Raw genomic sequence first — 144,179 nt, forward strand, 5'->3', positions numbered from 1 at the left:
CAGTCTGAGCTATGGTGGCAGTTACAGTAGCAAGAAAAATAATATAAATACAAATGTTACTGAACAAGAGCACTCACATCACTACTTCATGACCAGATTTGAATAAAAAAGATATCCAATGCTGCGGAGGTGTAGCTTAAAGTTATTTACCCAAGAGAGTCAATAAACACAGCAGCCTCTTCAGGTGTATAAAGCTTATTAGACGTTCCGTTGACCATTATCTTCAATGTAGCCGGGTACAGCAGTGCGTAGTCCATCTTCATTCTCTTGAGTCGAGCCTTCACCTCATCAAACACCTTGCGTCTTTATACAACCGCTGTGGAGTAATCATTGAAGAATGAGACCCTTGGAACTTGGCGTTGAATACCGTCAGATCCGATGCGTCTGGCTGCATCCATGATGTGCTGCTTGTCGGTGAAGTTCTGTAACTTTATAACCACTGGCCGTAGGCGCTGGTTGGGACCGGGTGTCGATGTCTGAGAGCGATGGGCTCTATCCAGCTTCACACGACCAGCCTTAGTATCCATTTGTAGGTAGCCAGTAATCCATTCCTCTAAGAATTTAACTGAACGTGTCCTTTCAGCATTTTCTGGGAGTCCCACTACACGGATATTGCATCTGCATCCTCGGTTATCTAAGTCATCATTTTGCTCCGCCATTTCGCGCACCTGTTTCTCAAGTGCCTTTATGTGTCCATTGATGTAGTTGAAGTTTCCAAAGTAGCAATTCTTCCTTCCGCCTCAACAACACACTTGACAACCTTCTGTAGTTCAGCTGAAGGGCCTGCTATTCCTTCCAAGAACATTCCTATCTTGACATCGATCATTTTAGTAATGTTATCAGTCATCTTTTGAATCATCAGGTCCATTGTACCTGGATCTGCAACGGTGTTAGTTAGCTTCGCTCATCCTGCACATCTACAGGGGTGGTTATTTAGGTCAAGTTCTTAGTAGTTCTGTTGGGCATGTTGTCGGAAACTTTTGAGAAATAGCCCTCAAAACTCATTGTAGGGTAACTTATTTTACAAATTCTACCACTTTTTTCAAGCAGAAAAATTTATGTAAAGAGAGAAACTAACGAATGCCATGGGAGCTCTCTGAAACAGTGTTTTCTCTACAGCGCCATTTTGTCCCCCGCCTCCATCATTTTTGAATGGAAGAATTATGAAACCACCAAGACTCTTCCTAGAGCTGACCGCCCAGCTAAACTGAATAATCAGGGGGAGAAGGGCCCTGGTCAGGGAGGTGACCAAGAACCCGATGGTCACCCTGACAGAGCTCCAGTTCCTCTTTGGAGATGGGAGAACCTTCCAGAAGGACAACCATCTCTGCAGCACTCCACAAAATCAGGCCTTTATGGTAGAGAGGCCAGACGGAAGCCACTCCTCAGTAAAAGGCACATGACAGCCCGCTTGGAGTTTGCCTAAAGACACCTAAAGGACTCTCAGACCATGAGAAACAAGATTCTCTGGTCTGATGAAACCAAGATTGAACTCTTTGGCCTGAATGCCAAGTGCCACATCTGGAGGAAACCTGGCACCATCCCTACGGTGAAGCATGGTGGTGGCAGCATCATGCTGTGGGGATGTTTGTCAGCGGCAGGGACTGTGAGACTAGTCAGGATCGAGGGAAAGATGAACGGAGCCAAATACAGAGAGACCCTTGATGAAAACCTGCTCCAGAGCCCTCAGGACCTCAAACTGGGGCGAAGGTTCACCTTCCAACAGGCCAACATTCCTAAGCACACAGCCAAGACAACACAGGAGTGGCTTCAGGACAAGTCTCTGAATGTCCTTGAGTGGCCCAGCCAGAGCTGAGACTTGAACCCGATCTCACATCTCTGGAGAAACCTGAAAATAGCTGTGCAGTGACACTCCCCATCCAACCTGACAGAGATTGAGAGGATCTGCAGAGAAGAATGAGAGAAACTCCCAAAATACAGTTGTGCCAAGCTTGCAGCATCATACTCAAGAAGACTCAAGACTGTAATTGCTGCCATAGGTGCTTCAACAAAGTACTGAGTAAAGGGTCTGAATACTTTTGTAAATGTGATATTTCTCTATATTTTTTAATGAGGAAAAACAAAAAAACGATTTAATCCATTTCAGAATAAGGTTGTAATGTACAAAAATGTGGGAAAAGTCAAGGGGTCTTAATACTTTCCAAATGCACTTTATGCCTATTCAATGTACTTGCAGAAGGAGCTGTCTTCTGCTGGCACAATGGGCTTTTTCTGCTACAATGTTGCATGCAAATACTGCCCATATGTGCAGAAAGTTGTGCAGATATGCCCAGAGTTGGAGGAGCTTCTAAAAATACACCCTCTCATCTCCGTTATGCATGCGAAGGCACATGAATGTTCTTGTGAGGTCATTTTTTTACTTCATGACTGTTTTTGTGTTATGCAGAAATGCTATTGTAATGCTTTTTAAAATAATAGAATGAATACAAAAAAAATATTTGTTCATTCCGGCATTATACTGTAGCACAAATGGGGAGGCAGAAATCAGTCTGGTGCCGGCAACACAACCGTAGAGGAAGTTGAGCAGGAGAATAGTTTTATATCCAGAGCTTCTGTCACGACAAAGTACATCTCCAAGGCTGACAAGTGCATTATGATAACATAACTAAACCTGAAGGTTTAGGATTGCAACCTAATTCCTTTAATAATGTTTAACTATTAAGTGGTCCTTATATTTGAGCTCCAGCACACTTCAATTAATAAGATAAACCTAATTGCCCCTCTCTTGGACTGTCACCTTGCCACGGTGGAGAGGCTTACGTACTCCCAATGCCCCTGAGAGCTAAGCCGGAGGGTATTTATAATCCTGGCAGGTGAAACCAAGTCGACTAGGTCAAAGGGTAGGAGGCAGACAAAGCAGTCCATGGTCCTCCATGTTAGGGGTTGGGCAAGGGGTTGGGCACCTGTTTCTCAAGTGCCTTATTTTAGTGTCCATTGATGTAGTTGAAGTTTCCATAGTAGAAAGAACACTCTTGTTATTCTGCATACCTAATGTTATTATTCTTCTTCTGCCATTTTCTGTGCTCCCTATCTACTTTAAAAACCGTTGAAACTATTATCATCGCTTAAATCAAATCAAATCAAATAACATTTTATTTGTCACATGCACCAAATACAACCTGACAGTGAAATGCGTACTTATAAGCCCTTACGCAACAATGCAGTTTTAAGAAAAATACCAAAATAAAAATTATAAATAAAACTAACAAATAATTAAAGAGCAGCAGTAAAATTACAATAACGAGGCTATATACAGGGTGTACATGGTGTACAGAGTCAATGTGTGGGGCACTTGTTACTAGAGGTAATTGAGGTAATATGTACAATACCGGTCAAAAGTTTTAGAAAACCTACTAATTCAAGGTTTTTATTTTTACTATTTTCCACAATGTAGAATAATAGTGAAGACATCAAAACTATGAAATAACACATAAGGAATCAGGTAGTAACCAAAAAAGTCCTGAACAAATCAAAATATATTTATATTTGAGATTCTTCAAATAGCTTTGCACACTCTTGGCATTCTCTTAACCCGCATCATGAGGTAGTCACCTGGAATGCATTTCAATTAACAGGTGTGCCTTCTTAAAAATTAATGTGAATAATTTCTTTCCTTCTTAACGCGTTTGAGCCAATCAGTTGTGTTGTGACAAGGTAGGGGTGGTATACAGAAGGTAGCCCTATTGGTAAACGACCGAGTCCATATCATGGCAAGAACAGCTCAAAAAAGCAAAGAGAAATTACAGTCCATCACTACTGTAAGACATGATGGTCAGTCAATACGGAAAACTTTGAAAGTTTCTTCAAGTGTAGTCGCAAAAAACATCAAGCGCTATGATGAAACTGACTCTCATGAGGACAGCCACAGGAATGGAAGACCCAGAGTTACCTCTGCTGCAGAAGATAAGTTCATCAGAGTTACCAGCCTCAGAATTTGCAGCTCAAATAAATGCTTCACAGAGTTCAAGTAACAGACACATCTCAACATCAACAGAAATGTGTCCTTTGGTCTGGAGTCCAAATTGGAGATTATTGGGGTGGGTGAACGGATGATCTCCGTATGTGTATTTCCCACCGTAAAGCATCAAGGAGGAGGTGTGATGGTGTGGCGGTGCTATGCTGGTGACTCTGTCTGTGATTTATTTAGAATTCAAGGCACACTCAACTAGCATGGCTACCGAAGCATTCTGCAGCAATGCGCCATCCCATCTGATTTGGGCTTAGTGGGACTATCACTTGTTTTTCAACAGCACAATGACCCAACACACTTCCAGGCTGTGTAATGGCTATTTTACGAAGAAGGAGAGTGATGGAGTGCTGCATCAGATGACCTGGCCTCCACAATCACCCGACCTGAACCAAAATGAGATGGTTTGGGATGAGTCAGACCTCAGAGTGAAGGAAAAGCAGCCAACAAGTGCTCAGCATATGCGGGAACTCCTTCAAGATTGTTGAAAAAGCATTCCAGGTGATGCTGGTTGAGAGAATGCGAAGAGCTGTCATCTGTCATCAAGGAAAAAGCTGCGTATTTGAAGAATCTCAAATATTTAACATATTTTGATTTGTTTAACCCTTTTTTGGTTACTACATGACTCCATAAGTGATATTTCATAGTTTTGATGTCTTGGTGGGAGTCGGCCAATTACGCACGACTGCAATGTGGCCACTCTTCATCTCCACCCCTGATGTGGAAATGCGATACCCTAGGAAGGAGACGGCCTGCTGAAAGAAAAGGCATTTCTCAGCCTTGACGTACAGGTCATGCTCCAACAGTCGTCCAAGTACCTTGCGCACCAAGGACACATGCTTGGCGCATGTAGCGGAGTATATCAGAATGTCATCGATATACACCACTACACCCTGCCCGTGCAGGCCCCTGAATATCTCGTCTACAAAGGATTGGAAGACTGATGGAGCATTCATCAACCCGTACGGCATGACGAGGTACTCATAATGCCCTGAGGTGGTACTAAACGGCGTCTTCCACTCGTCTCCCTCCCGGATACGCACCAGGTTGTACGCGCTCCTGAGATCCAGTTTAGTGAAGAAGCGCACCCCTTGCATTGACTCAATCGCAGTGGCGATAAGAGGAAGCGGGTAACTGTACCTCACAGTGATTTGATTTAGACCTCGATAGTCAATGCACAGGCGCAAACCTCCATCCTTCTTCTTCACAAAAAAGAAACTCGAGGAGGCGGGTGAAGTGGAGGACCGAATGTACCCCTGACGCAGGGATACAGAGACATATGTCTCCATAGCCGCCGTCTCCGCTTGCGACAGGGGATACACGTGATTCCTGGGAAGTGCAGCGTCTACCAGGAGATTTATCGCACAATCCCCCTGTCGATGGGGTGGTAATTGAGTCGCCTTCTTTTTACAGAAGGCGAGAGACAAATTGGCATATTCAGGGGGGATGGGCACGGTGGAGACCTGGTCTGGACTTTCCACTGTGGTAGCACCAACGGAAACCCCTACACACCTCCCCGAGCACTCTCGCGACCACCCCGTGAGAGCCCTCTGTTGCCAGGAAATGGTGGGGTTATGACGAGCCAACCAGGGAAGGCCTAGTACCACGGGAAACGCAGGAGAGTCAATGAGAAAGAGACTGATTCTCTCCTTGTCACCCCCCCTCGTCTCCATGGCCAGGGAGATGGTGGCTTCCCTAATGGTCGACTATCCAGAGCATGGACCGGGAAAGGTCCACAGGAATAATGGGGATCCCGAAACTAAGGGCTAACGCTCTGTCGATAAAATTCCCAGCTGCGCCTGAATCGACGAGCGCCTTATGCTGGGAATGTGGGGAAAACTCAGGGAAACAAACAGGTACAAACAGGTGGACAACAGAGGACTCTGGATGAGAGTGGTGCAGACTCACCTGGGGTGACGCCAGAGTGCCCTGCCTGCTGCATCGACTCGCAGAGGGACCAACCCGGCACCGACCGGCAGTGTGTCCTCTGCGGCCACAGATGGTGCACGTGAAGGCCCCTCCTCCAGCCTCCCTACACGCAGCCCCTCCCAACTCAATGGGCACTGGAGCAGGAGTGCTGGGAGATGGAACCGACAGAGCCCCCTCAGGACGTCCACGGGTGACCAGCAGGTTATCCAACCGGATGGACAGATCCACCAGTTGGTCAAAGGGGATGGTGGTATCCCTGCAGGCCAACTCCTGTCAGACATCCTCGCGCAGGCTGCATCGATAGTGGTTGATGAGGGTTCTGTCGTTCCATCCTGCTCCGACGGCCAAGGTCCGGAATTCCAGAGTGAACTCCTGTGCGCTCCTCGTCCCCTGCCTCAAATGGAAGAGCTGTTCCCCGCCGCTCTTCCTTCGGGCGGATGGTCAAAGACGGCCCGGAAGCGGCGGGTGAACTCCTCGAAGTGGTCCAACGCTGCGTCTTCCTCTCCCCACACGGCGTTTGCCCACTCCAGAGCTCTCCCCGAGAGGCATGAGATGAGGGCGGACACTCTCTCCCTTCCTGAGGGAGCTGGGTGAACGGTGGCCAGGTATAGGTCCAGTAGTAAGAGGAACCCCTGACACTGTGCTGCCGTTCCATCATACTCCCTGGGAAGGGAGAGACAAATCCCACTGGAACTGGATCCGGACTGGATGGGTAGAGGTAACCCCGGTTGCGCTGGTCGATGGTCCATGGTCTTGACAACGCGATCCATCATGGCACCGAGATGATGCAGCATTGCCGCGTGTTCCTGGAAGCGCTTCTCGACTCCTCTGACCGGGGTACCTGCTCCTGCTGACTCCATGGGTGGTGTGAAATTCTGTCAGGCGTGTGCATACTTGTGGGGAAGTCAGGTGCAGGAGAGCAGAGAATTGTGAACAGGCGCACACTTTATTTCGTCAGAAGAGAGATACAGACGGATGCAGCTGCGTCAAAAAACCTCAAGCCAACAAGGCAAAGTGTAAAGCGCGCAAAACAGTCACAAAACATGAAATGTATAACAATACAAACAGGCTTCGTGAAATAACACGGGAAAAAACGCACGCGAGCCTAGTGCGTACAAAACACGTAACACACAAACAATTTCACACAAAGACATGAGGGGGAACAGAGGAATAAATACATGAAATAAATAGTGTGATTGGGGAATGAAAACCAGGTGTGCAGGGAACAAGACAAAACAAATGGATAAATTAAAAACGGAGCGGCGATGGCTAGAAAGCCAGTGACGTCGACTGCCGAACGCCACCCGAACAAGGAGAGGAGCCGACTTCGGCGGAAGTCGTGACAGCGAGATAGAAAGTGAGAGAGAGAGGGATGGGTTTTCCAATCTTGGTTTGTCCACCAGATGACAGAAACAGAAAGAAAACAGTTATCAGCTGAACATAACAATATGCCAGTGAAATCAATGACAGTAGCAGGTGACCCAACTGTGATCTCTGACTATAATGATTTCCCATTGCAGCCAACTCAGTTGCAGTAATTCCATTTCAGATTTTTTGGTAATTTTGTTTTAATTTTTTAATAATAAATAAACAAAATTGATATCAGCTAAATCATTATAACAGATTGGTAGGTCTACCATTAATGAGAAAATGTCTTAAATATATGTGGGTTTTTGGTTATGGAATTACAAGGCACAAGGCAATAATTCTTAAATCTTAATTCTTGCGGATCATTGGGACGCTACCGTCCCACCTGGCCAACATCCGGTGAAATTGCAGAGCACCAAATTCAAATTTCAGAAACACGTAATATTAAACATTCATGAAAATACATCATTTAAAAGCTTAACTTCTTTTTAATCCAGCCGCTTTGTCAGATTTCAAAAAGGCTTTACGGCGAAAGCACACCATGCAATTATCTGAGGACAGCGCCCCGCACACAAAAGCATTACATACATTTTCCAACCAGGTAGGTGCACCACAAAAGTCAGAGATAGCAATAAAATAAATCAATTACCTTTGAAGATCTTCATCTGGTTGCAATCACAAGGGTTCCAGCTACATAAGAAATGGTCCTTTTGTTCGATAAAGTCCTTCTTTATATCCCAAAAAAGTATGTTTCAATGGCGCTTGACTCAGTAATCCATCGGTTTCCCTCGTTCAAAACACATAAAAAATAAATCCCGTAAATTACCAATAAACTACTTCTAAACAAGTCAAACAATGTTCCTAATCAATCCTCAGGTACCTTATTATGTAAATAAACAATCAAATTTAAGACGGAGAGTACCGGAGACCATTACCGGAGATAAATAACGAAGTATGCGCACTCACCGGAACACGCTACAAACACTACAACCAAAATGGGAGCCATTTAGAAAAACTACAAATTCTTGCTCATTTTTCAAGGAATAAGCCTGAAACTCTTTCTAAAGACTGTTGACATCTAGTGGAAGCCCTAGGAATTGCAATCTTGGAGGACTTCCTTTTATATTCCCATTCCCAGCCATTGTAATCAGAGGTGAGCTGAATTTTTTTTTGGATGGATTGTCCTCGGGTTTTCGCCCGCCATATCAGTTCTGTTATACTCACAGGCATTATTTTAACAGTTTTGGAAACTTTAGAGTGTTTTCTATCCAATATTTATGCATATCCTAGCTTCTGGGCCTGAGTAACAGGCAGTTTACTTTGGGCACCTCATTCATCCAAACTTCCGAATACTGCTCCCTAGCCCGAAGAAGTTAAAGACAGTAAAACATTTATTTGAAACTAACTGTAACAGTTGATATTAGTTGGCAGGGGTCCTAACGCCAACATTACTGTTTGATGGCCTCCCGGGTGGCGCAGTGGTCTAAGGCACTGCAGTGCTAGCTTTGCCACCAGAGATTCTGGGTTTGAGCCCAGCCTCTGTTGCAGCCGGCTGCAACCGGGAGGTCCATGGGGCTACGCACAATTGGCCCCAGCGTCGTCCGGGTTAGGGAGGGTTTAGCCGGCAGGGATATCCTTCTCTGATCGCGCACTAGTGACTCCTGTGGCGGGCCGGGTGCAGTGCACGCTGACCAGGTTGCCAGGTGTACGGTGTTTCCTCCGACACATTGGTGCGGCTGGCTTCCAGGTTGGATGTGCGTTGTGTCAAGAAGCAGTGCGGCTAGGCTGGGTTGTGTTTCGGAGGATGCATGGCTTTCGACCTTCGCCTGAGACCAGACTGTAACTACTACCAATTGGATACCACTAAATTGGGGAGAAAAGGGGTAAAAAAAACACATTGATGTATTTCTGATTGCTTTTAAGACATTTTCTGGTAGTTGTTTCCTAGGACGCCTTTTCCATCTGTTTATCCAGAAATCAAAGCCTTTACTTATCCATAATTTTTAAGATGGAAAATGGTTGACAAATGTATCATGCCTTCATTTCTCAAAAATATAGACTCTTAGGTTTCATTTGAAACCCAATTTGATATGCTCCTATGAACTTTACATGGTTCATGCTCATGGTTCCTTTTTGATGGAAATGCTTTAGGGTTTGTGTCCAGCGTGTCAAGTCTCTAAGAAAATAGTGTCCTAAACAAACATTGGCACAGACCAACGATAATGTGTATGTTATTCCATGAAACCAAACAAATAAAAAAATACATAATTCCCTCTACAGTTTGGCGATACTGAAATGATCCTTAGCCCTACATCTGTGAGTGTAAAAGGGAACGTCATTGGAATCTGACTGATGATTACATTTCTAGGATGCCGTCTACACTAATGAGGTGCAACATATCTACAGTTCCGGTCGCTCAGTGGTTTGTGCATCTAAGTGTGCGTACCAAATGACACCCTATATAGTGCACTACTTTTGATCAGAGTACTATCAGTCTTGGTCAAAAGTAGTGCATTATGAAGTGAATAGAGTGCCAATTGGAACGCGTGCTAAATGTGTTCAACGAAGGCCACTGTTGTTCATCTAATTTCTCTGGTCCTTCCTGCCAGCTAGAGCCTTGTGGTGGGTCACTTTGGTGTGCAGCTGATAATGAAGAATTATGGACAGGTCATCCTCACAGAGGGAGGTGTGCCAGGGGATAGGCTTACCTGGGCACAGTGAGAGACAGATACTACACCCCTCTAGTCATTGTTTCACAGCATGCGCATACAGTGGGGAGAACAAGTATTTGATAACCTGCAAAATCGGCAGTGTTTCCTACTTACAAAGCATGTAGAAGTCTGTAATTTTTATCATAGGTTCACTTCAACTGTGAGAGACGGAATCTAAAACAAAAATCCAGAAAATCACCTTGTATGATTTTTAAGAAATTAATTTGCATTTTATTGCATGACATAAGTATTTGATACATCAGAAAAGCAGAACTTAATATTTGGTACAGAAACCTTTGTTTGCAATTACAGAGATCATACGTTTCCTGTAGTTCTTGACCAGGTTTGCACACACTGCAGCAGGGATTTTGGCCCACTCCTCCATACAGACCTTCTCCAGATCCTTCAGGTTTCGGGGCTGTCGCTGGGCAATACGGATTTTCAGCTCCCTCCAAAGATTTCCTATTGGGTTCAGGTCTGGAGACTGGCTAGGCCACTCCAGGACCTTGAGATGCTTCTTACGGAGCCACTCCTTAGTTGCCCTGGCTGTGTGTTTCGGGTCGTTGTCATGCTGGAAGACCCAGCCACGACCCATCTTCAATGCTCTTACTGAGGGAAGGAGGTTGTTGGCCAAGATCTCGCAATACATGGCCCCATCCATCCTCCCCTCAATACGGTGCAGTCGTCCTGTCCCCTTTGCAGAAAAGCATCCCCAAAGAATTATGTTTCCACCTCCATGCTTCACGGTTGGGATAGTGTTCTTGGGGTTGTACTCATCCTTCTTCTTCCTCCAAACACGGCGAGTGGAGTTTAGACCAAAAAGCTCTATTTTTGTCTCATCAGACCACATGACCTTCTCCCATTCCTCCTCTGGATCATCCAGATGGTCATTGTCAAACTTCAGATGGGCCTGGACATGTGCTGGCTTGAGCAGGGGGACCTTGCGTGCGCTGCAGGATTTTAATCCATGACGGCGTAGTGTGTTGCTAATGGTTTTCTTTGAGACTGTGGTCCCAGCTCTCTTCAGGTTATTGACCAGGTCCTGCCGTGTAGTTCTGGGCTGATCCCTCACCTTCCTCATGATCATTGATGCACCACGAGGTGAGATCTTGCATGGAGCCCCAGACTGAGGGTGATTGACCGTCATCTTGAACTTCTTCCATTTTCTAATAATTGCACCAACAGTTGTTGCCTTCTCACCAAGCTGCTTGCCTATTGTCCTGTAGCCCATCACAGCCTTGTGCAGGTCTACAATTTTATCCCTGATGTCCTTACACAGCTCTCTGGTCTTGACCATTGTGGAGAGGTTGGAGTCTGTTTGATTGAGTGTGTGGACAGGTGTCTTTTATACAGGTAACGAGTTCAAACAGGTGCAGTTAATACAGGTAATGAGTGGAGAACAGGAGGGCTTCTTAAAGAAAAACTAACAGGTCTGTGAGTCCCGGAATTGTTACTGGTTGGTAGGTGATCAAATACTTATGTCATGCAATAAAATGCAAATTAATTACTTAAAAATCATACAATATGATTTTCTGGATTTTTGTTTTAGATTTTGTCTCTCACGGTTGAAGTGTACCTATGATAAAAATGACAGACCTCTACATGCTTTGTAAGTAGGAAAACCTGCAAAATTGGCAGTGTATCAAATACTTTTTCTCTCCACTGTATATGCAGAGACACACTGTAGAAATAATATACTCTAGATGGAATTGACCTGCCCTGCCTCACTCATAAACTGTTCATGCCATATACACAGATACTTCTAACACAGCATACTCACACCCAGTCCATAACACACTGCAAAATACCTATATTTTGTCTTGACATATGAACACAAAATCAAAGATACCATATTAATAAGCATATGCTGATGTTTATTGGAAACACCACAAACAGGAGTGCAACGGTACTGATGTAGAACAACACAACATACACCTTCACTGAGAACAGAGAGTAACACACACAAGTCTCCTTCAGTTCTACATTTTCATCTGACACTGAGTCCTGTTGGAGGAAAAAAAAGACCATATCCAACCAGGTTATAACTGAGGACATATTCTATTTCAAATGTGGACATGCAGTATACAATTGTTCAGTTGCATATTATATAACATAATATAGTATAATATAGAATGTTGTAATAATATATATCATAAAATCTCTCCAAATGTAGTTTCTTTTAACATACTCAAAGTTTGAGGTTTATGTCGTGTTCCCAAAATGGCTACTAGTCGATGTTGTTAAAGATTAGGTTTCCTTAGCCACAAATGAAAGATCTGTAGAGTCCCAATTGTCACCGAAGAAAGCACACATCAGGATCCAGTTCATTGTTGCACCTAAAGTATATAAACAGCAAAAAACATATTGCTCTCAAAGTCAGACATACTTATCCATATGCAATAGTGTCTTTTCACAAATGGTATTGTCATGCCATGGTCAATAATGATAAGGATGGCTATTCAACATCGGTCTGGTTGCCTTTTCAATTTACAAAATGCAGATTAGAAGGAATTGATAAGTAAAACATTGTTGATAAAATGAAGCAAAACATATTGTACTCTCATGAACAGCAATTTAGTTTTTTAATATTTATCCACAATCACTTTTAATTATCAACTTTTTTCTCACTTGATATATATTTTCAAGAGACATAAATACTTTTTTGCCACACTTTTTTTTTTTACATTAGGAAAATAACCAATAAAATGGAAAATGATCAAGTTCCAGTACTTTGTGGCTCCAATAGGCAATCCATAGGTCCATACATCACTTAAACACTCCCAATAGTTTTCTGATATGTCATGGCAACGCTCCCAGCAACATCACAGAATTATGACGCACTCACACACACACACACACACACACACACACACACACACACACACACACACACACACACACACACACACACACACACACACACACACACACACACTTATAATGAGTGTATCAGATTGTTGATCATGACTGGGATTCTTATCTTGCTCTCAAAGCCAAGATGTAAAATAACTCAGAACAACAAAGAACAAACCACTGACTAATCATTGCAGAACAGAGTTAGACTGGTATGGGACTGCAGTAAGAGACATAGTCCTTTGTTTTCCTTTTTGGGTGGACTAGGGTGCAGCATTGGTGTCCCTCATTCGGCATTTTGGTGAGTAGTGCTGGATGGGGCAGCAAGCAGGTAGCCCTTTCAACCAGTCAAATGACCAAGTGGCCTCATGGGTGGAATGTTATTAATATTTTTTTAAAGTGTAGAAAATCCTGTATTTTTCTATCTCGAACAGCTTTGTTATATTTCAGTCTTCTGTGATGTATACAAAGTGTAATATTGGGATACAAGCTCAAAATTGAATACATTTCAACTCTATACCTGACATGGTACAGGTGTCTTCTTTTTTGTAAGCCTATAACCATGTGTGTGAGGTGTAAACTTTTGTTTCAAAGTAGATTTGCTTAAGACTACCAAGAAACACTCTGTGTGACCCTGATTTAGACCACTTCAGGGATTGGTGTCCCTAAACCGGGATGGTTGTTGATAATGTGTGCTAATGTGACTAGAATGACGTTGTATAAAACAGCCAACTTTCCTGGACATAGACAGGTCTTATATGGGCAGAAAGCTTCAAGTCTTGTTAATCTAACTGCAGTGTCCAAGTAAAAAAAGACCATGCTATTGTTTGAGGAGAGTGCACAACAACAAAACACTTTTTATCACGGCCCCAGAGATAAAATGTAGCATAGTTTTGTTTGATAAAATCTATTTTTATATTCAAATGTAGGAACTGGGTCCTACAGTTTGAACAACTGCTGTTTCTATTTTTAATGCTTAATATGAGTCTGGAATGAGAGTTTACAGTCTAGCCAGACACCTAGGTATTTATAGTTGTCCACATAAGTCAGAACCGTCCAGAGTAGGGATGCATAGCATTTTTTGTATGTTCTCTATAGTTATAGTTATGTACTTGAAAATGTATCAATTGACCAATTTGGGACATTTGGGCAAACTCCTGGCAAACGTGATACAAAATATTGTGTCATAATGTAATTCTTCACTGTATCAGTCTGAAACTTTGCACTCAAACTGGTGCCATCTGGTGGCCAAAATCTAAATTCCAATCTGAATGTATGGCCATTCTCTTGCATTTCAAAGATGATGAAAAAAAGAAAAAAGAAAATGCATGTTTTTTTGTTTGTATTATCTTTTACCAGAGCTAATGTGTTATATTCTCCTACAAAAATTTCACATTTCCACAAACTTCAAAGTGTTTCCTTTTAAATGGAATCAAGAATATGCATATCCTTGCTTCAGGTCCTGAGCTACAGGCAGTTAGATTTGGGTATGTCATTTTTGGCGAACATTGAAAAAAAGGGTTGGAGCCTTTAGAGGTTTTAAGTAAAATGCAGAAGCTCAGCTCAGCCCATCCATATAATGTCACAACAATGGTATGGTATGCTTCAGCAGTATGGAAAATATGCCAATTCATCTTAGTCTGAACTACATCTGCTTAGTGGGGCTATGCAAATCAGTTTGATGACTAACAAGGAGGAATATGTTATCTCACTAAATAACTTCCAGTTGCTTACATCACAGAACACTCTCAGTTGCTGGAAAATAACCATCCTTGGTATTTCTCTGTAAATTGGCACTCAAATTGGGCTTGGCATAACTCAATACCCAGTAAAGAGTAATGTGCAGATTGTCTATTTATTTTGTGAGGCCAATGTCGACTAAAACCTATTTGCAATGCTTGGGCTGTCTTTGGGGTTGCTTAGTTTTAATTTGACCCTAATGTCATCACAAGCAGTGCTGCCTAACCGAACATAATGAGGATTAATGCAGTATCAGATTGGAGTTTGTGCCTGGCTCAACGCTCTTCTACCATACCAATTCCACCTGCCCGCTATCAATTGCTCTCGTTGAACTTTAATCTGTATTCAAATCTACCTCAGTGCAGGAAACGTTAAATACCCAGTCTCAGAGGGAGAGATTACTTAGCGAGAGAGAGTGTGAGAGAGGGAGCGGGAGGAGATGGAGGAGGGAGAGAGAGGGTGGTAGATAAGGAAAGAGTAAGTAAGAGAGATCGAAAGAGAAAGAGAAGGGAGAAGAGAAAAAGGGAGAGCGAGAAAAAGAGAGAGGAAAATAAATAGAAGCGATAGAGAGAAGTGTCATGGAGGGATGAGAAAGATGCCATGAGAAACATTTGAGGAAAAACAGAAACTGGATGGAGAGAAACGGATAGAAAGAATGGGAGGAATTGGGAAAAGATAAATGAACACAGGACTGGGTAGAAGATTGTTCTGTCATCGAACGGTGCTTCTCTCCATGTATGTATTGGTGCTATATTTATCCTTATGTTGCCATGGAGAAGCAGCAACAGGAGAGATGGCAGCAATGCAATAGCAACCTCTGTGGGTCTAAGACCAAGGCAGAGGCTAGTAGAATAATAATAAAATACAGTTTGGACAACATTAGTGACCATACATTAGGTCATGTCTACTCTCAAAGTTAGAAATGTTTTAGCTATCAGATTTTGTAGTCTGAATTCCCTCACTGCCCAAGCAGTTAGATCAGTGGAGTAATAAGTACTTTTAAGTAAAATACTTTAAAGTACTACTTAAGTAGTTTTTTGTGGTATCTGTACTTTACTTTATTATTTTTAATTCTTAATTCCTAAAGAAATGAATGTACTTTTTACGCCATGCATTTTCCCTGACACCTGAAAGTACTCTTTACGTTTTGAATCATTAGAGGGACAGGAAAATGGTCCAATTCACACACTTATCAAGAGAACATCCCTGGTCAACCCTATTGCCTCTGATCTGGCGGACTCAAAGCACATGCTTTGTCTATAAATTGTCTGCATGTTGGAGTGTGCCCCTGGCTATCTGTAAATAAATAAGAAACTGGTTTGCTTAATATAAGGAATTTTAAATTATTTATACTTTACTTTTGGTACTTAAGTATTTAAATTACATTTACTTTTGATACTTAAGTATATTTAAAATCAAATACATTTTTACTTTTACCCAAGTGGAATTTTACTTGGTGACATTCACTTTTACTTGTCATTTTCTATTAAGGTGTCTTTACTTTTACTCAAGTATGACAATTGGTTACTTTTTCGACCACTGGATTAGATACTCATTAATCAAATTGGGGAGCTGTGACATCTACCGTAACGAGAGCTCCATATAGCTCTTCAGCTTGTCGTCCTAAAGACTAGAAATTAGTTAGCATTTTTTACCTCTGGTTCATTTGGCATTCCTATGAGGGAAATTAATGGGGTTCTGGGATATACACCAAAAATAACATCTGAGGTTAACAGGCTTAGGAGATCTTATATGTTTTGTTCTATGAGATAATGCCAGTCAGTTAACATGACCTTTATGAATTCTGAAGCCTTTATGTGCTCAAAATAAGTCAGTTGCTAACGAGTCGCTAACTGTTGGAGAAATGGAACTACAACATTAGTTGCAAAGTGTTTCATGTCACTGCACCGACCACGCATACTAGTATACGCTAAATTCCACCAAAAGTTAGTTAGCGTTTTTCTTATCAGCTCGAACGAAAAAGTAAGGATGGTGTATTGTTTTGCGCCAGGCTGCAACCATATCGATTTAGCGGGAAAGTGCTTGTTTTATTGGTTCCCGAACAATGTTGCACAAAGGAGACTTTGGGTCCGTCTGATAAGGCATGCAACCTGAGGTGTAGTTAAAAATGTTTTACATGTCAACACATTGTTAGAGTTTAACTTATTTTGATTACATAAATGCTTCAAAATTCACAAAACCTTATGTAAACTGATGAGATTATCTTGTACAACAAACGTATAAAATCTCCTAAACCTGAGTTTACCACAGACCTTATTTTTTCCATTAATCCAAAAACCTCCGTTAGTGACTACAAAAAGAAGCTATTACTATTGCTCTCTATTGCTGTGACATTTAATGGGATTATCACCAGCTGCTCTGCTTTCCATCCAACTCCACATCAACTAATACCAGCTGCCATACCAGCTAACTTCATTCTACTGATGAGAACAGTGAAGAAATTGTAGACCAACAACTTATAATGAGCATCCTCGTTGTACCATAACCTTTTATCAACCCACTGGTATCATTTACCGTGCATTCGTAAAGTATTCAGAATCCTATAAATTTTCCACATTTTGTTACGTTACAGCCTTATTCTTAAAGGTATCCTCATCCTCATCAATCTACACATAATACCCCATAATGACAAAGCAAAAACAGGTTGTATTTTGTCTTGCAAATGTATAAAATAGAAATAACAGAAAAATACATTTACATAAGAATTCAGACCCTTTACTCAGTACTTTGTTGAGGCACCTTTGGCAGCGATTAGAGCCTTCAGTCTTCTTGGGTATGACGCTACAAGCTTGGCACACCTGTATTTGGGGAGTTTCTCATATTATTCTCTGCAGATCCTCTCAAGCGCTGTCAGGTTAAATGGGGAGCATTGCTGCACAGCTATTTTCAGGTCTCTCCAGAGATGTGAGATCGGGTTCAAGTCCGGGCTCTGGCTGGGCCACTCAAGGACATTCAGATGCTTGTCCCGAACCCACTCCTGCATTGTCTTGGCTGTGTGCTTAGGGTCATTGTCCTGTTGGAAGGTTAACAGTTGCCCCAGTCTGAGGTCCTGCGAGTTCTGGAGCAGGTTTTCATCAAGGATCTCTCTGTACTTTGCTCCATTCATTTTTGCCTCGATCCTGACTAGACTCACAGTCCCTGCCGCTGACAAACATCCCCACAGCATGATGCTGCCACCACCATGCTTCACCGTAGGGATGGTTCCAGGTTTCGTCCAGATGTGACACTTGGCATTCAGGCCAAAGAGTTTAATGTTGATTTCATAAGACCAGAAAATCTTGTTTCTCATGGTCTGAGAGTCTTTAGGTGCCTTTAGGCAAACTCCAAGCGGGCTGTCATGTGCCTTTTACTGAGGAGTGGCTTCCGTCTGGCCACTGTACATAAAGGCCTGATTAGTAGAGTGCTGCAGAGATGGTTGTCCTTCTGGAAGGTTCTCCGATCTCCACAGAGGAACTCTGGAGCTCTTTCAGAGTGACCATCAGGTTCTTGGTCACCTCCCTGACCAAGGCCCTTCTCCCCCGATTGCTCAGTTGGCCGGGTGGCGAGCTCTAGGAAGAGTCTTGGTGGTTCCAGACTTCTTCCATTTAAGAATGATGGAGGACACTGTGTTCTTGGGGACCTTCCATGCTGCAGAAATCTTTTGGTACACTTGCCCAGATCTGTGCCTCAAAACATTCCTGTTTTGGAGTTATACGGACAATTCCTTTGACCTATGGACATGTGTGTCACTTTCCCAATCACGTCCAATCAATTGAATTTACCACAGGTGGACTCCAATCAAGTTGTAGAAATATCTCAAGAATGATCAATGGAAACAGGATGCACCAGAGTTCTATTACGAGTCTCATAGCAAAGGGTCTGAATACTTATGTAAATAAGGTATTTTTGTTGATTTTTTTGCTTTGTTATTATGGGTTATTGTGTGTAGGTTGCTGAGGAATTACTTTTTCAAATCCATGTTAGATTAAGGCTGTAATGTAACAAAATATGTAAAAAGTAAAGTGGTCTGAATAATTTCCGTATGTATGTCATAACCGTTTTATGTTGATTTCGCGCAACTGGCCCTTAATTTCCTTTTTTCATACTTTTAGTGCCTTTTTGCTCCAGCAGTCCTATATTCCTACACATACACAGCCTCTCTAAATGTACACCACTGAAATGCTCCTGATTCAGGCAGGTAAAACCAACAAAGAGTGAGGGTGGAGGATGGGAGAAAGGTTGAGAGTGGGAGAGGGGGTACAGTATTGTCCACATCTCAGTCTGTGTGAGTGAGAGGGGGTTAGGTGCTCCTTGTGTGGGTGTGAGGCTAGGGGCCAGGTCTGGGTGTAGGGGTGGCAGGAGTCATACAGGCCCCACTGTCAGCCCCTTCAGAGGCATGCTGGTGGTGTTCTCGGTGGGCAGGACCAGGGGATTGCCATGGGCAGAGACGAGGTGGGGGGCTTTGGCCAGACTGGCGTAAGGCAGATGGCAGTCCATGTGCAGGAACGGGGGGTAGTGCTGCCGGTAGCAGATGTAGGCAAAGAGCAGGCCGATCACCCCTCCAACAAAGGCATCTGGGGAATAATAATAATATATTAATAATGTACATATGCTACTTACCGTAGCAGATGTTTTTTTCCAAAAGCAAGTTACAGTATCGTGAGTGCATACATTTTCTGTATGTCTATGTGAGTGATATCCACAACAGTTAGTGCCACACTCCTACCAAATGAGCCACACTCTACCACACACAGGAGTATTGCTAGATTGCACTCAGGTCTCAGAAATCTACCGTAGGAAATACATGTGGGTACTTAGTTATTTATACAGTGGATGAATCATTGATGATTTACTTAATTAATTATGTTTATATTGGAAATGTCAGCTAATTTAGTTTAATCAGTTGCTCTTGTGAACGTTGTGCTAAGATCGGTTGAACTTTGGGCTGATGTCACTACTGGGCCTAGCTGAGTCTCAACATGTCCCTGGCTTGGACAGACCATCTGTCACTTTGTCACTATAGCTGAGACCAAAATTATTTCCTAGTCATGATCAATGTTTGAAAATAAGTGCTAAATTGTAATGTTGATTTGTGATCCAATAAAAACAATTGTTCACAAACAAATACATTGTAATGTTGTAGAGAGAATGAATAACTAATGCATTAGTTAGACTGGCTGAACTAGACTCAAAAAGATTTTGGAAACAATTATTTATCTATCCAGCTGGATAAAATTAAGTTAACACCTGCACCATAAATAGTTTAACTATACAGTCGAGATGGATGACTATTCTAAAAGTAGGGATACTACAAACTAATCATGTGGAGGCTCTGTCACTGAGCTGGTGATTTGAAATGCATCATAATATGTACAGAGTCATCTAAATGTTGATGGTGTTAATGCTTCAGTATGGGTCCCTTCTCCAATGCTGGAGCTGAACCCAGGCATTTACAAAGGACCCGGGGGGCTACAGCATCCCTTAATGGGGAAGAGTGCATGATGTTATCCACGCAGCCTGTTCACAGAGCAGGGTAATAGGAGATTTTTTTTTCTTCCTGCTTTAGAAAATGTACATAAAAAAGGTGTAATATTCTTCCTGGGGGTGTACAGTATATGAACAGATTTGAATAAGATTTAATGTTGCTAAAACGCTGTCAGTTCCACTTTAATGTAGTGTTTTTGCAGATTGTATTATACTGTAGTATTTCTGGACAAATATGCTGCAGTATTTACTGTAGTTTTTTGCAGACTGTAGTATACTGTATTTTTATTGCAGAAATTACTTTAGTATTTACATTTACATTACATTTAAGTCATTTAGCAGATGCTCTTATCCAGAGCGACTTACAAATTGGTGCATTCACCTTAAGATATCCAGTGGAACAACCACTTTACAATAGTGCATCTAAATCTTTCGGGGGGGGGGGGGGTAGAAGGATTACTTTATCCTTAAAGAGGTGGTGTTTCAGGTGTCTCCGGAAGGTGGTGATTGACTCCGCTGTCCTGGCGTCGTGAGGGAGCTTGTTCAACCATTGGGGTGCCAGAGCAGCGAACAGTTTTGACTGGGCTGAGCGGGAGCTGTGCTTCTTCAGAGGTAGGGAGGCGAGCAGGCCAGAGGTGGATGAACGCAGTGCCCTTGTTTGGGTGTAGGGCCTGATCAGAGCCTGAAGGTACGGAGGTGGCGTTCCCCTCACAGCTCCGTAGGCAAGCAGCATGAACTTGTAGCGGATGCGAGCTTCAACTGGAAGCCAGTGGAGAGAGCGGAGGAGCGGGGTGACGTGAGAGAACTTGGGAAGGTTGAACACCAGACGGGCTGCGGCGTTCTGGATGAGTTGTAGGGGTTTAATGGCACAGGCAGGGAGCCCAGCCAACAGCGAGTTCCAGTAATCCAGACGGGAGATGACAAGTGCCTGGACTAGGACCTGCGCCGCTTCCTGTGTGAGGCAGGGTCGTACTCTGCGAATGTTGTAGAGCATGAACCTACAGGATCGGGTCACCGCCTTGATGTTAGTGGAGAACGACAGGGTGTTGTCCAGGGTCACGCCAAGGTTCTTAGCACTCTGGGAGGAGGACACAAGGGAGTTGTCAACCGTGATGGCGAGATCATGGAACGGGCAGTCCTTCCCTGGGAGGAGGAGAAGCTCCGTCTTGCCGAGGTTCAGCTTGAGGTGGTGAGCCGTCATCCACACTGATATGTCTGCCAGACATGCAGAGATGCGATTCGCCACCTGGTTATCAGAAGGGGGAAAGGAGAAGATTAATTGTGTGTCGTCTGCGTAGCAATGATAGGAGAGACCATGTGAGGATATGTCCGAGCCAAGTGACTTGGTGTATAGTGAGAATAGGAGAGGGCCTAGAACAGAGCCCTGGGGGACACCAGTGGTGAGAGCACGTGGTGCGGAGACAGATTCTCGCCACGCCACCTGGTAGGAGCGACCTGTCAGGTAGGACGCAATCCAAGCGTGGGCCACGCCGGAGATGCCCAGCTCGGAGAGGGTGGAGAGGAGGATCTGATGGTTCACGGTATCAAAGGCAGCAGATAGGTCTAGAAGGATGAGAGCAGAGGAGAGAGAGTTAGCTTTAGCAGTGCGGAGAGCCTCCGTGACACAGAGAAGAGCAGTCTCAGTTGAATGCCCAGTCTTGAAACCTGACTGATTAGGATCAAGAGAGAGAGATAGCAGGAGAGCTGGCCAAGGACGGCACGTTCAAGAGTTTTGGAGAGAAAAGAAAGAAGGGATACTGGTCTGTAGTTGTTGATATCGGAGGGATCGAGTGTAGGTTTTTTCAGAAGGGGTGCGACTCTCGCTCTCTTGAAGACGGAAGGGACGTAGCCAGCGGTCAAGGATGAGTTGATGAGCGAGGTGAGGTAGGGGAGAAGGTCTCCGGAAATGGTCTGGAGAAGAGAGGAGGGGATAGGGTCAAGTGGGCAGGTTGTTGGGCGGCCGGCCGTCACGAGACGCGATATGAGCAATGTGAGCAGGACCAGCGGTGTCGTTTGGCTTAGCAAACGAGGATCGGATGTCATCAGCCGTCTTTTCAAAATGGTTGACGAAGTCATCCGCAGAGAGAGAGGAGGAGGGGGAGGGGGAGGAGGATTCAGGAGGGAGGAGAAGGTAGCAAAGAGCTTCCTAGGGTTAGAGGCAGATGCTTGGAATTTAGAGTGGTAGAAAGTGGCTTTAGCAGCAGAGACAGAAGAGGAAAATGTAGAGAGGAGGGCGTGAAAGGATGCCAGGTCCGCAGGGAGGCGAGTTTTCCTCCATTTCCGCTCGGCTGCCCGGAGCCCTGTTCTGTGAGCTCGCAGTGAGTCGTCGAGCCACGGCGCAGGAGTGGAGGACCGAGCCGGCCTGGAGGATAGGGGACAGAGAAAATCGAAGGATGCAGAGAGGGAGGAGAGGAGGGTTGAGGAGGCAGAATCAGGAGATAGGTTGGAGAAGGTTTGAGCAGAGGGAAGAGATGATAGGATGGAAGAGGAGAGAGTAGCGGGAGAGAGAGCGAAGGTTGGGACGGCGCAATACCATCCGAGTAGGGGCAGAGTGAGAAGTGTTGGATGAGAGCGAGAGGGAAAAGGATACAAGGTAGTGGTCGGAGACTTGGAGGGGAGTTGCAATGAGATTAGTGGAAGAACAGCATCTAGTAAAGATGAGGTCAAGCGTATTGCCTGCCTTGTGAGTAGGGGGGGAAGGTGAGAGGCTGAGGTCAAAGGAGGAGAGGAGTGGAAAGAAGGAGGCAGAGAGGAATGAGTCAGAGGTAGACGTGGGGAGGTTAAAGTCACCCAGAACTGTGAGAGGTGAGCCATCCTCAGGGAAGGAACTTATCAAGGCATCAAGCTCATTGATGAACTCTCCAAGGGAACCTGGAGGGCGATAAATGATAAGGATATTAAGCTTGAAAGGGCTGGTAACTGTGACAGCATGGAATTCAAATGAGGAGATAGACAGATGGGTCAGGGGAGAAAGAGAGAATGTCCACTTGGGAGAGATGAGGATTCCAGTGCCACCACCCCGCTGGCTTGATGCTCTAGGGGTATGCGAGAACACGTAGGCAGACGAGGAGAGAGCAGTAGGAGTAGCAGTGTTATCTGTGGTAATCCATGTTTCCGTCAGCGCCAGGAAGTCTAGGGACTGGAGGGTAGCATAGGCTGAGTTGAACTCAGCCTTGTTGGCCGCAGACCGGCAGTTCCAGAGGCTGCCGGAGACCTGGAACTCCACGTGGGTCGTGCGCGCTGGGACCACCAGGTTAGAGTGGCAGCGGCCACGCGGTGTGAAGCGTTTGTATGGCCTGTGCAGAGGGGAGAGAACAGGGATAGCCAGACACATAGTTGACAAGCTACAGAAGAGGCTACGCTAATGCAAAGGAGATTGGAATGACAAGTGGACTACGCGTCTCGAATGTTCAGAAAGTTAAGCTTACGTTGCGAAAATCTTATTGACTAAAGTGACGAAAATGCTAGCTAACTAACACAACACTACACTAATCAAGTCGTTCCGTTGTAATGTAATAGTTTCTACAGTGCTGCTAGTCGGTAGAGGTTGGCTATTATACAAAAGCAACTTTGTAGCTAGCTAACATAACACTAATCAAGACGTTCCTTTGTAATGTATTTAGTTTCTACAATGCTGCTCGTCGGTAATAGTTGGCTGGGTATGGAACAATGGCGTCGCGGGGGACGGAAATAGCTGGCTAGCTAACCTAGCTAACCTAGATAGCCTCGATAATTACTAAACTACACAATTATCAAGCTATGACAAAGACAGCTATGTAGCTAGCTAGCTAACACTGCACTAGTCAAATCGTTCCGTTGTAATGTAATAGTTTCTACAGTGCTGCTAGTCGGTAGAGGTTGGCTATTATACAAAAGCAACTTTGTAGCTAGCTAACATAACAACACTAATCAAGACGTTCCTTTGTAACGTATTTAGTTTCTACAATGCTGCTCGTCGGTAATAGTTGGCTGGGTATGTAACAATGGCGTCGCGGGGGACGGAAATAGCTGGCTAGCTAACCTAGCTATTACTAAACTACACAATTATCATGCTATGACAAAGACAGCTATGTAGCTAGCTAGCTAACACTGCACTAGTCAAATCGAATTTCTTCATGTGGGCATAATGATTTACAGATAGGGTTTTGGTTCCTAACTAAACCTACGCAGACTGATTTAATTTTGGATTGGAGATGTTTAACCTCTTGACGGTCGCCTAGGATAGGGGGCGCCACAGCGCATTTTGAAAAAGAATCGTGCCCATTTTAAACGGCCTACTACTCAAACTCAGAAGCTAGGATGTGCATATAAGTAATACTTGTGGATAGAAAACACCCTAACGTTTCTAAAACTGTTTGAATGGTGTCTGTGATTATAACAGAACTCATATGGCAGTCAAAACCCCGAGACAGATCGAAACAGGAAGTGGAATTCTGAAATCCGGACTCAACTTCATCACGTTGCCTATTAATCACACCGTGAGCTATGGTTCATTGAGCACTTCCTATTGCTTCCACTAGATGTCCCCAGTCTTTACAAAGTGATTTGAGCCTTCTACTGTAAAACTGACAGAATGACACTCTGTGGAACGTGGTCACACGGAGAGGGCCATCACCATTATGACGCCGGCGCCCCTAGCTACCCTCCCCTTTCGAAACGTTTTGAAAGACAATGCAATCGTCCCCCTCAAATCTTATTGGAGCTCTAGTTGAACAAGGCCCTACAGATTTATATTATACAACGTTTGACATGTTTGAACAAACCTAAATAAGAAAAAAGTGCATTTTGTTGAAAGAGTAGCCCCGCGCATGTCGGAACTTTTGGTGCAGCCTTCAGAATGCGCTAACAACAACAAGCTAATGGAACATAAAGGATGAACTTTTTCGAACGAAAATACATTTGTTGTGGACCTGGGATTCCTGGAAGTGCCTAAGGATGAAGATAATCAAAGGTAAGGGATTATTGACAATAGTATACAAGACTAGATTTGATATGCGATTGTTCCAAGATGGCGCTGACCAGTATTGCTAGCCTATTGTTCTGAGTATCGCATCCCCTTTTATCGCAAAGTGTGATTACCCAGTAAAGTTATTTTTAAATCTGGCATTACAGGTGCTTTCAAGAGATATTCATCTATAAATCTTAGAATGACAATATTACATTTTAAAAATGTTTTCGAATAGTAATTTAGTAAATTGTAGCGCTGTTTCATCGGATGCATTTGAGGGAAAATAGTTAGTCAACGTTACGCACCGATGTAAAATGCTGTTTTTATATATAAATATGAACTTTATCGAACAAAAGAATGCATGTATTGTGTAACATGATGTCCTAGGTGTGTCATCTGATGAAGATTGTCAAAGGTTAGTGCTGCATTTAGCTGTTTTTTGGTTATTTGTGATGCATGTGGTTGGTCGGAAAATGGCTATGTGGCTACTTTTACGATATACTTCTCTAACATAATCTAATGTTTTGCTTTTGCTGTAAAGCCTTTTTGAAATCAGACAACGTGGTTCGATTCAGGAGAGGAGTATCTATAAAACGATATAATTTGAAAAAAAAATTGAAAAAAATTTTTTTTTACATTTTGTTATGCTAATGGCGATAGGATTTTTACTGGGCAGTTACTATGCAGGAGTAGTAACCAGATTCAATCGGGTACGTTTTTTATCCGGCCGTGCAAATACTGCCCCCTATCCCCAACAGGTTTAAGAGCAGTTGGAGGCCATGGAAGGAGAGTTGTATGGCATTGAATCTCATCTGGAGGTTAGTTAACCTGTTGTGGTATAGGGGGCAGTATTTTCACGGCCGGTTAAAAAACGTACCCAATTTAATCTGGTTACTACTCCTGCCCAGAAATAGAATATGCATATAATTTGTAGATTTGGATAGAAAACACTCTAAAGTTTCTAAAACTGTTTGAATGGTGTCTGTGAGTATAACAGAACTCTTATGGCAGGCCAAAACCTGAGAAGATTCCATGCAGGAAGTGCCCTGTCTGACAATTTGTTGTCCTTCTGTTGCATCTCTATTGACATTACAGCATCTGTGCTGTAACGTGACACTTTCTAAGGCTTCCATTGTCTCTCTAAAGCCGCCAGAAAGTGGAATGGGGTGTCTGCTGTCTCTGGGCAAAGTGTAGGAGCAGAGTTTATAAGTGGTCAGCCTGGGGACAGTGAGACTGGAGATGCGCGTTCACGAGACTTCTCCATTTTTTTCTTTCAGTCTTTGAATGAATACAACGTTGCCCGGTTGGAATATTATCGCTATTTTATGAGAAAAGTAGCATAAAAATTTATTTTTAACAGCGTTTGACATGCTTCTAAGTACGGTAATGGAATATTTCTAATTTTTTTGTCACGAAATGCGCTCGCGCATTACCCTTCGGATAGTGACCTGAACGCACGAACAAAACGGCGGTATTTGGATATAACTATGGATTATTTGGAACCAAAACAACATTTGTTGTTGAAGTAGAAGTCCTGGGAGTGCATTCTGATGAAGAACAGCAAAGGTAATCCAATTTTTCTTATAGTAATTCTGAGTTTAGTTTGTCCCAAACTTGGTGGGTGTCAAATTAGCTAGTCGTGATGGCTGAGTTAGGCACTCAGAATATTGCAAAATGTGCTTCCGCCGAAAAGCTATTTTAAAATCGGACATAGCGATTGCATAAAGGAGTTCTGTATCTATAATTCTTAAAATAATTGTTATGTATTTTGTCAACGTTTATCGTGAGTAATTTAGTAAATTCACCGGAAGTTTTCGGTGGGTATGCTAGTTCTGAACATCACATGCTAATGTAAAAAGCTGTTTTTTGATATAAATATGAACTTGATTGAACAAAACATGCATGTATTGTATAACATAATGTCCTAGGAGTGTCATCTGATGAAGATCATCAAAGGTTAGTGCTGCATTTAGCTGTGTTTTGGGTATTTGTGATGCATGCTAGTTGCTTGGAAATGGCTGTGTGGTTTTTTGTGTCTATGTACTCTCCTAACATAATCTAATGTGTTGCTTTCGCTGTAAAGCCGTTTGGAAATCGGACAACGTGGTTCGATTCAGGCGAAGTGTATCTATAAAATGGTGTAAAATAGTCCTATATTTGAGAACTTTGAATTATGACATTTTGTGGTTTTAAATTTGGCGCTCTGATTTGTCACTGGCTGTTGAATAGTGTGGGATGATTTCGACCCACCTCCCCTAGAGAGGTCAACCTGTTATGGATAGGGGGCAGTATTTTCACGGCCGGATAAAAAACGTACCCGATTTAATCAGATTATTACTCCTGCCCAGAAACTAGAATATGCATATAATTATTAGCTTTGGATAGAAAACACTCCAAAGTTTCTAAAACTGTTTGAATGGTGTCTTCCTATTTGGAAGATTCCTGGATTAGTTGAAAACCAGGGAATTTGGGGATAGTTAAAGGAATATTGCAAAAGTAATTCCCGCACATTGGATAATAAAGTTGACTGAATTCAACAGCCTGTAAGTCACATGGTCAGAAAAAAACTCCTGGACCTAAATGGTTTATCTGCTGGTTAATTTGGATGTGGCGTGACTGTGACAGACCTTGCCAGTGGTGTTTGTAGTCGCAGGTGCGGGACAGGGCGATCATCACAGCACTGTAAAGGGGCAGCAACATAGCACACAGACGCCAGCTGCGCCCGCGGCCCTGGTCCGTGAAGCAATGCAGCTTCCCAGCCAGGTAGAAGGAGGTGAAGCCCAAGCCAGAGAATGCAACTGAGGGATTGGGGGAGACAGGGAGACGGAGATGGGGAGTGCAAAGAAGAGAGAGAGAGAACAAACAGCAAAAACATATTCATGATCAAGTACAAATCTTAGAATTAGCTATAAAAGACTACCAGAACCCATTGGATTCTCCAATTACATTGAATGAACTACAGGACAAAATACAAACCTCCAACCCCAAAAGGCCTGTAGTGTTGATGGTATCCTAAATGAAATGATGAAATATACAGACAACAAATTCCAATTGGCAAAACATCAACTCTTTAACACCATTCTTAGCTCTGGCATCTTCCCCAATATTTGGAACCAAGGACTGACAGACCACATATTCACCCTGCACACCCTAATTGACAAACAAACAAATCAAAACAAATGCAAAGTCTTCTCATGCTTTGTTGATTTCAAAAAAGCTTTCGACTCAATTTGGCATGAAGGTCTGCTACACAAATTGATGGAAAGTTGTGTTGTGGGAAAAATATATGACTCTATAAAATCCATGTACACAAACAACAAATGTGTGGTTAAAATTGACAAAAAACACACACCTTTCTATCCACAGGGCTGTGGGGTGAGACAGGGATGCAGCTTAAGCCCCGCCCTCTTCAACATGTATATCAACGAATTTGCGAGAGCAACAGAACAGTCTGCGCAACCTGGTCTCACCCTACTAGAAAGTCAAATGTCGACTATTTGCTGATGATCTGGCGCTTCTGTCCCCAACCAAGAAGGGCCTAAAGCAGCACCTAGATCTGCTGCACAGATTCTGTCAGACCTGGACGCTGACAGTAAATCTCAGCAAGACAAAAATACTGGTGTTCCAAAAACATTGCCAGGACCACAAATACAAATGTAATCTAGATACCATTGCCCTAGAGCACACAAGAAACGATACATACCTCAGCCTAAATATAAGGTAACTTCTAAAAAGCTGTGAACGATCTGAGAGACAAGGCACGAAGGGCCTTCTATGCCATCATAAGGAACATAAAATTTGATATACCAATTAGGATCTGGCAAAAAATATTTTATAACCTAGCAAAAAAGAAACGTCCCGTTTTCAGGACCCTGTATTTCAAAGATAATTCATAAAAATCCAAATAACTTCACAGATCTGCATTGTAAAGGGTTTAAACACTGTTTCCCATGCTTGTTCAATGAACATAAACAATTAATGAACATGCACCTGTGGAACGGTCGTTAAGACACTTACAGCTTACAGACGGTAGGCAATTAAGGTCACCGTTATGAAAACTTAGGACACTAAAAAGGCCTTTTGACTGACTCTGAAAAACAACAAAAGAAAGATGCCCAGGGTCCCTGCTCATCTGCGTGAACGTGCCTTAGGCATGCTGCAAGGAGGCATGAGGACAGCAGATGTGGCCAGGGCAATAAATTGCAATGTCTGTACTGTGATACGCCTAAGACAGCGCTACAGGGAGACAGGACGGACAGCTGATAATCCTTGCAGTGGCAGACCACGTGTAACAACACCTGCACAGGATCGGCACATTCAAACATTATACCTGCGGGACAGGTACAGGATGGCAACAACAACTGCCCGAGTTACACCAGGAATGCACAATCCCACCATCAGTGCTGACTGTTCGCAATAGGCTGAGAGAGGCTGGACTGAGGGCTTGTAGGCCTGTTGTAAGGCAGGTCCTCACCAGACATCACCGGCAACAACGTCGCCTATGGGCACAAACCCACCATCGCTGGACCAGACAGGACTGGCAAAAAGTGCCCTTCACGGATGAGTTGCGGTTTTGTCTCACCAGGGGTGATGGTCGGATTTGCGTTTATCGTCGAAGGAATAAGCATTACACCGAGGTCTGTACTCTGGAGCGGGATCGATTTGGAGATGGAGGGTCCATCATGGTCTGGGGCAGTGTGTCACAGCATCATCGGACTGAGCTTGTTGTCATTACAGGCAATCTCAACGCTGTGCGTTACAGGGAAGACATCATGTGGTACCCTTCCTGCAGGCTCATCCTGACATGACCCTCCAGCATGACAATGCCACCAGCCATACTGCTCATTCTGTGCGTGATTTCCTGCAAGACAGGAATGTCAGTGTTCTGCCATGGCCAGCGAAGAGCCCGGAACTCAATCCCATTGAGCATGTCTGTGACCTGTTGGATCGGAGGGTGAGGGCTAGGGCCACTACCCCCAGAAATGTCTGGGAACTTGGTGGAAGTGTGGGGTAACATCTCACAGTAAGAATTGGCAAATATGGTGCAGTCCATTGAGGAGGAGATGCAAAACAATGCCGTCGGAGGAGAGGGTGCTGGAGCGGTGTTCTAGTGAAGCTTCGGATGCGCGCACACAACCCACCGCTTCTGAGTATATTACTCGCTAATGTCCAGTTGTTAACCTCTCTAGGGTAGGGGGCAGTATTTTCACATCCGGATAAAAAACGTACCCGATTTAATCTGGTTATTACTACTGCCCAGAAACTAGAATATGCATATAATTGTTTGATTTGGATAGAAAACACCCTACAGGTTCTAAAACGGTTTGAATGGTGTCTGTGAGTATAACAGAACTCATATGGCAGGCCAAAACCTGAGAAGATTCTGTACAGGAAGTGCCCTCTCTGACAAGATCTTGTTCTTCTTGTCTCTGTTTATTGAAGACTGAGGATCTTTGCTGTAACGTGACACTTCCTACAGCTCCCATAGGCTCTCAGAGCCCGGGAAAAAGCTGAATGATGTCATTCCAGCCCCAGGCTGAAACACATTTGCGCTACCCAGTAACTACAATATGCATATACTTATTATATATGGATAGAAAACACCCTAAAGTTTCAAAAACTGTTTGAATGGTGTCTGTGAGTATAACAGAACTCATTTGGCAGGCAAAACCCTGAGACAGATTCTGACAGGAAGTGGATACCTGATGTGTTGAATTGACTTTAAGCCTATACCATTGAAAAACAAAGGGGGTGAGGAATGTTTTGGCACTTCCTATTGCTTCCACAAGATGTCCCCAGCCTTTACAAAGTGTTTTGAGTCTTCTACAGTGAGATCCGACCGAATAAGAGCCTTGGAACTGTGATGGCCCATTAGACACCTTGCGCGCGAGTTGATGGTGGGTACTCTCATTCCGAAACGTTTTAAAAGAGAACCCAATGGTCCGCCTTGAATTTTATTCATGTTCTGGTTAAAAAAGGCCCTAATGATTTATGCGATACAACGTTTGACATGTTTGAACGAACGTAAATATATTTTTTCCGTTCGTGATGTGAAGTGAAGTCCGGCTGGCTTAGATCATGTGCTAACAACACGGAGGTTTTTGGACATAAATGATGAGCTTTTTTGAACAAAACTACATTCGTTATGGACCTGGGATTCTTTGGAAGTGACATCTGATGAAGAGAATCAAAGGTAATGGATTATTTACATAGTATTTTCGATTTTAGATCTCTCCAACATGGCGGTTAGTCTGTATCGCAATGCGTATTTTTCTGGGCGCAGTGCTCAGATTATTGCAACGTGTGATTTCCCAGTAAGGTTAATTTTAAATCTGGCAAGTCCATTGCGTTCAAGAGATGTAAATCTATAAATCTTTGAATGACAATATAATATTTTACCAATGTTTTCTAATATTAATTAATTATTTTGTTGTCATGACTTGACTGCCGGTATTGGAGGGAAACGATTTCCTGAACATCAACGCCATAGTAAAACGCTGTTTTTAGATATAAATATGAACTTGATAGAACTAAAAATGCATGCATTGTCTAACATAATGTCCTAGGAGTGTCATCTGATGGAGATTGTAAAAGGTTAGTGCATAATTTTAGCTGATTTTATGGTTTTGGTGACGCCTGTCTTTTAATCGACAATGCATTACACACAGCTATTGTCAATGTACTCTCCTAACATAACCTAACTTTATGCTTTCCCCGTAAAACCTTTTTGAAATCGGAAAACGTGGTTAGATTAAGGAGATGTTTATCTTTCAAAGGCTGTAAGTTAGTTGTATGTTTGAGAAATTTGAATTTTTACATTTATTTGGTTTCAAATTTGCCGCTCTTGAAATGCACCTGCTGTTGATAGGGTGCGCCACGGGTGGCACGCTAACGTCCCACATAGCCCCAAGAAGTAGACCTCAGCTTAATCTGGTAATGAATGGTATGGCTGTTGAACAAGTTGAGGAGACTAAATTACTTGGCGTTAACTGTCATGGTCAAAAAACAGATTAAATCGTTGCAAAGATGGGGAGAGGTCTAGCCGTAATAAAGAGATACTTTGTTTTTTTGACACCACAATCCAAAAAGCAAATTCTGCAGTTTCTAGTTTTGTCTAATCTTGATTATTGTCCAGTCGTGTAGTCCAGTGCTACAAGGAAAGACCTACTTAAGCTGCAGCTGGCCCAGAACAGAGCGACACGTTTTACTCTTAGTTGTAATCAGAGGGCTAATATTAATACTATGCGCGCCAGTCTCTCTTGGCTAAGAGTTGAGGAGAGTGACTGCATCACTTATTTTTATAAGAAATATTGTGTTGAAAGTCCCAAATTGTTTGCATAGTCAACTTACACACAGCTCTGACACACACACTTATCCCACCAGACATGCCACCAGGGGTCTTGTCATAGCCCCCAATTACAAAACAAATTCAAGAAAACGTACAGTATTATATAGATCCTTTATTGCATGGAACTTCCTTCCATCTCATATTGCTCAAATAAACAGCAATCTTGGTTTCAAAAAACAGATAGAGCAACACCTCGCGGCAGAACGTCTCTCCCCTATTTGACCTAGATAGTTTGCGGGTATGCATTGATATGTATGCTACGTGTGCCTTTTTAAAAATGTATGTAGTTCTTTCCTTAAGCTGTTCTTGTCTAATGATGTTCTGTATTATGTCATTCTGTATTAAGTTTCATGTTTTGTGTGGACCCCAGGAAGAGTATCTGCTGCTTTTGCAACAGCTAATGGGGATCCTTGTAAAATAGAAAATACCAAATCTTCAGGTAGCTAATGAAGCATGTTCAATGTTAGCTAGCTAACATTAGACTATAACTAGTCAAACAAATGGCTCTGAGATACGAAAAATAAGATCATACACGCAACATTAGCTAGCAAGCCAGCCAGCCAACATTAGCTACCTAGCTAATAGCACACTTTAATTTGAAATGAAAATACTTTGTCAAAATTAGAAACATGTAATATCTAAAAATGTAGCTAGCTAGACTATCTTACCCGTGGTCTGAAATCGGAGTAGACAGCCAGAGCAAATTTACCAGCTAGTACGTCTATCAACAGTTGTTGCAGTGACATTCTGTTGAAATGGATAATTGCATAGTGGAGTCTTTTGTTAAGACACATAGCTAGCTAGCTAGCTAAACAATGAACCATAGTCCCAACTCATGACGTTACTACCCTGCATGAATCTGCAGGTAGCGAACCAACCAGGTTCAATGTTAGCTAGCTAACATTAGGCTTTAACTAGTCAAGCAAATGGCTCTGAGATACAAATAATAAGATCATACAGGTAACATTAGCTAGTGAGCCAGCCAGCTAACGTTAGCAAGATAACAGTACATTTAACTTGAAATGAAACCAGTTTCTGGCAAAATTAGAAATGGGTAATATCTGAAAATGTAGCAAGCTGGACTATCTTACCCGTATACATCATGGACGGACGCATGGTTGCCCTTAGTTTCAATATGTAATCCTTGCTTTCTCCATCTCCTTAGCTATCGTACTCGAATTCCACTCATTTCAAAACTCTGTCCTCCAGAATGTGGAAAGCATACACTTGCTACAACCTAACCGATGTTCTGAGAACTTACACAGAACCAGTTTTGGTTTGCTGGGATCAAGATTAGGGATTCTGTGCCTTGCCTGGCTCAAACTGATCCCTAAAACCTACTGATCGACAGTGTTGTGGCTGACTGACTGACTGATACTCACAAGAAGAGTGGCTGCTTGGGAAACTCTTACGTCCCTCTGACACCAGGTATGGTTCTCCGGTGCACAGCATCTTAACATTCACCTGTCCATCTGGGAAACAACGCTGGAAGAAGTCTGGCCTGGGTCTGCAGAGAAAATGAAGAAGCCATTTCAATCATTTTACATTTACATTTTAGTCATTTAGCAGACACTCTTATCCAGAGCGACTTACAGTAGTGAATGCATACATTTCATACATTTGTTTTTCCCGTACTGGTCCCCCGTGGGAAGCAAACCCACAACCCTGGCATTGCAAACACCATGCTCTACCAACTGAGCAACACAAAGTTATGCCACCTAGAGTTAACTTTAAGTACATGTCAAGGCATTTAGTTAATTATTTAAATCACAACCGGACGTGATTGGGAGTCCCATAGGCAGTCATTGTAAAGAGGAATTTGTTCTTAACTGACTTTCCTAGTTAAATAACGGTTCAATAAAAATAAAATAAATAAAAATAAGTGCCACACCGCATAACTGAATAGTGAATACCAATTTAAATAAGGTACTCATTGATATATAATTCAACCTTCCCCAAACAGTTTTTGAGTCTAGTTGGTGTACTGCAATGATGTATTTACCTGCCAACGATCAACTTGATAGTGTTTGTGAAGACTCCATTCAAGGCTAGAGCCAGTGAGACAGCTGCAGGACAGAGAAAGAACCAGAGACAGAAACAGGTTTTACAGAGACACAGAGTAGAACACAACACAGCAAAATGATTGAGCAACCGGGGGTGACACAGCACTTACAACCTCAATAATATACCTGAGTCAGAGGGCAAGCATGTATCTATTACAGATTAATGATAATCTATGGGGAATAAGTTGCGTGCCAAGATTTGAGCTCCATTGTGAGGTTTTCTTTGCCACTCTGGTAGAGATTCTGGATCTGTGCCAGTTATTCTGCAGTTGATGTAGTAATAAAACAGAACATTAAAGGGATATGTTTTTTGTACCTTTATTAACTAGGCAAGTCAGTTAACCTGTTGTGGTATAGGGGCAGTATTTTCACGGCCAGATAAAAAACATACCCGATTTAATCTGGTTACTACTCCTGCCCAGAAACTAGAATATGCATATAATTAGTAGATTTGGATAGAAAACACTCTAAAGTTTCTAAAACTGTTTGAGTGGTGTCTGTGAATATAACAGAACTCAAATGGCAGGCCAAAACCTGAGAAGATTTCATACAGGAAGTGCCCTGTCTGACAATTTGTTGTCCTTCTGTTGCATCTCTATTGACATTACAGCATCTGTGCTGTAACGTGACACTTTCTAAGCCTTCCATTGGCTCTCTAAAGCCGCCAGAAAGTGGAATGGGGTGTCTGCTGTCTCTGGGCAAAGTACAGCAGCTCTGTGTGTGAGTGGTCAGCCTGGGGACAGTGAGACTGTAATGATTTTATTTTAGAGAAGTAGAGGAGTCAGGCGCAGGACACAGGGATCAATGTAAACAAACGTGTTTACTTGAAAAATCAATAAATCTTCTCATAGGAAAATACATAGTGCGGAGAAACACCTCCAACCACACAAAACAGGAAACAATCACCGACAAGACAAACAGGAAATGCGGTTTAAATAATGAACACAATTAGGGAAAATCAAAAACAGGTGTACACAATAAAGACAAAACCAAACAAAGAGTGAAACATCGATCGGTGGCAACTAGTAAACCGGCGACGTCGACCGCCGAACGCCGCCCGAACAAGGGGCCGACTTCGGCGGGAGTCGTGACAATACCCCCATCCTGACGCGTGGCTCCAGCAGCACGCCGACACCGGCCTCGGGGACGACCCGGAGGATGGGGAGCAGGGCGATCCGGACGGAAGCGGTGAAAATCCTGGATTAATGATGGGTCCAGGATGTCCTCCGCCGGTACCCAGCTTCGCTCCTCCGGGCCGTACCCCTCCCACTCCATGAGGTACTGAAGGCCCCTCGCCCGACGTCTAGAGTCCATAAGGGCTTGTACTGTATACGCCGGGGCCCCCTCGATGTCCAGAGGGGGCGGAGGAACCTCCCGCACCTCCGACTGCTGGAGTGGACCAGCCACCACCGGCCTCAGGAGAGACACATGGAACGAGGGGTTAATATGATAATCAGGGGGGAGTTGTAACCTATAACAAACCTCGTTCTATCTCCTCAGGACTTTAAATGGCCCCACAAACCCGCAGACCCAGCTTCCGGCAGGGCAGGTGAAGGGGCAGGTTTCGGGTCGAGAGCCAGACCCGATCCCCCGGTGCATAAACTGGGGCCTCACTGCGGTGGCTGTCAGCACTCGCCTTTTGCGGCCTGATGGCTCGTTGAAGACGCACATGGGCAGCGTTCCACGTCTCCTCCGAGTGCCGAAACCATTCATCCACCGCAGGAGCCTCGATCTGGCTCTGATGCCATGGTGCCAGGACCGGCTGATACCCTAGCACACACTGAAAAGGGGTAAGGTTAGTGGAAGAGTGGCGCAGGGAATTTTGGGCCATCTCTGCCCAGGGGATAAATGATGCCCACTCTCCCGGGCCGGTCCTGGCAATAGGACCGCAGAAACCTACCCACCTCTTGGTTGACTCTTTCCACCTGCCCGTTACTTTCGGGGTGGAACCCTGAGGTAAGACTGACCGAGACCCCCAGGCGTTCCATAAACGCCCTCCAGACTCTAGATGTAAATTGGGGACCCCGATCAGACACTATATCCTCAGGCACCCGTAGTGCCGGAATACATGGGTAAACAGGGCCTCCGCAGTCTGTAGAGCCGTAGGGATACTGGGCAAAGGAAGGAGACGGCAGGACTTAGAAAACCGATCCACAACGACCAGGATCGTAGTGTTACCCCGTGACGGGGTAAGATCCGTCACAAAATCCACCGATAGGTGTGACCACGGTCGTTGCGGAACGGGAAGGGGTTGTAATGTCCCTCTGGGCAGATGTCTAGGTGCCTTGCACTGTGTGCATACCGAACAGGAGGATACATAAACCCTCACGTCCTTGGCTAACGTGGGCCACCAGTACTTCCCCGTAAGGCAGCGCACCGTCCGACCGATACCAGGATGACCAGAGGAGGGTGATGTGTGGGCCCAACAGATCAAACGTTCGCAAACATCAAACGGCACGTACACGCGCCCAACGGGACACTGGGAGGGGGTGGGTTCAGCACGTGACGCCCATTCGATGTCCGCGTCCACCTCCCATACCACCGGTGCTACCAGGCATGAAGCTGGGATTATGGGAGTGGGCTCTGTGGACTGCTCCTCTGTATCATACAGCCGGGACAGTGCGTCTGCCTTGACATTCTGGGAACCTGGTTTGTAAGAAAGAGTGAAATTAAAGCGTGTGAAAAACATGGCCCACCTAGCCTGGCGAGGGTTCAGTCTCCTCACCGCCCGAATGTACTCCAGATTTCGGTGGTCAGTCCAAATGAGGAAAGGGTGTCTAGCCCCCGCGAGCCAATGTCTCCACGCTTTCAGAGCCCAGACAACAGCTAACAACTCCCTATCCCCCACATCATAGTTTCGCTCCGCCGGGCTGAGATTCTTCGAAAAGAAAGCACAGGGGCGGAGTTTTGGTGGTTTACCCGAGCGCTGAGATAGCACAGCCCCTATTCCAGCCTCGGATGCGTCCACCTCAACTATGAACGCTAAGGAGGGATCAGGATGCGCTAGCACTGGAGCCGTGGTAAACAGTCCGCCTCAGCCGACCACCGCAATCGCACCGGTCCCCCCTTCAGTACAGTAAGGAGGTAATGGGAGCCGCCACCTGGCCAAAACCCCGGATAAACCTCCGGTAGTAGTTGGCAAACCCTAAAAACCGCTGCACCTCCTTTACCGTGGTTGGAGTCGGCCAATTACGCACGGCTGAAATGCGGTCAGTGTCCATCTCCACCCCTGACGCGGACAAACGGTACCCAAGGAAGGAGACGGACTGTTGAAAGAACAGACATTTCTCCGCCTTGACGTAAAGGTCATGCTCCAACAGTCGACCAAGCACCATTCGTACAAGAGACACATGCTCAGCGCGGGTAGTGGAGTATATTAGAATATCATCTATATACACCACTACACCCCGGCCCGTGCAGGTCTCTGAAGATCTCATCCACAAATGATTGGAAGACGGGTGGAGCATTCATTAACCCATACGGCATGACGAGGTACTCATAGTGCCCAGAAGTGGTGCTAAATGCCATCTTCCACTCATCCCCTCCCCTGATACACACCAGGTTGTACGCGCTCCTGAGGTCCAAATTTGTGAAGAAGCGCGCCCCGAGCAATGACTCTGTCATACTGGCTATCAGAAGCAGCGGGTAACTGTATTTAACAGTGATCTGGTTCAAACCTCGATAGTTAATGCACGGGCGTAAACCACCATCCTTTTTCTTCACAAAAAAGAAACTCGAGGAGACAGGTGAAATGGAGGGCCGAATGTATCCCTGTCCCAGAGATTCAGCAACATATGTTTCCATAGCCGCCGTCTCCTCCTGTAACAGAGGATACACGTGACTCCTGGGAAGTGCAGCGCCCTCCAGGAGATTTATTGCACAATCCCCCGGTCGATTGGGTGGTAATTGAGTCGCCTTCCTTTTACAGAAGGCGATTGCCACATCGACATATTCGGGAGGAATGTGCATGGTGGAAACCTGGTTTGGACTTTCCACCGTAGTGGCACCTAAGGAAACACCTAAACACCTCCCCGAACACTGACTGGACCATCCCTTGAGAACCCTCTGTTGCCACGAAATAATAGGATCATGAGAAGCCAACCAGGGAAGACCCAACACAACGGGAAACGCAGGAGCGTCAATCAGAAAGAGACTAATACTCTCTTCATGACTCCCCTGCGTTACCATAGCAATGGGAGCTGTGACCTCCCTAATAAGCCCCGACCCCAACGGACGACTATCTAGGGCATGTACAGGGAAGGGAACATCAACAGGAACAATAGGAATCCCTAATCTATGGGCTAAGGACCGATCAATAAAGTTCCCAGCTGCGCCTGAATCTACTAGCGCCTTATGCTGGGAATGCGGGGAAAACCCCGGAAATCCTATAGATACCCACATGTGAGCAACAGGGGGGTCTGGGTGAGTCGTGTGCCTACTCACCTGAGATGAACCACCAGTGTTCCGCCTACCACCTCGACTCCCTGGAAAACCTCCCCAGCACCGACCCGCAGTGTGCCCTCTGCGGTCACCTCTAGTGCCTGGAATGGTCTCCGCTCCGGTCTCCCTAGTACCAGCCCCTTCCAACTCCATAGGAGTTGGATCTAAGGACCCCAATCCAGCCGATTATCCAGCTGGATCGATAAGTCTACCAGCTGGTCCAGGTGGATGGTGGTGTCCCTGCAGGCTAGCTCCCTACGAATGTCCTCTCGCAAACTACACCTGTAGTGATCGATCAGGGCCCGTTCATTCCATCCCGCACCAGCAGCCAGAGTCCTAAAGTCCAGTGCAAACTCCTGAGCGCTCTTCATCTCCTGTCTTAAATGTAACAAGCGCTCTCCCGCTGCTCTCCCTTCAAATACTGCCCGAAAGCGGCGGGAGAAGTCCTCGTAGTCCTCCAGAGTCGGGCCTCTCTCTTCCCAGATGGCGGTGGCCCACTCCAGGGCTTTACATACATGAAGAGGTGTCACAAAAGTCAGAAATAACGATAAAATAAATCACTTACCTTTGAAGATCTTCCTCTGTTTGCAATCACAAGGGTCCCAGCTACATAACAAATGGTCCTTTTGTTCAATAAAGTCCTTCTTTATATCCCAAAAAAGTCAGTTTAGTTGGCGCACTTGACTCAGTAATCCACTGGTTTCCCTCGTTCAAAATGCATACAAATGAATATCGAAAGTTACCAATAAACTTCGTCCAAACAAGTCAAACAAGGTTTCTAATCAATCCTTAGGTACCCTAACATGTAAATAAAAGATACAATTTAAGACGGAGAATAGTATGTTCATTTCCGGAGATAAATAACGAAGTGCGTGCTCTCACCGACGCGCGCCACAACACTACAGCCAAAATGGGAGCCACCTAGAAAAACTACAAATTCTAGCTCATTTTTCAAAATACAAGCCTGAAACTATTTATAAAGACTGTTGACATCTGCTGGAAGCCCTAGGAATGGCAATCTGGGAGGTATCTTATTGATTTCCCCATAGACAGGCATTTTAAACGGTGTCACCTCCCCAAAAATTATTTCCGGATGGATTCTCCTCGGGTTTTTGCCTGCTGTATGAGTTCTGTTATACTCACAGACATCATTTTAACAGTTTTGGAAACTAGAGATTTTTTTTTATCCAATATTACCTATTATATGCATATCATAGCCTCTGGGCCTGAGTAACAGGGAGTTTACTTTGGGCACTTTGGGCACCAATCAAACAAGCTAAGCGTCAGTATAGAGACAAAGTAGTTGCAATTCAACGGCTCAGACACGAGAGGTATGTGGCAGGGTCTACAGTCAATCACGGACTACAAAAGAAAAATCAGCCCCGTTGCGGACCACGCCTCTTCAACCTCAGGAGGCTGAAGAAATTCGGCTTGTCACCAAAAACACTCAAACTTTTACAAATGCACAATCGAGAGCATCCTGTCGGGCTGTATCACTGCCTGGTACGGCAACTGCTCCGCAGACAACCACAAGGCTCTCCAGAGGGTAGTGAGGTCTGCCTAACACATCACCGGGGGCAAACTACCTGCCCTCCAGGACACCTTCACCACCCGATGTCACAGGAAGGCCAAAAAGATCATTAAGGACAACAACCACCCGAGCCACTGCCTGTTCACCTCGCTATAATCCAGAAGGCGAGGTTAGTACAGGTGCATCAAAGCAGGGACCGAGAGACTGAGAAACAACTTCTATCTCAAGGCCATCAGACTGTTAAACAGCCATCACTAACATTGAGGGGCTGCTGCCAACATACTGACTCAACTCTAGCCACTTTAATAATGGAAAAATTTATGTAATAAATGTATCACTAGCCACTTTAAACAATGCCACATTATATAATGTTTACATACCCTACATTACTCATCTCATATACTGTACTCTATACCATCTACTGCATCTTGCTTATGCCGTTCGGCCATCATTCATTCATATATTTTTATGTACATATTCTTATTCATTCTTTTACACTTGTGTGTATAAGGTAGTTGTTGTGAAATTGTTAGGTTACATGACTTGTTAGATATTACTGCATGGTCGGAACTAGAAAGACAAGCATTTCGCTACACTGGCATTAACATCTGCTAAACATGTGTATGTGACAAATAACATTTGATTTGATTTATCAATAAAAGCGCTATTTGTTTTTTGGATACAATTATAATGAAGATATGGGTGGAATAAATCATGTTAATCTTGAACAAATCTAAATGAAACAAGGTTTTCATCACTATTAATGTTTATTGCTTTGAACTGAACAAATTGGAAGGACAAATTTTACGATTGCATTGTCTTACTAAACATTTCGGAATGAGAGGGTACCCATGGGCGCCCGCGTCATAGTAGTAATGGCCCTACCCCTGTGACCAACTTTCCAAGCCTCTCATTCGGTCAGTTTCTACCGGAGAAGACTCAAAACACTTTGTAAAGACTGTTGACATCTAGTGGAAGCTAAATGAATCCTAACTCACGGGGTGTTTCATAGGCAAAGTGTTGAAGGTGATTCCACAAATCAGATTTCCACTTCCTGCATGGAATCTTCTCAGGTTTTTGCCTGCCATTTGAGTTCTGTTATACTCACAGACACCATTCAAACAGTTTTAGAAACTTTAGAGTGTTTTCTATCCAAATCTACTAATTATATGCATATTCTAGTTACTGGGCAGGAGTAGTAACCAGATAAAATCGGGTACATTTTTTATCCGGCCGTGCAAATACTGCCCCCTAGCCCCAACAGGTTTTAACGCTATACCTGCACAGAAAATTGGCCAGTGTTTTTATTTTGTATTATTTATTATTTATTGAATATTCAAAACATACAATATACTTGCAGTGAAGCCGCTTAACAACATCATACCAGTCATCCAACAGATTCCCATTCAGAGCGACACACAGAAGCATCCAGGGTCAATGCCCTGCTCAAGGGCATGTTGACCGATCTACCACCAGGCGAAAAAACGTGAACCCAAACCCTCCAAGATCCCCCCACAGTTCCACAATAGCTGTCCCTCAACCATTCGAGACCCCTCCCACCGCCCCCCCAGGAAGAAAAATAAAAGATACAATGAATTCCATTCCCCACCCCCAAGAACCCCCCAATGCACCAACAACCAAGACAATGAACTAAAGAGAAAAAAGGAAAAGACAGAAGAAGACAGCAAACAACAATGTAAAATTAAAAAACAATAATAAAGTCAGTGCCTAACATGCTGGCCAAACCGTCTCCACATGTGCATCCATGTGCGACATCGTACACATGTTGAGTTTGTCTATCCCTTCCAGACGCGATCTGGATGCGCAGGTTGAAATATGAAAACAAACTCTGAACTAATTATTCTTTATTACCAAAACCGAGTACTTCTCTACTTCCAAGATAAATCTCTCCTCCTCCATCTTCCAAGCACCCACGTTGGCTTTTGTTTACAGGAAGTACAGGAAGTATGATCGTTGTGAGAACCAATGAGGTGATGAGAGAGGCGGGACTTGCAGAAAGCTGCAGCGCGTCAAGCGAATGTGAATGTGTATATTTATTTTGCAACACTCACGTACCCAACGTGGCCGGTTTGGTCCGCATGTAAGTGACATCAGTCCAATGTCATTCCAACACTGACGAAAGCTGGGAAATATGATAATGAGCGTGTGTTTTGAGTGTTTTAAACAATCTCACTCAAATCTGGTTATTAACACCAACAATGGGGATAGTTTCCACCATTGCTTGTTAATTTAACTCTTACCTAGTGTAAATCTACCTTCTGAATCAACACTTTGCAACTCTAGAACTTTTATACAAAAACATCAACAGTAGTCTGTATAGCCAAATGCCTAGGCTCATTATTAGCTAGTTCGCTGCCTCTTTGGGCTAATCTGTAGGCCATGCAGTGTTAGTGTTTAACCGATGGTTCCCTGTGCAGCCGATGAAATGTATCTGTCTTTGGGCTGTGGAGTGGAAGGCTAAGTCGTTATTAAACAGCTTGTTAATTTGGGCGAGCTTCGTGCAGCCTAGCAGAGAGAGTAGAAATTAGATGTGTTCCATTGGACCAATTCAATTACCTTGTAAAATGAGGCAAAAATATGAGCATTAATTACAATGTGCTACTTTTCTGACTCCCATCCCTTCTCTCCAGGGACACGAAGTGAAAGAATGAAAGCGAGGCCTCATCAAAATGCTATGACAGGTAATTGCACCATGTTTTGTGGAGGTTAGTCTCTCTGTCACCACCCCGTTTCTGTTTCTCTCAAACTGCTCTCTCACTGCTATGGAAAATCAGTGCCCGGTGAGACTCATTTGCTGTGAAAATAAGGTCATTACCATTGCTAATGTCCCATGATCCCGAGATAAAGGATTATCTATGCACACTCCATCTCCCTATGTTACGTAGAACGAAGATAATATTTTCAAAAGGAAATAGATATAGATTGTGACTGATATGGTATGTTTTAAGCAATCACACTAAATGGGTACATCATGTATCTATTTTGTAAAACATGTTTGGTGGTACTTTCCAGAGGCCATGGGCAGCTTTGCTCCATTAAACCAATGTAGAATATGTATCCCTCCATTTAGTATGACGTGTAATGAATGGAGCAATGGTCTGGTTACTTAAAGATCTAGTGCAGAAGTTTTTATCTCTTACTGTGATTGTTTTCAATTAAAATTGTAAAAAGAAACAAAAATATCTTCTTAGCAAAGAGTGATTTCTCAAGAAAGAATTTTGCTAAGACTGTCTGGGGGTAGTCCGAGTGGGCAGGGGAAAACTCAAAACTAGCTGTTATTGGCAGACAGGTTTGGAACTCTTACTTACTGGTCTATTAACTAATTTACCACATAGCGATGTCAGCAGGCAGGCAAAAACTCTACCCCACCAAAACAGGCTGAAATTTCATTCAAACAGCTCTTACATTAAAAGGGCATTATTATTTTCACAATTTTATTGTACTATTCCAACCTCATAGTGTAGAAATATATATAAAACACAGGAAAATCACATTTTTGACTGCACTGGGCCTTCAAGGCAAATACAATAGTAGGGAGGTTGGTCAGGGAGTATGGGTGAACATACAGTGTATTGGAAAATACTCAGACCCCTTGAATTTTCCCACATTTTGTTACGCCTTATTCTAAAAGTTATTAAATAAACAATTTTCCTAATTAATCTACACACAATTCCCCATAATGAGAAAAGCAAAAACAGTTTTTTAGAAATGTTTGCAAATTTATTACAAATAAAAAACTGAAATAGGACATTTACATAAGTATTTAGATCCTTTGCTATGAGACTCGAAATTGAGCTCAGGTGCATCCTGTTTCCATTGATCATCCTTGAGATGTTTCTACAACTTGATTGGAGTCCACCTGTGATAAATTCAATTGATTGGACATGATTTGGAAAGGCACACAATTCTATATAAGGTCTATGTCAGAGCAAAAACAAAGCCATGAGGTCGAAGGAATTGTCTGTAGCGCTCCAAGACAGGATTGTGTTGAGGCACAGATCTGGGGAAGGGTACCAAAATGTTTCTGCAGCATTGAAGGTTCTCAAGAATACAGTAGCGTCCATTATTCTTAAATGAAAGATGTTTGGAACCATCAAGACTCTTCTTAGAGCTGGCCGCCAAGCCAAACTGAGCCATCAGGAGAGAAGGGCCTTGGTCAGGGAGGTGACCAAGAACCCGATGTTCACTATGACATAGCTACAGAGTTCCTCTGTGGAGATGGGAGAACCTTTCAGAAGGACAACCATCTCTGCAGTACTCCACCAATCAGGCCTTTATGGTAGATTGACCAAACGGAAGCCACCAAAATCCACCTAAAGGACTCAGACCATGAGAAACAAGATTCTCTGGTCTGATCAAAGCAAGATAGAACTCTTTGGCCTGAATGCAAAGTGTCACATCTAGACGAAACCTGGCACCATCCCTACTGTGAAGCATGGTGTTGACAGCATCATGCTGTGGGGATGTTTTTCAGGAACTGGGAGTCTAGTCAGGATCGAGGGAAAGATGAATGGAGCGAAGAATAGAAAGATCCTTGATGAAAACCTGCTCCAGAGAGCTCAGGACCTCAGACTTGGGCGAAGGTTCACCTTCCAACAGGACAACGACCCTAAGCACACAGACAAGACAATGCAGGAGTTGCTTCGGGACAAGTCTCTGAATGTCCTTGAGTGGCCCAGCCAGAGCCCGGACTTGAAACCGATCGAACATCTCTGGAGAGACCTGAAAATAGCTGTGCAGCGATGCTCTCTATCCAACCCGACAGAGCTTGAGAGAGCTTGAGAACAATGGGAGAAACTCCCCAAATACAGGTGTGCCAATCTTGTATCGTCATACCCAAGAAGACTTAAGTCTGTAATCGCTGCCAAAGGCGCTTCAACAAATACTGAGTAAAATGTTTGAGTACTTACAGTATCAGTCAAAAGTTTGGATCCACCTACTCATTCAAGGGTTTTTCTTTATTTTTACTATTTTCTACATTGTAGAATAACAGTGACGACATCAAAACTATGAAATAACACATATGGAATCAAAATGAAATTAAATCAATAAAATTGTATTTGTATTTGTCACGAATACCGCTTACTTACAAGCCAGTAAACAATGCAGTTTTAAGAAAAAAAGTGTGAAGAAAGTATTTACTAAAATCAACAGAAGTAAAAAAAATGACAATATATAAATAAGACAAAAAGAAAAATAACAAATAATTAAGGAGCAACAATAAAATAACAGTAGCGAGTCTTTATACAGGGGGTAACGGTTCGGAGTTAATGTGCGGGGGCGCTGGTTAGTCGAGGTAGTTGAGGTAATATGTAAAGTGACTGTGCATGGTTAAAAAACAGAGAGTAGCAGCTGCATAAAAATGGGGGGTGGGGTGGGGACAATGCAATTAGTCCGGGTAGCCATTTGAATAGCTGTTCAGGAGTCTTATGGCTGTTAAGAAGACTTTTGGACCTAGACTTGGCGCTCCGGTACCGCTTGCCGTGCGGTAGCAGAGAGAGCAGTCTATGACTAGGGTGGTTGGAGTCTTTGGCAATTTTTTGGGCCTTCCTATGACACTGTCTGGTATAGAGGTCCTGGATGGCAGGAAACTTGGCCCCAGTGATGTACTGGGCCGTATGCTCTACCCTCTGTAGTACCTTGCGGTCATAGGCAGAGCAGTTGCCATACCAGGTGGTGATGCAACCGGGTCACTATGCTCTTGATGGTGCAGCTGTAGAACATTTTGAGGATCTGAGGACCCTTGCCAAATCTTTTCAGTCACCTGAGGGGAATAGGTTTTGTTGTGCCCTCTTCATGACTGTCTTGGTGTGCTTGGACCATGATAGTTTGTTGGTGATGTGGACACCAAGGAACTTGAAGCTCTCAACATACTCCACTACAGCCTCGTCGATGAGAATGGGGGCGTGCTCAGTCCTCCTTTTCCTGTAAAGCACATTCATCTCCTTTGTCTTGATCACGTTGAGGGAGAGGTTATTGTTCTGGCAACACACTACCAGGTCTCTGACCTCCTCCCTATACGCTGTCTCATCGTTGTTGGTGATCAGGCCTACCACTGTTGTGTCATCGGCAAACTTGATGATGGTGGTGGAGTCGTGCAGTTGCAGAAGGAGGAGTTTAGTCCCATGGTCCTTAGCTTAGTGATGAGCTTTGAGGGGACTATGGTGTTGAACGCTGAGCTGTAGTCAATGAATAGCATTCTCACGTAGGTGTTCCTTTTGTCCAGGTGGGAAATGGCAGTGTGGAGTGGAATAGAGATTTAATCATCTGCTGATCTGTTGGGCGGTATGCAAATTGGAGTGGGTCTAGGGTTTCTGGGATAATGGTGTTGATGTGAGTCATGACCAGCCTTTCAAAGTGCTTTGAGTGCTATGAGTCGGTAGTCATTTAGGCAGGTTACCATGGTTTTCTTGGGCACAGGGACTATGGTGGTCTGCTTGAAACGCGTTGGTATTACAGACTCGGTCAAGGACAGGTTGAAAATGTCAGTGATAACACTTACCAGTTGGTCAGCGCATGCTCGGTGTCCTGGTAATCCATCTGGTCCTGCGACCTTGTGAATGTTGACCTGATTATAGGTCTTACTCACATCGGCTACAGAGAGCGTGATCACACAGTCGTCCGGAACAGCAGATGTTCTCATGCATGATTCAGTGCTGCTTGTCTCGAAGCAAGCATAGAAGTTATTTAGCTCGTCTGGTAGGCTCGTGTCACTGGGCAGCTCGCGTCTGTCACATCTGACGGGCGTCGGAGCTGGTGTAGTACGATTCAAAATTAGTCCTGTATTGACTCTTTGCCTTTTTGATGGTTCGTCGGAGGGCTTAGTGGAATTTCTTATAAGTGCCCAGGTTAGAGTCCTGCACCTTGAAAGCGGCAGCTCTACCCTTTAGCTCAGTGCGGATGTTGCCTGTAATCCATTGCTTCTGGTTGATGAAGCCGATGATGGATGTGATGTACTCTTCAATGCCATCGGAAGAAACCAAGAACATATTCTAGTCTGTGCTATCAAAACAGTCCTGTAGCTTAGCATCTGCGTCATCTGACCACTACCTTTTTGAGTGAGTCACTGGTTCTTCCTGCTTTAGTTTTTGCTTGTAAGGGCGAGGGAGAGCTTTGTACTCGTCTCTGTGTGTCTAGAGTTTTCCTTCTGGTTGCAAATGTAACATGCTGGTAGAAATTAGGTTTAACGGATTTAAGTTTCCCTGCATTTAAGTCCCCGGCCAATAGGAGCACCGCCTCTGGATAAGCATTTTCTTGTTTACTTATGGCCTTATACAGCTCGTTGAGTGCAGTCTTAGTGTCAGCATCTTTTTGTGGTGGTAAATAGACAGCTATGAAAAATATAGATGAAAACTCTCTTGGTAAATAGTGTGGTCTACAGTTTATCATGAGATACTCTACCTCAGGCGAGCAAAACCTAGAGACTTCCTTAATATTAGATTTTGTGCACCAGCTGTTATTTACAAATAGACACAGATCTCCACCACTTGTGTTACCGGAGGCAGCTGTATGTTATCCATGTCGTCGTTCAGCAATGACTTCGTAAAACATAAGATATTGCAGTTTTTAATGTCCTGTTGGTAGGAAAGTCTTGATCGGAGATCATCCATTTTGATAGCCAATGATTGCACATTGGCTAATAGGACTGATGGTAGAGGGAGATTACTCACTCGCCGTCGGATCCTTACAAGGCATCCAGACCTATGTCCCCGATGTCTCTGTCTCTTCTTCATGCGAATGACAGGGATTTGGTCCTTGACGGGTGTCTGAAGTAAACCCTTTGCGCCTGACACGTTAAAGAAAGATCTTTGTCCAGTACAAGGTGAATAATTGCTGTCCTTTTATCAAGAAGCTCTTTTCGGTCATAAGAGACGGTGGCGAAAACATGATGTACAAAATAAGTTACAAATAACGTGAAAAACCACACACAATAGCACAATTGTTGAGGAGCCCGTAAAAAGGCAGCCATCTCCTCCGGCACCGTCATTACATTGGATTTTTTTCTTGTAGTAACCAAAAAAGTGTTAAACAAATCAAAATATATTTTAGATTTTAGATTCTTTAAATTAGCTACCCTTTGCCTTGATGACAGCTTTGCACACTCTAGGCATTCTCTGAACCAGCTTCACCTAGAACGCTTTTCCATAAGTCTTGAAGGAGTTCCCACATATGCTGACCACTTGTTGGCTGTTTTTCCTTCACTCTGTGGTCCAACTCATCCTAAACCATCTCAATTGGGTTGAGGTCGGGTGATTGTGGAGGCCAGGTTATCTGATGCAGTTCTCCACCAATCTCCTTTTTGGTCAAATAGCCCTTACACAGCCTGGAGGTGTGTTGGGTCATTGTCCTGTTGAAGAAAATGATAGTCCCACTAAATGCAAACCAGATGGGATGGTGTATCGCTGCAGAATGCTGTGGTAGCCATGCTGGTTAAGTGTGCCTTGAAATCTAAATAAATCACAGTCACCAGCAAAGCACCATCACACCTCCTCCTCCATGCTTCACGGTGGGAACCAAACATGTGGATATCAACCGTTCACCTACTCTGAATCTCACAAAGACACGTTTGGAACCATAAATCTCTAATTTTGACTCATCAGACCAAATGACAGATTTCCACTGGTCTTAATGGTTTTCTTGGCCCAAGCAAGTCTATTCTTCGTATTGGTGTCCTTTAGTAGTGGTTTCTTTGCAGCATTACGACCCTGAAGGGCTGATTCATGCAGTCTCCTCTGAACAGTTGATGTTGAGATGTGTCTGTTACTTGAACACTTTGAAACATTTATTTGGGCTGCAATTTCTGAGGCTGCAATTTAATCTAATGAACTTATCCTCTGCAGCAGAGGTAACTCTGGGTCTTCCTTTCCTGTGGCAGTCCTCATTAGAGCCAGTTTTATCATAAAGCTTGATGGTTTTTGGGACTGCACAATTTTCCAGATTGATTGACCTTCATGTCTTAAAGTAATGATGGACTGTTATTTCTCTTTGCTTATTTGCCCTGTTCTTGCCATACTATGGACTTTTACCAAATAGGGATATCTTCTGTATACCATCCCTACCGTGTCACAACACAACTGATTGACTCAAATGCATTAAGAAGGAAAGAAATTCCACAAATGAACTTTTAAGAAGACACACCTGTTAATTCAAATGCATTCCAGGTGACAACCTCATGAAGCTGGTTGAGAGAATGCCAATAGCAGTCATCAAGGCAAAGGGTGGCTACTTTGAAGAATCTCAAATATAAAACACTTTTTGGGGTACTACATGATATTTCATAATGTAGAAAATAGTAAAAATAAAGGAAAACAGTTGAATGAGTAGGTGTGTCCAAACTTTTGACTGGTTCTGTATATAAATGTGATTTTTCAGTAGGTTTTGTTTTTTTGCAAGACGTATAATAAAACATTTTGACAATCGTTTTTTATTTAAAAAGAATAATTCTATGCATTTTCTTTGATATCTACTACACATAAAATGTTTTAAGATAGCTTGATAGTCCATGGAATTACTATTTTTTCTCTGTTAGTACACCTCGAGGTATCAGAAGCAAATATGTAAAAACAAAAAGTTAAACTTTTGAATTTGTCCTTTCTACTGCCATTATCTCAATAAACAGAAATAACTCAGCTAGGCAAAATTCATATCTGAAAAACGTATGGTTTAGTGCCTGAAATGCATCAAAGGTATTGGGAACAAGGCCGTAGCCATGATGTCAACATTGGGGGGGGACCAAATCTGCCGGGAGGTCTGAGGCTCCCCCCCAGAAAAATGTCAACATTTGAAAACTAATTTCCGCAATTCTAAAATATATTAAAAAAACACTAACACATGGGATGAACTTTTTATTTATTTTTTACAATAATGAAAAATAGTGTATTGCATTGCTCTGTTTTTTTTACCTCTTCATCTGTCATTGTATGTAATAATAGGGGTCAAAGATGCTTATAGTTCAACCATAACCATAATCATATACACAGAAATCTATGCATTGTTATATGTAATTACTGACACTTTATAGCAAAATTGTATTTATTTCCACAAATACAGTTCCAGCGCAAAATTACATATTGATGTACTGACATTGACATTAAAACTATCACAGTCGACAGTGATATAGCCTACATAACACTCATATTACATTCTAGTTTTCTACTTTTTAATACATTCGAAAGTTTTGAAATAGCGAGACAGTATAGTGCTTGACTTTGATTTTACCTACCCACAGTAGTCGAGCAACAGCTTATGCTGGGGTTCAGCAACACCACTTGGACAAATCACATGCAGAACTGCAGTACACCGTAATACTGGAGCCGGTAGTAATAATAATGCCAATTTGCTACATTTATTTATGATAATGATTACATTTTCTAGCGATTATTTTGGACGGCAGTGCGTGGTTGCCTGTCATAGCATAGCAAATGTTTTATTTATATTTTTTATCAATATATTGGGGGGGGGGATATTTTGAGCATATTTGAATGTTGGGGGGGATGTGTCCCCCCCAATATATATTATAATTACGGCCCTGATTGGGAAGTTCAGGAAAACGTCAGGGAAGATCATCAGGTAATAATTTGTGTGTAGAAAAGAAGATCTGCATTGGTTTGAAATGCAATTTTGTGAAATTCCCTTTTAAGGTGTCCTGAGCGGCTTGAGAGTAAGAAGAAAAAAGAAGCCGATCTGTTTCACAACCGCTAATAGCGGCTATCGGTGGCTACTCACGTAACCGTGGTTCTATGAACTAAGAGGCGCATTAACCCTTGCATGGTGTTCGGGTCTGTGGGACCCATTTTCAATGTTTACTAAAAGAAAAAGATACAATTAATACTTTTTTCAACCTGAGACACATTGGCCTTGGCTCCTTTCCTGTGAAGAACATGTCAAATAAAACATTGTCATTGACCCCCCTACACATTTATATTACCAAGGGTAATAAAGTGTGGAAAGGTGGGTGTGTGTAGGTGTAGGTAAAATGAAACAAAAAGGTTTGCTGTGTGCCTCCCTGGGCCTGCTGTTTCAACATAGCATCAATAACCTGTCTATCTCCCTGCCTGTCTCCTGCTTTTCTTGCACTCTTTACCCTTTGTAGTGTGAGAAACTACACAATGTCTCTGGAATACTATCCCATTATTTCAAGGATTATCTGCTTCGATAACCGAGACACCAGACCAGCTCGGCGGCAGAGACAAGCTAGCTGCTATCAGGTCAGTGTGGGACAAGTGGGTGGACTTGCAAGTATATACGGGACAGGCAAAAATGTGGTGTTAATGAGTACGCTGCATAGAGATAGGAGAATCTGTGGCCAGGAACAACAAAAAAACAGAAATCATAATGGATTACAATGTCACAAAAGGAGGGGTGGACAATTTAGACAAGCTGATGACTGGCTACAGCTGCAAAAGAAGAACACACGGTGGCCGCTTGTGATTTTCTTTAACATCTTGGACATCTCGGCGTACCACGGGTTTGTCATCTGGATGGAGTTGAACCCAGATTGGAACAGAGGGAAGCTCAAGAGGAGATGGCTCTTTCTCGAGGAGCTGGGCAAGGCATTGGTAATACCTCAAATCCAGAGGAGCCAACATATCCCAAGGAGCCCAGCTTCTGCAGCCATTGTGAGGAGGATTCAGGAGGAGAAAGCTGGTGCCCCATCCGCCCGACCCACAGAACCAACAACTCCAATACCGGAAGTATGTGTGAGTGATGTTGTTGCATGTGTGTGTCTGACTCTCCTACCTTGGCCCGCTGTAACTATATATGTGAATGAGTGAGTGAGATGTTAGTAAAAAGTGTTTTCATCATTCTAGATTGCAGCCGGTAGCAACAAGAAGAAGCGCTGTGATGTGTGTGGTCCCAAGGACAGGAAGACACAGTACATATGCATCAAGTGCAAAAATACCTTTGCAACACACACATTAAAACTCTATCCCTCGTGTGGTGTGTAGACCAGCCTTAATTTGTGTTTGGGCTCATTTATCATTTCCATAAAATACTGTATATAAAATGTGCCCTTCCAATTTGTTCAATTCAAAACAATAAACATCAACAAACATTTATATTTGTTCAAGATTAACATGATTTATTCCACCCATGTCTTGATTATAATTGCGTTATTAGTTTTTTGTAAACAGAAATCTTTTTTTTTAAACAAATTGCGCTTTTATTGATACATGTGATCTAGCAGAGGTAAATGGCAAATATTTAAACATGTATGCTGTCTATATTGCTTGTAAATGATATAAGTCAACATCTAAGTATTAAGTATTTTTACATAAATTGTTATGGCTGTATTGTTTTAAAAACCCAATAATGTTGTGGGTCCATCAGACCCGAGAACATTGGGTGAATAAAAAAAACATGAACACCACACAAGGGTGAATTGAGAAGAATCCAGTGCAATCAGTTGGACTTTTTCATGAGGGATATGACACAGACAGGCAGTATTTGCAGGGGGCAGTATTTGCATGGCCGGATAAAAAACGTACCCCGATTTAATCTGTTTACTACTCCTGCCCAGAAACTAGAATATGCATATAATTAGTAGATTTGGATAGAAAACACTCTAAATCGCGGAGTCAGATTTTAACTTATGGCTCAAATCCCGTTAATGGGATTGATTTGACAACATCCGGTGAAATGGCAGAGTGCCAAATTCAAAAAAAGTATTAAAAATATTTAACTTTCATACATTCACAAGTGCAATACACCAAATTAAAGCTGAACTTCTTGTGAATCTAGCCACAGTGTCAGATTTCAAAAAGGCTTTACGGCGAAAGCAAACAATGCTATTATGTGAGGACAGCACCCCATCAAACAACACAGACAATCATATTTCATCCCGCCAGGCGCAACACAAATCTCAGAAATAACGATATAATTCATGCCTTACCTTTGACGTGCTTCTTCTGTTGGTAACCCAATATGTCCCATAAACATCACAAATGGTCCTTTTGTTCGATTAATTCCGTCGTTATATATCCAAAGTTTCCATTTATTTGGCGCGTTTGATCCAGAAAAACACTGGTTCCAATTCGCGCAACATGACTACAAAATATCTCAATTTACCTTTAATCATTGTCCAAACATTTCAAACATCTTTCCAAATACAACTTTAGGTATTTTTATATGTAAGTAATCGATCAAATTTAAGACAGGATAAATTGCGTTCAATACCGGAGGAAAACAAAGTGGAGAGTGCTTTTCAGGTCATGCGCCTCAATCATAGAGTACACTTCCCTCAAGCCTCATTCTGAACAGGGCTCCTTCTTCATTACACAAAGGAAAAACATCAACCAATTTCTAAAGACTGACATCCAGTGGAAGCGATAGGAACTGCAGGCAACTGCCTTAGAATTATGGATTCTCAATGAAAATCCATTGAAAAGAGAGTAACCCAAAAAAAGAAATCCTGGATGGTTTGTCCTCGGGGTTTCGCCTGCCAAATAAGTTCTGTTATACTCACATACATCATTCAAACAGTTTAAGAAACCTTAGAGTGTTTTCTATCCAAATCTATCAATTATATGCATATCCTAGCTTCCGGGCCTGAGTAGTAGGCAGTATACTTTGGGCACACTTTTCATCCGGACGTGAAAACAGCGCCCTCAAGCCATTGAAAAGTGTAATTTTAATAAGTGTTCACAAACTATCACCCCTAGAGGGTTGGGTTTATTATGGACAGACCTCTCTTCATCTTAGCTATTGTTGCATATGTTTTGACCATGACAGTTTACTCCAAGCAGTTTATTCACCTCAAGTTTGCTTAATTTCCACATTATGCATTACAAGATTTAGTTGAGGTTTAGGGTTTAGTGAATTATTTGTCTCAAATACAATGCTTTTAGGTTTTGAAATGCACTGCTCAAAAAAATTAAGGGAACACAAACAACACAATTTAACTCCAAGTCAATCACACTTCTGTGAAATCAAACTGTCCACTTAGGAAGCAACACTGATTGACAATACATTTCACATGCTGTTGTGCAAATGGAATAGACAACAGGTGGAAATTATAGGCAATTAGCAAGACACCCCCAATAAAGGAGTGGTTCTGCGGGTGGGGACCACAGACCACTTCTCAGTTCCTATGCTTCCTGGCTGATGTTTTGGTCACTTTTGAATGCTGGCGGTGCTTTCACTCTAGTGGTAGCATGAGACGGAGTCTACAACCCACACAAGTGGCTCAGGTAGCGCAGCTCATCCAGGATGGCACATCAATGCAAGCTGTGGCAAGAAGGTTTGCTGTGTCTGTCAGCATAGTGTCCAGAGCTTGGAGGCGCTACCAGGAGACAGGCCAGTACATCAGGAGACGTGGAGGAGGCCGTAGGAGGGCAACAACCCAGCAGCAGGACCGCTACCTCCGCCTTTGTGCAAGGAGGAGCCCTGCCAGAGCCCTGCAAAATGACCTCCAGCAGGCCACAAATGTGCATGTGTCTGCTCAAACGGTCAGAAACAGACTCCATGAGGGTGGTATGAGGGCCCGACGTCCACAGGTGGGGGTTGTGCTTACAGCCCAACACCGTGCAGGACGTTTGGCATTTGCCAGAGAACACCAAGATTGGCAAATTCGCCACTGGCGCCCTGTGCTCTTCACAGATGAAAGCAGGTTCACACAGAGCACGTGACAGAGTCTGGAGACGCCGTGGAGAACGTTCTGCTGCCTGCAACATCCTCCAGCATGACCGGTTTGGCGGTGGGTCAGTCATGGTTTTGGGTGGCATTTCTTTGGGCCCTCCATGTGCTCGCCAGAGGTAGCCTGACTGCCATTAGGTACCGAGATGAGATCCTCAGACCCCTTGTGGGATCATATGCTGGTGCGGTTGGCCCTGGGTTCCTCCTAATGCAAGACAATGCTAGACTTCATGTGGCTGGAGTGTGTCAGCAGTTCCTGCAAGAGGAAGGCATTGATGCTATGGACTGGCCCGCCCGTTCCCCAGACCTGAATCCAATTGAGCACATCTGGGACATCATGTCTCGCTCCATCCACCAATGCCACGCTGCACCACAGACTGTCCAGGAGTTGGCGGATGCTTTAGTCCAGGTCTGGGAGGAGATCCCTCAGGAGACCATCCGCCACCTCATCAGGAGCATGCCCAGGCATTGTAGGGATGTCATACGGGCACGTGGAGGCCACACACACTACTGAGCCTCATTTTGACTTGTTTTAAGGACATTACATCAAAGTTGGATCAGCCTGTAGTGTGGTTTTCCACTTTAATTTTGAGTGTGACTCCAAATCCAGACCTCCATGGGTTGATAAATTGGATTTCCATTGATTATTTTTGTATGGTTTTGTTGTCAGCACATTCAACTATGTAAAGAAAAAAGTATTTAATAAGATTATTTCATTAATTCAGATCTAGGATGTGTTATTTTAGTGTTCCCTTTATTTTTTTGAGCAGTACATTTACGACTAACTTATTCCTTGCCATCCATTCTGAAACTAACTGTAGCTCTTAAGTGTTGCAGTCATTTCAGTCGCTGTAGTAGCTGACGTGTACAGTCTATGTTGAGTCCTGTCGTTACATAAGCTTGGAAAAATGAAGGGGCTTAGACAGCTGCCCTGGGGAATTCCTGATTCTACCTGGATTATGTTGGAAAGGCTTCCATTAAAGATCACCCTCTGTGTTCTGTTAGACAGGTCACTCTTTAACCACAATATAGCAGGGGGTGTAAAGCCATAACACATACATTTTTCCAGCAGCAGACTATGATCGATAATGTCAAAAGCGCACTGAAATCTAACAAAACAGCCCCCACAATATTTTAATCATCAATTTCTCTCATCCAATCATCAGTCATTTGTGTAAGTCCTGTGCTTGTTAACATGAATTCATAACCTGCACAGGTGTCACAACTCAAAAATAGAGATAAAATAAATAACTTACCTTTGGAGATCTTCATATTTTTGCAATCCAAAGGGTCCCAGTTCACAATGAATGGTAGTTTTGTTCGATAAAGTCCTTCTTTATATCCCAAAAAGGTCTGTTTATTTGGCGCGTTTGATTCAGAAATCCACTTGTTCCAACTCGCCCAACATGCCTACAAAGGAATCTAAAAAGTTACCTGTAAACTTCGTCCAAACAATTCAAACAACGTTTCTAATCCAACCTCAGGTACCCTAATATGTAAATAATCGATAAAATTTAAGACAGAATATACTGTGTTCAATACCGGAGAAAAAGAACGAGGAGCGCGCACTCAATCACCCGCGCCAAAAGACTGTAGTCCTTCTGAGGGATACTTCGAAAGAATACGAATCTCTTCATTTTTCAAAATACAAGCATGAAACAATTTCTAAAGACTTTTGACATCTAGTGGAAGCCATAGGAACTGCAATCTGGGTCCTACTTATTAGACTTTCCCATAGAAAAGCATTGAAAAGTCCAATGACCTAAAAAAAACATTTCCTGGATGGAATGTCCTCGGGGTTTCGCCTGCCAAATCAGTTCGGTTATACTCACAGACATTTTTTAACAGTTTTAGAAACTTTAGAGTTTTATATCCAATACTACCATGCATATGCATATCCTGAGTAACAGGCAGTTTACTTTCGGCACCTCAGTCATCCAAATTTCCGAATACCTGCCCCCTAGCCTTAAAAAGTTAAATGTTCTTCCCTATAAGCGTGCTGAAAGTATGTTGTCAATACTTTTATTGTATCTGGTCAAACACAATTTTTTTCCAAATATTACTAAGGGTTGGCAACAGGCTGATTGTTCGGCTTTACTGTTCTTAGGTATTGGAATGACCTTTGCTTCCCTCCAGGCTTAAATTGAAGATATGGCAAATAGGACTGCCAATATCGTCCACTATTATCCTCAGTAATTTTCCATCCAAATTGTCAGACCCCAGTGGCTTGTCATTGTTGACAGAAAACAATACTTTTTTCACCTCTTCCACACTCACTTTATGGAATTCAAAATAACAATGCCTGTCTTTCATAATTTGATCAGATATACTCGGATGTGTAGTGTCAGCGTTTGTTGCTGGCATATTTGTTGCTGGCCTAAGTTTTCTGATCTTGTCAAGGACAAAATTGTTGGCAATATCAGTGGGTTTTGTGATGAATGAGCCATTTGATTCAATGAGTGACGGAGCTGAGATTGCCTTTTTGCCCAAAATGTCATTTAAGGTGCTCCAAAGCTTTTTACTATCATTACTTGTCATTTATCTTTATTTCAAAGTGTTCTTTTTATTCAGTTTGGTCACATGATTTCTGAATTTGCAGTATGTTTGCCATTCGTTTGTGCAGCCAGAACTACAGTGAGGGAAAAAAGTATTTGATCCCCTGCTGATTTTGTACGTTTGCCCACTGACAAAGAAATGATCAGTCTATAATTTTAATGGTAGGTTTATTTGAACAGTGACAGACAGAAAAACAACAAAAAATCCAGAAGAACTCATGTCAAAAATGTTATAAATTGATAAGCATTTTAATGGGGGAAATAAGTATTTGACCCCTCTGCAAAACATGACTTAGTACTTGGTGGCAAAACCCTTGTTGGCAATCACAGAGGTCAGATGTTTCCTGTAGTTGGCCACCAGGTTTGCACACATCTCAGGAGGGATTTTGTCCCACTCCTCTTTGCAGATCTTCTCCAAGTCATTAAGGTTTCGAGGCTGATGTTTGGCAACTCGAACCTTCAGCTCCCTCCACAGATTTTCTATGGGATTAAGGTCTGGAGACTGGCTAGGCCACACCAGGACGTTAAACCTGTTGGGGCTAGGGGGCAGTATTTTCATGGCCGGATGAAAAACGGACCCAATTGTAACAGGTTACTACTCTGTCCCAGAAACTAGAATATGCATATAATTGTTTGATTTGGATAGAAAACACAAGTTTCTAAAACTGTTTGAATGGTGTCTGTGAGTATAACAGAACTCATATGGCAGGCAAAAACCTGAGAGAAATCCAAGCAGGAAGTGGGAAGTCTGGTGCTTGTAATCCTTTCAAGGGATTGCCTTGACTGTATACAGTGAGTTAGGGTTCATTTTGCACTTCCTAAAGCTTCCACTAGATGTCAGCATATGGATATAACGATGGATTATTTGGGACCAAACCTACATTTGTTATTGAAGTAGAAGTCCTGGCAGTGTATTCTGATGAAGAACAAGCAAGGTAAGAACATTTTTCTTATAGGAAATGTGATTTTGGTGGAGGCTGACCTGGGTGGGTATCTAAATAGCTAGCCCTGTAATGCCGGGCTATGTACTTAGATTATTGCAAAATGTGCTTCATCCGAAAAGCTATTTTAAAATCGGACATATCGAGTGCATAGAGGAGTAATGTATCTATAATTCTTAAAATAATTGTTATGCTTTTTGTGAACGTTTATCGTGAGTAATTTAGCAAACTGTTAGTAAATTCCCCGGAAGTTTGCGGGGGTTATGCTTTTTCTGAACGTCACATGCTAATGTAAAAAGCTGGTTTTTGATATAAATATGAACTTGATTGAACAGACATGCATGTATTGTATAACACAATGTCCTAGGTGTGTCATCTGATGAAGATCATCAAAGGTTAGTGCTGCATTTAGCTGTGGTTTGGGTTTATGTGACATGATATGCTAGCTTGAAAAATGGGTGTCTGATTTTTTTCTGGCTGGGCACTCTGCTGACATAATCTAATGTTTTGCTTTCGTTGTAAAGCCTTTTTGAAATCGGACAGTGGGGTTAGATTAACGAGATTCTTGTCTTTAAATAGCTGTAAAATAGTCATATGTTTGAGAAAATGAAGTAATAGTATTTCTAACGATTCAAAAATCGCGCCACTGAATTTCAGTGGCTGTTACGTAGGTGGGACGAGTTCGTCCCACATGCCCCAGAGAGGTTAAAACTTCTTGGGGCTATGTGGGACGCTAGCGTGCCACCCGTGGCGCACCCTATCAACAGCAGGTGCATTTCAAGAGCGGCAAATTTGAAACCAAATAAATGTCAAAATTCAAATTTCTCAAACATACAACTAACTTACACCCTTTGAAAGATAAACATCTCCTTAATCTAACCACGTTGTCCGATTTCAAAAAGGTTTTACGGCGAAAGCAAAAAGTTAGGTTATGTTAGGAGAGTACATTGACAATAGCTGTGTGTAATGTATTGTCAATTCAAAGACAGGCGTCACCAAAACCATAAAATCAGCTAAAATTATGCACTAACCTTTTACAATCTCCATCAGATGACACTCCTAGGACATTATGTTAGACAATGCATGCATTTTTAGTTCTATCAAGTTCATATTTATATCCAAAAACAGCGTTTTACTATGGCGTTGATGTTCAGGAAATCGTTTCCCTCCAATAACCGGCAGTCATGACAAGTGGCAAGTCATGACAACAAAATAATTAATTAATATTAGAAAACATTGGTAAAATATTATATTGTCATTCAAAGAATTATAGATTTACATCTCTTGAACGTAATCGACTTGCCAGATTTAAAAATAACCTTACTGGGAAATCACACTTTGCAATAATCTGAGCACTGCGCCCAGAAAAATACGCTTTGCGATACAGACTAACCGCCATGTTGGAGAGATCTAAAATCGAAAATACTATGTAAATAATCCATTACCTTTTGATTGTCTTCATCAGATGTCACTTCCAGGAATCCCAGGTCCATAACGAATGTAGTTTTGTTCAAAAAAGCTCATCATTTATGTCCAAAAAGCTCCGTGTTGTTAGCACATGATCTAAGCCAGCCGGACTTCACTTCACTTCACGAACGGAAAAAATATATTTACGTTCGTTCAAACATGTCAAACGTTGTATCGCATAAATCATTAGTGCCTTTTTTAACCAGAACATGAATAAAATTCAAGGCGGACGATTGCGTTCTCTTTTAAACCGTATTGGAACGAGAGTACCCAACATGAACTCGCACGCCAGGTGTCTAATGGGCCATCACGTTCCAAGGCTCTTGTTCGGTCAGATCTCACAGTATAAGACTCAAAACACTTTGTAAAGGCTGGTGACATCTAGTGGAAGCAATAGGAAGTGCCAAAACATTCCTCAGCCCCTTTGTTTTTCAATGGCATAGGCTTAAAGTCAATTCAACACATCAGGTATCCACTTCCTGTCAGAATCTGTCTCAGGGTTTTGCTTGCCAAATGAGTTCTGTTATACTCACAGACACCATTCAAACAGTTTTAGAAACTTTAGGGTGTTTTCTATCCATATATAATAAGTATATGCATATTGTAGTTACTGGGTAGGATTAGTAACCAGATTAAATCGGGTACATTTTTTTATCCAGCCGTGAAAATACTGCCCCCTATACCATAACAGGTTTTAAGAGTGTGCTCCTAATCTCAGCTCGTTACCTGTATAAAAGACACTTGGGAGCCAGAAATCTTTCTGATTGAGAGGGGGTCAAATACTTATTTCCCTCAATAAAATGCAAATCAATTTATAACATTTTTGACATGCGTTTTTCTGGATTTTTTTGTTGTTACTCTGTCTCTCACTGTTCAAATAAACCTACCATTAAAATTATAGACTGATCATTTCTTTGTCAGTGGGCAAATGTACAAAATCAGCAGGGGATCAAATATTTTTTGCCCTCACTGTATTTGCCATTAATTTTGCCTCATCCGTCTCAACCACACAATAGTTCAATTCCTCATCAATCCACAGGGATTTGACAGTTTTTACAGTCATTTTCTTAGTGGGTGCATGCTTATTACTGACTGGGATAAACAATTTCATAAATGTGTCAAGTGCAGCGTCTGGTTGCTCTTCATTACACACCACAGATCAACAAATATTCTTTACATCAACAACATAGGAATCACTACAAAACGTATTGTATGACCTCTAATACACTATATTAGTTTTTTCCCCCCCAGATATCGCTCCTATATTGTGATCACTACATCTGATGGATTTGGATACTGCTTTAAATACATTTCTGCTTCATTAGTAAATATGTGATCAATTCATGTTGATGATTTCATTCCTGTGCTGTTTGTAACTACCCTGGTAGGTTGACTGATAACCTGAACCAGGTTGCAGGCACTAGTTACAGTTTGAAGTTTTCTCTTGAGTGGGCAGCCTGATGAAATCCAGTCAATATTTTAATCACATAGAAAATATACCTCTTTGTTGATATCACACACATTATCAAGCATTTTATCCAGATAATGACTGTTAGCACTTGGTGGTCTATAGCAGCTTCCCACCAGAATGAGCTTTAGGTGAGGCAGATTAACCTGTAGCCATATTACTTCCACAGTATTTAACATGAGATCCTCTCTAAGCTTTACAGGAATATGGTTCTTAATATAAACAGCCACATCTCCACCTTTGGCATTTCTGTCTTTTCCGTAGATCTTATAACCATGTATTGCTACCAATCTATCATCAAATTATCTAAGTGAGTTTCAGAGATAGTCAGAATATGAACTCCATCTGTTATTAGCAATTTATTGATTTCATGTATTAACGTGGGCTATTTCTAGCACTTTTCTGGGATGCTTGATTGTTTTTATTGCTTTACTGGGAAGCTTAGCAGAGGTAAACATGCTCATGTTATTTATGTTAGTGCAGGGTGAGCTGCACACAGTGGACCTCTTACTAGAGCACATCACCTCAGTGCTAACAGTATGACTCTGGTTCATAGGCACATGATTACTGCATACAATAGCTGTGGGATCAGAAGAGGCATGCTGGGCAGTAAGAGGGACATCAATTAGTTTACTTACATTGTGTCTTCCAACGCCCCTGGGATAATGTACATTTGCTGAAGCATTATGACAACTCAGCAACACAATGGTAGGGATTAAATGAGCTGGGCTTGGGTCATTGATAAGTCATTTTCTCAACGCAGCCTTATAATGCTGTGAAAGGATCCAGGAACCCAAATTATTTGGGTGGATCCCATCCTCCTTATAATACGAGCTTTGTTTCCAGAAGATACAAAAATTATCAATAAATGTTAGACCCACAGACCTGCAATAGTCTCGTAGCCAGTTATGGAGAGCTAAAAGTCTGCTGAACCGTTCAATGCCACATTTTAGGGAGGGCAGAGGGCCCGATACTATGGGGCATTTATTGGTGTCAAGTAGTGACCCAATCGGTCACGCTCGTTGTTAGAAATGGACCAAGGTGCAGCGTGGTAGGCGAACATTTTACTTTATTTATAAATGACACCGGAAAAAAACACAAAATACAAAAACGAACGTAAAGCTATATGCAGTGCAGAATGCAACTACACACAAACAAGATCCCAAAATCACAGGTGAGAAAAAGGGCTGCCTAAGTATGATCCCCAATCAGAGATAATGATTGAGATATCAGAGCCTCTGATTGGGATCCATACTAGGCCAACAAAGAAATGGGCGGGCATATCTGTGTTTCTAAGTCACACCTTGACATAACAAAATAGAGATTAAAAAAGGCTCTCTAAGGTCAGGGCGTGACAGTACCCACAAAAGGTGCGGACTCCGGCCGCAAACCTGAACCTATAGGGGAGGGTCCGGGTGGGCATCTCTGTTCGGTGGAGGCTCCGGGGGCGGGATGCAGACCCCGCTCCGCTTGAGGCGCCCCCCATTTCCGTGGAACTGGACCGTGGATTGTCGCCGGAGGCTCCGGACCATGGATCGTTGCCGGGGGAACCGGACCGTAGATCGTCCCCGGAGGCTCTGGACTGGGAAGCCCCACTGGAGGCTCTGAACTGCCGACCGTCTCTGGACTGCAGACCGCCACTGGAGGCTCTGGACTGCCGACTGTCGCTGTAGGCTTTGGACTGCAGACCGTCGCAGGAGGCTCTGGACTGCAGACCGTCGCTGAAGGCTCTGGACTGCAGACCGTTCCTGGAGACTACAGGCCTTGGCTCGTCACTGGAGGCTCCAGGCCATGGATCATCACTGGAGGCTCCGGGCCATGGATCATCACTGGAGGCTCCGGGCCATGGATCACCACTGGAAGCTCGGGGCCATGTATCACCACTGGAGTCTTCGGGCCATGGATCACCACTGGAGGCTTCGTGCCATGGATCACCACTGGAGGCTTCATGCCATGGATCATCACTGCAGGCTTCGTGCCATGGATCATCACTGGAGGCTTCGTGCCATGGATCATCACTGCAGGCTTCGTGCCATGGATCATCCCTGGAGGCTTCATGCATGGAGCCGGCACAGGGCATACCAGGCTGTAGAGACGCACTGGAGGCTGGGTGTGTGGAGCAGGCACAGGCCTTACCATGCTGGAGAGATGCACTGGAGGCCAGGTGCGTGGAGCAGGCACAGGACATACCGGGCTGGGGAGACGCACTGGAGACCGGATGCGCGGAGCTGGCACAGGATATACTGGGCCGTGGAGGCGCACTAGAGGTCTAGAGCGTAGAGCTGGCACAACCCGTCCTGGCTGAATGCTCACTTTAGCCCGGCAAGTGCGGGGCGCTGGCACAGGACGCACTGGGCTGTGAAGGCGCACTGGCGTCACAGTGCGTAGAGCCGGCGCAGGATATCCTGGACCGAGGAGGAGTACTAGAGACCAGGAGTGCTGAGCCGGCACAACCCATCCTGGCTGGATGCTCATTCTCGCACGGCAAGTGCGAGGAGCTGGCACAGAACGCACCGGGCTGTGGATGCGCACTGGAGACACATTGCGTATCTCCGCAAAGCATGGTATCTGAACCATGACCAACTCCTCATCGTAATTACAGGGAGTTGGTTCTTGTTCCCACCTTTGCTCCGCTCGCCACCCCGTGTGTCCCACCCCCCAAAAAATGTTTGAGGCTGCCTCTCGGGTTTCCGTCATCTCCTTGATTCCTGGTCTCGTCGCCATTCCTCTCTCGCTGCCTCTGCCTGCTTCCATGGCAGGGTCTTGTCCCCTGCCATTACCTCTTCCCAGGTCCAGGATGTCCTCCACTCCCTTTTCTCCCGGGCCCAGGATCCCTGCTCTTCCTGGGCATGCTGCTTGGTCCTTTGGTGGTGGGATCTTCTGTCACGGTCATCGTTAGAAATGGACCAAGGTGCAGCGTGGTAGGCGTACGTTTTACTTTATTTAAAAATGACACCGGAAAAAAACAACAAAATATAAAAACGAACGTAAAGCTATATACAGTGCAGAAAGCAACTACACACAAACAAGATCCCACAATCACAGGTGGGAAAAAGGGCTGCCTAGGTATGATCCCCAATCAGAGACAACGATAAACAGCTGCCTCTGATTGGGAACTATACTAGGCCAACAAAGAAATAGAAACATAAATGTGCCCACCAAAGCGCTGACCTAACAAAATAGAGAATAGAAAAGGCTCTCTAAGGTCAGGGCGTGACACAATCAGATATTTAAAATCCATATTCAGCTATTCTGAGCTGCCCTTTATAATGTAATTGAATCCCACATAAACTAGGAAAGACTCCCCTTTCCTGTTGTTTAATATTGTAGGTTGAAAATCCTTATTTACATATTTCCCCAGCATGCCTTTCAAATGAATGTGAGAGATACCCACCCATGACTAGGGCTGTTGCGGTGACCGTATTAATTCCACACCAGTGGCCATCTATCATGAAGTTAGTCATTTTCCATGTGACTGTTAAATCATGGAAATTAGGCTTCTCTATTGCTGATGATGGACATTAGTAGCCTACCAAACTTGCCAACTGTCTCGTACTCAGCAATCAAACACTTCATGAGAGCACATGAGCTTATATTGTGCAACATTTCTATAGGCTACGCAATTGCATGAGAAAACAGAGTGATGGCCTCTATTAAAAAGAGGAGGATCCAATCGGCTTTCTATAGGCTAGGCCTAATATATCTATAGCTTATCTTTACAACAGGAGTATAGCCTACCTGGCTGGCATGAAAATGAAACACAAGAAAAGCGTCCTCCATTCGCTATTTAAGTGCATAGATGGCATGTATTTTTTCCACTGTTTCGAGACAGGTGCATGGTAATGGTGGATTCTAAATCAAAACACATACGCTACCATTCAAAAGTTTGGGGTCACTTAGAAATATCCTTGTTTTTGAAAGAAAATCACATTTCTTGTCCATTAAAATAACATCAAATTAATCAGAAATACAGTGTAGACTTTGTTAATCTTGTAAATGACTATGGTAGCTGGAAACGGCAGATTTTTATGGAATATCTACATAGGCGTACAGAGGCCCATTATCAGCAACCATCACTCCTGTGTTCCAATGGCACGTTGTGTTAGCTAATCCAAGATTATCCTTTTAAAAGGCTGATCATTAGAAAACCCTTTTGCAATTATGTTAGCACAGCTGATAACTGTTGTCCTGATTAACATAGTGCTATATATCATTTGGGCAGTATAAATGCCATTTGGACATGGTTCACTGACTTTTGGGTTTGGAAACCGACTTCCTATGATCATAAATGGCAAATGGACATAACATCCTGATTTGGCACTTTCACTACTTTCATATTGGATTTGGACATTTCTTATGGCATTTGGCAATGGTTCACTGACTTTTGACTTCGACTTTTGACTTCCTATGAAATCATATTGCAAATGGCCAAAACATCCTGATTTGGCACTCAGAGGTTTAAATACACTAAGTTGACTGTGCCTTTTAACAGCTTGGAAAATCCCAGAAAATTATGTCATGGCTTTAGCAGCTTATGACAGGCTAATTGACATCATTTGAGTGAATTGGAGGTGTACCTGTGGATGTATTTCAAGGCCTACCTTCAAACTCAGTGCCTCTTTGCTTGACATCATGGGAAAATCAAAAGAAATCAGCCAAGACCTCAGAAAAATAAATTGTAGAACTCCACAAGTCTGGTTCATCCTCGGGAACAATTTCCAAACACCTGAAGGTACCATGTTCATCTGTACAAACAATAGTACGCAAGTATAAACACCATGGGACCACTCAGGTGTCATACCGCTCAGGAAGGAGATGCGTTCTGTCTCCTAGAGATGAACGTGCTTTGGTGCGAAAAGTGCAAATCAATCTCAGAACAACAGCAAAGGATTGTGAAGATGCTGGAGGATACAGGGAAAAACGTATCTATATCCACAGTAAAACAAGTCCTATATCGACATAACCTGAAAGGCCGCTCAGCAAGGAAGAAGCCACTGCTCCAAAACCACCAAAGAAAAGCCAGACTATGGTTTGCAACTGCACATGGGGACAAAGATCATACTTTTTGGAGCAATGTCCCCTGGTCTGATGAAACAAAAATGGAACTGTTTGGACATAATGACCATCGTTATGTTTGGAGTGAAAAGGGGGAGGCTTGCAAGCCAAAGATAACCATCCCAGCCGTGAAGAACGGGGTTGGCAGCATCATGTTGTGGGGGTGCTTTGCTGCAGGAGGGACTGGTGCACTTCACAAAATAGATTGCATCATGAGGCAGGAAAATGAAGTGGATATATTGAAGCAACATCTCAAGACATTAATCAGGAAGTTAAAGCTTGGTCACAAATGTGTCTTCCAAATGAACTTTGACCCCAAGCATACTTCCACAGTTGTGGCAAAATAGCTTAAGGACAACAAAGTCAAGGTATTGGAGTGGCCCTCAGAAAGCCCTGACCTCAATCCTATAGAAAATGTGTGGGCAGAACTGAAAAAGTGTGTGCGAGCAAGGAGGCCTACAAACCAGTTACACAAGCTCTGTCAGGAGGAATGGGCCAAAATTCACCCAACTTATTGTGGGAGCTTGTGGAAGGCTACCTGAAACATTTGACCCAAGTTATACAATTCTAAGGCATTGCTACCAAATACTAATTGAGTGTTTGTAAACTTCTGACTCACTGGGAATGTGATGAAAGAAATAAAAGCTGAAATAAATCATTCTCTCCACTATTATTCTGACATTTCACATTCTTAAAATAAAGTGGTGATCCTAACTGACCTAAAATTGAATTTTTACTAGGATTAAATGTCAGGAATTGTGAAAAACTGAGTTTAAATGTATTTGGCTAATGTGTGTGTAAACCTACTCATTCAACTGTAGATTTTTCTATTGTGTTATTGACTGTACGTTTGTTTTTCCACCCTGTGTAGTGTTTTTTGTCGCACTGCTTTGCTTTATCTTTACCAGGTCGCAGTTGATAATGAGTATGTGTTCTCAACTGGCCTACCTGGTTAAATAAAGTTGAAATAAAAAATAAATAGAAATATATTCAATGTGCAGGACAAATTTGAGGCTATGATTAACCTCTTGACGGTCGCCTAGGATAGGGGGCGCTACAGCGATTTTTGAAAAAAATTCGTGCCCATTTTAAACGGCCTCCTACTCAAACTCAGAAGCTAGGATATGCATATAATTAAAACTTGTGGATAGAAAACACCATAACATTTCTAAAACTTCAGTCAAAACCCCGAGACCGATCGTAACAGGATGTGGAATTCTGAATTGCGGACTCAACTTCAGCACCTTGCCTATAAATCACACCGTGAGCAATGGTTCATTGAGCACTTCCTATTGCTTCCACTAGATGTCCCCAGTATTTACAAAGTGATTTGAGCCTTCTACTGTGAAAACTGAATGAATGAGACGCAGTGGAACGTGGTCACACGGAGAGGGCATCACCATTATGACGCCGGCGCCCCTGGCTACCCTCCCCTTTCGAAACGTTTTGAAACACAATGCAATCGTCCCCCTTGAATCTTATTGGAGCTCTGGTTGAAAAAGGCCCTAAAGATTTCTGTTATACAACGTTTGACATGTTTGAACGAACCTAAATTTAAAGAAAATGCATTTTGTTGAGAGAGAAGTCCCGCAGCCGACGGAAGTTTTGGAGCAGCCTTCAGAACGCGCTAACAAGAACAAGCTATTGGGATGTAAAGGATTAACTTTTTCGAACGAAAATACATTTGTTGTGGACCTGGGATGCCTGGAAGTGCTTTCTGATAAAGATAATCAAAGGTAAGGAATTATTGACAATAGTATACAAGAGTAGATTTGATATGCAATTGTTCCAAGATGGCGCTGACCTGTAACGGTAGCCTATTGTTCTGAGTATCGCATCCCCTTTTATCGCAAAGTGTGATTACCCAGTAAAGTTATTTTTAAATCTGGCATTACAGGTGCTTTCAAGAGATATTCATCTATAAATCTTAGAATGACAATATTGCATTTTAAAAATGTTTTCGAATAGTAATTTAGTAAATTGTAGCGCTGTTTCACCGGATGCATTTGAGGGAAAATAGTTAGTCAACGTCACGCGCCGATGTAAAATGCTGTTTTTATATATAAATATGAACTTTATCGAACAAAAGAATGCATGTATTGTGTAACATGATGTCCTAGGTGTGTCATCTGATGAAGATTGTCAAAGGTTAGTGCTGCATTTAGCTGTTTTTTGGTTATTTGTGATGCATGTGGTTGGTCGGAAAATGGCTGTGGCTACTTTTACGATATACTCCTCTAACATAATCTAATGTTTTGCTTTTGCTGTAAAGCCTTTTTGAAATCGGACAACGTGGTTCGATTCAGGAGAGGTGTATCTATAGAACGATATAACATAGTCCTATATTTGAAAAAATATATATATTAGATTTTGTTACGCTAATGGCGATAGGATTTTTCGCTGGATGTCCGTCCCGAGCCCAACCAGGGGTTAAGAAGATGGAGCTCTTCTCAGTCTGCATTAACAACATTGTAATAACTGAAATGTTAATATATCCTGTGAAATATGTAATTGTATTAAACGTATATTGTATTTACACTTAGGTGCTGTAACAACAGTTATTCTACATTGAAGTGTATTTTCCCAATGATTGTAATAAAAAGGTTTACCCTACTGTGTTTCACTTTACTTGAAGCTGCTTGCTCATGACTACCTACATTAACATTATAAATTATATTATTTTGAACAGTATTTCACTTACAATACACCTTTGAAGCCAGATAAATAAACCCTTAATTCCCTTTTCAAAGGCAGGTACATAGTATTTACAAAGGTTATAGCATTATGTGTTTCACTTTACATTAAGTTGCTTGCTCATGGTAGGTACGTTGTAGTTACATGCATATCCATTGTAAATATATTGTTCTTACATTTAATTCAGTACATCCTTTAAGCCAAATAATATGTGATCCGATTCAGGAAACTAAGCGTATGTCGCAAGTCACGACTTCACAGGAGATTCGTTTGAACGTAAAAAAATGTTTTTATCAAAATGCGTTTGTTTTGGCAGAAATGTCTTCTCGAACGTATGAACTTTCATGTGCCTTAATATCAAACTTGTATTCCATCTGTAAATACAAATTAAATTGTTCAATTACGATTCTAGTTGGTTTAGCCACAGAAAAAGTCAGCAACCTTCTCGCTAGCCATGATTGGCTGAGATAATGAGTGGGCTGGACATGCCGAGAGATGAGTTTGTGTGCGGAGTCCCTTGAGTCCCTTGAGAAAGCAAGAACAAGATGTTTGTCAGGAGTAGTGCAGTATTATCATAAGGGGATGTGCACTTGGAAAACTGAGGAGGAATAGAGGGAAAAAGAGAGGGAGAGGAGGTCTAAGAGCGAGAGGGAAGAAGAGGGTGAGCTTGAGTCAGATTATAATGGTGGAAAAAAGGAAGATGGTTTGTTAAAGAAGAATGGTAGAATGTGTAAGCAGAGGGAGCTAAAGACAGGAGGAGAAATGGAAGTGAGTGAGGGTGAAGTATTGGAGGTGGTACGTGTAGTGAAGTTATTGGAGACGAGGTATGCACCGAAGATATGGAAAAAGATGACAGTAGGAGTGAAGTTTATGGAAAAAGTGTACTCTTGCCTTTTGACTGATCCATTTGTGGTATCATGGTAGGTGAAAAAAAGAGTTGAGTAATGTGGAATCGGTGTGGGTAACCAAAAGTGGTCTAGTGAAAATTGGTTGTGTTTCTGTTGGTCAGAGGGAGAATGCGCTCGGAGTAAAACGAATGGGGGCAAGAAAAGTGAATTGTTTCACTCTCAAGAAAGGGCACAAATGAAAGGAATGATAACTGGGGTAGCAGTATATTTAATGTTTGCCAGGTGAGGAGAAAGATTCCTGGTGTATGTGATGCTCATCGTTTGATGTGATGCAGACAGGATGGTGAGAGTGGGGGAACAGAAGAGTCATTGTCTGTTCTGTTGAGTTTTGAAGTTGAGTCTTTGCCAGACAAAGTGAAGTTAGGATATATGTTATAAATCCTCTTGAGCGTCTCATCCCGTCAGCGGGATCATTTTCCAGCGAAAAACTCCTAGCGACATTAGCATAACGAAATTCAATATATATATTTTTTCAAATATAGGACTGTCTCATATCGTTTTATAGATACACCTCTCTTGAATCGACCCTCGTCGTCCGATTTCAAAAAGGTTTTACAGGAAAAGCACAACATTAGATTATGTTAGAGGAGTACATGGTAAAAGTAGCATCATTTGAATTTCCCGACCAACCACATGCATCACAAATAACCAAAAAACAGCTAAATGCAGCACTAACCTTTTACAAACTTCATCAGATGACACACCTAGGACATCATGTTACACACAGCATGCATTCTTTTGTTCAATAAAGGTCATATTTCTATATAAAAACAGCATTTTACATCGGCGTCTGACATTGGCTAACTATTTTCCCATAAAATGCGTCCCGGGAAACAGTGCTACAATTTCCTAAATTACTATTCGAAAACGATTTTTTTATTTTATATTGTCAATCTAAGATTTATATATGAATATCTCTTGAAAACACCTGTCATAACAGATTTTAAATTAACTTTACAGGGTAATAACACTTTGAGATAAAAGGGGATGCGATACTCAGAAAATGAGCTAGTAAACCTAGCTCGGCGCCATCTTAGAACAATCGCAAATCACATCTAATCTTGTATAATATTGTCAATAATCCCTTACCTTTAGTTGTCTTCATCAGAAAGCACTTCCAGGAATCCCAGGTCCACGACAAATGTATTTTCGGTCGAAAAAGTCCATCCTTTATGTTCCATTAGCTTGCTGTTGTTAGCGCGTCTGAAGGCTGTATCCAAATGCTGATCCGGGCGCGGGACTACGGTTTCGAAAAATAACTTTTTTCCCTCCTTTAGGTTCGTTCAAACATGTCAAACGTTGTATAACATTAATCTTCAGGGCCTGTTTCAACAAGAGAGCCAATAAGATTCGAGTGGGACGATTGCATTGTGTTTCAAAACGTTTCCAAATGTGGGGGTAGACACGGCCGCCGACGTCACAATGCTGATGGTCCTCCTATTGTGACCAATTGCCACAGCGTCTCCTTCACTGAGTTTCGACAGTAGAAGGCTCAAAACACTTTGTAAAGACTGGGGACATCTAGTGGAAGCAATAGAAAGTGCTCAATGAACGATATCTCACGTTGTGAATTACAGGCAAGGCTGTGAAGTCGAGTCCACAATTCAGAATCCCACTTCCTGTTTCAATCGGTCTCGGGGTTTTGACTGCCATATGAGTTCTGTTATACTCACAGACACCATTCAAACAGTTTTAGAAACTTTAGGGTGTTTTCTATCCATATAAAATAAGTATATGTATGTCCTAGCTTCTGAGTTTGATTAGTAGGCCGTTGAAAATGGGAACACATTTTTTTCAAAATGCGCTGTGGCGCCCCCTATCCTAGGGTAGCCTCAAGAGGTACAAGCGTATGTGCCGAATACATGACGATGTTACAGGTGTCAAGCTTATGGGCATGTGGCAGCAGTGTTTAGGAGGGAGGATCCAAGGTGTGAGAAGTGTACAGAAAGGCATGAGACAAAGGAATGTGTAGTATTGGGAAAAGTAGTAGAATGTGTTAATTGTAGCAGAGAGGCAGGTTGAGGTTTCCGTGCGAGAGGGGCAGGTTGAGGTTTCCAGGGTTAGAGTAATGCAGAAGTTGTCATATGCTGAGGCAGTGAAGAAAGTAGAGGAAGATGGGTTAAGGGGGAGGAGTGGTGAGAGTAGCAGAGATATACCATTAAAGAGGGATAGACAATAAAGGGATATACGTTTCAATAAGATTGTATTTTTAGCACTTATAGCAATGGTTATCAACTGTCCTGCAGGGATGGAACGGAAGTCACAGAAATTAGAGGTTGTGGTGGCAGCTGCAGAGAGGTATTTGGTGAACGGATGATATCTGCATGTGTATTTCCCACTGTAAAGCATTGAGGGGGAGATGTAATGGTGTGGGGGTGATATGCTGGTGACACTGTCTCTGATTTATTTAGAATTCAAGGCACACTTAACCAGCATGGCTACCACAGCATTCTGCAGCGATATGCCATCCCACCTGGTTTGCTCATAGTCCCACTATCATTTGTTTTTCAACAGGACAATGACCCAACACACCTCCAGGCTGTGTAAGGGCTATTTGACCAAGAAGGAGAGTGATGGAGTGCTGCATCAGATGACCGGGCCTCCACAATCCCCCAACCAAATTGAGATGGTTTGGGATGAGTAGAACCGCAGACTTAAGGGAAAGCAGCCAACAAGTCCTCAGCATATGTGGGACCTCCGTCATGACTGTTGGAAAATCATTCCAGGTGAAGCTGGTTGAGAGAATGAGAAGAGTGTGCAAAGCTGTCATCAGAGCAAAGGGTGGCTATTTGAAGAATCTCAAATAGAAAATATATTTTGATTTGTATAATACTTTTTTTGGTTACTACATGATTCCATATGTGTTCTCATAGTTTTTATGTCTTCACTATTATTCTACAATGTAGAAAATAGTAAAAATAAAGAAAAAGCCTTGAGTAGGTGTTCTAAAACTTTTGACCGGTAGTGTATATTCAGACATGCTCAAATTTGTTGGTACCCTCATAGCTCATTGAAATAATGCTTCATTCCTCCTGAAAATTGATAACATTTAAAAGGTATTTTATCATGAAATGTTGCATGCCTTTGGTATGGCTTCTCCCCTATTTGACCTAGACAGTTTTGGTGTATGCATTGATATGTAGGCTACGTGTGCCTTTGAAAAAAGAAATATGTAGTTCTGTCCTTGAGCCGTTTTTGTTTATTGATGCTCTGTATTGTGTTTTGTGTGGACCCCAGGAAGAGTAGCTGCTGCTTTTGCAACAGCTAATGGTGATCCTAATAAATACAAAATGCCAAATGTCATAGAATAAAGCAAAGAAGCTGTGAAAAGAGATTAATTATTGTCACGTCCTGATCAGTATAAGGGGTTATTTGTTATTGTAGTTTGGTCAGGACATGGCAGGGGTCTGTTTGTTTTGTGTTGTCAGGGTTTTTGGGTAGTGTTCTATGTTTTGTATTTCTATGTTCTATTTTCTAGTTATTCTATTTCTATGTTTAGTTTATTGTTTTGACCTTCAATTGGAGGCAGCTGTTCCTCGTTGCCTCTAATTGAAGGTCCTATTTAGTAGGGGTGTTTTTCTATGGGTTTTATGGGTAGTTGTTTCTTGTTTAGCTGTGTGCCTGACAGGACTGTTTTCGTCGTTCTTTTTGTTAAGTGTTCATTTATTTAATAAAGAAGAAAATGAGCATTCACATTCCCGCTGCATTTTGTTCCAATCACTACGACGCCCGTGACAGAACTAACCACCAACAACAGACCAAGCAGCGGAGGAAGGAGCAGCACCAGGAGAGGAACTATCTGGAATCTTGGACATGGGAGGAAATTCTAGACAGGGCTGGACCATGGCACCAGGCTGGGGAATACCGTCGCCCTAAGGAGGAGCTGGAGGCAGCCAAGGCGGAGCGGCGCCGTTATGAGGCATTATACACGCCGATTGGACAGTGTGAAAAGCAGCCCCAAAATATTTTTTGGTTGTTGGGGGGGGCACACGGGGAGTGTGGCTAGGTCAGGCAAGAGCCCTAAGCCAACTTCCCGTGCTCTTTATGGGGAGCAGCGGATCAGGAGAGCGCCGGTCTATGTGGAGGTGCGCACAATCTCGCCCATGTGCACGCACAGTCTGGTGTGAGCAATCCCAGCCCCTCGCAAGTGCCGTGCTAGAGTGGGCGTGCAGCCTGGTAGGAGTATGCCTGCGCAGCACATTTGGCCACTGCAGGGCTACTGTGACTACCCAGCCAGGCCGGGTGGTGCAGCTGTGCGCTCCAGACCTCCAGTGCTGGTTCATGGCCCGGTGTATCCAGTTCCTGCTCCTTGTACTAGCCTCAAGGTGCGTGTCCCTAGTCTGCCGTCTCCAAAGCCAGCACCACGCACCAGGCCTCCAGTGCGTCAGCCCAGTCCAGTATGTCCTGTTCCCGCTCCTCGTACTAGCCTTGGGGTGCGTGTCCCCAGTCTGGAACCTCCAGTACCAGCCCCCACGCACCAGGCCTCCAGTGCGTCAGCCCAGTCCAGTACGTCCTGCTCCTGCTCCTCGCACTAGCCCTGTGTTGCGTGTAAATAGTCTGGTGTCTCCAAAGCCAGCCCCACGCATCAGGCTTTCAGTGCGCAGTCCCCGTCCAGAGCTTCCGGTGACAGTTCCCCGTCCAGAGCTTCCGGTGACAGTTCCCCGTCCAGAGCTTCCGGTGACAGTTCCCCGTCCAGAGCTTCCGGTGACAGCCCTTCGTCCAGAGCTTCCGACGACAGTTCCCCGTCCAGTGCTTCCGGCGACGTCCTACAGTCCGGAACCGAGAGACGTTCTACAGTCCAGAACCAAGAGATACGGCCTACAGTCCGGAACCAAGAGAGAAGGCCTACAGTTCAGAACCAAGAGAGAAGGCCTACAGTCCAGAACCGAGAGAGACGGCCTACAGTCCAGAACCGAGAGAGTCACCTTACAGTCCAGAATCGGTGCAGCCAGAGTCGCCCTACAGCCCGGAATGCGCACACCCAGAGTTGCCCTCCAGTCCGGAGCTCCCAGAGTCACCCGCCAGTCCGAGGTCTCCAGGGATGCACATCAACTCGAGGTCTCCAGCGACGCGCCTTAGCCCTGACCCTTCAGCGGGGGTGGACAGGTTAGGTTGGGGACTAAGGCCGGAGCCTGAGCCACCTCCGTAGTAGGAGGATTGGGGAGGGGGGGGGTGTAGCACAAGAACCGTCGGTGACGGTGGCCACCCTCCCTCCCTTCCCTCCCTTTAGTTTGGGTTTATTTTTGTGTTTTTTATGTTTAGGTGGTGGGGGGGGGTACTGTCACGTCCTGACCAGTATAAGGGGTTATTTGTTATTGTAGTTTGGTCAGGACGTGGCAGGGGTGTGTTTGTTTTGTGTTGTAAGGGTTTTTGGGTAGTGTTCTATGTTTTGTATTTCTATGTTCTATTTTCTAGTTATTCTTTTTCTATGTTTAGTTTATTGTTTTGACCTTCAATTGGAGGGAGTTGTTCCTCGTTGCCTCTAATTGAAGGTCCTATTTAGTAGGGGTGTTTTTCTATGGGTTTTGTGGGTAGTTGTTTCTTGTTTAGCTGTGTGCCTGACAGGACTGTTTTTGTCGTTCTTTTTGTTCAGTGTTCATTTATTTAACTTCTATGGGCTAGGTGGGATGCTTGAATTATAGATACAGAACTCCTTTATGCAATCGTGGTGTCAGATTTTAAAATAGCTTTTCGGCGAAAGCACATTTTGCAATATTCTGAGTACATATCCCGGCCATCACGGCTAGCTAATTTGACACCCACCAAGTTTGGGGCTCCCCAAACTCAGAATTACTATTAGAAAAATTGGATTACCTTTGCTGTTCTTTGTCAGAATGCACTCCCAGGACTTCTACTTGAACAACAAATGTTGTTTTGGTTCCAAATAATCCATAGTCATATCCAAATACCTCCGTTTTGTTCGTGCGTTCAGGTCACTATCCGAAGGGTGACGCGCCGGCGCATATCGTGACAAAAAAATTCAAAATATTCCATTACCGTACTTCGAAGCATATCAAACGCTGTTTAAAATCAATTTTTATGCTATTTTTCTCGTAAAATAGCGATAATATTCCAACCGGGCAACAAAAAATGGAGTAGTCTCGTGAATGCGCATATCAGTCTCACTGCCCACAGGCTGACCACTTACAAATTCTGCTGCTGTTCTTTGCCCAGAGACAGCAGACACACCATTCCACTTTCTGGTGGCTTTAGAGAGCCAATGGAAGCCTTAGAAAATGTCACGTTACAGCACAGATGCTGTATTTTTGATAGAGAAGCAACAGAACGACAACAAATTGTCAGAGAGGGCACTTCCTGTATGGAATCTTCTCAGGTTTTGGCCTGCCATATGAGTTCTGTTATACTCACAGACACCATTCAAACAGTTTTAGAAACTTTAGAGTGTTTTCTATCCAAATCTACAAATTATATGCATATTCTCGTTTCTGGGCAAGAGTAGTAACCAGTTTAAATTGGGTACATTTTTATCCGGCCATGCAAATATTGCCCCCTAGCCCCAACTGGTTAACCTGTTTAGGATAGGGGGCAGTATTTTCATGGCCGGATAAAAAAACGTACCCGATTTAATCTGGTTATAACTCCTGCCCAGAAACTAGAATATGCATATAATTATTTGATTTGGATAGAAAATACCCTAAAGTTTCTAAAACTGTTTGAATGGTGTCTGTGAGTATAACAGCACTCATATGGCAGGCCAAAACCTGAGAAGATTCCATACAGGAAGTGCCCTCTGACCATTTCTTGGCCTTCTATAGCCTCTATATGGAAAACAGAGGATCTCTGCTGTAACGTGACATTTTCTAAGGCTTCCATAGGCTCTCAGAAGGCGCCAGAACGGGGAATGATGACTCTGCAGTCCCTGGGTGGAAAACAGTAGGGGATTTGGATAGTGGTCGATCTGAGAACAACGACATGGGCGTGCGCATGCACGTGAAGACACCATTTTCTTCTTTCACTCTTTGAACGAAAACAACGTCTCCCGGTCGGAATATTATCACTATTTTACGAGAAAAATTGCATAAAAATTGATTTTAAACAGCGTTTGACATGCTTCGAAGTACGGTAATGGAATATTTAGAATTTTTTTGTCACGATATGCGCCGGCGCGTCACCCTTCGGATAGTGTCTTGAACGCAAGAACAAAACGCCGCTATTTGGATATAACTATGGATTATTTGGAACCAAAACAACATTGGGTGTTGAAGTAGAGTCCTGGGAGTACATTCTGAAGAAGAACAGCAAAGGTAATCCAATTTTTCTTATAGTAAATCTGAGTTTGGTGAGTGCCAAACTTGGTGGGTGTCAAAATAGCTAGCCATGATGGCCGGGCTATCTACTCAGAATATTGCAAAATGTGCTTTCACCGAAAGGCTATTTTAAAATCGGACACCGCGGTTGCATAAAGGAGTTCTGTATCTATAATTCTTAAAATAATTAATGTTTTTTGTGAACGTTTATCGTGAGTAATTTAGTAAATTCACCGGAAGTTTCGGTGGGTATGCTAGTTCTGAACGTCACATGCTAATGTAAAAAGCTGGTTTTTGATATAAATATGATGTAACGCCCTGGCCATAGAGAGGGGTTTTTGTTCTTTATTTTGGTTAGGCCAGGGTGTTACATTGGGTGGGCATTCTATGTTCCTTTTTCTATGTTTTTGTATTGCTTTGTTTTGGGCCGTGTGTGGCTCCCAATCAGGCACAGCTGAAGGTCGTTGTTGCTGATTGGGAGTCACACATAAGGAGCATGTTTTTCCTTTGGATTTTGTGGGTAATTGTTTCTGTTTTGAGTATTTTCCTAACAGGACTGTTTGCTGTTGTTTTTGTTCATTTTTGTAGTGTTCTCTTGTTTTTTTAATTAAAATTCTAATGATGAACACATCCTCTGCTGCACCTTGGTCTAATTCTGACGACGGCCGTTACATATGAACTTGATTGAACAAAACATGCATGTATTGTATAACATAATGTCCTAGGAGTGTCATCTGATGAAGATCATCAAAGGTTAGTGCTGCATTTAGCTGTGGTTTTGGTTTTTGTGATATTATATGCTAGCTTGAAAAATGGGTGTCTGATTATTTCTGTCTGGGAACTAGTCACTGTGCTGTTTGGTATCATTATGTGCACCACACTGAACATGGACTAGAGAAAGCAAAGGAGAGATTTGTCTGAGGAGATCAGAAAGAAAATAATAGACAAGCATGGTGAAGGAAAAGGCTACAAGACTATCTCCAAGCAGCTTGATGTTCCTGTGACAACAGTGACAAATATTATTAAGAAGTTTAAGGTCCATGGAACTGTCATAAAGTTCATCGGCTGAAGAGGAGAAATCACCGGACCAATACGCAGCGTGGTAAGTGTCCATACTTATACTTTTATTTACTAGTGAACATTGAAACAAAACAAGAAAACAAACGACAGTCCTGTAAGGTACACTACCTATCCACGGAGACAACCTCCCACAAAACAAAAACCCCTACTTAAATATGGCCTCCAATTAAAGGCAACGTATAACAGCTGGCTCCAATTGAAGGCCAAACCAAAACCCTGAACATAGAAATAGACTATCTAGAAATTCAAACATAGAAATACAGGACATAGAACAGTACCCAAAAAACCCAACAACACAAAACAAACACACCCCTGCCACGTCCTGACCAACTACAATAACAAAATGACCCCTTTACTGGTCAGGACATCACAGGAACTGTAGCCAACCTCCCTGGGTGGGGCCGCAAGAGGAACATCGACCCCAGATTGAACAGAAGGATAGTGCGAATGGTAGAAGAAGAACCAAGGATAGCTGCCAAAGACATACAAGCTAAACTCCAAGGTGAAGGTACGTCAGTTTCTGATCGCACCATCCATCGTTTTTTGAGCGAAAGTGGGTTCCATGGAAGGAGACCCAGGAGGACTCCACTTTTGAAAGAAAAACATTAAAAAGCCAGACTGGAATTTGCTAAAATGCATATCGACAAACCACCATCCCTCTGGGAGAAAGTCCTTTGCACAGATGAGTCAACACTGGAGCTTTTTGTCAAGTCACATCAGCTCTATGTTCACAGACGACAACATGAAGCTTTCAAAGAAAAGAACACCATACCTACAGTGAATCATGGACGAGGCTCAGTTATGTTTTGGTGCTGCTTTGCTGTGTGCCTTGAATCTGTGCAGGTTACAATGAAATCTCAAGACTATCAAGGCATTGTGGAGTGAAACGTACTGCCCAGTGTCAGAAAGCTCTGTCTCAGTCGCAGGTCACGGGTCCTCCAACAGGATAATGACCCAAAACTCACAGCTAAAAGAACCCAAGAATGAATAAGAACAAAACATTGGACTATTCTGAAGTAGCCTTCTACGAGACGTGATCTGAATCCTATCGAACATCTATGGAAAGAGCTGAAACTTGCAGTCCGGAGAAGGCACCCATCAAACCTGAGAGCGCTGGAGCAGTTTGCTCAGGAAGAGTGTGCCAAAATACCTGTTAACAGGTGCAGAAGTCTCATTGAGAGCTACAGAAAATGTTGATTGCAGTGATTGCCTCTAAAGGTTGTGCAACAAAATATTAGGTTAAGGGTCCCATCATATTTGTCCATGCCATTTTCGTTTGTTTTATTATTTACAATATTATGTTTAATAAAAAATCTAAAGCAAAGTCAGATTTCTATTAAATATGGAATAAACAATGGTGGATGCCAATTACTTTTGTCAGTTTCAAGTTATTTCAGAGAGAACTGTGCATTCTTTGTTTTTTGTGGAGGGGTACCAACAAATTTGAGCACGTCTGTATATGGGAGGCAGGCAAATACCTTTCACTGAGAGATGGAAAGACAGATTGACAGGGGTGAGACAATTAATTGTAATGTATCTTAATGTTCTTTTGTTGTTTGCAGGTGCACTATCATTCTGACCCTAATTAGCCATGTCCCATCTACTTTTTAACTCCTTGCAAGTGTGGCTTGTTTGGTGTCTGCTGTGAAGGAATACCACAAGTCAACTACTTCATTGATTGTTGTCTTCCAGCAAATGCAGCAGCACAGTCATCAACTACATGCGCCGTTTCTTCACCAACCACGGAGTAGGGGAAACGTGTGGACCTGAATTGTGATAACTGCAGTGGCAAAAACAAGAACAAGTTTGTGCTCTGGTATTGTGCCTGGCGGACCATGCACAAGCTCCACCACAGTTTGGACCTTCACTTCCTGATCACAGGCCACACCATGTTTGCCCCCGACTGGTGCTTCAGCCTCATCAAGCAGTGCTCCAGAAAGACCAGAGTGAACACTTTGTCTGAGATTGCTGGTGTTGAAAAGGACAGCACTGTGACAGGGGTCAACATCCTACAGCTGATAGGACTGGAGGATGGTACGGTACTGGTGGAAAGCTATGGCTGGCAACAACACCTGACTCCGTACTTCAGGCCGCTGCCACAGATCAAGCAGTACCAGCACTTCAGGTGAATATAATTTTCATTGCATTGTATGAGGTAATTCTTCCTATCTAAACTTGGGAGGTGAATTGATGTTATGCATGGTTGTAATGTCTTCAATTTGTTTGTTTGTTATTTCCTGTTTTACAGCTTCGATGCTCTGGAGCCTGGTGGTGTTGTCGCCAAGGAGCGTTCGGACTCAGTCGGGACCAGGTTTAATTCAATACATCCTTTAAGCCAAATAATATGGAAATAAGATAACTCTAGCTTTAGTTAATGATAGGGTGTGCATTGTTACAGTAGCTGGTGGAGTCCTAGCCTAGCTTATTTTGGTGGGAGTGATTTATGTAGTTACATGTAACAAGGTTACATATGCTACACAGGGGACTGCAAAGTGTAATTACAGAACATGTTAGTTACATTTGGAACAAGACATCTTGTAATTACATAAATCATGAGTAATTACACATGTGGAATAATCTCAGACAAGCTGGTTTGTAACTACATACCTTTGTTCCACTTGTGTAATAACCTATACTGCTTAACCCTTATTACATACACCTGGCTCCACAATCCCCCGACCTCAACCAAATTGACATGGTTTTGGATGAGTCGGACCACAGAATGAAATTAAAGCAGCCAACAAGTGCTTAGCATTTGTGGGAACTCCTTCAAGACTGTTGGAAAAACATTCCAGGTGAAGCTGGTTGAGATAATACCAAGAGTGTGCTAAGCTGTCATCGAGGCAAAGGGTGGTTACTCGAAGAAGAATTTGTTTAACACTTTTTTGGTTACTACATGATTCCATGTGCTATTTCATAGTTTTGATGTCTTCACTATTATTCTACAATGTGGAAAATAGTAAAAATAAAGAAAAACCCTTGAATGTGTAGGTGTTCTAAAACGTTTACATGTAACTACTATGTTATGAGTACATTTATTACTATTTAGTTTCATACTAATTAATGTGCACTTGATGTAAAGTGTTACCTGATGCGTTCTCCGTTTTGCTCTACAACTCTCACAAGTGTCACGGGACTCGTCTGAAAGTAACCGGTACCGTTTTTTAAAAACGAGTACTGTATGAAGGTAGTTTTGTGCCTACCCAAAAAAAGGGGTTAAATATTTGTAAAAATATATACATATATATATACTTGATAAGGGAATTATATAATAAAGGTAAATGAATAAAGAATCCAATCCTGTCACGTAACCAATTAGTAATTAGTAGTTATGTAGCATGTATAATGAATAATTAAAGTACTAATCGACAGGCCCATAAGGTCTAGTAGAGGCCCGGGACAAAATGTGTGTGTGTGTGTGTGTTTTAGTGGGCCTAAGATAACAACAGGTAGACTGTGATTGACCCGGCAGCCGAGGAACTTGGAGTAACTTAGAGGAGAAAGGGAGTAACTCTAGGGGTTTCTCTAATCTCGGGGGAAAGGAACAGACAGCACTAGGTAGTGATTAACAGTGATGGGAACTCCAGGGAGGGATACAACTCACCTACTGTTTGTGTGGAGGTATGTGCGTAAGTGGAGAGTTAGCATAAAATGAATGTCTTTGTTATTTGGACCTCCGAACATTCTCTGAATAAACTGTACAGACCTTTTGCAGAAAGCTGAGTCCTTGCCTAATTATTATTAACCCAGTGTCTTACAAACCTTGGGGATTAGTCAAGGCTTATTGATTGTTAATTATTATCATTGGGATAGAAAAATTCCTGTGACAATACTGTACATACATATCCTTGATTTAGGACAGAAAATTCAAAACCTTGTTTCTTATTATTCCTTTTTTGACTGTCCTTTATGCCATTTATGAACGTGTTATTCAATGCATTTACATGGGCTTTAATAGTAAAAGCAAAAAATCTATATTTTATCAAATCATTTTTTAAACTTTATTTAACTAGGCAATTCAGTTAAGAACAAATTCTTATTTTCAATGACGGCCTAGGAACAGTGGGTTAGCTGCCTTGATCAGGGGCAGAACGGCAGATTTTTACCTTGTCAGCTTGGGGATTTGATCTTGCAACCTTTCGGTTACTAGTCCAACGCCACCCCATATTTATTTTAGTGGTATCTAAAGGGTTCCTAAAATTCCAAATCAAATAGCTAAATGATCCATAGGATTACCATCGTAAAACAATTCCATATGTCAGCTTAGCACCCCCCCCCACAATTTCTATGCCTCAGTAATGCAAAAATACATAATATGCACTTAATATGGACATATCAACTCACTGATTTCATTCCCACACATTAGACCAGTCATCACAACTCAAGCACCCTACCGTATTTCTTTCACATCAAGTCCGCATTAGAAAACATCACTGTTATGTCACACTTTATACACCATATATACATAGTATGACATAAGCTTATAGATGATGTGTGAAGCATTTATGTCATGCTTCTGATGACTTTATGTATGCTATATAAAGCCTTTATAAGTTGTAGTTTGTTTATAGTGTGACCAACAATTGGCATAATAAAACACAGATTCAGGATAATAGTGAATATGAAGAACGAAAGGAGGATGATGTAATTAACCTTATTAAAGTTGTTTATTCGGATCCCCATTAGATGTTAGCTTACCAACTACTATTCCTCCTATTGGATTTGAGATGTGGTATGGCCTGCATTACAACCACTTATTTAATCATACTCACAGCATTTCTGCAGGATGTAAATAATGATAATAGTTTCAAGAAAATTATGAGTCATTTTAAGGGTCCAAAACATACATACCTAGACACGCTTCCTTGATTTCTGTCTTATCTGTCCGCCGAATGATCTTTACCACGAATATCACAGCCAAAGGAGTGAGAAACGAAATTGCCTGTGACGAAAACAAGAAGAAGCACAATCTAAAGTACAGTATCACTGACATTGTTGTCGATTACAGGAACTCTTAATCATTTCCCAAAGAGGTCCACTAGAGCGATTTTCCTGGCTTGACACAAAATTACTTTTCCTTCCACTGGGAGTGTGCAGTGTGGCATCTACCGTTAAAAGTTTTAATCAAAATAGTGCAAAATGAGCTGCCACCGACAAGGTTCTTTATCGTGCTCTGGAATCTCTTGCACTAAAGGGAGCATTCTGTTTGGTGTTCAGTGGCTGTTACTCCATAGGAGACTTGGGCCATCGCAGATACCAGGTTATTATTTCTGCTTCAAAAAGTGTTAATTAATTACTTTCAGACCCAATTCAATAATCCTGTTTTTCCTTCAAAATCTGCAGTGGATGCAAACACTTGATTCATAAGATGTGCAGCACATTGATGTTCACAGCACATCACATTTCCCCTGAGATAGCAATAATTGGACCATTTAAGTCTTTAAATTCAAATGTATCGTATCAGTTAAGCAATCTGTATCAAAATCACTATCGCTCTCTGGCAATTATAACCTCACCCAGGAGATCATAGTGGGTCTATAAGAGGTCAGACTGAGTAGGGCTCTTTAACTTCTGGGATGAAGGATGACTATGGATTAGATACAGGATAGGCACAGCCCTGTCTGTGTGAAGCACAAAAGCGATAGATGGAGAAGCAAAGTTTGAATATTAGTGCTTTGTCAATACAAATATGTTATTTTGTCATGACAATAACATTTCTTTTTGGAGAGAGTTCCTTTTTAGTTTTTTTAATATAATTTCCCTTGCTTTTTATAGAAGGCAGGGGAGGAAGTTACACAGACATTATGGTGTTAACCTTCTTCAATGTGTATCAGGGGACAGCAGTAAGCCGCTGTCACTCTGTGTATTTGCTGACCTGTGACACACGTCCCCAGTTAGATGGGGGCAGCCAAAGAATTAACACACACAGGAACTTTATTTAAACACACTGGAGATGAACATGGGCATATGCATGGGGATGGTTCTGTAACGGACAGAAACAGAGATACTGTAGAATGAATATGCTATACAGGAGATAAATACACTGGCCTGAATGGAAATATGCAGTACGATAGAGTGGGATATGGGATAGAACAACAAGGATTGTATCTAATATTGACCTAATAATTACCATGTATTACATAGTAACACCAGATTAATGACTAGCATGGCAATAGGACAGTAAGAATAATGGCAAGGACTGTATATAGCATATAGTAGGCTATTGCACACCAACATTCAAGAGCAAGGACTGTATTTAAATCTATAGGAAATAGGAAGTAGTAAACAGTGACTAATCAATGCAGACAATATCAGTAGTAGTAACGTAGTAATAACAGGAATGAGAACTACATAGAATAATGCTACTCTGCACATACTGCAATGACAACAACATCGACAACAACTTATTTTGAGTACACATCCCATGCCTACATATCCACTCACGTTCTCAGACCAGAAGACATGGTTCAGGCCTGGCTAATACTTATACGTTTGAGGGAGCATGCAAAGGACTAGATTGACTAGACTGCTAGGAGCATCTGACCAATCACAGGATGCATGATAAGTGCATGGGGCCAGTGTGGGGTGCATGGGGTTAGTCTGATTGGCTGAAGCCATGAGCTGGAGGTGATTGATATTCTCAAGTGAGGGGAGAGCTAGACTACAGTGGTTCTTCCTTTAAAAGTTTTGAGTTTATGCTGCGACCGTTAGTGGTAGATGGTGGATAGATGCTGCCTCTTAATGAGTTCCGAGAGCCGATCTGTTATCCAACGATTATTATTATTATTATTATTATTTATATTATTATTAACCCAGCATTAAAATTACATAAAATGTTGGATCAAGCATAGAATGTACAGTATTTTTTCATCAACATCTTTATGCTTTTGTTAATAAAAGAATGATAAAAATACAAAATGCAGATGTTTATTTCAACTACTGAACATCTCAGCTACATAATCCCCCAATATAATAGTATTTTTGAAATGTCTCCAGTAGATTTTCCTTTCCTCCTGAAAGCCATAATCTGTTCACTTATGAATAGAGATCCTGGTCATGCTATAGTATGTTGTTACAGCATAATCAAGGTGAGGACAATCGGCGATCTGCAGTATACTTATGGCCTATTGTAACCTGGAGTCACCTGCAGTTTTTTCATTGTTTAATTATTCCAAGGGTCCTTTCTCTTCTCTGTACTGGAGTTATTTTAAGAATACATAAGAAGCCTACCACCCTTGATGGGTTATCAGCAGGACAATAGACTCTTGCCAAGTTTAGGGACTTTAAATGTATTCATGGGTGTTTGCAAGTTATGTCACTTCTTCCATTTCTTCATAGTCCACCAAATGCATTGTTTTCTAACCACATCTGGATGGATCCATAACGAATTACTATGGGAATAACATAAATATTGGAATAAAGTAGGCTAATGAAGGCAACAAATTGTTGCTTACTGAAACTCCCAAAGTCATCCAATTGTTATAATCGGATTTGAAACAATAGCCTATTCGCGTGTGGTCAAACTTTTCAGCACTGTTTTGTGCTGCTCTGAGACAAGCATGGGGACTGGTCTTGAGAAATCAATTAGATTTTTATTTTCACTGAACTCTGTTTGGGTATTGGTTAGCCTACAGTTAGGGTGTGGAAATGTTAGCATTATTTTGCTCTTCACTCAAAGTCACTTAGTAGCCTAGGCCTACTCCCGACCGGTCATGTTGTACAGCGACATATTTTCCTAATATTAAAAACAGTCAAATGCATTCCTGAATTCAACCGCTTTAGCCGACATGTTGAGGTTTATTCATTGTTTAAATATTCAAGGCTCCCTTTGTTATTTAATTTTATAACAAACATGATTGAATGTATTTAAAGATGACTTGTATGCTGTGTGATGACATGCACAAATGAATGAATGATTGATTGATTCACTGTATATTGAAGTAGGCCTGTGTCGTGACATGACTCTCATTAATGTGATGACTGTTATTTTATCAAATCAATTCACTATGTTTAATTATTAAACATTGAGTTTCAGTTAACCTCTCTAGGGTATGTGGGACGAAATCGTCCCACCTACTCAACAGCCAGTGGAATCCCGTGGCGCGTTATTCAAATACCTTAGAAATGCTATTACTTCAATTTCTCAAACATATGACTATTTTACACCATTTTAAAGACAAGACTCTCGTTAATCTAACCACACTGTCCAATTTCAAAAAGGCTTTACAACGAAAGCAAAACATTAGATTATGTCAGCAGAGTACCCAGCCAGAAATAATCAGACACCCATTTTTCAAGCTAGCATATAATGTCACATAAACCCAAACCACAGCTAAATGCAGCACTAACCTTTGATGATCTTAATCAGATGACACTCCTAGGACATTATGTTATACAATACATGCATGTTTTGTTCAATCAAGTTCATATTTATATCAAAAAACAGCTTTTTACATTAGCATGTGACGTTCAGAACTAGCATTTCCACCGCAAACTTCCGGTGAATTTACTAAATTACTCACGATAAACGTTCACAAAAAACATATATTTTTTTTAAAGAATTATAGATACAGAACTCCTTTACCATTTCGGATAGTGTCTAGAACGCACGAACAAAACGCCGCTGTTGACAGATTCTTGGTGCTATGTTGAAACAGAAGGCCCAGGGAGGAGAGAGACAGAATGAAGGCACACAGCAAACCTTTTTTTCTTCATTTTTACTTGTTTCACCTACCCACTTTTCCACACTTTTATTACCCTTGGGTCCAGTGGACACGAACACCACATAAGTAATATAAATGTGTAGGGCGCTGCACAGTGTGCACTCAATGAAAATGTGTTATTTTACATGTTCTTCACAGAAAATGAGCAAAGGCCAATGAGTCTCACATTGAAAAAATTATTAATCGTAGCATTTTTCTTTTAGGTAACATTGAAAGTGAAGCGCTTGAGGCAGAAGGCCACAGGTTTGCAATCAGCTAATTAGGACGGCTTGCAAACAGTCAAATGACAATTAAAGATGCACTATGCAGAAATCGCTCCACCATTTCCTGGTTGCTAAAATTCCTTGCCAGCCGGGTAGCCCTGCTCTTCCTCACAAATACCGTAACAAATTCACCAGAGTATGTTACATCTTCATCCACAATATTGAAAGCATTGCGATGTTACAGCTGCTTATCTTTAGACACCCAAACTCGGCCTATCTGAAAAATGAAAATGATCAATCAACATTTGTGACCGACCAGCTGAAATCGGTCTTATGTTGCAAAATTTGAAATTGTGTTTATCTACATTGGATAAAAGTAGAGACTCAGAGCTACATAATGGTATAATCATACACTGCAGTTGAGGAACAATGGGAAAGTAATTTTGCATTGAAAGTTGATAAACTTGTAAACTCACTATTGAGAAAATGGCCTTTGAATGTTTTGATACCTACTACTGGAGAGTCCTTCGTTTTCTACACCCATTCAGCATCGTTCTTAAGCGTTTGACCCACCCATCTCTTTAAGGGTTGATCTGAGCGTTCTGTCCTAACAACAGCAGTCAAGCACCCCTGTAAAATAGCTATTGATGGTCAATACGGGGTACCGTGTTGTGGGTGTTTCAGGGAAAAGGTGTACATTTGACCTCCATCATCTAGGATGTGACAATGGTTAATAAAATCTCTCCATTTCTGCCCATTTGTTTTGCACAGTCTTGCAGGCCTTCTCATACAGCTGCAACTGTATATGCATTTGTAAATCAAGACCTTTCTTGAGTTGGATTCTGGGATGGTGCAACTGTTGAGAATGTGAGCCTATGGTTGTGTGGGTATCCCACAACTGTTGCGAAGAAGTAAAATATGTTAGGGACAATATAGGATGTTCACAATAATTGTTTGCTAATATAATAATTGCTTGCAATAATGTAATTTTGGTAATGACGAGACTGATGAGAGGTAAAATCCTTTGCATAAATTGCCTACATTACTATAAATATGAATAGCTAATTATGGAAAATAAGAAACAGGATTATTAAAATATATATATTTTTTGATGGCTATATGTAATACAAATTGAGGTGAAGGCAATGGAAATGCATTTGGCGGTTGATCTACTTCTGTTCTGTAAATGGCACTGTGTGCTCTTTCCGAAGGATGGATCCCAGTCTTTTCAGGACTATGGGATACGGGGGGTCGGGGGTGGTCTGCCGGGCATTGGGATGACAACCCAACTCGGGATGAGGAGGGCTTTTAGCAGGTGGAATAGTGGGGACCAATTGGAGGTTTACTTTGTAGCAATGCAAATATCATGGTACAGCTATATATACAATCAATCATCATGTTACTTTTTAATGGTACGTTTACAAACATATATTTCGAAAAATAGAATTGAAAGTTGTGTCTCATTAGGGTAAGTGGTGAAATAAGTATAGCCAATTACAATTGTAATGGCTTAGCAGATAATAAAAAAAGACGATCAGTATTTACCTGGCTAAAAGAGAAGGAATAAAATATCTATTGTTTACAGGAAACTCATTCAACAATTTTAGATTAAGTTTTAAGTTTTGTGGAAAAAGGACTGGGGGGAAAATATATTTCTCCCATGGGCAAAGAAATTCAAAAGGGTGATGGTTTTAATTAACAGTAATTTTGATCCAAATGTGCAAATTGTCCAAACAGATTGTAATGTGGTCTGTGTGTAGCTTGTGTAGAGGAGTCAGGCGCAGGACAGCAGATATGAGTAAATAAACATAATTTACTCAAAATCAACAAATACAATACAATAAAGCAAGCCCACATAACGGACCGTATTACATACAAACAATTACTCACAAACAAACATTGGGGAACAGAGGGTTAAATAATGAACAAGTAATTGGGGAATTGAAACATTTACATTTACATTTAAGTCATTTAGCAGACGCTCTTATCCAGAGCGACTTACAAATTGTGTAAGTCGCCAGGTGTGTAAGACAAAGACAAAACAAATGGAAAATGAAAAGTGGATCGGCGATGGCTAGAAGGCCAGTGAAGTAGACCGCCGAACGCCGCCCGAACAAGGAGAGGGACCGACTTCGGCGGAAGTCGTGACAGTACCCCCCTTGACACGTGGCTCCAGCAGCACACTGACACCGACCTCGGGGACGACCCGGAGGACAAGGCGCAGGGCGATCAGGATGGAGACGGTGGAACTCTAGCAGAAAATAAGGGTCCACAACGTCCTCCACCAGCACCCAGCATCTCTCCTCCGGACCATACCCCTCCCACTCCACGAGGTACTGAAGGCCCCTCACCTGACGCGCATACGCCGGGGCCCCCACGATGTTCAGAGGGGGCGGAGGAACCTCCCGCACCTCAGACTCCTGGAGTGGACCAGCCACCACCGGCCTGAGGAGAGACACATGGAACGAGGGATTAATACGGTAATCTGGGGGGAAGCTGTAACCTGTAGCATACCTCGTTCAGTCTCCTCAGGACATTGAATGTCCCCACAAACCGCAGACCCAGCTTCCGGCAGGGCAGGCGGAGGGGCAGGTTTCGGGTTGAGAGCCAGACCTGGTCCCCCGGTCTCACTGCGGTGGCAGTCGGCGCTCGCCTTCTGCCGCCTCATGGCCCGTTGCAGGTGTACATGGGCAGCGTCCCAGGTCTCCTCCGAGTGCTTAAACCATTCGTCCACCGCAGGAGCTTTGATCTGGCTCTGATGCCAAGGTGCCAGAACCGGCTGATACTCCAGTATGCACTGGAAGGGAGAGAGGTTAGTGGAGGAGTGGCGGAGTGAGTTTTGGGCCATCTCTGCCCAGGGGATGTACGCCGCCCACTCCCCCGGCCGGTCCTGACAATATGACTGCAGAAACCTACCCACATCCTGGTTTACTGTCTCCACTTGCTCCACCTGCCCGTTACTCTTGGGGGAGTGGGCTCTGTGCGTAACGCCCGCACGATGTCTGTGTCCAGCTCCCACACCACCGGTGCCACCAGGCAAGAGGCCGGAAGTATGGGAGTGTGATCCATGGACCGCTCCTCTGTGTCATACATCCGGGACAGTGCGTCTGCCTTAGCGTTCTGGGAACCTGGTCTGTAGGACAGAGTGAAAACAAAACAGGTAAATAACATGGCCCACCTTGCCTGGTGAGGGTTCAGTCTCCTCGCCGCCCGGATGTACTCCAGATTGCGGTGGTCAGTCCAGATGAGAAAAGGGTGTTTAGCCCCCTCAAGCCAATGTCTCCACGCCTTCAGAGCCTTGACAACAGCCAACAGCTCCCGGTCCCCCACATCATAGTTTCGCTCCGCCGGGCTGAGCTTCTTCGAAAAGAAAGCACAGGGGCGGATCTTTGCTGGCATGCCCGAGCGCTGAGCGAGCACGGCTCCTATCCCAGCCTCGGACGCGTCCACCTCCACTATGAACACCAAAGAGGAATCCGGATGAGCCAGCACGGGAGCCGAGGTAAACAGAGACTTCAGGTGACCAAAAGCCCTGTCCGCCTCAGCCGACCACTGCAGCCGCACCGGTCCCCCCTTCAGCAGTGAGGTACCTGACCAAAACCCCGGATAAACCTCCGGTAGTAGTTGGCAAACCCTAGAAACCGCTGCACCTCCTTTACCGTGATGGGAGTTGGCCAATTACGCACGGCTGAAATGCGGTCACTCTCCATCTCCACCCCTGAAGTGGAAATGCGGTACCCTAGGAAGGAGATGGACTGTTGGAAGAACAGACATTTCTCAGCCTTGACGACAAGGTCATGCTCCAACAGTCGACCAAGCACCCTGCATACCAGCGACACATGCTCGGCGCGTGTAGCGGAGTATATCAGAATGTCGTCGAAATACACCACTACACCCTGCACGTGCAGGTCCCGGAAAATCTCGTCAACAAAGGCCTGAAAGACTGATGGAGCATTCATCAACCCGTACGGCATGATGAGGTACTCATTCTGCCCTGAGGTGGTACTAACTGCCGTCTTCCACTCGTCCCCCTCCCGGATATGCACCTGATTGTAAGCGCTCCTGAGATCCAATTTTTTGAAGAAGCGCGCCCCGTTCATTGACTCGATCGCACTGGTGATGAGAGGCAGTGGGTAGCTGTACCTCACAGTGATCTGATTGATACCCCAATAGTCAATACACGGGCGCAGACCTCCAATAGTGGGGTCATGACAGGCCAACCAGGGTAGGCCCAGCACCACGGGAAACGCAGGAGAATCAATAAGGAAGAGACTGATTCTCTCCTTATGACCCTCCTGCGTAACCATGCTTAGTGGAGCGGTGGCCTCCCTAATCAGCCCTGACCCTAAAGGTTGACTATCTAGGGTGTGCACAGGGAAGGGCATATCCACAGGAACAAGGGGAATCCCTAAACTATGGGCAAATGAACGGTCAATAAAATTCCCAGCTGCGCCTGAATCTACGATCGCCTTATGCTGGGAATGCGGGGAAAACAATTTAATAAACACATACATGTGAGCAACAGGGGGCTCTGGGTGAGCCTGATGCCAACTCACCTGGGGTGACACGATAGTGCCCTGCCTGCTGCCTCGACTCCCTGAGGAACCCCTCCAGACCCGACCAGCAGTGTACCCTCTGCAGCCACAGATGGTGCGGGGAATGGCCCCTCCTCCAGTCGCCCTAAGTGCAGCACCTCCCAGCTCCATGGGCGTCGGAGCAGAGGTGCTGGGGGATGGAACTGACAGGCTCGGATTCGGACGTCCATGGGTAGCCAGCAGGTTGTCCAACGTGAGGGTGGTATCTCGGCAGGCCAACTCCCGACGGACGTCCTCGCGCAGATTGCACCGGTAGTGATCGATCAGGGCCCTGTCGTTCCATCCCGTGCTGGCGGCCAGGGTCCGGAAGTCCAAAGCAAAATCCTGCTTGCTCCTCATCCCCTGCCTGAGGTGGAACAGACGTTCACCCGCCACACTCAGGCGGGTGGTCAAAAACTGCCCGAAAGCGGCGGGTGAACTCTGCGTAATGGTCCAACGCCGCATCTCCTTCACTCCATACGGTGTTGGCCCACTCAAGGGCTTTGCCTGAGAGGCAGGAGACGAGGGCGGACACGCTCTCACGTCCCGAAAGAGCCGGGTGGACGTCGCCAGGTAAAGCTCAAGCTGGAGTAGGAAACCCTGGCATCCGGCAGCCGTCCCATCATACTCCCTCGGGAGCGCGAGCCGAATCTCGCTGGGACCGGGTGAAGGAGGGGTGGACAGTGGGGCCTGCTGTAGTGGGGCTGGTAAAGGCGCTGGGCTACCTCCTCCTCTCTCCCAACGATCCATCGTCTGCAGCACGCGATCCATGGCGGTGCCCAGATGTAGCAATATGGTCGCGTGCTGCTGGACGCACTCCTCTATCACCACAGGGAGGGCGTCTGCTCCTGCTGACTCCATTCTTGGTGAGTAATTCTGTAATGTGGTCTGTGTGTAGCTTGTGTGGAGGAGTCAGGCACAGAACAGCAGATATGAGTAAATAAACGTAATTTCCTCAAAATAGACAAATACAATGCAATAAAGCGAGCCCACATAACAAACATGGGGAACAGAGGGTTAAATAATGAACAAGTAATTGGGGATTTGAAACCAGGTGTGTAAGACAAAGACAAAACAAATGGAAAATGAAAAGTGGATCGGCGATGGCTAGAAGGCCGGTGACGTCGACCACCGAACGCTGCCCGAACAAGGAGAGGGACCGACTTTGGCGGAAGTCGTGACACAGATCATCAAGGTAGATGGATTATTTGAAATATGTTATTGGACAATAAACATATATGGCTTATTAAACTATACGGTCCAAATAATGATAATCCAAGCTTCTTTGAAAATATAGATAAGAATGTATCAACTCTACAAGCAACACTAGACTCTATTATTATGGTGGGATATTTTAATATTGCCTTAAATACCTCTATGGACTGGAAAGGAAATCACTCGACAAACTATCACCGTCAGGCACTTAAGGAAATAATGAATGTCAAGGATATGTTGGAATTAGTGGATATATGGAGACTTAAATACCCTGACCTAGTGAGATATACATGGCGGAGGAACCTCTTAGAGCTAGGGGGCAGTATTTTCACGGCCGGATGAAAAACGTACCCAATTTAAAAAGGTTACTACTCTGTCCCAGAAACTAGAATATGCATATTATTAGTAGATTTGGATAGAAAACATTCTGAAGTTTCTAGAACGGTTTGAATGGTGTCTGTGAGTATAACAGAACTCATATGGCAGGCAAAAACATGAGAAAAAGTCAAGCAGGAAGTGGAAAATCTGAGGTTGTAGTTCTTTCAAGTGATTGCCTTGACTGTATACAGTGACTTAAGGTTCATTTTGCACTTCCTAAAGCTTCCACAAGATGTTAGCAGTCTTTAGAACGGTGTTTGAAGATCCTATGGTGAATTTGAAGGGAATACCAGCTGTGGTAAACTGGTGTCCCATTATAAGGCATGGGCTTAAGTCGCGCGCAATGACTTGGGAGCGAGCGGAGTTCATATTCACTCTTAACCTGTTGGGGATAGGTGGCAGTATTTGCACGGCCGGATAAAAAACGTACCCGATTTAAAAACAAGGCACAGCTGTTAATTGAAATGAATTCAAGGTGACTACCTCATGAAGCTGGTTGAGAGAATGCCAAGAGTGTGCAACGCTGCCATCAAGCCAAGGGTGGCTACTTTGAAGAATCTCAAATATAAAATATATTTTGATTTGCTTAACCTCTCTAGGGTAGGGGGCAGTATTTGCACGGCCGGATAAAAAACATACCCGATTTAATCTGGTTATTGCTACTGCCCAGAAACTAGAATATGCATATAAGTATTGGCTTTGGATAGAAAACACCCTAAAGTTTCTAAAACTGTTTGAATGGTGTCTGTGAGTATAACAGAACTCATATGGCAGGCAAAAACCTGAGAAGATTCCTTACAGGAAGTGCACTCTCTGACCATTTCTTGGGCTTCTACACTCTCTTTATTGAAAACTGAGGATCTCTGCTGTAACGTGACACTTCCTACGGCTCCCATAGGCTCTCAGAAGGCGGCAAAACGGTGAATGATGTCTTTGCAGGCCCTGGCTGAAAAACAGTAGCGCATTTGGATAGTGGTCGATCAGAGAACAATGAGACTGGGCGCGTGCACGAGGCGACACCATGTTTTTATTTTTTCGTCTTTGAACAAAAACAGGGTTTCCCGGTCGGAATATTATCGCTTTTTTACGAGAAAAATCGCATAAAAATTGATTTTAAACAGTGGTTGACATGCTTCGAAGTACGGTAATGGAATATTTAGAAATATTTTGTCACGAAACGCGTCGGGCGCGTCACCCTTCGTCACCCTTCGGATAGTGTCTTGAACGCACGAACAAAAACAGAGGATATTTGAACATAACTATGGATTATTTTGAACCAAACCAACATTTGTTATTGAAGTAGAAGTCCTGGGAGTGCATTCTGATGAAGAACAGCAAAGGTAATCACATTTTTCTAATAGTAAATCGGAGTTTGGTGAGGGCCAAACTTGGTGGGTGTCAAAATAGCTAGCCCGTGATGGCTGGGCTATCTACTCAGAATATTGCAAAATGTGCTTTTGCCGAAATGCTATTTTAAAATCGGACAAAGCGATTGCATAAAGGAGTTCTGTATCTATAATTCTTAAAATAATTGTTATGTTTTTTGTGAACGTTTATCGTGAGTAATTTAGTAAATTCACCGGAAGTTTGCGGTGGGTATGCTTGTTCTGAACGTCTCATGCTAATGTAAAAAGCTGTTTTTTGATATAAATATGAACTTGATTGAACAAAACATGCATGTATTGTATAACATAATGTCCTAGGAGTGTCATCTGATGAAGATCATCAAAGGTTAGTGCTGCATTTAGCTGTGGTTTGGGTTTATGTGACATTATATGCTAGCTTGAAAAATGGGTGTCTGATTATTTCTGGCTGGGTACTCTGCTGACATAATCTAATGTTTTGCTTTCGTTGTAAAGCCTTTTTGAAATCGGACAGTGTGGTTAGATTAACGAGAGTCTTGTCTTTAAAATGGTGTAAAATAGTCATATTTTTGAGAAATTGAAGTAATAGCATTTCTAAGGTATTTGAATAACGCGCCACGGGATTCCACTGGCTGTTGAGTAGGTGGGACGATTTCGTCCCACATACCCTAGAGAGGTTAACCTGTTAGGGCTAGGGGGCAGTATTTACACCGCCGGATAAAAAACGTACCCGATTTAATCTGGTTACCACTCCTACCCAGTAACTAGAATATGCATATACTTATTAGATATGGATAGAAAACACCCTAAAGTTTCTAAAACTGTTTGAATGGTGTCTGTGAGTATAACAGAACTCATTTGGCAGGCAAAAACCTGAGAGATTCCTTTACAGGAAGTGGCCTGTCTGACCATTTATTGGCTTTCTTTGTCATCTCTATTCATTACAAAGGATCTCTGCTGTTACGTGACACTTCCTACGGCTCCAATGGGCTCTCAGAGCCCGGGAAAAACCTGAATGACGTAATTCAAAGCCCTGGCTGAAACACACGAGAGCTTTTGCTAAGTGGTCTATCAGCGGACAAAGGGATTCATGCTCGTGCACTGTCCGCCCCCGTCATTCTGTTTTTCCCTCTTTTTAAGACATGAAGGTCAGTCAATCTGGAAAATTGTGCAGTCCCAAAAACCATAAACGTTATGATGAAAGTGGTTCTCATGAGGACTGCCACAGGAAAGGAAGACCCAGAGTTACCTCTGCTGCAGAGGATAAGTTCATTAGAGTTACCAGCCTCAGAAATTGCAGCCCAAATACATGCTTCAAAGAGTTCAAGTAACAGACACATCTCAACATCAACTGTTCAGAGGAGACTGTGTGAATCAGGCCTTCATGGTGGAAATCCTGCAAAGAAACCACTACTAAAGGACACCAATAAGAAGAATAGACTTTCTTGGGCCAAGAAACTTAAGCAATGGACATTAAGACCGGTGGAAATCTGTCCTTTGGTCTGATGAGTCCAAATTAGAGATGTTTGGTTTCAACCGTGTCTTTGTGAGATTCAGAGTAGGTGAAAGGATGATCTCTGCATGTGTGGTTCCCACCGTGAAGCATGGAAGAGTAGATATGATGGTGTGGGGGTGCTTTGCTGGTGACACTGTCTGTGATTTATTTAGAATTAAAGGCACACTTAACCAGCATGGCTACCACAGCATTCTGCAGCGATACACCATTCTATCTGGTTTGTGCTTTGTCGGACTATCATTAGTTTCTCAACAGGACAATGACCCAACACACCTCCAGGCTGTGTAATGGCTATTTGACCAAGAAGAAGATTGATGGAGTGCTGCATCAGATGACCTGGCCTCCACAATCACCCGACCTCAACCCAATTGAGATGGTTTGGGAAGAGTTGGACAGCAGAGTGAAGTAAAAGCAGCCAACAAGTGCTCAGCATATGTGGGAACTCCTTCAAGACTGTTGGAAAAGCATTCCAAGTGAAGCTGGTTGAAAGAATGCCAAGAGTGTGCAAAGCTGTCCTCAAGGCAAAGGGTGGCTTTAATTCGTTTAATCTAATAATAACACTTTTTTGGTTACTACATGATTCCATGTGTTATTTCATAGTGTTGATGTCTTCACTATTATCTTTATTATCTGATGTCTTCACTATTATTCTACAGTCTTGACCAAAAATGTTGAGAATGACACAAATATTAATTTTCACAAAGTCTGCTGCCTCAGTTGGTATGATGGCAATTTGCATATACTCCAGAATGTTATGAAGAGTGATCAGATGAATTGCAATTAATTGCAGAGTCCCTCTTTGTCACTGAATCCCCCAAAAAACATTTCCACTGCATTTCAGCCCTGCCACAAAAGTACCAGCTGACATCATGTCAGCGATTCTTTCCTTAACACAGGTGTGAGTGTTGACGAGGACAAGGCTGGAGATCACTCTGTCATGCTGATTGAGTTTGAATAACAGACTGGAAGCTTCAAAAGGAAGGTGGTGCTTGGAATCATTGTTCTTCCTCTGTCAATCATGGTTACCTGCAAGGACACGTGCCGTCATCATTGCTTTGCACAAAAAGGGCTTCACAGGCAAGGATACTGCTGCCAGTAAGATTGCACCTAAATCAACCATTTATCGGATCATCAAGAACTTCAAGGAGAGCGGTTCAATTGTTGTGAAGAAGGCTTCAGGGAGCTCAAGAAAGTCCAGCAAGCGCCAGGACCATCTCCTAAAGTTGATTCAGCTGCGGGATCAGGGCACCACCAGTACAGAGCTTGCTCCGGAATGGCAGCAGGCAGGTGTGAGTGCATCTGCACGCACAGTGAGGCTAAGACTTTTGGTGGATGGCCTGGTGTCAAGAAGGGCAGCAAAGAAGCCACTTCTCTCCAGGAAAAACAACAGGGACAGACTGATATTCTGCAAAAGGTACAGGGATTGGATTGCTGAGGACTGGGGTAAAGTCATTTTCTCTGATGAATCCCCTTTCCGATTGTTTGGGGCATCCGGAAAAAAGCTTGTCCGGAGAAGACAAGGTAAGCGCTACCATCAGTCCTCTGTCATGCCAACAGTAAAGCATTCTGAGGCCATTCATGTGTGGAGTTACTTCTCAGCCAAGGGAGTGGGCTCACGCACAATTTTGCCTAAGAACACAGCCATGAATAAAGAATGGTACCAACACATACTCCGAGAGCAACTTCTCCCAACCATCCAGGAACAGTTTGGTGACGAACAATTCCTTTTCCAGCATGATGGAGCATCTTGCCATAAGGCAAAAGTGATAACTAAGTGGCTCGGGGAACAAAACATAGATATTTTGGGGCCATGGCCAGGAAACTCCCCAGACCTTAATCCCATTGAGAACTTGTGGTCATTCCTCAAGAGGCGGGTGGACAAACAAAAACCCACAAATTCTGACAAACTCCAAGCATTGATTATGCAAGAATGGGTTGCCATCAGTCAGGATGTGGCCCTGAAGTTAATTGACAGCATGCCAGGGCGGATTGCAGAGGTCTGCAGAGGCCTGCAAAAAGAAGGGTCAACACTGCAAATATTGACTCTTTGCATCAACTTCATGTAATTGTCAATAAAAGCCTTTGACACTTATGAAATGCTTGTTATTATACTTAAGTATTTCATAGTAACATCTGACAAAAATATCTAAAGCCACTGAAGCAGCAAACTTTGTGGAAATACATTTTTGTGTCATTCTCAAAACTTTTGGCCACGACTGTACATGACCTTAAAGTACAACATATCCCTCAACAATAAGACAGCACTAACATACACATGAAAGAGCCAACTCAGTGGCCTTATGTTCTGCCCTGAGATTGGAAGGTTTGGAGTGCAATACCTGGCGCCAAGTCATAACAAAGACCATAAAAATGGGACCCGATGCGTCTCTGCTTGGCAATCAGCATTAAGGAGTTTGGGGTTTTTGATTTACAGTAGTTGATTTTCTTATGTTTTATATGCTTCCAACTGAAAAAGATGTTCTGGAGATTTTGCTATGTTATGTTTGTGAAAATTGATTGGCAATGTCCTCCATGGACCTCCACTGCCCGTATTCTTTCCGTAAAGACTTGCAGGCAATTTCTTTAAGGACGATTGATCAATATGGCTCTGTGAGGCACTTTTCATATCTTTTGATTAATGCTTAGAACATATGCCAATAGAGAATTTGACGCATTACAAGATATTGATTATTCTGAATGACTAATTTCTCCAGTTCACAGACCATCTGAAATCTTGCATTTGAGTCTCACTTGTGAGAGGTAATCGAATGAGTGGGATGAGGATGATGGTGATGATGATGGTGTGTCCTCTTGTGTGTGTGCGGCCATCTGTCTGTGTGTGTGTGTGTGTGTGTCACTTACGAACATGACCCTCTTGGGGATGTGGTCTGACTCCACCAAGGGGTTTTTGTAGAGCCAGAGCTCCTCTGGTTGGATTACTCTTTCAAAAGGCTCCAGGAACTCTGTGAATCTGAGGGAGACACACATATGCACATTAGCTCTCAGTCATTCACAATACATTTATTTTCATATGGGTGGCCCCAGCTGGAATCAAACCTACAATCCTGACTTTGCAAGCCCCATGCTATACAGGACCACACGATCTCTTTACGGTAATACCAAGTTTTTAGTTCTTTGATACATTAGACAGAAAACTGGCGCTCCAACATTGTATGTACAGAACTTTGAAAAGGATTCAATAATTTTTACAGGACTTAACACGATTTTACAGTTTTAACTGTTCAAATCTCTAAAAGTCTAAGCCTTTAAGGGGGGGGGGGGTTCTACTAAGCTAACATATTAACCTGTTATGGATAGGGGGCAGTATTTTCACGGCCGGATAAAAAACATACCCGATTTAATCTGATTATTACTCCTGCCCAGAAACTAGAATATGCATATAATTATTAGCTTTGGATAGAAAACACTCCAAAGTTTCTAAAACTGTTTGAATGGTGTCTGTGAGTATAACAGAACTCATTTGGCAGGCCAAAACATGAGAAGATTCTGTTCAGGAAGTACCCTGTCTGACCATATCTTGCCCTTCTTGATTATCTCTATCCATTACAAAGGATCTCTGCTATTACGTGACACTTCCTACGGCTCCCATGGGCTCTCAGAAGGCGGCAAAAAGCTGAATGACGTAATTACAAGCCCTGGCTGAAACACACGAGCGCTTTTGCTAAGAGGTCTATCAGCGGACAAAGGGATTCATGCTCGTGCACGATACGACACCATGTATTTATTCTATCGTCTCTGAACGAATTCAACGACTCCCGGTCGGAATATTGATTTGATATGATTTTAAACAGCGGTTGACATGCTTCGAAGTACGGTAATGAAATATTTAGAAATCTTTTGTCACGAAATGCGCCATGCGCATGACCCTTATTTACCATTCGGATAGTGTCTTGAACACACGAACAAAACGCCGCTGTTGGAACATAACTATGGATTATTTTGGACCAAACCAACATTTGTTATTGAAGTAGAAGTCCTGGGAGTGCATTCTGACGAAGAACAGCAAAGGTAATAACATTTTTCTTATAGTAAATCTGACTTTGGTGAGTGCTAAACTTGCTGGGTGTCTAAATAGCTAGCCGTGATGGCTGGGCTATCTACTGAGAATATTGCAAAATGTGCTTTCACCGAAAAGCTATTTTAAAATCGGACATATCGAGTGCATAGAGGAGTTCTGTATCTATAATTCTTAAAATAATTGTTATGTTTATTGTGAACGTTTATCGTGAGTAATTTAGTAAATTCACCGGAGGTTTGCGGGGGGTATGCTAGTTCTGAACGTCACATGCTAATGTAAAAAAGCTGTTTTTTGATATAAATATGAACTTGATTGAACAAAACATGCATGTATTGTATAAAATAATGTCCTAGGGTTGTCATCTGATGAAGATCATCAAAGGTTAGTGCTGCATTTAGCTGTGGTTTGGGTTTTTGTGACATATATGCTTGCTTTGAAAATGGCTGTGTGATTATTTTTGGCTGTGTACTCTCCTAACATAATCTAATGTTTTGCTTTCGCTGTAAAGCCTTTTTGAAATCGGACAATGTGGTTGGATTAACGAGAGTCTTATCTTTCAAATGGTGTAAAATAGTAATGTGTTTGAGAAATTGATGTTAAAGCATTTTAAGGTTTTTGTATTTCGTGCCACGCTCTACCATTCGATATTTGGCGAGGCATTCCGCTAGCGGAACGTCTGTCCGCAACACATTTTAACATGCATGAAACCAAGGCTTTTATAGTTACAGAAGTCAACAAATGAGAGCGCCTGGGGACACACAGTGCCTGGGTTAACCTCTACATCACCCGAGGAACAGAGGAGTAGGATGAGGTTATGGCTTAAGGCTATCAAAACTGTTCTTCTAGTACGTTGGGGACAGAGAACAAAAGGAGCAGATTTCTGGGCTTGGTGGAATAGATTCAGGGCATAATGAGGTATGGTAGGTGTGAGTACAGTGGAGGTAAACCTATTCATTGGGTGCTGATAAGAGAGGTTGCATCTCTGGAGTCACTAGTTATGATAGGTGAGGTCACAGCATGTCTGGGAGGTGGGACAAAAGAGGTATCTGAGGCATGTTGAGTGGGGCTAGGGGCTCCGCATTAAAATAAAACAATGATAACTACCCTAAACAACAGTATACAAGGCATATTGATATTAGAGAGAGACTTAAAGCGAGGCATAAAGCAATCACAGGTGTTGATTGGGGGGGCTAGCTAAGACAACAACGGGAAAGACAGCAACAGCTAATCAGCTAAGACAAAACCAACAACAGGTAAAATGGCGATGAATGGGCAGAGAGGGTCAGTTAAATACACACAGGGCCTGAGTTCGAGGCTGGGGCCGACAGATAAACAAAATAAACAAAAATGGAGTACCGTGATTAATGAACAGTCGAGCAGCCATCAGCTATGTAGCCAGGTGATCATAGGGTCCAGTGAACAGCAAGTGAACAGCAATAGATGAAACAGTGAAGCCGTTAGGTAGTTGTTACTGCGCTAGCAAGCGGGGGACACGGTGTTCCTAAAGTTTGCAGTCCGGGGCTAGCAGAAACATCTTCACCGTCGTCCGACAAAGGCCAGTTGAGGGCACATCGGATGGGATTACGTCGACAGACCAGTCGTGATGGATCGGCGGGGCTCCGTGTCGACAAAGGGTCCAGGCCAATTGGCAAAAGAGGTATTGTAGCTGGAGTAATTTTGTTTGCTAGCCGGGAGATGCACCTGGCTCGAGGCTAACTGGTGCTAGCTTCAGGACAAGGGCATAAGCCACTATAGCCACTCGGTAGCAGCTAGCTAGCTGCGATGATCCGATGCAAAGGTCCAGAGCTTACGGCAGGAATCTGGTGATGTAGTGGCTTCTAGTCGTGTTAGTGAAGAGTCCGGGAGGCATCAGCTGTGTAGCCGAGTGATCATAGGGCCCACTGAGCAGGCCGGGAGATGGGCCTGTCTCAAGGCTAGCTTTGGGGCTGGGCCACTCTGGAGTAGTGGTCCAGAGCTTACGGCAGGAATCTGGTGAAGTAGTGGAGAAAAGCAGTCTGGTAAGCTCAGGGTTGATATCGCGCTGTGCAGACTGGCGAGTATTATCCAGGCTAAAAGTGGCTGGTGTCTGAGCTAAAGATAAAGGACTGGCCACCCCTCCTAGGTTTTTGGCCTTTCTAGGGAGTTTTTCCTAGGGAGTTTTTCCTAGCCACCGTGCTTCTTTCACATGCATTGCTTGCTGTTTGGGGTTTTAGGCTGGGTTTCTGTACAGCACTTTGAAATTTCAGCTGATGTACGAAGGGCTATAAAAATACATTTGATTTGATTTGGTCTGATGAGACCAAGATAAACATATTTGGTTCAGATGGTGTCAAGCGTGTCTGGCAGCAACCAGGTGAGGAGTACAAAGACAAGTGTGTCTTGCCTACAGTCAAGCATGGTGGTGGGAGTGTCATGGTCTGGGGCTGCATGAGTGCTGCTGGCACTGGGGAGCTACAGTTCATTGAGGGAACCATGAATGCCAACATGTACTGTGACATACTGAAGCAGAGCATAATCCCCTCCCTTCGGAGACTGGGCCGCAGGGCAGTATTCCAACATGATAACGACCCCAAACACACCTCCAAGACAACCACTGCCTTGCTAAAGAAGCTGAGGGTAAAGGTGATGGACTGGCCAAGCATGTCTCTAGACCTAAACCCTATTGAGCATCTGTGGGGCATCCTCAAACGGAAGGTGTAGGAGTGCAAGGTCTATAACATCCACCAGCTCCGTGATGTCGTCACGGAGGAGTGGAAGAGGACTCCAGTGGCAACCTGTGAAGCTCTGGTGAACTCCTTGCCCAAGAGGGTTAAAGCAGCGCTGGAAAATGATGGTGGCCACACAAAATATTGACACTTTGGGCCCAATTTGGATATTTTCACTTAGGCGTGTACTCACTTTTGTTGCCAGTGGTTTAGACATTAATGGCTGTGTATTGTGTTATTTTGAGGGGACAGCAAATTTACACTGTTATGCAAGCTGTACACTCACTACTTTACATTGTAGGAAAGTGTCATTTCTTCAGTGTTGTCACATGAAAAGATATACTCAAATATTTACAAAGATGTGAGGGGTGTACTGACTTTTGTGAGATACTGTATGTTCACAGAGGAGATAATCTTAAATGAAATGGAAAAAAAGATGCAAATGCTATAAAAACCCTGTCGTTTCACCTCTTTTCATTTAATCTTCAGAATTGCAACATCTAAAATGTATTTACTGTGGCTTCAGGTATTGTAAGATATTAAGTCAAGGTCGACATGCTTTATAGGTCACAGAGAAATGTATGAATCTGACTCCATCAGAGGATCAAAGTAATTAAATGTTATATTTCAAACTATGATGATATTTCTTCCTCAGGTGTAGAAACTGCTTTATATCTCCTTTTAGAACAGATCAACGTAGCCCACACAGGAGCTCACCTGGCTTGCCTATTCATTTTTTACCTCCACCTCTCTCATCATTCAGTTCATAAATGTAATTTATTTTTTTAATTTATTGAATATCCAAAACATACAATGTACATACAGTGAAGCTGCTCAACAACTACATCATACCAGTCATCCAACAGATTCCCATTCAGAGCGACACACAGAAGCATCCAGGGTCAATGCCCTGCTCAAGGGCACGTTGACAAATCTAGCACCAGGCCAAAAAACGTGAACCCGAACCCTCCAAGATCCCCCCCACAGTTCCCCAATACATGTCCCTCAACCATTCCAGACCCCTCCCACAGTCCCCCCAAAGAAGAAAAATAAAACATAAAAAATACAATTAATTCCATTCTCCACCCCCAATGCACCAACAACAAAGAGAATGAAATAAAGGAAAATACAGAAGAAAACAGCAAACAACAATGCAAAAAATTATAATACAAAATAATACATTTAAAACAAAGGACATCAAGCGCAACTAAAATCATAACAGCAATGCATATGTTTGTGTGCATGTCTGGCACTATTACATGTATGTTCTTGTATGTGTTTATTTGAATGAGAGTGCGTGTATATGTATGTGTACAAACACCTGCACGGCATCAGCCTCAGGCAAACCTACATTAGTTGTAAAACCACTCCCCCTCAGTTTTTTTTTACTTTTATCTTTGACCATCATTCTATCTCTCACACAGTAACTCCACTCCCACTTGTCTCCAATTCCACATCCCAACCCTCAGCTTCCCTCAGCCCATCCCAACTATTTTTTTTAACCTTTATTTAACTAGGCAAGTCAGTTAAAACCTCTTACATCTAGACGTTCCGCTAGTGGAACACCTACTCCAATATCCAATGATGGGCGTGGCGCGAAATACAAACTCCTCCAAAATCCGAAAACTTCCATTTTTCAAACATATGACTATTTTACACCATTTTAAAGACAAGACTCTCCTTTATCTAACCACACTGTCCGATTTCAAAAAGGCTTTACAGCGAAAGCAAAACATTAGATTATGTCAGCAGAGTACCCAGCCAGAAATAATCAGACACCCATTTTTCAAGCTAGCATATAATGTCACAAAAAACAAAACCACAGCTAAATGCAGCACTAACCTTTGATGATCTTCATCAGATGACAACCCTAGGACATTATGTTATACAATGCATGCATGTTTTGTTCAATCAAGTTCATATTTATATCAAAAACCAGCTTTTTTACATTAGCATGTGACGTTCAGAGCTAGCATACCCACCGAAAACGTCCGGTGAATTTACTAAATTACTCACGATAAACGTTCACAAAAAACATAACAATTAGTTTAAGAATTATAGATACAGAACTTCTTTATGCAATCGCCATGTCCGATTTTAAAATAGCTTTTCGGTGAAAGCACATTTTGCAATATTCTGACTAGATAGCCCAGCCATCACGGGCTAGCCTATTTAGACACCCACCAAGTTTAGCCCTGACCAAAGTCAGATTTACTATAAGAAAAATGTTATTACCTTTGCTGTCTTCGTCAGAATGCACTCCCAGGACTTCTATTTCAATAACAAATGTTGGTTTGGTTCAAAATAATCCATAGTTATATCCAAATAGCGGCGTTTTGTTCGTGCGTTCAAGACACTATCCGAAGGGTAAAGAAGGGTGACGCGCCCGACGCGTTTCGTGACAAAAAAAATCCAAATATTCCATTACCGTACTTCGAAGCATGTTTAAAATCAATTTTTATGCGATTTTTCTCGTAAAAAAGCAATAATATTCCGACCGGGAAACCCTGTTTTAGTTCAAAGACGAAAAAATAAAAACATGGTGTCGCCTCGTGCACGCGCCTCAGTCTCATTGTCCTCAGATCGACCACTCTCCAAATGCGCTACTGTTTTTCAGCCATGGCCTGCAAAGTCACCATTCATCGTTCTGGTGCCTTCTGAGAGCCTATGGGAGCATTAGAAAATGTCACGTTATGCCAGAGATCCCCTGTTTTGGTTAGAGATTATCAAGAATGCCAAGAAATAGTCAGAGAGAACGTTTCCTGTTTGGAATCTTCTCAGGTTTTGGCCTGCCAAATTAGTTCTGTTATACTCACAGACACCATTCAAACAGTTTTGGAAACTTTAGGGTGTTTTCTATCCAAAGCTAATAATTATATGCATATTCTAGTTTCTGGGCAGGAGTAATAATCAGATTAAATTGGGTACGTTTTTTATCCGGCCGTGAAAGAGTCCCACCTAGCCCATAGAGGTTAAAGTCCCCGACTACTAGGTTTGCTTATGGCGGAATACAACTCATTCAATGCCGTCTTAGTGCCAGACTCTGTCTGTGGTGGTATGTAAACAGCTACGAAAAAACAGAAACTCTCTAGGTAGATAGTGTGGTCTACAGCTTATTGAGACATTATACCTCAGGTGAGCAATAGCTCGAGACTTCCTTAGATATCGTGCACCAGCTGTTATTTACAAAATGTATAGCCCGCCGCACTTTGTCTTACGAGACGCCGCTGTTCTATCTTGCTGGTACAGCGTATAACCAGCCAGCTGTATGTTGATAGTGTTGTCGCTCAGCCAATACTTTGTGAAGAATAAGATATTACAGTGTTGCTAGCTAATCCAACTGTATCATTTTAAAAGGCTAATTGATCATTAGAAAACCATTTTGCAATTATGTTATCACAGCTGAAAACTGTTGTGCTGATTGTAGATGCAATAAATCTGTCCTTCTTTAGACTAGTTGAGTATCTGGAGCATCAGCATTTGTGGGTTCAATTTACAGGCTCAAAATGGACAGAAACAAAGACCTTTCTTCTGAAACTTGTCAGTCTATTCTTGTTCTGAGAAATGAAGGCTATTCCATGCGCGAATTGCCAAGAAACTGAAGATCTCGTACAATGCTGTGCACTACTCCCTTCACAGAACAGTGCAAACTGGCCCTAACCAGAATAGAAAGAGGAGTGGGAGGCCCCAGTGCACAACTGAGCAAGAAGACTTGTACATTAGAATGTCTAGTTTGAGAAACAGATGCCTCACAAGTCCTCAACTGGCAGCTTCATTAAATAGTACCCGCAAAACACCAGTCTCAATGTCAGCAGTGAAGAGGCGACTCCGGGATGCTGGCCTTCTAGGCACAGTTGCAAAGAAAAAGCCATATCTCAGACTGGCCAATAAAAATAAAAGATTAAGATGGGCAAAAGAACACACACTGGAGTGATGTTTGCTGACAATGGACCTATGTAGATGTTCCATAAAAAAATCTGCCGTTTACAGCTTCAATGGTCATTTACAACATTAACAATGTCAACACTGTATTTCTGATCAATTTGATGTTCTTTTAATGGACAAAAAATGTGCTTTTCTTAAAAAAACAAGGATATTTCTAAGTGACCCCAAACTTTTGAAAGGTAGTGTGTGTGTGTGTGTATTTATATAGTTAACTATGATCATGTACCATATACTTACTTCCTAGTCATTACTTAAACCATTTCCAAGTCATTTCTAGAGATCTTGATAAATTTGATTTAGAAATAGCCACAGGGGAGTTTATGAGCAGCCATTTACATGACCAGCCAAGGAAGATTTAGTGTTTTAAATGTCAGTCTGCTCTGCAGGATAGAAAGTGGACTCCTCTTGAGGTAGTTAACCACCATGGTGAATTAATTAAACCAATTGATTGGAAGAGGTGCATTGCGAACCCAGTAATTCTCCCCTCCTGTTTTAACGATTGACTTGTTAAGTAGTTCCCATTGGTAGCCGCATGCTCTGGCCAGACACTGAAAGAGGCTTGGTCAGTGTCGGCCAGGCGTGACAAATGCCAGGTCTCTTTCGCTTAGCTGTCATTGTAATGATGCATCTATTAACTTCTTGTGGATTAGTGGGACTCTAGTGAAATTGCAGAGCGCCAAATTCAAATTAAATTACTATAAATATTATACTTTCATGAAATCACAAGTGCAATACATCAAAATAAAGCTTACCTTGTTGTTAATCCAGCCGCCATGTCAGATTTCAAAAAGGCTTAACGGCGAAAGAAAACCATGCAATTATCTGAGGACAGCACCCAGCACACAAATGCATAACAAATCATTTTCAACCAGGGAATTGCGACACGAAAGTCAGAAATAGCGATATAATATATGCCTTACCTTTGAAGATCATCTTCTGTTGGCACTCCAAAAGGTCCCAGTTACATTACAACTGGTCCTTTTGTTCGATAATGTCCTTCGCTATCTCGGCCATGCGCTTGGAAACACTACAGCCAAAATGGGAGCCACTTAGAAAAACTACAACTTCTCCCTCATTTTTCTTTAAACCAGCCTGAAACTCTTTCTAAAGACTGTTGACATCTAGTGGAAGCCCTAGGAACTGCAATTTGGGAGGGTTTCGCCTTATAATAAAAATGCCAGCCATTGAAATTAGTAGTAGGCTGAATTTTTTATTTTTGGGGGGGGGATGGTTTATCCTCGGGGTTTTGCCTGCCATTTCATTTCTGTTATCCTCTGACATTATTTTAACAGTTTTAGAAACTTTTGAGTTTTCTATCCAAATCTACCAATTATATGCATATCGTAGCTCCTGGGCCTGAGTAGCAGGCAGTTTACTTTGGGCACGCTTTTCATCCAGACGTCAAAATACTGCCCCCTTTCCCAAAGAAGTTATAATACGTAAATATGAGTGCTTGCATAGTTTAACATGAATGTGCAATAGATATATTATGTATATATTTAATTTCTAATCTCTCTCTGTCTCTCTCTTTCAATTAAATTTGCTTTATTGGCATGACGTAACAATGTACATATTACCAAAGCTTACTTCGGATACTTACAATATGAAAATAATAAGAATCAAAATTGTCAACGGGACAACAGTAACAACAATAAACAAGGGTCAAAATAACCATACATTGAACAATAACAATAAGCATACAGTAGAGGACATGTGCAGATTGATTGGTCTGTCAGACAATGTCCCTCAACTTATGGCAGGCAGCAATGTAGTGTGCTGCCAACCCACAGCTGTGTCCTTCCCCAACAAGATGGGTAGCCTACTCTGATCAGAGAGGTCTTTGAAACCTTGACTAAGGGTTTGCCTATTCAGTGACTTAGGGTTAATTTTGCACTTCCTAAGGCTTCCACTAGATGTCAACAGTCTTTAAGAACCTTGTTTCATGCTTCTACTGTTACTGGGGAGAGAATAAGAGCTGACTCTACAAGTGGACTGCCTGAGGCCAATGAGTTGTTTACTGCGCATCACACAGGCACACCGTTCCTTCTTTTTCCTCTATAATGAATACGCAATTGTCCGGTTGGAATATTATCAAATATTTATGATAAAAAGACCCTAAGGTTTGATTGTAAACATTGTTTGACATGTTTCTACGAACGGTAATGGAACTTTTTGATTTTTTGTCTAGCGTTTTTGTTCTCGGGCATTGTTTCTTTGGAATAGTGATCTGAATGCGCTAACAAAACGGAGGTATTTGGACATAAATATGGAGTTTATCGAACAAAACAAACATTTCTTGTGGGAGTCCTGGGAGTGCTATTCCGACGAAGATCAGCAAAGGTAAGTGAAGATTTATTATACTATTTCTGAGTTTTGTTGACTCCAGAACTTGGCAGGTAACTGTATAGATTGCTTTGATGGCTGAGCTCTGTACTCAGAATATTGAACAATGTGCTTTCGCCGTAAAGCTATTTGAAATCTGACACAGCGGTTGCATTAAGGAGAAGTGTATCTATAATTCTTTCAATAACTGTTGTAAATTTTAGCAACGTTTATGATGAGTATTTTTGTAAATTGATGTGCTCATTCACCGGGGGTTTTGGAGGCAAAACATTTTCTGAACATCATGCGCCAATGTAAAATGTTTTTTTTTTTATATATATATATAAATATGAACTTTATCGAATAAAACATACATGTATTGTGTAACATTGAGTCCTGGGAGTGTCATCTGATGAAGATCGTCAAAGGTTAGTGATTTATTTTAGCTGTATTTCTGTTTTTTATGACGCCTCTCCTTGCTTGGAAAATGGCTTTGTGGTTTTTCTTGTCTCAGCGCTGTCCTAACATAATCTAATGTTATGCTTTTGCCGTAAAGCCTTTTTCTTTGCGTCCCACATACCCCAGAGAGGTTAAAGAATTCTGTTATTTTCCTGACAATTTTAATGCTGCACGTATTGCCAGTATACATTGATTTAATTATGTCATTTATTTTACCCCCTACACCACTTTCAATAACTTTGTAGAACAGTCCTGTATGCCAAATAGAATCAAATGCTTTTTGGAAGTCGATAAAGCAAGCGTATATTTTGGTGGACATGTTTATCTATCAAAAAAATAATAATAATATCTATCAGGGTGTGTAGGGTGTACATATGATCAGTCGTGCGATGTTTTGGTGTAAATCCAATTAGGCTTTTACTCAAGACATTGTGCTTATTAAGGACGTTTAGTACTCTTACATGTATAATACTACTTAAAACCTTCCCCAGGTTACTGTAAACACAAATACCTTGTTAGGGCCAAATTTGTATCCTTTCTTAAAGATTGGAGTTATGAGTCTTTGATTCCAGATGTCAAGGAAATAACCTACACTCAGGATCAAATTAAACCGTTTTTATATAGCCAATGGAAATTTTGCACTAGTGAGTTTGAGCATCTCATTTAGGATGCCATCAGGTCCGCATGCTTTTTTAAATTTGAGGGCCTGAAGTTTCTTGTAGAGCTCCTGGTCACTAATTGTGGAGTCCAATGGATTTTGATTGTCCTTTATAGCTTTTTTTTATTCCATTCAACTGCTCATGAATTTGGCGTTCTGTGATTGTGTCAATTTGAACAGTGTTGTCGATTGTTTTAAAATGTCCATATGTCACCATTTTGTATCGCTAATTCCTCTTGTTTTGATTTGTTTTAGTTTTTTCCAATTTTGCCAGAAGTTGTTCGTGTTTATGGACTCCTCAATTAGTGTCAGCTGCTTGCTGTTGTACTGTGCTCTTTTGGTTCTGAGTGTACTTTTTAGAGTTTTAAAGTCTCACAGTAATGAAGGCGTAATTCACAATTATTTGGGTCTCTGTGCTTTTGGATGGTGTTTGGATAGTGTTTTTGGATAGTGTTCTAAGTTTTTTTCTTTATTTTACAATCTGCATCAAACCAGTTGTCATCTGTGGTCTTTTTTTGTTTTGTTTTTATCATCTCTCTCTCTCATGGAGCACAGTCAGGCAACAGTGTGTTATGAAGCGTTACAGTCAGCCAGGTGCCTACGTGCCCAGAATTCTCAGCACCATACCTGTCACTCTCTGGGGAGAGGGAGGGAAATCTGAGTCTGACACTGTGACACTTTGGCACAGCCCAGACTTGCAGTGGCTCCCCTAATTAATTACTGTCCCAAGATGGGCAAGAGGGAGAGAGTCGAGATAGAAATTGGCATCCTCTCGCTACTCAGACATATGGGAAGATGCTGGGGACTCTGGGAGGAGGGAATGCAAGATCTATCACGTTCTGTAATTACTCGACAACACTGGATCTATTCAGCCAGCCAGGTACATTAACCTAGAGTTGATGTCCCCCCACCGGCTGAAATCAAATTAGCATAATACAAAAATCACCATACAAGTCTGTCAGTTTAAGATAGAGATCTGTTTTCTTTTGAATTGGATGAATCTCAATCCACCGCATCCGCCGAGGTCGCACTTTCGCATCTGCGGCAAAAGGTGACAGAGCTAGAGCGGTGTTTGTGAGACCATGAAACATCCCGAGAATCTGTCTTCTCACAAAATTGTCTCTAGATTACGGACAGTTTGACTAACTATTATGACCCCTATATGGAAAGATTACTCTCATGAACACAATGGTGTTCTCAGTTTTGCTCTACGACCCCCACAAGCATCTTGGGACTCATCTGAAGTTGGTACATCCGATCTGCCAACAGAGAAAGCACTAGCCTATGTCACTCTACAAAAGTTGACCTATTCTATTGGTCAACTTTCCTTCTGTGCAATAAATAAATATTGCAAACATAGTCTGGGACAGTTGTGGGATGCGATAGATCCCAAATGAATACAACCACTAGCATCAAAAAACATTTAAAAAGCAGATCACAACGTTTAGCTTAACCTTTTCACATGTGAGTTCCAAATATGTCTAACAGTCGCCCCAGCATGAATTTTTTTGTGTGTTTGATGTCAAAAGGCACTCACTGTTCCAAAATGTGATTGTTGCGCAAAAGGAAAATTTAACCACGCTGGCCTCAAATCAATGCACCCTGCCTGTTATCTATGTTTCAACTTGTCACTTTCAAATAATTGTATAACTAGTTTCATTTTCTAACAATACTTTGAATAGAGGTGTGTTCCGCCTCGTCATTAATTCACATAAAAAGTAGCCAATTTCACTGTTGTGGACAATTTGTTTGAGGCTTTATTGAGAAGAACAAATGTCTCTATTCGACAAGAGCCCACACACTGTGAGCCCATCAGTGTGAGCCCATCAGTGTTTCCCCAGATCAAGTATGATACATGTGCATATCTCTTTTTCCCCCTGGCACATTTTCTGGTTGACATCTGAAAAGCCTTTATTGATGTTTTCCTTACAAATAATAACTTTGGACATGTGTGTTCCTATCAAAGTAAGGTATATATTTTGTTGTAATTTCTACTCTATCACACCATATGTACAGACACTTTGGCCCCGTACGACGATACCCCCGGACAGGGCCAAACAGGCAGGATATAACCCCTTTGCCAAAGCACAGCCCCCACAGGGACATTCACAACAACAGTACGAGTCAAAAGTTTGAACACCTACTTATTCAAGGGTTTTTCTTTATTTGTCCAATTTTCTACATTGTAGGAAAATAGTGAGACATCAAAACTATGAAAAACTGTGCGTCACTTGAATGTGCATCATTCAGTTGGTAAGTTGGTGGTTGTGAATGTCCCTGTGGGGGCTGTGCTTTGGCAAAGGGGTTATATCCTGCCTGTTTGGCCCTGTCCGTGGTCTTGTCGTACGGGGCCAAAGTGTCTCCAGACCCCTCCTGTCTCAGCCTCAAGTATTTATGCTGCAGTCGTTTGTGTCAGGGGGCTAGGGTCAGTCTGTTAAATCTGGAGTATTTCTCCTGTCTTATCCAGTGTCCTGTGTGAATGTAAGTATGCTCTCTCTTTCTCAGAGGACCTGAGCCCTAGAACTACTTGGCCTGATGAGTGCTTGCTGTCCCCAGTCTACCTGGCCATGTTCTGCCTGCATCTATGGAACCATGACCTGTTCACCAGACCTGCTGTTTTCAACTCTCTAGAGAGAGCAGGAGCAATACTCTGAATGATCAGCCAACTGACATTTACTCCTGAGGTGATGACCTGTTGCACTCTCAACAACCACTGATTATTATTTTACCTTTATTTAACTAGGCAAGTCAGTTAAGAACAAATTCTTATTTCAATGACAGCCTAGGAACAGTGGGTTAACTGCCTGTTCAGGGGCAGAACAACAGATTGTACTTTGTCAGCTCAGATTTGAACTTGCAACCTTTCAGTTACTAGTCCAACACTCTAACCACTAGGCTACCCTGCTGGTCATCTATGAGCATTTGAACATCTTGGCCATGTTCTGTTATAATCTCCACCTGGCACAGCCAGAAGAGGGCTATAATTTCTGAGGCTGGTAAGTCTAATGAACTGCAGCAGAGGTAACTCTGGGTCTTCCTTTCCTGTGGTGGTCCTCATGAGAGCTAGTTTCATCATAGCGATTGATGGTTTTTGGGACTGCCCTTGAAGAAACTTTCAAAGTCCTTGACATTTTCCATATTGACTGGCCTTCATGTCTTAAAGTAATGGACTGTCATTTCTCTTTGCTTTTTGAGCTGTTCTTGCCAAGTTCTTTTATCAAATAGGGCTATCTTCTGTAAACCACCCCTACCTTGTCACAACACAACTGATTGGCTCAAGCGCATTTAAAAGGAAAGAAAGTTAACTTTTAACAAGGCACACCTGTTACTTGAAATAAAGCTGGTTGAGAGAATGCCAAGAGTGTGCAAACCTGTCATCAAGGCAAAGGATGGCTACTGAAGAATCTCAAATATAAAATATATTTTGACATGTTTAACACTTTTTTGGTTACTGCATGATTCCATATGTGTTATTTCATAGTGTCAATGTCTTCACTATTATTCTACAATGTAGAAAATTGTAAAAATAAAGAAAAACCCTTGAATGAGTAGAAGTGCCCAATTGACTGGTAGTTGTGTGGTGATAGTTGTCAATAGTTGTGTCAATAGTTGTGTGGTGATGATAAATAGTTTTGTGTTGTGGTCAGTAGTTGTATGGTTGTGGTGAATAGTTGTGGTCAGGACTTTTGTGGTTGTGGTCAGATGTTGTGCTCATGAATGTTGGTCAGGAGTTGTGATCTGTAGTTGTGGTCAGTATGTGTGGTCAGCAGCTGTGTGGTTGTTGTCAGTAGTTGTGATCAGTAGTTGTGTGGCTGTGGTCAGTAGTGGTGGTCAGTTGTTGTGGTTCAGTATTTGTGTGGTCAATAGTTGTGTGATTGTGGTCAGTAGTTGTGTTGTGGTCTGTAGGTGTAGCCAGTACTTGTGTGGTCAGTAATTGTGTGGCTGTGGTGTTCAGTGTTTTTGTGCTGAATTTTTTTGTGGTCGTCATCAGTTGTTGTGTGGTTTGTGGTCAGTCATTTTGTTTAGTAGTTGGGGTTAGTAGTTGTGTGTTTAGAAGTTGTGGTCTGCAGTTGTCAGTAGTTATGTGGTCAGTAGGTGTGTGGTTGTGGTCAGTAGGTGTGTGGTTGTGGTCAGTAGTTTGGTCATTAGTTATGATGGTCAGTAGTTGTGTTTCAATAGTTGTGAGGTCAATATTTTTGTAGTTGTGTGGTTAGTAGTTGTGGTCAGTATTTGTGTGGTTTTGGTAACCACAACCACACAACTACTGACCGCAACTAAAAACTAACCACAACCACACAATTTCTGACCACAGTTGATGACCACAACCACACAACTACTGGCCACAACCCCTGACCACAACTACTAACCACAACCACACAACACATGTATTTGTATTGTGGTTGGTAGTTGTGGTCAGTAATTGTTGTCAGTAGTGATGGTCAAAGTTGTGTGGTTGCGGTTAGTAGGTGCGGTCAGGGGTTGTGGTCAGTTATGGTCATCAGTTGTGTGGTTGTAATGAATCGTTGTGGTCAGTTATTATGTGGTTGTGATCAGTTGTTGTGCTCATGAATGGTGGTCAGGAGTTGTGGTTAGTAGTTGTGTGGTTGTCTTTAGTAGTTGTGTGGTTAATTATTTTTGTGGTCAATAGTTGTGTGATTTTGGTCAGTAGTTCTGGTCTGTAGTTGTGCTGTGGTCCCTATTTGTGGTTAGTAGTATTCAGTAGTTTTGGTGAGTAGTTGTGGTCAATAGTTTTGTGGTTTTGGTCAGTAGTTGTGTTGTGGTCCCTATTTGTGGTTAGCTGTGGTGGTCAGTAGTTGTGGTCAGTAGCTATCATCATTAAATGTGTTATCAGTAGATGTTTGGCCCGAAGTTGTGTGGGTGTTGTCAGTATTTGTATGGTTTTAGTTCAGTATTTATGGGATCAACAGTTGTGTGGTTGTCATCAATAGTTGTGTGGTTGTGGTCAGTAATTCTGGTCAGTAGTTATGGGCATCAGCTGTGATCAGTAGTTGTGTGGTTATGGCCATTAATTGTGGTCACTAGTTGTGGTCACTAGTTGTGGTCAATACTTGTGCGGTCAATTGTGAGGTTTTGCTCAGTAATTGTGGTCATTGGTTTTGGTGTGTGGTTGTGGTCAGTTGTGTGTTTCAGTAGTTGTGTGGTCAATAGTTTTGTAGTTGTGGTCAGTAGTTGTGTACAGTAGTTGAGGTCAGTATTTGGGTGGTTTTGGTGATTATTTGTGGTCAGTAGTTGTGTGTTTGTGGTAATTAGTTGGGGTCAGTAGTTGTGTTTTTGTGCTCAGTAGTTGTGTGGTTATAGTCAGTAATTGTGGTCATCAGCTGTGTTTAGGACGTATGTGCTTATGGTCAGTAGTTGTGCTCAGAAGTTGTGCTCATGATTGATAGTCAGTAGTTGTGTTGTCAGTTTGTGTGGTTAGTAATTGTGGTCAGAAGTTGTGTGATTGTTGTCAGTAGTTGCGTGTTTCAGTGTTTGTGTGGTCAATAGTTGTGTGTATGTGGTCAATAGTTGTGGTGTTTTGGTCAGTAGATGTGCGGTTGTGCTGAGTTTGGTCAGTAGTTTTGTGTTTGTCAGTAGTTCTGTGGTTGGTAATTTTGTTCACTCTCCAACCTCGTCATAATTCTTCTCATCACTGCCACATGTGTATGGGAGTACCCATTGCAACGGCTCTGTTTGGGCTTCTCAAAGATGAGACAGAGAGCTGGTAACTGACGTTAGCTGCCTACTTTTTGTCACTCTAAACTGCAGTAGTTGTGCAGTTCCGTATTTGTGTGGTCAATAGTTGTGTGATCTTGGTCAGTAGTTGTGGTAAGTAGTTCAGGTCAGAAATGGTGCTTTGGTCATTAGTTGTGGTAAGTAGTGGTCAGTAGTTTTGTTAAGATGTTGTGGACAGTAATTGTGTGGTTCAGTAAATGTGTGCAACATTTTTGTGGTTGTGGTCAGTAGTTTTGTGGTTGTGGTCAGCAATTGTGTGGTTGTTGTCAGTAGTTGTGTGGTTACGGTCAGTACTTGTGGTAAATCGTTTTTTGTTCATTAGTACTTTGGTTGTGGTCAGTAGTTTTGATGGTCAGTAGTTGTGGTCATTAAATTTGTAGTCAGTAGGTGTTTGGTCAGAAGTTGTGTGGTTGTGGTTCAGTATTTATGCGATCAATAGTTGGATGTGATAAATAGTTATGTGGTTGTGGTCAGTAGTTGTGTTGTTGTGGTCAGTTTTTGTGTTTTTGTGGTCAGTTTTTGTGGTCAGTCATTGTGGTCAGTAGTTGTTGTTGTGGTCAGGTTTCATGGTCAGGCATTGTGGCCAGTAGTTGTGTGGTGGTAGTCAGTAGTTGTGTGGTGGTAGTCAGTAGTTCAGTAGTTGTGTGGTGGTAGTCAGTAGTTGTGTGGTGGTAGTCAGTAGTTGTGTGGTGGTAGTCAGTAGTTGTGTGGTGGTAGTCAGTAGTTGTGGTTCAGTAGTTAAGTATTTGAGTGGTCAATATTTTTGTGGTTGTCATCAGCAGTTGTTTTTGGATTTTGGTCAGTAGTTGTGTGGTGGTTGTGGTCAGGAGTTGTGTGGTTCTGCTCAGTAATTGTGGACAGTAGTTATGGTCAGTAGTTGTGTTGCTGTGGTTCAGTAGTTGTTTAGTTAACATTGTTGTGGTTGTGGTCAGTAAAGGGTGTGGTTGTGGTCAGCAAGTGTGTGGCTGTTGTCAGTTGTTGTGTGGTTATGGCCATTAGTTGTGGTCAGTAGTAGTGTGGTCAGTAGTTGTGAGGTTGTGGTCAGTAGTTATGTGGTTGTGGTCAATAGTTTTGTGGTTTTGGTCAGTAGTTGTGTTGTGGTCCCTATTTGTGGTTAGCTGTGGTGGTCAGTAGTTGTGGTCAGTAGCTATCATCATTAAATGTGTTATCAGTAGATGTTTGGTCCGAAGTTGTGTGGGTGTTGTCAGTATTTGTATGGTTTTAGTTCAGTATTTATGGGATCAACAGTTGTGTGGTTGTCATCAATAGTTGTGTGGTTGTGGTCAGTAATTCTGGTCAGTAGTTATGGGCATCAGCTGTGATCAGTAGTTGTGTGGTTATGGCCATTAATTGTGGTCACTAGTTGTGGTCACTAGTTGTGGTCAGTACTTGTGCGGTCAATTGTGAGGTTTTGCTCAGTAATTGTGGTCATTGGTTTTGGTGTGTGGTTGTGGTCAGTTGTGTGTTTCAGTAGTTGTGTGGTCAATAGTTTTGTAGTTGTGGTCAGTAGTTGTGTACAGTAGTTGAGGTCAGTATTTGGGTGGTTTTGGTGATTATTTGTGGTCAGTAGTTGTGTGTTTGTGGTAATTAGTTGGGGTCAGTAGTTGTGTTTTTGTGCTCAGTAGTTGTGTGGTTATAGTCAGTAATTGTGGTCATCAGCTGTGTTTAGGACGTATGTGCTTATGGTCAGTAGTTGTGCTCAGAAGTTGTGCTCATGATTGATAGTCAGTAGTTGTGTTGTCAGTTTGTGTGGTTAGTAATTGTGGTCAGAAGTTGTGTGATTGTTGTCAGTAGTTGCGTGTTTCAGTGTTTATGTGGTCAATAGTTGTGTGTATGTGGTCAATAGTTGTGGTGTTTTGGTCAGAACTTGTGTGATTAGTAGTTGTGTGGTTATGGTCAGTGGTTGAGGTTGAGGTCCTTAGTTTAGGACGTATGTGCTTATGGTCAATAGTTGTGCTCAGACGTGCTCATGATTTATGGTCAGGAGTTGTGGTCTGTAGTTGTGTTGTTGTGGTCAGTAATTGTGGTTGTGGTCAGTTGTGTGGTCAGTAGTTGTGTGATCAGACGTTGTGTGGCTGTGGTCCGTAGTTGTCAGCAGTTATGTGGTCAATAGTAGTGGTCAGGAGTTATGGTCTGTTGTGGTCATTAGTTGTGTGGTTGAAGTCAGTAGTTGTGTGGTTTTAGCCAGTTGTTGTGTGGTTGTGGTTGGTAATTGGGGTCACTCTCGCCATCATCTTCATAATTCTTCCCAATGCTGCCAGATGTGTCTGTGAGTATCCATAGCAACAGCTCTGTTTGGACTGCTCAATTATGACAGAGCTGTTAGCTACCTACATTTTGTCACTCTAAACTCCGATGAACAACTTTTTATTTTTTGAAGATATTTCTGTACAGATTTTTTTTTAAATAGTAGAGAAGTAGAAGAAGATGTCATACCCTGTAACTTTTTGTCAAAACTTTTGGGGAAGTGGTCAACATTTATTTTGTTTAGAAATGTTATTGATACGGTTACTTACCGTAAATTCTGGCCTATAAGCCGCAACTTTTTTCTCACGCTTTGAACCTCGCGGCTTAAACAATGACACGGCTAATATATGGATTTTTCCCGCTTTCAATTTTTTTTTTCCAAAAAAACATTCTGTGACGTGCTCAGTTTTTTGGCGGCATGAAGCTTTCATTAGACCAATGAAATTGCCGAACGGGTTAAGGTCAAACAACTTTTTTGTTTACTGTTTAGATTAATTCGAGCGCTCTCAAACTTCCCATCATTCTGATTACGGTGGTCATTTTGTCACCCTCATCATGGCAAAGACACGGAGAAATGCATATGATGCAACTTTCAAGTTGAAGGCGATTGATCTGGCTGTTGGAAAAGGAAATAGAGCTGCTGCACGGGAGCTTGGTCTTAATGAGTCGATGATAAGACGTTGGAAACAGCAGCGTGAGGAATTGACTCAGTGCAAAAAGACAACTAAGGCTTACTGCTAATATTACATTTTTTGTTACAAGCCGTGTTTCGTTAAAGCCTATTTATTTTTGTTACAAGCCGTGTTTCGTTAAAGCCTATTTATTTTTGTTACACGCCGTGTTTCGTTAAAGCCTGTGTAAAGTTCATTTGTTTCAATGTACCGCTAGGCACCTGCGGCTTATAGACATGTGCGGCTTATTTATGTTCAAAATAACAAATAAAAAAAAAATTGGTGGGTGCGGCTTATATTCAGGTGCGCTTAATAGTCCGGAAATTACGGTAAACAGCTGTAACAATTGATCGATACCAGATAATTCTGTTATTATTTTCCGATTTTTCTACTTTTTGTCTAAGTTGTTGGCAAAGTGGTCAAAGTAGCTGATTTGTGTCAAAAGATATATTGTTTACAGTGAATGTTGGAAGATATTATGTCAAAATGGAGGGCTTTAGAATGTTGAGGAAATTCCATGAAAGTGAATGAAGATTGATAAAAATAAAGAAAAAAAAAAACATTTACTTAAAAAGTATCAAATATATCAAACATTTGAATACAAGGAACTCAGTCCAGTCTACACATTTGTACGTTTTAATGGTGTTTCTAGCTTTAACTGTGTATGAGGTGTTGAGTGATTAAGAAGTATGTTGAAGATTTAAGTCGGGGATTATGCTTCGCTAGCCCCACAATTAAAAACTATGTCTAAGATTTAAATGGAGGCTTTGCAAGCCCCACAATAATAATATGAGTGTGTACTCATTAGTATTTACATATACAGTGCATTTGGAAAGTATTCAGACCCCTTGACTTTCCACATGTTCTTACATTACAGCCCTATTCCAAAATTGTTTAAATATTTTTTTTGCTATCAATCTACACACAATACTCCATAATGTCAAGGCGAAAACAGGTTTTTAGACATTTTTGCAAACGTATTAGAAAAACCCCCTGAAATTCCTTATTTACATAAGTATACAGACCCTTTGCTATGAGACTCGAAATTGAGCTCAGGTGCATCCTGTATCCATTGATCATCCTTGAGATGTTTCTACAACTTGATTGGAGTCCATCTGTGGTAAATTCAATTGATTGGACATGATTTGGAAAGGCACACACCTGTCTATAAAAGGTCCCACAGTTGACAGTGCATGTCAGAGCAAAAACCAAGCTATGAGGTTGAAGGAATTGTCCTTAGAACTCCAAGACAGGATTGTGGTACCAAAACATTTCTGCAGCATTGAATGTCCCCAAGAACATAGTGGCCTTCATCATTCTTAAATGGAAGAAGTTTGGAACCACCAAGACTCTTCCTAGAGCTGGCCCCCCGGCCAAACTGATCCATCGGGGGTGAAGGGCCTTGGTCAGGAAGGTGACCAAGAACCCGATTGTCACACTGACAGAGCTCCAGAGTTCCTCTGTGTAGATGGGAGAACCTTCCAGAAGGACCACCATCTCTGCAGCACTCCACCAATCAGGCCTTTATGTTAGAGTGGCCAGATGGAAGCCACTCTTCAGTAAAAGGCACGTGACAGCCCGCTTGGAGTTTGCCAAAAGGCACCTAAAGGACTCTCAGACCTTGAGAAACAAGATTCTCTGGTCTGATGAAAACAATATTGAACTCTTTGGCCTCAATGCCAAGCATCAGGTCTGGAGGAAACCTGGCACAATCCCTACTGTGAAGCATGGTGGTGGCAGCATCATGCTGTGGGGATGTTTTTCAGGGGCAGGGACAGGGAGACTAGTCAGGATTGAGGGAAAGATGAATGGAGCAAAGTACTGAGAGATCCTTGATTAAAACCTGCTCTGGACCTCAGACTGAGGTGAAGGATCACCTTCCAACAGGACAATGACCCTAAGCACACAGCCAAGACAATGCAGGAATGGCTTCAGGACAAGTCTCTGAATGTCCTTGAGTGGCCCAGCCAGAGGCCAGACTTGAACGCATCTCCGGAGAGATCTGAAAATAGCTGTGCAGTGACACTCCCCATCCATCCTGACAGGGCTTGAGAGGATCTGCAAAGAAGAATATGAGAATCTCCCCAAATACAAGTGTGCCAAGCTTGTAGCGTCATGCCCAATAAGACTTGAGGCTGTATTCGTTGCCAAAGGGGCTTCAACAAAGTACTGAGTAAAGGGTCTAAATACTTATGTAAATGTAATATTTCTGTTTTTTTTATATACATTTGCAAAAAGGTATAAATACCTGTTTTTACTTTGTCGTTATGGGGCACTGTTTAGATTGATGGCAGAATGTTTTTTGCATCCAAATTACAATAAGGTTGTCATGTCACAAAATATGGATAATGTCAAGGGGTCTGAACACTTTCCAAATTAACTGTAATAATAAAGTGGAAATACCCCAACGTTGGTGTTTGTATAGTCTCTTAATAAGAGGCTCATACAGTTGTGTAAGACTTGTTAAAGCTACAAAAGTTTTAGTGTCCCACCTTAACAGGTAATAACAATACAACAGAACAGATGAACAGGAATGACATTGCTCTTTTTAAAGAAACAACCCAACTGTGTGACCCAATGAGTGAGCTTTTTTACACTGGTAAAGGCTGAACCGGGCCAAGACCCATCACGACTTCAGGTGAAAGCGTGGAGGGAGATGTGCCCTCAAATCGAATTGTAATCTGCGCTGCTCAGTCAGGTTGTCAGCAAGGCAGAATGTTGCATTGTCAAACTTACATCTCTTTTCCATAAAAAAAAAATCAATTTAAAAAAAACATTGATTGGGAAGGCAGATAAAGCGTTTTTATCAAAAGCAATCACTGTTGCAAGGAAAACACAAAATCCTACAAATTAAAACACATGCTTAATTACATAAATTTTGTTTTGAGCCAAATTGCCGTCAGACAGAGTGGGGCACCTGGCAGCCCGGTTCCAAATCGAATGCAATCAACTTTCAGGCGATGCAAAAAACCTACATGGGTGCCCAGGCGAGATTAATCTAACCCCCTCATTGTCAGCAACCCAGAAGTTGGGTCATCCAAACAACCCAGCATTTTTTGTGTGCCAGGTTCGAATCATGTCTCAGACCCTCATACTGTCTACACGAAACTCCATTGTATATTTTAAGTGAACATTTATGATACACATCTACATAATACTTGCCAATCGACCATTTAAATTACAGGTTGTAATGCAAAAAAATAGGAAACATGCCAAGGGGGTGAATACTTTTGCAAGGCACTATAAATGTCCATAACAGAACTTTATAATTTCCTTTAGTACGCTTGTTCTCTGAGTATTTTTTTATATTTTTTATTGGCCAAACATTTGTCGACAATATGAATTTTTGACATTGTACTATATTTAGTCTTTGGTCACATGAGATTGACCAAAAGTATTCCCCAATTGCATTTTTCCTATTTTTTGCATTACAACCTGTAATTTCAGTTTATTTTTATCTGGATTTCATGTTGGTGATTTCACCAAATTGGTGAAGTGAAATTAAAAAATGACTTGTTTCAGAAAATAAATAAAATGGAAAAGAGGTGTGTGCATATGTATTCACCCCATTTGCTATGAAACCCCTAAATAAGATCTGGTGCAACCAGTTACCTTCAGAAGTCACATAATTAGTTAGATTGCACAAAGGTGGACTTTATTAAAGTGTCACAAGATCTGTCACATGATCTCAGTGTATATATACACCAGTTCTGAAAGGCCACAGTATGCAACACCAATAAGCAAAGGGCACCACCAAGCAAGCGGCACCATGAAGACCAAAGAGCTCTCCAAACAGGTCAGTGACAAAGTTTTGGAGAAGTACAGATCATGGATGAGTTATGAAAAAATATCCAAAACTTTGAACATCCCACGGAGCACCATCAAATTCATTATAAAAAAAATTAAAGAATATGGCACCACAACAAACCTGGGCCGCCCACCAAAACAAATGGACCAGACAAGGAGGGCATTAATCAGAGAGGCAACAAAGAGACCAAAGATAACCCTGAAGGAGCTGCAAAGCTCCACAGTGGAGATTGGAGTACACTTTAACCTGTTATGACTAGGGGGCAGTATTTTCACGGCCGGATAAAAAACGTACCCGATTTAATCTGATTATTACTCCTGCCCAGAAACTAGAATATGCATACAATTATTAGCTTTGGATAGAAAACACTCCAAAGTTTCTAAAACTGTTTGAATGGTGTCTGTGAGTATAACAGAACTCATTTGGCAGGCCAAAACCTGAGAAGATTCCAAACAGGAAGTACCCTGTCTGACCATTTCTTGGCCTTCTTGATTATCTCTATCCAATACAGGGGATCTCTGCTGTTACGTGACACTTCCTACGGCTCCCATGGGCTCTCAGAAGGCGGCAAAAAGCTGAATTGTGGCTTTGCAGGCTCTGGCTGAAAATCATTAGCGCGTTTGGATAGTGGCCGGTCACAGTACTATGAGACTAAGGCTCGTGCACGAGTCGGCTCCATGTTAACTTTCTCTCTTTCTTTGAACGAAAACCACCACTCCCGGTCGGAATATTATTGCTTTTTTACGAGAAAATTGGCATAAAAATTGATTTTAAACAGCGGTTGACATGCTTCGAAGTACGGTAATGGAATATTTAGAAATGTTTTGTCACAAAATGCGTCGTGCTCGTAACCCTTCTTTACCATTCGGATAGTGTCTTGAACGCACGAACAAAACGCCGCTGTTTGGATATAACTATGGATTATGTGGGACCAAACCAACATTTGTTATTGAAGTAGAAGTCCTGGGAGTGCATTCTGACGAAGAACAGCAAAGGTAATAACATTTTTCTTATAGTAAATCTGACTTTGGTGAGTGCTAAACTTGCTGGGTGTCTAAATAGCTAGCCGTGATGGCTGGGCTATCTACTGAGAATATTGCAAAATGTGCTTTCACCGAAAAGCTATTTTAAAATCGGACATATGGAGTGCATAGAGGAGTTCTGTATCTATAATTCTTAAAATAATTGTTATGTTTTTTGTGAACGTTTATCGTGAGTAATTTAGTAAATTCACCGGAAGTTTGCGGGGGGTATGCTAGTTCTGAATGTCACATGCTAATGTAAAAAGCTGGTTTTTGATATAAATATGAACTTGATTGAACAAAACATGCATGTATTGTATAACATAATGTCCTAGGGGTGTCATCTGATGAAGATCATCAAAGGCTAGTGCTGCATTTAGCTGTGGTTTGGATTTATGTGACATTATATGCTAGCTTGAAAAATGGGTGTCTGATTATTTCTGGCTGGGTACTCTGCTGACATAATCTAATGTTTTGCTTTCGTTGTAAAGCCTTTTTGAAATCGGACAGTGTGGTTAGATAAAGGAGAGTCTTGTCTTTAAAATGGTGTAAAATAGTCATATGTTTGAAAAATGGAAGTTTTTGTATTTTTGAGGAATTTGTAATTCGCGCCACGCCCATCATTGGCTATTGGAGCAGGTGTTCCGCTAGCAGAACGTCTAGATGTATGTTAAGCCGTACACTCCACAGAACTGGGCTTTATGGAAGAGTGTCCAGAAAAAAAGCCATTGCTTAAAGAAAAAAATAAGCAAATCAATTTGGTGTTTGTAAAAAGGCATGTGGGAGACTCCCCAAACATATGGAAGAAGGTACACTGGTTAGATGAGTCTAAATGTGAGCTTTTTGGCCATCAAGGAAAACGCTGTGTCTGGCACAAACCCAACACCTCTCATCACCCCAATAACACCATCCACACAGTGAAGCATGGTGGTGGCAGCATCTTGCTGTGAGGATGTTTTTCATCTGCAGGGACTGGGAAACTGGTCAGAATTGAAGGAATTATGGATGGTGCTAAAAACAGGGAAATTCTTGAGGGAAACCTGTTTCAGTCTTCAAGAGATTTGAGACTGGGACGGGGGATCACCTTCCAGCAGGACAATGAACCTACGCATACTGCTAAAGCAACACTGGTTTAAGTTGAAACATTTAAATGTCTTGGAATGGCCTAGTCAAAGCCCAGACATCAATCCAATTGAGAATCTGTGGTGTGACTTAAAGATTGCTGTACACCAGCAGAACCCATCCAGCTTGAAGGAGCTGGAGCAGTTTTGCCTTGAACAATGGGCAAAAATCCCAGTGGCTTGATGTGCCAAGTGTATAGAGACATACCCCAAGAGACCTGCAGCTGTAATTGCTGCAAAAGGTGGCTCTATAAAGTATTGACTTTGGGGGGATGAATAGTTATGCACACTCAAGTGTTCAGTTTTTTTGGTATTATTTCTTGTTTATTTAACAATAAAACATATTTTGCATCATCAAAGTGGTAGGCATGTTGTGTAAATCAAATTATACAAACACCCAAAAATCCATTTTATTTACAGGTTGTAAGGCAACAAAATAGGAAAAATGCCAAGCGGGGTGAATACTTTCGCAAGCCACTGTAGAAATGATCAGATCTTAATCATTTTCAGTATATAGGTTGTTCGGAACAATAAACTGTATATATGTGAAAACAATATATAAAGAAATCCACACACACTCTTTCACACATTCTGTACATCCCTCGAGTACATGTGGTATAAGCAAATCCAATGCAAGTGAACGGAGACTGGAGAGTGAGTCTTTTTACAGCATTTTCCCTCCTTTCAGATCTTATTAAACGTGTTCTGATCTTTAAAAAAGTTGGTAAATAGATTGTGTGAACCAATATATAAAAACAATATATAACTATGCACACTCACACATCCCATTTTGCGGTGTTAAATCAACACTTAGAGTGCATTTTAAAACGACCTCAGATAGCATATGTTCCCAATCTACAGAGTGTAAAAGTACTCTGATTATAGTATTACATTTTAAGTGTTAATGTAACACTTCTTGTGTATGAAATCTACACTGCATTACACTGGCCAGTGTTACACAAGAGTAACACTTTGGGGTAATTAACACTCAGTGTTATTTCTATTCAACACTAGTGTTAAACTAGAGTTAACTCCTATTAGTGTTTTGCAAAAACAATACGTGATTTTGGCAGTTTTTTTAACACTATACGGTGTAAAGTTGCATAGTGCCTTCTCTGTTAGAGTGAATTGTAGTGTTACCACCCATGACTATTTGTTAGTGACAGAGACATGGTTGTTGAATTATTTCCTTTTAAATGCCTGTGGATTTCACCAAAGGAGTACCTAGGTGAATGGTATTATAAAAAATGGTACTTTATGACAAAACATTACAGCTATCATAAGGACTTACTATGATTGCCTAGTTTTACCCTAACACAGTGTTGTTAGGAAAATTCTTAATCACAAATTGCAGGTCACATCAGGCCTACAAGTCACATCTTTGCTGGCTGGCAAAGTGATGTGTAAATCCTTTTGGAATCCATCCAAAGTTAGGATATCCAACAGTTTGAATTTTATACACCTGCAACCTGCATTCCTAATGACTGTCAGGGTTAGGGACAGTGTGAGGAGACTACCTAAGCCATTTAAATTGGAACAACCATTTCAAAATGTGCAAAAAATGTAACTAAATGATTGGATTAGTTTAGAAAAATGTTACTTATCTTTGTGTAGCATGAGATTAATCAATCAATCACTCAATGTACTGTATGTGCAAAAATACAGATATGAATTAGTATAAAACAGACAGTCTTCTGCTAACTTGCTACCCATGGCCCGGCTAGCTGTCTGAATCGCCGTGACCACAACTGACCTCACTACTCACTGGACCCTTTTAATCACTTGGCTAAGCATGCCTCTCCTTAATGTCAATATGCCTTGTCCATTACTGTTCTGGTTAGTGTTTATTGGCTTATTTCACTGTAGAGCCTCTAGCCCTGCTCTTTATACCTTATCCAACGTTTCAGTTCCACCACCCACACATGCGATGACATCACCTGGTTTCAATGATGTTTCTAGAGACAATATCTCTCTCATCATCACTCAATGCCTAGGTTGACCTCCACTGTATTCACATTCTACCATACCTTTGTCTGTACATTATGTCTTGAAGCTATTTTATCGCCCCCAGAAACCTGTTCCTTTTACTCTCTGTTCCGGACGTCCTAGACGACCAATTCTCATAGCTTTTAGCTGTATCCTTATCCTCCTCCTCCTCTGTTCCTCTGGCGATGTAGAGGTGAATCCATGCCCTGCAGTGCCTAGCTCCACTCCTATTCCCCAATTGCTCTCTTTTGATGACTTCTGTAACGGTAATAGCCTTGGTTTCATGCATGTTAACATTAGAAGCCTCCTCCCTAAGTTTGTTTTATACACTGCTTTAGCACACTCGGCCAACCCAGATGTCCTAGCCGTGTCTAAATCCTGGCTTAGGAAGACAACCAAAAACTCTGAAATCTCCATCCCTAACTACAACATTTTCAGACAAGATAGAACGGCCAAAGGGGGCGGTGTTGTAATCTACTGTAGAGGTAGCCTGCAGAGTTCTGTCCTACTATCCAGGTCTGTACCCAAACAATTTGAACTTCTACTTCTAAAAATCTACCTCTCTAAAAACAAGTCTCACCGTTGCCGCCTGCTATAGACCACCCTCTGCCCTCAGCTATGCTCTGGACACCATATGTGAATTGATTGCCCCCCATCTATCTTCAGAGCTCATGCTGCTAGGTGAGCTAAACTGGGACATGCTTAAAATCAATTTTTATGTGATTTTTCTCGTAAAAAAGCGATATTATTCCGACCGGGAAACCCTGTTTTCGTTCAAAGACGAAAAAATTAAAACATGGAGTCGTCTCGTGCACGCGCGCACCAGTCTCATTGTTCTCAGATCGACCACTTACCAAATGCGCTACTGTTTTTCAGCCATGCCCTGCAAAGTCATCATTCAACATTCTGGCGCCTTCTGAGAGCCTATGGGAGCGTTAGAAAATGTCACGTTACAGCAGAGATCCCCTGTTTTGGATAGAGATGATCAAGAAGGCCAAGAAATAGTCAGAGAGGGCGCTTCCTGTTTGGAATCTTCTCAGGTTTTGGCCTGCCAAATGAGTTCTGTTATACTCACAGACACCATTCAAACAGTTTTGGAAACTTTGGAGTGTTTTCTATCCAAAGCTAATAATTATATGCATATTCTAGTTTCTGGGCAGGAGTAATAATCAGATTAAATCGGGTACGTTTTTTATCCGGCCGTGAAAATACTGCCCCCTATCCATAACAAGTTAACACCCCAGCCATCCTACAATCTAAGCTTGATGCCCTCAATCTCACACAAATTATAAATGAACCTACCAGGTACCACCCCAAAGCCATAAACACGGGCACCTTCATAGATATCATCCTAACCAACTTGCCCTCTAAATACACCTCTGCTGTTTTCAACCAAGATCTCAGAGATAACTGCCTCATTGCCTGCATCCGTAATGGGTCAGCGGTCAAACGACCTCCACTCATCACTGTCAAACACTCCCTGAAACACTTCAGCGAGCAGGCATTTCTAATCGACCTGGCCCGGGTATCCTGGAAGGATATTGATCTCATCCCTTCAGTAGAGGATGCCAGGTTATTTAAAAACAAATGTCTTCTTCACCATCTTAAACAAACATGCCCCATTCAAGACATTTAGAACCAGGAACAGATATAGCCCTTGGTTCTCTCCAGACCTGACTGCCCTTAACCAACTCAAAAACATCCTGTGGCGTTCTGCATTAGCATCGAACAGCCCCTGTGATATGCAACTTTTCAGGGAAGTTAGAAACCAATATACACAAGTAGTTAAAGCCAAGGCTAGCTTTTTCAAGCAGAAATGTGCTTCCTGCAACACAAACTCAAAAAAGTTCTGGGACACTGTAAAGTCCTTGGTGAATAAGAGCACCTCCTCCCAGCTGCAAACTGCACTGAGGATAGGAAACTCTGTCACCACCAATAAATCCACTATAATTGAGAATTTCCACCTGGCTACCGCTACACCGGTCAACAGCACTGCACCCCCCACAGCAACTAGCCCAAGCCTTCCCCATTTCTCCTTCTCCCAAATTCAGTCAGCTGATGTTCTGAAAGAGCTGCAAAATCTGGACCCTTTCTTTCTAAAATTATCTGCCGAAATTGTTGCAACCCCTATTACTAGCCTGTTCAACCTCTCTTTCGTGTCGTCTGAGATTCCCAAAGATTGGAAAGCAGCTGCGGTCATCCCCCTCTTCAAAGGGGGGGACACTCTTGACCCAAACTGCTACAGACCTATATCTATCCTACCCTGCCTCTCTAAAGTCTTTGAAAGCCAAGTCAACAAACAGATTACCGACCATTTCAAATCCCACTGCACCTTCTCCGCTATGCAATCTGGTTTCAGAGCTGATCATGGGTGCACCTCAGCCACGCTCAAGGTCCTAAACGATATCTTAATATCGATATCTAATTCATTGACCTGGCCAAGGCTTTCGACTCTGTTGAGTCTGCCGATGAGGATGTGGTGATTGACAGACTTGGTTTCTGAAATGATTGCCTCGCCTGGTTCACCAACTACTTCTCTGATAGAGTTCAGTGTGTCAAATGGGAGGGACTGTTGTCCTGGCCTCTGGCAGTCTCTATGCCACAGAGTTCAATTCTTGGGCCGACTCTTTTCTCTGTATACATCAATGATGTCGCTCTTGCTGCTGGTGAGTCTTTGATCCACCTCTATGCAGACGACACCATTCTGTATACTTCTGGCCCTTTCTTGGACACTGTGTTAACTACCCTCCAGACGAGCTTCAATGCCATACAACTCTCCTTCCGTGGCCTACAACTGCTCTTAAGTACAAGTAAAACTAAATGCATGCTCTTCATCCGATCGCTGCCTGCACCTGCCCGCCCATCCAGCACCACTATTCTGGACGGTTCTGACTTAGAATATGTGGACAACTACAAATACCTAGGTGTCTGGTTATACTGTAAACTCTCCTTCCAGACTCACATCAAACATCTCCAATCCAAAGTTAAATCTAGAATTGGCTTCCTATTTTGCAACAAAGCATCTTTCACTCATGCTGCCAAACATACCCTCGTAAAACTGACCATCCTACCAATCCTCGACTTCGGCGATGTCATTTACAAAATAACCTCCAATACCCTACTCAATAAATTGGATGCAGTCTATCACAGTGCCATCCGTTTTGTCACCAAAGCCCCATATACTACCCACCACTGTGACCTGTGCGCTCTTGTTGGCTGGCCCTCGCTTCATACTCGTCGCCAAACCCACTGGCTCCAGGTCATCTACAAGACCCTGCTAGGTAAAGTTCCCCCTTATCTCAGCTCGCTGGTCACCATAGCAGCACCCACCTGTAGCATGCGCTCCAGCAGGTATATCTCTCTGGTCACCCCCAAAGCCTCTCCTTCCTGTTCTCTGCTGCCAATGACTGGAACGAACTACAAAAATCTCTAAATCTGGAAACACTTATCTCCCTCACTAGCTTTAAGCACCAGCTGTCAGAGCAGCTCACAGATTACTGCACCTGTACATAGCCCATCTATAATTTAGCCCAAACATCTACCTCTTCCCCTACTGTATTTATTTATTTATTTTGCTCCTTTGCACCCCATTATTTCTATTTCTACTTTGAACTTTCTTCCACTGCAAATCTACCATTCCAGTGTTTTACTTGCTATATTGTATTTACTTCGCCACCATGGCCTTTTTTGCCTTTACCTCCCTTATCTCACCTCATTTGCTCACTTTGTATATAGACTTATTTTTCTACTATATTATTGACTGTATGTTTTGTTTTACTCCATGTGTACCTGTGTTGTTGTATGTGTCAAACTGCTTTGCTTTATCTTGGCAAGGTCACAATTGTAAATGAGAACTTGTTCTCAACTTGCCTACCTGGTTAAACAAAGGTGAAATAAATAAAATAATTATTTTCCTCTTTTATTTACAAATCTCCTGATGTGACTATGAGATGTGGCTGTATCCAGGGGATTTATATTTAGCTGAGCAAAATTTCAGCTAGCTAGCAATTTCTGTGAAAAAAAACAGTAGGTAATCTAACTCAACTACTACAAACTAATTTAATTTACAATAAATAAAGAATAATTTACGCGCTTTTTTCTGTCCAGTGGCAGCACAAGTAGACATTTTATTTGTGAACATTGTCCGGTCAGCAACACTAAAAAAGTACTTCCTGTCACGTCCTGACCATAGTAAGATGTAATTTTCTATGGTAGAGTAGGTCAGGGTATGACAGGGGGTGTTTTGTGTTTTTGTTTTGTAGTTCTATGTTTAGGTTCTAGTTTTCTATTTAAATTTTTTTTTTTTGGGGGGGTGATCTCCAATTATTGGCAGCTGGTCCTCGTTGTCTCTAATTGGAGATCATACTTAAGTAGGTTTTTTTTTCCACCTGTGTTTGTGGGTAGTTGTCTTCTGTTTATTTTTCTGTACCTGACAGAACTGTGCGCTTTCGTTTTCTCTTTGTTATTTTTTCTTTAGTGTTCTGAGTTAAAATAAATATTCATCATGAGCAATCAACACGCTGCGCTTTGGTCCCCTCTCTACGACAGCCATTACACTTCCGGATCACGGTATTTAAGAAATTGTCAAAATAAAAGTGCCCCACATATAGTAGATCAGTGTCAATAACCATTCATGATATATCAAAAAGATGTTCTTAATTAGCCCCCTAAGGTCAATATCTGGTAGGCTATAGCAATTATTTATTGAGAACCATAACCATAAGCTTACTGTATCTAATTCCAGTCCTATATTATTCAAGGATGTCATTAGAATGATGAAGATAAGGACAACAAAACTTATTTTATTTAACTGTTGAAAGCGAGGAAGGAATTAAGCAAAAATAGAGAGAGAACAAGGAGGTAAGCAAATAACATTTGGGGAAATATTATGGAAGGTATATATTTAAGTGATAACGCCGAGAAGCCAGTGTTTGGAGGATATATTGGCACGTGTGTTTTTAAGCTCGAGACGGGTTACCAACATATTCAAATAATGATTAACATATTTTAATTCAAAACTTTTTTTAATGAATTTATTCATAACATTTCATCCTTCCACAAGAAATAGTCCCGACACAAATCTAGTGTTGCTACCCAAGCCGGCTGGTCGTTTGTTCTATCGGTTTGGTTGCCAGAGATGTGACCCAGTCGTTCGGTCTTTTTGTTCTGCATCTATGGATCGGACCCAGTCGTTCGTTCTAAATGTTATATTGTCATACTGGGTGGCAACGTTCTCCAGCCAACTATGGATAACTTACAGTCACTTAAAAAATTGCAGCCAGAATAACAACATAGTAGCTGCATTTGCATTTGTTTAAGTTGTTTTCAAGTGACATTTATTTGGATACATCCATAAGAATGAGCTAATGAGGCAAGATTTCGCCTGGCATAGAAAATGTGCTCACTCATCAGTACACTGTTGTTCAGAGGAGCTAGCCAGCAACACAGTTAACACAATCACTTCAAACTGAAGCTGGAAAAACAGCACCCATTGTATAAATATATGTGTCAGATATCAATTATTCAAATAGGACATATTATATAAAATCAAATTCGCTAGCCTACACTTGTAACTTTGTAGGCCGCATGTGATGCACCAGAATCGCATGTTCTGTTCTGCTTTAGTACCTCTTTGCTCAGTACCTTGATTACTTCCCTTTAATTTAGCCCTCAGTAGCACCAGTATTCAGGCAGTATTGGTTTTGTTTTTCATGCCCAACATGCTTTTGTTTTGTTTTCCTTCATGTTCTTCGTTATTAAACACAGCAACTGCAACTTGATTCCTTACTCCCTGCATCTACGTTACAGAATACTGCCTCAACAAATGGAAGCAGCTGAAAAGATGCCAACACCACGACCAACTGGCACAACTGGGTACGGCTATGGGTGAGGTCCTCCGTATTCTCCAACGCCTGGGCATCACCTCCAATATGCGGAGGACCCTCTACCACGAGTTGTCCCAGCGGCCAGTCCCCCAGACCCTCCAGTTGTCCCTCCCGGACAATTATGACGGGACTCCATCAATGCCGCGGCTTCCTACTCCAGTGCTCCCTCTATTTTTTCCCATTCAGAATGGAGACCCTACCATTGAGAGGTCCAAGGTTGCAACGGTCATTTCCCTGCTGACCGAATAGGCAATGGAGTGGGCCACGGCCATCCGGGAGAGAGGACAGGAGGAGCTGGGTTCCTATAAGAGGTTGCATGGCTCTGTTCAGGGCTGTCTTCGATCATCCACCGGAGGGCAGAGAGGGAGGTGAGTGCCTACTCCAACTCTGGCAGGGTGCCCAGACCACTGCAGAGTATGCCCTCACCTTCCGATTCGTGGCAGCATCCAGTGCATCCAGCGCATCCATGGCAGTATCCAATTCAGAAGAGGACTGCTCAAAGGGGTCCAGATGGGAGCTGGCGTGTCGAGATGACAACCTCTCCTTGGACGCACTCATCGCGATGGCCATCCATCTAGATAACCTTCTTCGGGAGTGTCGGCTCTCGCCCTCCTACTTTGGCCATCCTGAAACACAGCCAGAACCAATGGAGGCAGGTTCCACACACCTCCCCGCAGCAGAGCGACGGTGTCCCTATTCAAGTCAGAAATGGCACAAGCTTCAATGGTGTCCGGTTCAAGCGCTGTATAGTCGACCACTGGGATCCGGGATAATCACACACATCACAGCACCACTCACCATCAACATGAGATCCCTGCACCAAGAAAGCCTTTCCTTCCTCATTATTGAGGCACTGGTGCACAAAGTCATCCACGGCCACCCGTGGCTCCAACGTCACGACCTCACCTTCTCCTGGTCGAGGAATGAGATCACTGCCTGGGCACCCGGATGTCGGAAGACCTGCTTTCCCTTACCCTGTGGTTCCACTTCGGTTGAGAGTCTAGTGGTTGCCCTCCAGGCCGACATCCCGGAGGTTTACCAGGATCTCCGGGAGGTTTTCTCCAAAACCTGTACCATCTGTCTCCCTGCTCATCGCCCCTGGGATTGTGCCATTGACCTGCTAGCAGACTCAGGTAGCTGAAACAAATGCTATGGAGGAATACATCCAGGAGGCTCTCCAACAGGGTTTCATCCACCCACTCACCTCCCCTGCGTCCGCGGGCTTCTTCTTCATGGCCAAGATGGTGGGAGGTCGATGTCGATGCATCGACTACAGAGGTCTCAATTACATCACCACCAAGTACCACTACCCTCTTCCGTTGGTGCCGGCCACCATCGAACAGCTCCGCGGGGACCTTTTTTTTACTAAACTTGATTTGCGGAGCGCCTACAACCTGATAAGCGTCCAGGAGGAGGATGAATGGAAAACTGCCAATGCTCTGTTGGGTGTTCCAGGGATTTGTGAATGAGTTGTTCTGGAACATGCTTGGGCGTCAGTTGGTCGTGTATATCGACAACATCCTGATCTACTCCGCAACCTTGAAGGGTCACATCACCCACGTCCGGGTAGTTATGGGACGCCTCCTGGAGAACCACCTGTATGTCAAAGGGGAAAAGTGCCAGTTCTATCAGGCCGCTGTCTCCTCCTTGAGATACCAGATCAGTCCACAGGGAGTGGTTATAACGAAAGGAAGGTCGAGGGAGTCAGTTCATGGCCAGTCCCAACCACCATTAAAGGACTACAACGTTTATTGGGATTTGCCAACCTCAACCGTCACTTCATTAAGAGGCTCCATCGCCTCTCCTCTCACCCCTCTCCTCAAGGAGAGATTCTAGATTCAACTTCACCCTGTCATACCGCCCAGGTTCAAAGACCATCAAAGCCGATGCCCTGTCCTGTCGCCACGATTCAGGGGAAAGGTTCCTGTCCTGAGTGCGCTCATCATTCTGCCCTCCCGAATCATTGCCCCGTGCTTTCTGACGTAGACGTGGACATCCGCCAGGCTCTGGAGAAGGAACCAGCACCTGCTACCTGCCCTCCGGAGAGCACACATCCCTTGCTGCTGGACACCCATGTATCACCCACACTATTCAATCTCCTCTAAGTACTGGTGGCCCCCTTGGTACAGGACTTCGCCCGCTTTGTCAACTCCTGCTCCATATGTACCCAAACCAAACCACCCCGGCTCGCTCCAGCAGGGAAACACCTTCCCCTTCCATGCCTCTCCGACCGTGGCCCCCAATTCAGGTCATGGGCAAAGAAAGCCTTCATGGAGAAGCTGGGGATCATGGTCAGCCTCACTTCCTGGTACTGGCCACGTTTCAACTGGTAGGTGGAGAGGATGAAGCAGGAACTGGGGAGGTTCCTTAGGAGTAACTGCCAGGAACCGCAGGGGAGTGGGCCCGGTTTCTTCCCTGGGTGGAGTACGCCCAGAATTCACTACGTCACTCCTCCACCAGGCTGACCCCTTTCCACTGTGTCCTGGGAGATCAGCCAGCCCTGGCTCCATGGATCTCGAGCCAGACCGAAGGTCCTGCGGTGGATGAGTGGTTCCGGCTCGCAGATGATGTTTGGAATGATGCCCACGTGAGACACCAGGGCCATGTTTGCCGCCAGAAGGAGCAGTTAATCTCCCGTGTTCCATTCCTGGTGATCGCGTCTGGGTCTCAAACAAGAACCTCCTGCTCCTGCTGCCCTGTAATCCGCTGTGTCCCTGGTTTGCGGGGCCATTCAAGGTCCTCCGTAGGATCAAAGAGGTAACCTATAGATTACAGCTCTGCACTAACTACCGGACTTCGCCCTCTTTTCATCTTTCCCTCCTCAGCCCGGTGGTTCCTTGTCCCCTGGCTGGTGCCATCCCCAGCGACACCCCATCACCACCCCTGGACATTGATGGGATCCCCGCCTATGCCATCAGATCCCTTCTGGACTCCAGTACCTGGTGGACTGGGAGTGGTATAGTCCAGAGGAGAGCTGTTGGGTCCCAGTGGACGACATCCTGGATAACAACATCATCCGGGACTTCCACCTTCGCCGTCCGCACCAGACCGCTCCTCTCCCTCGGGGCCATCCCCCTGGCCGGCAGTGTCCTGCGGCTGGAGCCACATGTCAGGAGGGGGGGTACTGTCACGCCTACGCCGGCTCTCCTGCTCTGGTTCTCGACATCGCCAGTCTACTAACAGCTGATCCTGGCAGCCCACATTATGCACACCTGGCAACAACCATCGTTACACACACCTGCTCCCCATCATTATGCACACCTGGACTTCATCAGTACCTTGATTACTTCCCTTTTATTTAGCCCTCAGTAGCCTCAGCCTTCAGGCAGTATTGGTTTTGATTTTCATGGCCAGTATGCTTCTCTTGTTTTGTATTTCTTCATGTTCTTCATTATTAAACTCACTAACTGTACTTGCTTCCTGACTTCCTGTGTCTACGTTACAAATGCTTTTCAACGACACTTCCGGTTTTGGTGGAAAAACCGGGTTACCCGAGATAAATAAATGTATTCTCAGAATGGAACATTTGTAAAATACAGGGATATATTCAACCCTAGTCTCAATCTACCACATCTGCCTATGTCGCACTTCCGCATCTGCGGTGAAAGGTGACAGAGCTAGAGCATGTTTGTCAGACCATGAGACATCCCGAAAATCGGTCTTCTCACAAAATTGTCTGTAGCGTCCGAACAGAAAGACGAGACTCACGAACACGATGGTGTTCTCCATTTTGCTCTAAGACTTGTACACGTGTCTGAAGTCGGTACAGCCAATCCGAACCGTTTGGGTCTTAAAATTCTAAATCAAATAGCTACATTTTCCTTGGTATGACCTTTTTGGTATGCCACCTCACCCCCCGGCTTAGAAAGGGCTTAGACTCTGATGGACTAACATTAACAATGATTCATATTTGTTCATATTTAAGCGACATTGGCATTAAAATGTGGGTTTTAAAACATGTTACAAGGTCAAATAAATGCCCCCAATGCGAATCACTGTATATGGAATACATATTGGCTAGAAGCAAGAACTATTCTTGATGCCGCAGTAAAAGTATTGTTGGGAATACTCAGTAGGGTCAGTAGAATGTATGTATGTTGTCATTTAATGGGGCTCTGAATAATATGGAGTATTGCTGACCTTTTACTCCACCCATTCCATTGGTGGTCGAATCACATCACATGTGCGCTTACGGCACTACAGAAAACCCTTTAACCAAACAACAGTGCAGGGCATACTCACTGAATTAAAGGGCAACTACACTCAAAAATCAAAGTTTCTTAGATTTTTCCCAGATCTCAACAGTCATCCCTATCGACGTTTTCTGTGTGTCATCCTGCAGCACATCATTTTGGGGGAAGTTTAGGTCAGGTCCAATATTGACTATGCAACCAAGAGGGAAATAGGTTGGGCCATCGTAGAAATGTTTTAATGAAATGTAATATAATATATCAAATTTAGCAGACGCTTTTATCCAAAGCAACTTAGTCATGGGTGAACTCATTTTTACATATGGGTGGTCCTGGGAATCGAAACCAATGTCCTGGCACTGCAATGCACTACCAAGATGCATGACATGGCTATAAATGCTTTGTAGCCTAGGTAGCCAGAGGTTAAGCAGTGTTTATGCCACCGTTTATAAAGCACAGGTTTGTCATATTTGACATACTGGGTTATGTCACATTTGACATTGGTGGCTTTGTCACACAGTTATGCCACATTTATGAACCCTTTATAAAGCATGACAGAGTTAGATGGTTTGTAACACATTTATGTAGTGTTTATTAAGGCTTTGAAGCCTTTATAAGCTGCATGTCATTTAAATCTTGACCAAAAATAGATTTGACTTTACTTGACTGCATAGAATTCATACATACAATAGACCCTTCATGTTTGCGTTATAAACCAGTATGACTAACTTAATTAATTACGAAAGAGTGATGATATGACACTCAACTACATGAGTTGATCCTTAAAATGAACCATGATTCAACAATGTGGGAATCTTTCAGCGCCATTGGCATCAGTAAGAAGAAGTCGTCGTTGTCGTCACGAGCCTATACTGGCCGGTGGGGAAATGGGGCTTGTACAGGCTATATTTCAGCATAATTATAAAAATTTGGTTTGGCCTTTCGGCATACAGTATTAACTAACACTGGTACACTTTTGAGAACAGCCATAATGATGACACTACGCTGTCATTGTAATGATGTATCTCTTTAAGATACATAAATATGAGCGCTTGCGTAGCATGACATGAATGCACTATAAATATGCTACGGATACTTTTCATAAATAATCTCTCTCTCCGTCTGTCTGTCTGTCTGTCCCTCTCTTGCGCTCTACCTCTTTCTCCATTCATCTCATCCACTCCCTCTCTCTCTACATCTCTTTTTTTCCATCTATTCACCTCAACTTTCTCTACATGTTATATTTCGATTTATCAGCCTCAGTCAGTGAAATTACCATGCTGGTGAATCAAATCATGGTTCAGCCAGGCAACTCCATTTTCTCAGAAGTGCATCAGGACTCTCTAATCCAGCAGATTTTGTGTCCTTACTAAAATCCAAAGGCTATGTCTGATTCAGTTGTGTGGCTAACTGTCTCTTTGTCTGTTTGTCTGGCTCTCCATCAAAGATATGAAAAATAAAAAGGAAAACACCGCACACTGCTAATCATGCTCCCAGGTGATTTTATTGTTACAACGTTTTGACCTTTATGGCGTCATCAGGGATCCATTTCCCAGGTGAGGGTGGAAGGTCCAAAATATAGTGGCAGTGCTCAGTGATTTAACTTCCATTAAAGCTGCCATAATCCACATGTAAACACGCAAGCAGGTGCACACACACACACATTTATGTGCATACTACAGGTATGTGGACCAGTTGTGGCTGGTGAGCAGAGATATAAGAGGACGGGATCATTGTAATAGAATGGTATGAAACCAAGTGCCTGTGGCTCAGTTGGTAGAGCATGGTGTTGGTAGAGCAAGGTGTTTGCAACGCCAACATGGTATGTGCAATGCCAGGGTTGTGGGTTCAATTCCCACGGGGGGCCAGTACAAAAAAAATGCATGAAATGAAATGTATGAAATGTATGCAATCACTACTGTAAGTCGCTCTGGATAAGAGCGTCTGCTAAATTACTAAAATGTAAAAATGTGTGTTGATACTTTTCTGTTCATTCCATTTCAGCCATTACAATAAGCCCATCCTCCTATATTTCCACACACCAGTCTCCTCTGTTGTAGACCATTGTATACACCAGTACTTCTCCACTAGGCCTCTACATCCAAATATAACAAGGGGCAATATTCAAATGACATTGCACAGCTGTGTTGATGAAGGAGACATTACGCTAAGAGAAGGATCGGGTCAGATCACCAATGTGAAGAAAATAAGAGTCATGTTCTGCATAGTTAATTAGCTAAATGTACAAGTGATGATACTCCCCTTGGGTACAACTCTCTCAGAACTTAGTCTAAAGGAGAAAACAGACCGTGCCGGTTAAGAGCAGCAGGTGGCTGTCCCATCGCTTCTGACCTCAGAACATTGGCCGCCAATTTCTAGCCATTTTCCAAGGATTCTGAATGTTGAATTGCCACCTTTCAATTACACTCATCAGGTGATCTACCGCACACAGCTGATGTTCGTTATGTCCTTTAGACTTTTAATTCTTATGGGAATGGATCTCTCAGCTCAATGGAAATCCAAGCCTGCTATCAATCAGTAGTTATTGTAACAACAGAAGGAGGCCATTCTGACATAATTTACCTAGTTTTTAACTGCAGTAAAATGTAGCCATCAAACTCAGTCTATATTTAATAAGGGTCACGATTTGGGTCACCTGTGCGTCAGTTGCTCAATTGCTGCTTGTCACACTGAGCAGGGCAGCAGAGATACTGTAGCAGACTCACATCTCCAAATGCCAAACAGGATGAGATTAACCCTGCTGGAGAGATGTGACATCCGCATGGCAGTCATAGCCAATCTGTGACATCAATAGTAGTTGACAATGAGGAGCGAGAATAGGAATAAACAAATGTTATAAACATTGACAATCATAATAGGCCTCTTTTATTGTCCTAGTCCATCTGAGGCAGAACAATAATGATATTTTCTTATGTAAGAGTCTTCCTGTTGCTCACATATCCTTTCTGGGAAAAAAAGAACAATACACTCCGGTGAATCGGCATGACAGACTCCTGTAATTAGATTTCCCTGAACTGGAGCACAAGGAGCTGGATAAGATACACTATAAAAGGGTTACTGTGAATTTGACAGCAGTTTACAGACAGCTCGGTGGCAAGTAAAATTCGGTATTTCATATTGCAGTTCACTTTCTGTAATATAAATACGGTATCAATGCAAGTATTCTGTAATGACACAGAGTACAATACTTTAAAATTCACTGTATTATGCTGTAAAAAAAGTCAGTGCTACCGTAATCGGAATGAATGAATCAAATTCATTGAGGGGTGGGGCGGCAGGTAGCCTATGGGTTAAGCGCATTGGGCCAGTAAGCAAAAGGTCGCCGCCTTGAATCCCAGAGCTAACTAGGTCAGAAATCTGTTGATGTGACCCTGAGCAAGGCACTTAACCCTAATTGTGCCTGTAAGTTACTCTGGATAAGAGTAACTGCTAAATGACTAAAATGTAAAATAAAAATGGGTTTGTATGTCACTGTCACGCCCTGACCAGGTGAACTCTTCTATTTTGGTCAGGGTGTGGCATTTCTATAGTTTATTTTCTATGTTTTTGGTATAGCCTTGCTTTGGGGCTTATTTCTATGTTCGGTTCTGTCGATTCCCAATCAGAGACAGCTGTCGCTAGTTGCCTCTGATTGGGGAATCACATTTAAGTTCCTTTTCCCCCACGATGTTTGTGGGGTGTTGTCTCGTTATTTGAGCACGTAACGTATTGGCAGTATTTTCTTGATTTTGTGTACGTGTTTATTTCGGTGTAAAAGAATAAACATGTGTTCGCTCCCAGCTGCGTTTTGGTCCGCTTCTTCATCACCCGACGCCAATCGTTACAGAACACCCCACCGAACCAGGACCAAGCAGCGGGGGGATAAGGAGCGCGAGAGATGGGCTCGCGAGGGGAAGGAGTTCTGGACCTGGGAGGAGATCATGTCGGGGAAAGGACCCTGGCGGAAGGATTCCCAGGTCGAGGAGGTGATGCCAGCCGGTGGAAGGAGTCGCAGGCGGCGGTCGAGGAGGCCCGGAAGACACCCCCAAGAATTTTTTTGGGGGGGGCTAATGGGGTGGTCCGGAAGGGCAGAGGAAGAGCCCAGACCACTGCTCTCGTGGGGGATAACGGTGAAGGAGGAGGCAGAGATGTGGCAGGTCCTGGAGGACCTGCGTAGGGACAGCATGGAGGAAGAGCCTTGGGTGGCAGAGGTGCGCACGGTATCGCCAGTGCGCCTGCACAGCCCAGTGCGCTCTGTGCCAGCGCCCCACATTTGCCGGGCTAGGGGGAGTGTTCAGCGAGGACGTGTTGTGCCGGCTCAGCGCTCCTGGCCTCCGGTGCCCCTTCTCGGTCCGATGTATCCTGCGCCGAGGACGCGCACTGTGTCTCTGGTACAGCTGCACAGCCCAGTGCGTTCTGTGCCAGCGCTACACACTTGCCAGGCTAAGGTGGGCGTTGAGCCAGAACGGGTGATGTCAGCTGTGCACTCCAGACCTCCAGTGCGCCTCCTCGGTCCAGGATATCCGGCGCCGCTTATGCGCACTGTGTCGCCGGTGTGCGGTCACGGTCCAGCACGTCCTGTGCCAGCACCTCGCCCTTGCCGGGCGAATGTGGTGCGTGTCCACAGTCCAGTCCGGCCCATCCCTGCTCCCCGCACCAAGCCAGTGGTGCGTGTCCCCAGTCCTGTCCGGCCCATCCCTGCTCCCCGCACCAAGCCAGTGGTGCGTGTCCCCAGTCCAGTCCGGCCCGTCCCTGCTCCCCGCACCAGGTTAGTGGTGCGTGTCCCCAGTCCTGTCCGGCCCATCCCTGCTCCCCGCACCAAGTTAGTGGTGCGTGTCCACAATCCTGTCCGGCCCATCCCTGCTCCCCGCACCAAGCCAGTGGTGCGTGTCCCCAGTCCAGTCCGTCCCGTCCCTGCTCCCCGCACCAGGTTAGTGGTGCGTGTCCCCAGTCCTGTCCGGCCCATCCCTGCTCCCCGCACCAAGCCGGGGGTGCGTGTTCCTAGTCCAGTCCGGCCCGTCCCTGCTACCCGCACCAGGTTGCTGGTGCGTGTCCCCAGTCCAGTCCGGCCCATCCCTGCTCCCCGCACCAGGTTGGTGGTGCGTGTCCCCGGTCCTGTCCGGCCCGTCCCTGTTCCCCACACCAGGCCCACGGTGCGTGTCCACAGTCCGGCACGGCCTGTATCCGGTCCACCGGTGACCAGTCCTGTTCCGGTCGGCGGCTCCGCTCCGGAGCCTGAGCATGCCGCTCCACCGTGGTCCAGTCCGGGCCAGAGGGGTAGGGCTAGGGTGGAGGCAGGGGGAGAAACACGCCCGGGGCCAGAGCCTCCACCGAGGGTGAGGCGCCCACCCGGTCCCCCCCCTAATAGACTTTAGGTTGGTGCGCCGGGAGTACGCACCGTTGGAGGGGGGGTACTGTCACGCCCTGACCAGGTGAACTCTTCTATTTTGGTCAGGGTGTGGCATTTCTATAGTTTATTTTCTATGTTTTTGGTATAGCCTTGCTTTGGGGCTTATTTCTATGTTGGGTTCTGTCGATCCCCAATCAGAGACAGCTGTCGCTAGTTGCCTCTGATTGGGGAATCACATTTAAGTTCCTTTTCCCCCACAATGTTTGTGGGGTGTTGTCTATCGTTATTTGAGCACGTAACGTATTGGCAGTATTTTCTTGATTTTGTGTACGTGTTTATTTCGGTGTAAAAGAATAAACATGTGTTCGCTCCCAGCTGCGTTTTGGTCCGCTTCTTCGTCACCCGACGCCAATCGTTACAGTCACAGTGACTCAAAAGGATTGATGCAAGCAAGTTGCCTGCTACAAAAAGTATTTATGGATATTTGGTGTTTTATAACACTTGCACTTTCAGAGGTCTTATCAAAGGCTACCAAAATGGCAGCAACTACAGAGTAAAACAGATCAGAATGACATGAGAAATTGCTCACCCATGTAAGGTTTAAGATTTGCTGTCACTCCAATCTGTCCCCTGTACATATTCTATATATTTGGCACTGAAACCAAATAGGACTTAAATTGGTAGAGCATTCTCACTCACGGGTGCAACAAATAGCATCTCTTCCAAGTTGGAATATTATTGAAGTTTTATGTTAAAAAGGCCCTAAAGATTGATGCTTTACAATGTTTGACATGTTTCAGCGAACGTAAATATAACTTTTTTCACTTTTTGGCATGAAATTCTCTGCGCGCTTCCTACATTTGGAGTAGCTTACTGAACGCGCAAACAACAAGGAGGTATTTGGACATAAATTATGGACTTTATCAAACAAAACAACATTTATTGTGGACCTGGGATGCCTGGAAGTGCCTTCTGATGAAGATCATCAAAGGTAAGTGAATATTCATAATGCTATTTATGATTTTAGATGACTCTAAAATGGCGGGTATCTGTATTGTATGATGTATTTTTCTGATCGCCGTACTCAGATTATTGCAAAGTGTGCTTTCCCTGTGAAGCTTTTTTGAAATCTGTCACAGCGGTTGCATTCAGGAGATGTTTATCTATAATTCTTTGAATAACAGTTTAATATTTTATCAACGTTTATGATGATTATTTCTGTAAATTGTTGTGCTGATTCACCGGAGGGTTTTGGAGGAAAAATATTTTCTGAACATCACGCGCCAATGTAAAATGGGGTTTTTGGATATAAATATGAACTTTATCGAACAAAACATACATGTATTGTGTAACATTGAGTCCTAGGAGTGTCATCTGATGAAGATCGTCAAAGGTTAGTGCTTAATTTTAGCTGTATTTCTGGTTTTTGTGACCCCTCTCCTGCTTGGAAAATGGCTGTGTGGTTTTTCTTGTGTTGGCACTGTCCTAACATAATCTAACTTTATCCTTTCGCCATAAAGCCTTTTTGAAATCAGACAATGTGGTTGGATTAAGGAGAGGTTTATCTTTAA

The 144,179-nt window shown here is 42.9% G+C and overlaps 1 protein-coding gene across 1 annotated transcript; it reads right to left on the bottom strand.

Annotated features, from left to right (window-relative positions):
* Positions 1 to 18,592: 18,592 nt before the first annotated feature.
* Positions 18,593 to 99,551, bottom strand: LOC115193479 (phospholipid phosphatase 4-like). Its single transcript, XM_029752162.1, has 7 exons — positions 99,529 to 99,551; positions 99,330 to 99,438; positions 83,346 to 83,436; positions 34,372 to 34,435; positions 33,752 to 33,876; positions 27,649 to 27,819; positions 18,593 to 19,163 (listed from the first exon to the last, which is right to left on the bottom strand). Exons 1-7 carry the CDS (start codon positions 99,549 to 99,551, stop codon positions 18,952 to 18,954), a joined length of 795 nt encoding a protein of 264 aa, XP_029608022.1. The 3' UTR covers positions 18,593 to 18,951.
* Between the last annotated feature and the right edge of the window lie 44,628 nt (positions 99,552 to 144,179).

This window comes from Salmo trutta, chromosome 5 (assembly GCF_901001165.1).
Source record: "Salmo trutta chromosome 5, fSalTru1.1, whole genome shotgun sequence".
Lineage (NCBI taxonomy): Eukaryota > Metazoa > Chordata > Actinopteri > Salmoniformes > Salmonidae > Salmo > Salmo trutta.

What these genes read in the sequence shown, in the direction of transcription:
- LOC115193479 (XM_029752162.1), bottom strand. Translation starts at nt 99,551, where the DNA reads ATGGGGCTTGCAAAGTCAGGATT. An exon ending in AATCAAGGAAGCGTGTCTAG is followed by an intron (nt 34,436 to 83,345) that starts GTATGTATGTTT and finishes TCTGTCCTGCAG; the next exon opens with CTGTCTCACTGGCTCTAGCC. An exon ending in ATCAAGTTGATCGTTGGCAG is followed by an intron (nt 33,877 to 34,371) that starts GTAAATACATCA and finishes TTTTCTCTGCAG; the next exon opens with ACCCAGGCCAGACTTCTTCC.